Raw genomic sequence first — 121,180 nt, 5'->3', positions numbered from 1 at the left:
TAAAGGTCCTGTTGGTAGCACTGAGATTCATGTAGTGTTTAAGGGGAAATATAACCTATCGCTAACATTACCATAATATCTTGTATAAACCTCTTCATTTTCATTGACTGTTTGAGTCACACAATAGCTTCAGTGTACTCCTTTTTCCTTAATAGACTACATGTGTAGTATTAATGCAATTCCCTTCTTTCTTTGTGCTCAATTATAATACTGATTTATATATGGAACATTTTTGACTAAGCACTGTGTATATTTTATTTTGTAAGATGCTTGTCCTCTGTCCAATGTCTTCAGTAACAGCAGTATAGATTGGGCTGAACATGCAATACCCATTTGTCCTTCTTAGACTCACCCCAATTCAATTCATAAATAGCAGTACAATTATTAAAGCTTCCATCTTTTTCACTTGTTTCAGTTAACACATTTCGGTTCACTGGTTATATCTGCAGTTTTTTAGAACAAAGTTGACTGTACAAAATGCATGTTCCAACTCAAGCTTGGAATCTTGTCCAGTTAAATGCTTGTCAACATCCTTGTACGTTGAGTTGCTATACATGTCAGCTGTAGATCTCTGCTTCTTCCCGTTTCGAGCTCTACAGAGGACTGCTTGCACAATGAAAGCCTGGACAGTAGTTTCCTAACTATAGACCATCTCCACTTAAGGTTAGTCGCTTGGTAATTATGAAACTGAAGGAACACCTCTCAGGTCTCACTCCTGCACTATCTTCTCTGCAAATACACACGGAGAAAACCATTCCGATTTTATTTTGTGGGTGATGAAACAGACTAGATATGTTCAGCTTTGTCACGTGTTAGTCTTTATTACACTCTGAGGAGTGCTCTTCCCAGTTTCTGTTGCACTTAGACTAAATCAGACAACTAAAAGCTGATCTCATATTAGTCTACATGGCAAAAAAAGTCAGCTAATTGTTTTGCTGCTTCTTAGTGATTAAAATGCCTTTGTATCCCTTTTTGGACTCAAAGCTTAGAGCAATCCTTCATCACATCTACTTAACAATGCTTCCAAGCTGTAAGAAAACAAACCAGCCACTGACCTGTGGCTAAACAGCTTTTCATCGCAATGTCTGCTGCTGTACTTAAAAACCATGAATTTCTTTGCTGCAGTGAAAACTTGTCTTTTTATCCCTTGACAGAATTTTATTTTGAACATCCCGCTAGAGGAGGAGAGCCTTTTGTCCACGATATTCTGAGTTACCAGGAAAGCTCATAATCGGGGAACGTTTGTGAGCGATGATGTCGATCAATTGATATTCTAAGTCACCATTATTCCTGACATTTCCCAAGATATATATATATATCTCATATACAAATGCCTCTCTTTTGCATTTTGTCTCATGCATCCTCCCTCCATTCCTTCTCCACTTTTGTTCTTAACCCTTTTAACCTTGGTTAACTCTTCACTTAGCATGGGAGTCATAGCCAGGTTGTGCTATGGCCATGGGCTGGGTCGCAGTCAACAGTGTTAATCCAAATCTCGCTGTATGGAAATACTCAATATGTATCGTCAATTCTTGGGTGTTGTGAAATGAGTAATGGAGCTGCTTTCGTATAATTGCCTATCTGCTTTGGATCCAGAGAATCTAAGTTACTGTTCAATATTTTGTGGATTGTCTGTCTTTGTTATGCAACATTTCTATCCATCTTATGCTTCAAATTGGTAATCTTTATCACAGATACACAGCCCAGTCCTTGAGCATAGCGTGTCCTGCTATTTGATATATAGGACTTAATTTAAATTGGCCGCAGTGTTCCTAAAAGGATTCTAAAATTGCAGTTAATCTGCAAGATGAGATGTTAATGTGCTCTTTGGGAGAGGGTATGTAGTTATTGTGTTTAATACTGTTTTTAGACAATCACAGTGTATTAAAAAGTTTCTTACTCTGCCTAGAGTTTAAAAACTGCCATGCACTGATGAAAGGCTTGTTTGCTCTTTTTTTCCTTTGCCTCTCATTTTATTAAAAAGCAGTTTTTAAGTAGGGTAAGAGTCCTTCAATTTGTTGAGTTCTGTGTTTTGAGTTCCATCTCTCACAAACTGATTACTTTGAGCTTTTGAGAACCTTAACTATGTGTCTCTGGAAATTCGTCCGTCTGTCAGTGTATTGTTAGTGGGTTAAGAATCGGCAGAGTTAAAATCAGAGTAAGGGTTTAGAACACATTTTAATCGCATACATCGTGGTTTAGAACCTTCGAGCGCCTCTGGCAAACCAGAATGTTGAATCCCTTCCCCAGTTCTGTGGGTTTCTATAGCCCATCTCGGAAAGTGTAATTAAAAAAAAAAATCACTGGTCTGTTAAACATTAATCTTAGATTTTTTTTAACAAGTGCAACAGGACAAGCTCAATGCCACTGCGTTAAGTTTTTTTCTTAAAATTTGCTATTGTTCGTATATGTAGGTTACTTGGATGCTGTCCAAATGAAGCTGGGACAAAGCGGAATCTACATTTATATGACCTTTTCAACTGTAGTGTGTTTATTTTATTTTATTTTTGTTTTAAGTAAAAAGATTTAACGATCCGGCTATTCAGAGATGTACAGAGAAATTAGAGAAACCAATCGGCCGCAGCGTGCAGAAACTGCGCTTCTGCTTCAGCGACCGTGAAGGTGTAGTTTTGCGCAGCTTGCGGTTTCCAGTGTGCCTTTAGTGGTGAAGAAATTAAACCCTTTATCTTTCGCATTTGTTTTCCGTCGTCTCCAAGTGGCAACTGGTTTCTTTTCAAGCTTCTACCGCTACATTCAAGTGAAGAAACTTGACAAATGAGTAACTGCTTGCAATAACCGCGTATAGGCAATTTCATTACGCACAAATAACCTGTGTCCGTGCAGTCCTTGGGCTAATAAATACTTAGTAGCACTTAAAGATTAAGTGCCACACCTAGTGGCCGAGCCGGGTAGGACACCTCTAAATGTTTTATTTTAGAGCTCGATGCATTGAAATTCAGGAAGAATAACTTGCAATAACTTGCAAGCACCAAAGCCAACATTGCAGCAAATAACAATAGGATATACGTTAATAGGAAAGGTGCATTGTTTAATAGTGGTCTGGGAGACTAACATGGTAAGACATCGCGTTTTGTTCAGATACCATCCTGCATATTTTCTAGATTTTAAATAAATATGCAAGTTATTTAGCTAAATGAAAGGCACTTTTTTATCTTGAAATATTTTATCTAAGTTCGTACCAGATGTGAAATGTATAACATTTTAACATTTCTTCATATAAATTAAGCATTAGTGCGTTATGTCTTAAATAAAATCCAATTTTTTCCACGTTGTCTTAAGTACCTATATATTTTGTAAATGTGTTCGGGCTAGTTTTGATTCCCAGTCCTTTTTCAAAAAGGCCGTAGTAATCCCGATCATGTGGTATTAAAGAATGTAATACACGTTACTAATAGTCATTGTTAAATAAAAAGTGAGTGTGACGTATCTATTTCCCTAATAGCCTCTTGCTTGCAATGAAACCAACATTTTGCCCAAGGAAAGAACATATTGAGGTTTATTTCCCCAGTGAACTAATGGAACTGCAGAATTCTGGATTCACCTATACTATTGTGTACACTGCCCATGAAATAAAGGACACGAACAAAATAAACAGAGCGGCACCAAATGTCGAAAGAACAACACATTTAATGTAGCAACAAGTTAAACTCCTCATGCAAACCATGCGCAGAGACAAACGCGTTAAAACAGACCTGTAAATGAAGTGCGTCAGTGACATTTAAACACGTCCAGCTCACTGTGAACCTGGGCAGGCTACTCCATTATTTTGATATGTTGATACGTACTTGCTAAAACACAACACCGCATCGAGAATTGCGCTTTAAAATGCACTAAACAGGATCTAATCCTCCCCTTCTTGAAAATGGAAAAGAAAAACCCACTTTTCCCGCATTTCTTTTTAATCTGTCCCTGCCGCCTACGTCATTTTAATCCGTCTTGCGCTCTTTTCATTGTTTTGCCTTTGTTTTCATATCACGACCACTGTGGTTGTAAATAAACGCAACACAGTATTGCAGTACATAGCACTACATTACAAATGCATACTTTTAGTTTCAAGTCATTGCAAGGTAATTTATTTAACCAACGTTTTCTGTAACCCTTCAAGAGAATCATTCTGGAGGGTTCAGCGGGTTTGTGTGCGAAATGTCTGAAGCCTGAGACCACAACCTTTCACATTTCCTCTCGCAATTCGCTGTTTATTTTGATTGTAACTAAATATTATTGGCGAGGATGTTTGATTTACATAGGGCAACTTGAGTCCTTGAGGGCCGCAGATTCCTCTGGTTTGCATTCTGCCTCTGGTGCTAATTACATCACTGAACTAATTATTTGGATAAGAAGTCAGATCACCTGTTTTTGTGAAGTCATTAGTTGTAACGTGTTAAGTACCTACAGTATACTACCTGCAGGGCCCCCAGCCTCTCAAGAGTGGCCCATTTCAGATTCACATTTATGAAGTGCTGAAATCTTAGTATGACTACTTTCCTGTTAGCATTAGCTCTGTTTCCCTCCTCCTCCTCTTATTAGCAAAAACAACATTGAAAATTGCAAATATTGAATAGCAGGGGTTTTAAGGTAATGCGTTCTGTTGGATTCAGAGTGATTCTAACATGCAGAGTAGGAGTACTATATCAGTTTAACTATGCGTAGGTGATATATTCGCAGGTATTCTGTTGCCACAAGCAGAGGACGAATTTAAAACGACATGTACAAAGGGAGAATTCAATGAGGTCAATCTGAACACCTCTGTGTGTTGAATAAGGTTATAGTTCTAATGTGGATAACAGCTTAATGTACACAGTATATATCATGCAGTCCGCTAAAAGAAAGCGTCTTAGTTTTATGCCTGTGACATATCAATTATTTACATTGGTTTTTCATGTTTTTCTTACTTCTGATAACGTTGAAGGTGCGCACAAAAAACAGGAATTTGTCTATATTTACAATTGATATTCCAAGTAAAAAAACCTAAATAACATTGGTAGTTTGTGTTATTTTGTTTCGCGTGTGGGAGGCGTGGCCAGCACTAGGACCCAGCGGAGATCTTTCTGGCGTGTACTACAGATGCGGCGAATTTAACAGCATGTGTCATCTTCAAAATCTTAAAAAGAAAAAAAAATCCGTGACTCTGGCCAAGGGGGCTTCGAAACTAGCTAAGAAATCCCATAGATCTGGAAGCTTTCACGTGACAGGAGCGGCTATATAGAAAAAGCATCCAAGCATCAGGACCAGTAGTGGTATTTCACCTCAACAGATCACAGATGTAGTCAAAATAGAATCAATGAATCTTTTTTATCCGTCTGCCGCTAATAAAAGGGAGATAGGAATTAATCGTAGCTTATCATAAATTACTTCGCCTTCAAAAAAAAAGGACACGCTTTTTTTATCGGGAACCTATTAGATAAAATCGAAATTGCTTTTAAGAAGCTTTGGTGGGAAGGAAACAAGGTTCTCACAGGAACGGATCTCTGCAAACTTAACTTCGTACACTAGGCATGCTGTATGCTTCAAGCTCACAGTGGATTGCCGAAGGGACATAGAAATATTTAGACTAGAAGTCTAGAAGCGGACTTACCTATGATCCATGCAGGTATTTTTTTTTTATTATCGTTCTGTTATGTACATTTAATGCTTTGGATCCGTTACCGACAGTCGTACACTCTTCGGAATTACACGCTTTGAAATAACGTTTTATGATTCGAGGATTAATGAAAGTGTGGGACATCCACTATAACTTTAATTCCCATATCTTTGCACGTGGAAGGTACATTCTCAGCAAAAGCATTACTAAATTAATTTCTTATCTATATACAGTGCATATTAATACAATTAACCAAGCAGTTGACTTAGTTTAATTGATTAGTACCGCAAATAACACACATATTCTCATTTTTATACAGAATACACAGGGATACTAAGCTGTCTGCGCAAATAAAATGGTGTTTTCCGGAGGTGCGAAAAGTTTTTTCCTGCTGAACATCTAATGTGTGAAACATTGGACTTCAGACTTCTGTTTGAACCTTGTATTTGGCTTTGGAGAAAGTTGCACATAACTAACACATCTGAGGAATAGGAAGAGGCAACATCGACAATTCTTAATACTGAACACCGGTACTTCTGCTGGAGTTGGAAGACACAAGACCGTCCAGATGCAGTTTCGACTTTTCTCGTTTGCGCTGATCGTCCTGAACTGCATGGAGTACAGTCACTGTCAGTCACATCGCTGGAAAAGGAACAAGAGAGGTCGGTACAATGAGATGGGATCCTAATTTATCCATCATTAGAAGTCCTTATTCATTGCTTTCGAGGGCTAAGCTTCTTTTTTTTTTTTGCACGAAGCCGCTGTAAAAATAGACCAAACCCTTTCAAGTCTAAATTAATGTTAATTTCGCAAGCCACAAAACACAAATGAATAAGCCGTATAAGTCTTATTTCAAATGCTTAGCTATTTTTACATAAATTCTATGACTGAAGTTTGTAACCGTAACTCACTTTAGAGATGACAAAGTTAATTCCTAAGAAATTTAACGGGTTGTTTGTTCTAATGACTATCACAGCATGAATAGTCTCAGTTTTGGCATTTTAAAAGACTGGTAGAATTTTGTACCACATACTATTTTAAAGCGAACGATATAAGAATCACAGGATTGCATGGTGTCTAATCGTCATTTGGCTACAGTGTGTCAGTGCCTTTCGTGGCTTTTCTGCACGCTAAATTATGATTGAGGTATTTAAGATACCGAACTGTATTCGTAGTCTCTGAAGATTGTATTACCGTTGCATTTGCGCAGATGTATTTCTGATAATAGTCCTTCTCTAACAGAACGGTTCAAGATAATGTAATGCAGTCGGGAGGTATCATAAGGTAATCAGAAGAGATAATGAGATAGAGATAATGAGATACCTCGCAGAGACAGATCAGCTATCTAAATGATCGATTTTATGATGTTTAGAGTAGCTGTAAGTGATACATCCAAGACGTCTACCTACCCAAGAAAACCCTGTTGCAGCCGTGCCCAAAATATTCTCTGTGGTAGACTGAAGTCATGTCAAGTTACTTTCAAGGACTAGAAACAGGGCATACCGGGTTAAACTGAGGAAAATTACACCAGCTGTTCAGGCAAATCAACTCTGAAAACCATGGGACAGATTAAATAGACGACATCCCTGCGTGGTGGCAGGTTTTCACAATATCACCGTGGGTAGCGATTTTTGAATACTCCTTGCATGTACCGTTGTTCATCAAAGCTGTCTCTTGCCCAATAGGTAACACTCGCGTATTTCATAGTAATCGACAAAAAAGACACACAAAAGTTCATACAGGATAACGTGTATGGCAGCAATTCTATTTATCTTTATTCATTCTAATTAATCAAACAGAATTATAAGTATAAAAGAAAATAGTGTCCAGACGGATTTCAGATTTATTACCACGCAAGAAAATAAAAATAGATAAAGTCCGTGTCACCCTTCGTGGTTCACCCCTAAACACAGTTTATGCGCATTTTATGATCTCAAGATTGTCGTGTCTTTGTGTGCTTGTGGAATCAGAGCGCCCCAGAGGTTTAGCAAAGCTATTGCAGTTCATTATTGCTATTACGTTGCAACAATGTTAATAAGCCATTTGGTCACTACTACGTTTGAATGTATTACATGTTTATGTGGAGACATTGTGGAAACACTATTGTTTTTGTTTTTTGTTTTTTTTTTTTGGGGGGGATTGTGCATTTTTGTCGAACGACCTGGAAAAATGATGAAAAGGAGAAGAGGAGTCAGAAATTATAGTAGACGCCCCAGTCATAAAAAAAATAGCTAACCTCTTCTCAAAGTGATCAGGGTATTGAGCGATCTGAAACTTCTGAGTAGGCTGAAATGTGGAATGTCATGTTGGTTTAATTTTATAAGCACTACGCAACAGATGGTTTGCAGAGTTCCTGCATTTTTAGAGATAGGATCATAATGCACAAAAGTGCCCAGGCTATCTGTGCCAACAAAGGGTGTACTGTGTCTTTAATTAAATGTGGAACTGCTTAGTGAGGTGGCTAGACAGTGGAGGACTGGTAGAGCTGTTGCGTCTGTCTTGGAGCTCAGCTTAGGGAAAGGGTTGTGGGAGTAATTTAATGAATAGAGGTTGAACCTCTGTCATATGAATTGGCCCTCTACAAAACCCTAAGCTGGTTTTAATTGATCTTATATCCACTGATTGATCTTTGAACAGTTGGTGCTTGCATAACAATTGGCCCTCTACAAGCAGATGGATTTAGTTCTTGAGTAAATACAGGGACTTTGAATGAATGACCTCGCACTTCCAGCTGAAATCTGCTTGCTTGTTAATCTGTATTGCTTTTCCAAAAAATAAAAGATGAACGCTGAGCATATTTTCAGATTCCATGCAGTACGGGGTTGTAGCTGCATGAAATGCACATTGCTGAAACAATGCTTCTGCTGTTGCTGGTATTACTAATCACAACAAAAATGAATTTAGTAATTAACTTGACAGAAATGGCACAGGATACATCAGAGTGTGTTTCTGACTGTAGTCCTGGGTTTTGTAAATTGCAGCCCCGATTTGCATTGTATATACTGTATGGAGGAAAGGGAAACCTACTCTGCAGTTGTACTTTTTCCATCGCCCATCTGCAAATAATCAGGCAATCACTGCAGGGTACTGGCAAGCAGAATTTTTCTGGTATTCTGTTTTTGTATGAAGATTGTGTGATCTCAGATGCTCCATAATATAATTTTCTTAATGGGATCAAACTTTTGGCAGAGATGAAGTAGTTAAGTAGGGAAAAGCAAGCAACACATTTAGCCAAAGGGGCCTGTGTCTTTCCTAATTGTGCAAAAAAGGTTAGCGCTAAAGGGTGTTGAGAGGAAAGGATCTGGCTTTTTTAAAATGTCAGGTTAACCCAAAATATGACCCGCAGAACAATCTTAAGCCTCATGCGTTTTATTTTAAGCACTCTGAACTTTGGTTGCATTTCATTCGTTCTGGTAAAACTCTCCAAGTCACGTACAGATTTTACAGACTTTAGGAAAGAGCTCATATTATTCTGAAACCAAACTAAGGCCTCGAGCTGTGTTTGAACATGGTAGCTGGGATCCAAGCTGAGGCTGTAGAGCATCCTTGATTTATTCTCATTATTTAATTAATGGGCAAGATGGTTTTTTCCTTCTGCCCAAGGCTGCTTTTAAAACCCTTATGTATACACAAAAGAAATCCAAAGTGCCAAGTTTCCTGAAGTAGGAACATTTTTGTAAACCTATATACTGAATAATTATATTAGACTGCCACCTCATTAGACTGGAAGAGTTCCACTGTGTCATGAAAGGCGAAATGTCATTTGGTTGTTAAAATCAGTTTAAATTCGCTCAGTTTAGGTAACAAGACTTAGCGTATGAAATATTGAACCTGAAAATGTATAATGTTCCATTTCAAAGTAAAAATGAAGATTTAGCAAATTTTGCACAGGTATATTTTTCTAATACTACCTTTCAAGCAAACAGAAAAAAATTTGAAAACAGGTCTATGATATTATCTTTCTCAACAGGTGATTGTTTTCCTTTTTAAAAAGTAATATCCATGTCAACAATTTTGCCTGAAACCAGTTACACTAACCTATATGAATAAGTGAGTCAGCAAGGAAAACAGTGCATCAAAATAAGGTCAGATAGAGAGTAGCTATTTGAGGCGTGGTCAGCATTTCACAAAATACCTCATAATGACTAAATACTCACTTCAGCACTGAAAACACTGAAGTTCCAGAAGATCTTGATTAGTGTTGTGTTTTATGACTTGGCATCAGAAAAAGTAACAGATAAAAAATGTGTGTCATTATAGTAAAAGCAAGTATTATTTTTCATTTGTATTTTTTAGCTAATGATGCCACCTGCTGACATAGTAAAAACTAAAGGACTAAAGAATAGACATTGCTGAGAGAAGGAGGCAGAAATACTGCAGAGCTTGGAACAGAGAACCAAATGCACAGAATTCAGTTAGTCTAATCTCTGTATATTCATGTGAGTAGCAAAGTTTGTTTAAGGCAAACTGTACTGATTGTGTATGTGCATTACTGTAATAATTCAAATTTAATGGAGTCTTTAAATCCTTCCATTCATTTTCTAACAGGCTTCAAATGATTCAGGGTCACGGGGTACACCCTGGATGGGACCCCAGTCCATCACAGGACACACAGACACGGAGGAAACCCACATGCACACTGAGAGAACATACAAACTCCACACCGACATCACCACAGGGCTGACACTGAGCTCAGAGTCCCAGTACTGTGAGACAGTGATGCTAACCACTGCGCCACCTAGAGTCTCTAACGTGTATGTGACATTTTCGTTTTCCCCCCAAAATGATCAACATTAAGTTTACAGACTTTCCTAGAAATAATATTGTCGGAAGACATGTCTGAAAAATTAGAGGCATAGTTAATTCTGCACAACTTATATGTGCTTTCTTAATTTTCATTTGATTTGTAGCAAATGGGGTTTTGGTGATATTAAAGGCAATGCATAGAGAAAGATCCTGGAAAATGACTAACTTCAGTGCAATTTCAAAGACATTTCCCCAATATTTAAATGGTCGAGAACTTCCATTCTACTCATAAAGACTAACTTTTGAGTGTCATCCTTTCAATTTCTTCAAATGAGCACCTAGAGGAAGCTGTTCTTTGAAATGGTAAATGCATGTGGTTTGCTAATATTCTAAAAACTACTTATTAATGGCCTTTTGCAAAATTAGGTGCCAGTTGTGTTACGTAGCATTTGGTTTTCATTAAACCAATGTATGCAATCCGAAATACAATTAAATAATTTAATTAAGGTAGTTAAAAAGGAAGTTAAAGGATTTCATTGCATAGTGGAACTTTAGTGATAAAATGGTAAAACTACACAATAACATAACAATTGAGATAGTAATACAAAAATGATAAGATATTTGATTATACTTACATATATAATACATATATATATATACTTACATATATATTTAATTTAAAATTATATATTATAACTGCATTTTACTTTTGCAGACGTGCTTTAGTTTCACAGAAATGTTAGCAATACTTATTTATACTTGCACAACCTGTACACTTGTAGAGTTCTTTAATGAAGAGCATGGAAACTATAAAAGTGTCAAGCAACAGTAAAGAATGCGTGTTCCAGTGTATCATGGAATTTGTTGGCATAAAATCAGAAATACCAAAACATTTTTTTGTTTCTCAAGAATTTAAATCTTTTACTAATTGGGAACAATGAGGCAAGGGTTTTTGCAAGTGGCCCAATCACTAAAGGCCCTTGGTGCAGGTTGAGCCTTATTGTCCAAACAGGGTTGGTTTCAGCCGGGCCAGTGATTGTAGATGACAGTCCCAGGTGTTTCCCAGGCAGGAGCATGTGGTGACTACTCAGAGCTGGGGATCAGTGGGTTACAGCAAGTCCTAGGTGTCTTGTTAAGCAAGAACTGCTGAGCATGCAGTGCTGTCAGTGGGAGCTGAGCTGACAACACTCTTTCTATTGGTGCTAACGGTGCTGCAGGCAGTGTGAGGCTTGTGGGATGCACAAGACCAGGATGGTTTGGACAGGGAAGGAGAATGCTTGGTCCTTATCTTTTCTGTGCTGCTGTGAGGCTGGTGAGCAATGCTGGGCAACATCTGTTCATTCCAAATTGTTGGGGGTCATAAATAACTACTGTTGTGTTCTGAGTTGCACAAGAATCGAGATAAAGTCTCATTAATGTATAAATTCATTGGTATGCAGGCTTAGTGAAGTGCTTGAACACCTTCATTAATATATAAATAATCCTGAAAGAAAAACATAAATAGCACCTGTATTCAGTTCATAGATTCCTTGCTGTCATGGGAGCTATAACAGATCATGAGAACGTTATCTATAGTACATGGCTGTGTTTCAATCTTTTATTTTTTTCAAGTTCAAGGCTTAACTCCACACTTAACAACTTCAGCAGAGCTATACATACAGTATATGTATAATATGTCATAGACACAAGACAATTAAGGTGCCTTTCACTGTCTCTTCCATAAACCGAATACAACCGAACTGGACAATTTGTACGCTGCAGGCTTAGATCTATAGCACTTGCTGTGTATTTAGTGTTCTGTTGTATGAAGCCCAAGGTCACTGTGTCTAAGCATTGACACTGGACTTCTGTACTTACTTGCAAGTGATACAGTATATGACGAAGAAAAGGATTTATTCAAACATACGCTCAGGAAATTCTATATCTGATTGGAGAAAGGGGAAAAAAAGTAACACTATAACTTTAAATTTGCTTTTTTCTTTTGGTCGTTTCATTCCGAGGCGTTACGTGTTGTGATCAGTATCAGACAGGGAGGGTTCCCTTCAGGGAAACATGAGGCATCACTGAAAAAAGTGACTTCTCGGGTGTTTTTCTTGAGAGCCCCAAAATGCTTTGATTGTAATCTTTTGGAGCCCACACCATGTTCACTACACTTGACAGCCTTGAGCCTCATCTGTGCTTTTGTTGTAGCAGTTGTTTCAGAGATGATCACTTACAGGACCTAGAGCACTGTTATCAGAGTGTAATCAGAGGCTCATTGGGTAGAATAACATTAGTTCTGTGCTACTTAAACATACTCCAGAGGGCTTAAGGATGAGAAGAAGGAAAAATATTTGAGGAGATCAGCTGGATGTGGCTGAATATAAGCAACGTCACCTGAGAAGGATTAGAGCCTGGCAGAGTCTTGACCTCAGCATTTAGGATTTGTGTTCCTATCAGGCCAGCTGCTGGTAGCTTTTCCATGTGTAGTTGTTCTGTGCCCACAATTGTACAATGAAAAGGTCTAGTGATTTCCCTGGCTTCAGCTGTAGTACACACACACACAGAAAAAGCAATCCCAATTTAACAATCCTTACACTTATTAGTTGCAGCTGGGTCCTTTTAATTACAAATATTTTATCTCTTTAACGCAAAAAGGTGCAATGTTTTTTTCTACGTGAACCAGGAATGTTACTAGTATGAACATAGTTTTATACTTCCTTTGCGAAGTGATTTTCAATCCTTTCGTTTGAAAATGACGATACTTATGCAGGTTTCCTGTTGAACAAAATCATTTATAAACAGATACAACATGCTGAAATTGACAAAGATGGAACTGGATACATTTCTTAAACTATGACTTATATCAAATGGATACAACGGATCATGAAATGAAATTCTAAAATACACAAATGTTTCATTTCCTCACTTTCCTTCTCTTTAGTTAATCATTTCACAGTTTGTTGTTTTTGCATTCTTTCAGTTATCACACAAGTATAGCCACACTAACCGTGTGGGTGAAATCATAATATTGAAGGATTTTTCAACATTCAGATCCATGTGTACATGGTGTGAAAATGTGACTTGACAAATTGTAAAGGAAAACAGAAGGACAATTAAAGTTTTAAAGTGAAATAAAATCAGTTAAGTGTTTAATCCCTACATTGTTATATTATTGTACAGTCCATAGTCTCCATTGTGAAAAGGCCAAACACTTTTTTTCAGTTTTGACTAAATGCCAACAACTAATCTCCGTTCTTCTAAACCCACTTTAAAATCATGTCTTTTGCTTAGATAACAGTGTAAGTCTAATGTTTTACGTTTAAATTTTCTAATGGAACTATGGTTCCTTCTAATTTATGTTTGGACAATATGAATCCTTCCTCCCACATTACTGGGTTGCTTTCATAACATTGTCAGGAATTTACTATTTATGAAAGTAACCTGTGATACAGAATTTGGTTAAAATCCAGACAGAGTCCATTATGTGAAGAGCCACATGTTAAAGGTTGAAAATATTTTTGTTGTACACAGATAACATAAAACCCCAAAGTTATTTCTTGGTGTTTGCCAAATCCGTTTTTCTTACGTTCTTATTGTTTTAAGTTTTCTTAAGGAAAAGGCTCTCGTCTTTAACGCTCAATCATTGTGATCATAGTATCCCATATGTGCTGGTAATTCTTAATGTTTAACAGATGTTTTTGTTCCAGGCTACATTTTACCACACTGTAAAAGTTCATTTTCGGAAATGTGAAATAAAATGGACTTATTATATAAATGTTATAATACACTCCATATTTTCCTGTGGTGGTTGGAAACTCTGGAGATGCAGACAAAAGGTTCAGTGTATCATCTTTGTAAAATAAAGCCTTTTGTAACCTTTACCTACGTTCCTCTTTGAATTACATGGCCTAAAAGCAATTATAACTTAATAAGTTTTCTTATAAAGCTACAAAGTACGGCGAGCCAGTTTCCTTAATTTGGTCTTATACTTTAGTTTATTGAGCAATAAAATTCAAATTTGGGATTTATTCCAAATGGTAGGCTGAAGAAAATAACAAAAAACCCAAAATTTAGTGTTTAACGAGATTGTAGTGAATGATTTTACAGGTATTTAAAATTAAAGTAACAGAGAAATCACAGAATATTATTCATTGTTAAACAACCAACATTTCAAATATCTGACAGCTTTATACCCAAAAACTGCCAATCCTAACAAAAGATAGGATAGGGGCTTAAAACAAACTAGTTCTAGTTCTTGCCTTTTTGAAATGGCAATTTTTGCACTATATTGTCATTTTGAAATTAAAGGACTGTGCAATTTAACATAGACAAACAAAATGATCTTTTAATCCCTGTGGTTCCCAACACCACCTTCCTTTAGTCTTGCTGTTAGGCAGTCTCTGTCTTAATAGGCAAAAACTTTTATGTGCAAAACTCACTGATCAGTCTTCTATCGCATTGATTTAAAAAGAAAAAAAAACGCTGATTTTTGTGGACGGGTTTTATAATGTTCAAAGGCTCAGTTATCAGTTCAGAACATTTTTTGGAATCCTGAAATGTCATTTGTGTGGGTACACAAAAGGGGCATTGAGTAAGAATATAGTTTGGTTTTGTATATTTAAATTGGAAGCACATGTCAATCTAATATGTAACAATTTCGAAACCGACATCTGAACTGCTGAGGTCGACAGCTGGTGCTCCCAACAGTTTACGTCTAATACCTGGATAGCAATCAGCCATAGGTTACACACTGAAGGCAGCGCACCCCGACCACCAGTGTGGTACCCCACAAAGAGGAATGACCTTTCACCTTGTAGCCGTTACAAGCTTCATTGAGTTTTGCACCAGAAATCTGCGTGCCGTACAGTTATCGAGAATTGTGGGAAAGGGGCAATTTAGGTTTGCTAAATATCTCAGCAGTGTAAAATCTTCAGTCTTCTCCTGAACTTGAAGGTGCTTTGAGCAGTTTTTTTTGTTCCCTTTGATTAAAAATAGTGTCGGGTCTTGTGTGCGTTTAGATGCATATAATACCTGGCTGTGGGAACAGATTTATTTTAAGCGTTCTTTGAACCAGTCAATGTCTTGCCATGCTACTTACAGGACCAAAGGCTTTGTGAACGGGTTAGTTATGTAAGCCTGTACAACATCCTTTTCTGTTTGTACTGTATGTATACATGCACCACGTTTATTGTATTGATCTCAAAGACTGACTCAGTAATATAAAGCCAACAGGCCTGCTGAAACACATTTGGAACGGTGCATGTCTTTGGAAATGATGGATATTTACATACGCGCCTGCACAGATCGGTATGACAACTTTGGCCCTGATTTGCAGCGCGAGTCTCTAACATCATACAGATGGACATGGTTTTTCTTTTGTTTTTATGGGACCTCTAATTATGCTTACACACCACATCAAAATGGGGCTCAGCATGCAATGCTTTGGCATTGAGAGGAAGTGCGCTGGTCAAATGTAATGAAATGTCTCCCAGCACAAGTTGTCTGTAATTTCAAAGTAGAGAGGGGCATATATGTAAATGCGCTGGTGCCCTGTCTTTCAGCCTCCCATAGAACTTGAAGCCACCAAATGTCTGCTTATCAGATTTTATTTGATTAATTCAGCTCGACGTATTACTACGTGCAGCTTTAGCTTTTGTCAAATCGAGCTCTTATGTGGAGCCCAGGAGCTGAATGTGTTTGTAATCAAGATGAAAGATGTTAGTAATTAGCTTCCCCCAGTGTTTAGCTCATTGTCTTTCACGAGTTTTAGAGGGAGTGTGCATCAGATGCAAGGAGGTCTTTCTGCGTGAGCCAAGTAAGCTAAGCTTTGTACAAACAGAAGTAGAATGGAAATCACTATCAATAGCACATCCAGAACAATAATCTAAATATTAAAGAAGGGTGAATATGGCTGGAACAACTGAATAAATTAGATAACTGGAATAGTGCATTTAAAATGTGTATTAAAAACCAAGTTTTTAGTTTCAATGAGGAGGCACTTATTTACCCAAAGGGTTGTAGGAGTATGGAACAAACGATTCAGCCAGGTTATTGAAGCCAATACCTGGATTTCTTTCAAGATATTCTTGGATCAATTAACCAATTAACAACTAACTATCAAATGGGCTAGATGGGCTGAATGTTCTCTCCTGTTTTGTAACCGTTCTTATGTTCTCAGGATTATATTGAAACGTATACGGTGTTTCTATAACATTGACTGAGATTCAGAATTAATGTACAACAGCTGAAAGGTTTTTATCTGACAAATGGTGTGCACATGAATTAAGGTTCTGGTCTGTTTTTATCTAGTGTCCTTCATTCTGACAGACTGATTAAAGTGTCATGAGATGCAAAGACAGAAATATCCACAGGTATCCTTTTTTGACCTAACACTTGTATTTAACTTCTACTTTGACATGGATTACTAGACATGAGATGTACACTTTACCTAACAAAAGACAGAATATAGACGTACTACTGGAGCTTCAAAGCGTAAGTTTCAAAAAGGCTTCCTAAAAATGCTGAAAACATTTTTAAATGCAGAAACATCCCAATCCGAATTGTAATTGCACTTAATTGCAATGCATTTAGAATTACCTATATTGCTAAGATGCAATATAGTGGCAGTTCTGTTTGTTACAAAATAGGTTAAGTTGGTTTAGGTAAGACAATCTAAGCAACTGTCAGTAAAATACAGCTGTAGTAAGGTAACTGTGCAAAAAAATCATTTTTCAAATTCTTTTTTTTTTTTGTCTGCTGTTATGCACTTGTGTTACATTTTGGCTGACTTTTCTTCAACTTGATATTGTTTTATTTGAACTGAAGCCAGGCACACTGTCTTTCCCTATAAAAACAACTGTCGCTAATATAATAAATTGTGAGAAACAGCAACAAAGGTTTCATTTAGTTTACAAACTGAAGGCTTCCTAGAATTGGCACTGTAGTGTTTTCATTTAATTGGTTCATCTATAATGTACCAATTAAATTAAACCACCTCCATTTTTGGTTGTGACATATTTAATATAAAGAGGTAATGTATTCTTGTCTACAAGAGTCAAACACTGTGGCATTTATGCTTGTTTATAATAGGTAAATATGTTTACTGTGGGCACAAAAGTAACATAACAAACCAGAAATGTTTCTTAGAAAAGAATACACTCTATTCTCAAAGTATGTCCTACTATAATAATCATTTTCCAGAAAAAGCAATGAAAAATATGGGGCATCTCACAAGCAATTTAAGCCCCAAATGTCAAAACTCCAACAAGAGCTGTATCTGCTTGTGAGGATTAGCAGTTTTTTTACAGAAACATTTGTTAGCCCTTTACAGTGCAAATGTTTTTTTACAGTGAGTTTCTGTAACACCTTGGCACTGTTTGAGATTATTAAGTTTCAAACTACTTTTTATCCTCAGACTTTATTATTGTAGTCATTTTATATATTTTTTTTATTTATGGGATATTGATGATTATAATACAGCAAAATGTACTTTTTTCACAATTTATTTAAAAGCAAACATTATACTTCCGAGAAATGCCTTCATGTTTAAACTATGAAGTGAGGCACTACCGCTTGGATTATTTCTTAAACAGGACCATTTCATGCAATTACCAAGTTTCAGAGTGATTTGATATGTTTTTTGTAGCCTTAAACTTTTGCTGTGACAAAGGCGTACTTGTTTCTTCAGTGACTGAATCTAGGGCTCCCTTTCCAGAAAAGGGCACTTCATTTCCTATAAGTGTCACACAAAAGTCATGTAAAAGTGCACTTTAAGCAAGGGTGTCTGAGTAAAATGGAATTCCTTTCAAAATCACCATCTTACACAAGAGTAGTGGCTCATCTCGTTTTTCAGTCTCATTATGTGGGTGTCACAGTGCGTATGTATTTTTTCAGGACCCTGTGAGAATAAAATGGGCGCCTGTAAATCATATATTACAAATACATGTTTGGAATTAACCAGTAACATCCCTTGTGAAAATCTGCTGTGGTAAATGTGCACAGTGGTATATTTATATGCGTTTATCCATGGCTTTTAGTTATTTGCTCCATGAATTTACTTCAATTCCTTCCTGTGCTGTGTTATACTGTTATGGACTTTAGTACACTTTGTTCAATTTGTAAATGGTGTTCCATATTAAACACTGTTACAGATAACAGTAAAAAAATGCATTTTGGTATTGGATAGTCCCTCCATAACAAGGAGGATGCAGTCTCTTAACCCAATTAGGCATGGAATCAATATGGTTTTGAATACTGCCTGGTCCCACATTTTCCCATGGCTGTGTGGTTAATTAGCAGGATGTGGAATTTCTTGATCTGAGTTTTTTACATTTTGCTTCCTTCAAGAGTTCAAGAAAATGTTGTCCTACATAGCACCTCGCTTCTGTGACAGCTCTCTCCAAATTGAATTTTTCTGTGGCATCAGCAGAGGCAGTTTACGTGGCAGTACTTGCACGCATAACCAAAGAAAATATTATAAGTAAAGCCGCATATTGAAAGCGCAGTGTGAGACTGCACTTAAAATGAACATTTGTGAAAAATTGTATCAGTCTGCAGGGCAGGTTGTGAGCCAGTTTTAATTATATAATATTCAGTCATTTTGAAAAGTATTCCTTTAACTGGACATGCAAAGCTTTCATAAATTAGACCTTGCACATGTGTTTGGAATTCTAGTCCTTGTCTGAATGCTTCTAAGAAATGGAAGACATTTTTGCGGTATATTATGTATTTGATTCCTTTTCATAATTTTTTTTATTATTGTGTGTCTTCGGTGTTGTAAAATAATGAAGGGTGAACAGATGTTTTGAGATATGTTTATTTCTGCTTGTCCTTAATTTAAAAAGTACCTTAATTTTATATCCTCTCTAGTTTTTACACCTATTGGTTTTGAGTGTCTATCTAATGTGGAGCCTCTCTTTATTGTAGGGGTATTTGCTTGATGCTGCTCTGTGCCTAAACTCAGAGTCATCTTATCTACTACAGAAAGGAAGATCCTTATCTCAGGTAGCAGGGATCATCACGTTCACACATAAAACACTCTGAGTTCTGGTGTTAAATTAAAGGTCCAGCTGGTGATCCTGGCTGTATGGAGAAATTTACAAATACAAAAAGATTACAAAAGGCAAAACAACAGGAAACTGTGGTTCTGCCCAGCTTTAAATAAACTTGAAAATTCTCTCTTCCTGCTACTACTTTCCTACTACCTGTTGCCAGTGAGAAATCACACCATTATATACACAAAGATACTTCTCATAAACCCATATGAGAATTTCCCATTTGAAAAAAAATTCTCTGACGGTGTACATAGGTGTGATAACAGTAAAAAAAAAATCTTTTTGAGACCGTTTTGGCGACCTCTAGTGGCATACCTGAATTAACCATAGACGTCTCACTGGGCAACCTGCCACAGTATATAGACATCTATCCAGGTTCCAGGGTGTCTATCGATAAAAAAAAATGGCCCACCACAAATAGGATATTGTCTGGTCAGGGTTCAGGTTGGCTGAGCTTGCATATCAGAGCAGCTGAAAGGCGTCTGTGGTAAATGGTGTACTACATAGTACTTAGCACTCCTGCCTCCTCTGAGAATATAACTACGCCATTTCCCACAGATTGGCCTCTTTTGTTTTCTCAGGGATGTGGGAAGGATTGTATTTTATTCTTCTTTGCGAACTTAGATTGCACATGTATCCCACCGACTAAAGGCACTTATTTTTCCCTGCACTCTGTGCTCTTTTACTGAACTCCATTTGCTGAGCTTCTGTTCAGTCAGCTTTGGCTTGCCAAGCTGTCTATAAGGTTTATATATTTTTTCTCCTTCCAGACGAGCCACCCTAGTTTGCCATTTCAGCTCTGACAATTTCACCATTCTCCCTCTCCCCTTCTTTTTCAGTTTGTGGTACTCTCTTTCCTCCTTTTACCAGTCCTGAATCAGGCGCTGCTTAGTATGTTTTTGTCTGGAGTGAAACTAGTTGTTCAGACATCTGGTTTGTTTTTTCATTGGTTCAGCGGATAATTGTGTAAGATATAATAAAGGTTTAAAACAGGGAGTTGGGAATGGGTTATGCAAGCAAAAAAGTCTGCATAGACATTTCTGTGACTGTCTGGTACACCTGCATGGTTTGATGCTTATCTTTCATCGGTTCACAACCTGTACAGATCGGAACCTGCCCAAGAAGGACTGTCATGGCAGTTGATCTGCCTTGTCTAAACGCATGCCAACAGAGCCCTGGTAGATAATATTGTTTGTGTAGTTTGCACACCAAGTGGACCAGTGGCCTGTCAGTCACTGCATCTGAAAAGGACATGGGCCTCACACTACATGAGTGAGTTGTAGCAGCCCTGCTTGGTGTTGGCTGGATGCTGACTGGGAATCTGAGCCAGCTGGGTCTACGCAGGCCTGAGCTCTCTGACACCACCGTCTGTACTACCCACAGCCCTCTGTTGCTCTTGGCCTTCCCCAGCATCCTCCAGAAAATCTCTGTTTCCTCCAGCCAACCCTCTGGAGTCTGGCCCTTTTCCCATTGGAAGATTGCAGTCACTGCCCTGGTATAGACTGCTGCTGTTGTACAACTGTTTCTAAAGTTTGATCTGCGAGGAGGTTCATTTTAAATTTGGTTTAGCTCTGTGCAAGGGAGACAGACACCTGTTGTTTGGAAAAAGTATTACATTTCAAAGCAACTGGACGGCAAGGATATGCTTTGTTAGAAATACCATTGTACTACGTATGGTAACCTCTATGTTGAACCTAAATGTTAATCCTAAATATACGCTGGTTCTAAATATACAGTATGCTCAAAAAGCTTGTCTAAACACAATATCTATGGTAACAGACAGAGCTTATCTAAATTTAAGTTGATCAGGTTCAGACCATAAGAAAAGGAGTTCGTTTGTGTCACTGTTGTCTCTAGAAAAAGGTACTTCTATAAGAACCAAACACAGTTCGCTTAACTATGTTGTGGCTTCCTGCATTACTATACTGCCAGACGACACGCTAAGGAATATTGCTAGTCTCCTACAAGGTCTTCCTCACCAGCCATCTGATTTCACACATATGTAATGAATAGCCCTCTACCAGACTTGATGTCTTGGATGACTGGGGTCTGTGGATCTGCAATGAGTTGTCTTTTGGCTCTAGGCGGCTGCTGTTCCAACCCTGATGTCTGGTATTCATGACATATGTGCTGCAATTTCTAAATAGCTTGTCAGAAGGAGGGGATCCTCCCCTCCCACCTCGAACCTATCCTGGCGAACCAGCACGTATACCCTGCAGGAGCTTCCTCTACCCTTCCTCTCTGGGGCCTTGAGATGGTGGTAGACATCTGGCCAAAGCCTCCGCTGAGTCTCCCCATACTGTGGAGCTACGGCTTCTGCCAATAAACACAGCAGTCCTGGTGACCAGTGCCTCAGCATTACTTTCACCTGGTTTGTGGGCAATGGGTTCACCGATCGTGAATTCCAGTGGTGTAATCCTCCTTAGCTACGTAGGTAGTGCCCTTCTTCCCACCTCCCTTTTCTTTGACTGAGGATTGTCGGTTGAAAATCCTCTACCAGCTGTGGGAAGTGGGCTTTTACTTTGTCCAGATGAAGGGCTGTGCCGGAGATATCTGTCATGGCTCGAAATTCCTGGATCAAGCCCTGTCCAAACAGGACTGGGAGTTAGCCTCCCATCACCTGTGGGGGTGGTGACGCATTTGTCTAAGGGCATAGACTGGCCATAGATTGACATATTTGACACAGTGATATTATGGGCCCTGTTCCACCCAACCCCCCCAGATGTCTGGCAGAAGAATTTCAAATGTTTTCTCAAAAGTCTTCAAGCATTTTAATAACTGAAACAATGATACCAAGTTTGCACATTTTAGCTGAATTAGCTAAAAGAATAAAGTTTCAGAACTTTGTTTTTGTGAGTTATTTATGGCCTGTCACCATAATGAAAATATTGGCTCTTTCTGTTGTTTTTTTTTGCTATAGTTCCACTGAAGTAGATTATTTTAACACTTGTGGTTTAATAGTCACATCTGTCTGATAGCTTGGTAATTATCTGCAACTGCATTTCTGTATGAGTATTTGTGGTAACCATGGTTAGTAAATATACACATGACATTATCCATAACCAAAATGGACAGTGAGCAGTAGGGGTCAAGAAAAAAAAAGTAAAAACCCAATGCAATATGCATCTTATAGCCCTGAAGGGGTTTAATTTTAATGTGTAAATATGTGAAAACAATTCAGAACAGGCGTAATAGCTTTCAGTTGCTATGGTTCATTTGTTACAGGCTACTCAGCTCATTTTGATATCGATTTAACTAATTTAAATCACAAATGATTGTGTGACAGCTAACCACAAGGTTCCAGATTTGTGAAATAAGTTGCGTAAAAACAACCACAACGAAACTGAAAACTTTGAAAAGAATCCTTTACGTTTCTGTCAATTAATAAGGAAACTTATTTCATTGCAAGACATTGCAAGAAAACAACAGTATCTTGTCCTCATATGTTGATATTATGTCTCCATTAACACCATCTGTGAAAATGAAACTATCATGGGCCCTTTCCTCCACTTTTGACTCTCTGGATTACTGTGGATCTCCCACATTGTTCACGGGGGGTGTGTAAGACTATCCTGTTAAAGGGTTAATGAGGTATAACTGTGCAATACGGTTCACATACATTTCACTGGTAGGGGGCCAACTACATAAGGAGGAAAGGTTTGAAGAATGAGTCAGTTAACTTCTAAAGGTGGGGGAGAAGCAGGAGAACCTGGCTTTGCTTTTATTCTTTAGCATCTAATTAGAAACTAATTGGCGTTACTTCGTGTAAATATGCTTTAACTCAAAATGGAGGAGGGGTTTCAGCTCAGCCTGATAGATTGTATGGGGGAGGAAAAATCAAAAGCATATTGTCTTAGCAAAGCTGTTGGGCAATACTTCAGACTGTTTCAGTGCCCTTGCTGTAGGCCCTATCAAATATCCCCACAGTGCATGTAACCCATGGCCAATTCTGCAGATCTTTAAAGCCTTCAATTTTAGAAAGCATGTGTGTCCCAAGTACTTACGGAACTCACAGCAAATCGAGCTACAGGTGTGAAAATTAGGTGTAAGTTTTATGTGTGATAAATTACCAACAGGTGTGCTAATTTAAGCCACTCCATTTTTTTTCCAGTCCTGTCTGCATCTATTGGACTGAATGAGAAAGGAAAACACATTGCCTTTTCCTTGGGTGAGGAAAAAAACAGCCAGAAATACATAAAACACATTTACTTCTCTTCACAATCGCATATTTTACACAGAGAAAATTCATGATTTGCCTTGGAAGCTGCCAAATGAACACCTTTTTTTTTGCAGAGGGTCCTCATAATGCAAAACTTTTTCAGCTGTGGAGACCTGAACCTTTTGAAAGTGCCTACATAAAGCTTGACCATGTCTAACAGATTATAGGTACATAAAAGTTTAGAGAAGTATAAGAATTGTTCATTTTATTTTAACAGTGGTGGCAAAACAGACGATTATTTCATCTCAGATTAACTAATATTGTACTGTTTTGTTCTGAGATACACAGTTTCTCCCCTGAGAATTTAACTGCTGACTGTTTTGCTTGGTCCGTCCTGAGATTTGATCATAGTTGCTTCCAGGCTCAGAGCACACACAGCTCCCCTCACTAGACTGTGAAAACTCCTCTATGCTGAAAGATTGGGAGAATTATACACTGTCTACGTATCAAGGATGGTGCTGTCATTTCTATTACATGCTCCAATCAGCCCTGTAACACTAGCAATGACAGTCCCTTGCATTTATATAGAGATCTTCATCACAAGAAATCTCGATGTGCTTTATGTATGGGAGGGAACTGACTTTTAATACCACTAAATCATTTTTATGCATAAGACTTTATGAGCAAAGAAGTTTTTTTTCTTCAGATTTGATGTTTTATGCAATTGCCCTTTACTCTGAGCCAACGTTTTATTGTTTTAGCTCGTTTTTCTTAAACTAAATGTTTTGATGTAGGCAGTTTAATGAAGGAGCTTGTATTCCACTTGTCATATATAGTTAGCTAATGATTTTTTGTTTTGTCTCAACATGGGTGGGTCAATGTGTAGGTCAAGGTTAGGAAAAATTGTAGTTGTAATTTTAATTAAATTTGATATGCTGATTCTATTTAATCACTCCGCTTAGGCATAATCCATATGTCTGTTAACATGGAGAGATAGATGGGATCATATTTAAGCAGTACTAAAGGTTAGTTTTTGCATAAAATGTGGTCTGGTTTTATATTTAAGGTTTATACATATACATAAAAGGCTTTTCATGGAAATTAACATACAGTTAAGGCTGGTTGATACAAAAGTACACAACCTTGAAATGAACTTTTCCCATTCTGGAACTCACCTGTACGTTTATCTGGTATCATTTTTTTAAATCAAAACAATTATTAAACAAAACATCCAGTTGAACATGTGCAAGAAAGAACATAACATTCTGAATTGCATTAAGAAATGACTAGTTGATCAAAGTCATGTCAAAAAGTCCAGCAGAACCCCCAAGCTGGTGACGCCTGTGGTGGTATTTCCATTGACAGTCATTTCTCAGTGGATTAGGAAGACATGGTTTATCTTCCAAATCCTGGTTACATCTTGGATCATTCAAAGAAATCCTTGGAGTTATTACCAGTTTACACCCTCTAAAATCTGGCATTTACTTGCTAAATGATTCTGTTCATTGTAATTTAAGATGAAAGATGTAAGTCAATTACATACAATTTTTCATATTCTCATTTATCATGCAACAGGCATCGCCCATTTGTTACGCTTGCTGTGATTTTGACAAAAAAGATAATTAAGACAAAGATTCTCGTTACTTGGCCCTTGTTCTGTTGTAGAAGTATTCCCATGAATGTGTTGAGAATCTGGCAGTTCTGTCAACGAAAGTGGAAGCAATCTCTCTTTAGAAGTGTTTAATAGATTATTAAAAAAATATCTGAAAAAAAAACCCCATTCACATGTCACATTTATGCCACCTCTGATATGTCATAGCTCATTCACATGGAGTTATTGCAAAACATCCTGACAATCAGTAAGTTATTGTCATGGGAACATTAGTAACACAATGTCACTGCTTGTGTGGCGGCAGTTTTTCTTCATTTTCAATTATTCCGTATGGAGTAAAACTTAATCATTGCCAGACTGCAGGACCTTCGTATAGATATAGATTTTGCATTGTGTTGCAAAGAAGGCCTTAGTTTTTAGTAGACAAAAAGACACAGCACGATTTAACAGCAGAGTAAACAAAATGGATGGAATATGTCTCCTATCAGTGAAAGATGCACCTCTGTAGGCTTTGTTTGGATAAAATAATGTCAACATGTTGGGACCAATTTCTTCCATGATTTTCTGATAGAGATTAGATAAAGCCTTTGGTTGTGTGAACTTCCTTAAATGATTGAAGACAAACATGCTCACATGCAGTTACATTTTTTTTTCCTTCCAACGTGTTTTTCACTGAGGTGTTGCTGTAAAAGCTATGCTTGCTCCACCACTGGCATGTCCAATCACACAGACAGCTGTGGTGGCTTAGTGCCATCCCTGACTCATCACATGAAACTTGTGATAAACGCGTAATAAAATACAACTGATCTGTACCGATAAAGCATGTTTGCATCCTGTTTCAGACAGCACTGACCTGCCATAAGTCATCTGTGTGAAAAAGGACCTAGAAGGTGAAGCATTAAAGCTTTCCTCCTTCCAGAAACTGTTATCTTTGTCTGAGTTCATGTGCTTTTGACTGAATTCCAATTATAGTTCCCTTTACGTTTAACTCTAGTATACTAGACCACGGAACACACATGCATTCATCACAAAATGAATAAACCAAATTTGACACTGAATGAAATCAAGCAGATGTATAATAAATGTTTTGAGTCACTGAGAAGCACACATCATTGCTGTCTGCAGTGTGTATGTGCTGTTTGTGTTTAGTAAAAATTAATTTGCTGATATCAGATTGCCCAATGAATCCGATGAAGTTGACGCATGATGAAAACAGGACTGTTTTGATAGTCCCGATAATATAGCTATCACAATGTAAGTAAATATTTTTAATAAATTGGGAAAAACAAAAAACAATAGTAGCATTGACTGTCCAAGAAGTATAAATGGTACAGTAGGTTACATGCATGCAGTACTCTTCTGGACATCCAGTACAGCAAGAACTTGATGAACATTTGTTTTTGCTATTTATGTTACTTTATAAATATTCATGTAAATAGCATAGATAGATTTGATTCGGAATTTGTTTGAAAAGAAACCCATTTACTGAGACTGATGCAAAATTAATAAAATAAGGTGTCTGTAATTATTAACACGTGTTTACAGTATACTTCGCTAAAGTAAACTACCCAAAATAGTTATCTTTAGCTTGAATGTGACCAGCTGCGGGAATGTTAGGGAACATATTTTCTGCTACATTTGGTCTTCTATCGTACAAACATACAGTATAATTCAATTGCACTGTGCTTTTGTAGTTCATAGTGGTAACTTTCCTTGTTTCGTTGCGAAGTAAAGTGCAACCTCTATACCCTTGTGAAAAAGTTCAATAAAGATTGTGGGAAAGGCAGGGGCACTTCAAAATCCTGTCCTTGACGCGCATGTTTTATCATTTCGTTTCATGAAAGGTGCCTGGTAAGCCACAGCAGTCGTGGTTCCGTATAATGCTGAGAAATTCCTGGCTGAATTCAAAGCCACCAAATCCTAAGAAGAGCGCCCCCATCTGTACAGTAGCCATTACAAGCTAATACGCTACACAGCACGCCAGGTAGAGACCTGCAAAGTGACTTCACCAGTTGACTTAAAGGGTGAATTCCAGTTGGATAGATTTAATTTAGTGGACTCTAGCCTGGTCATCTAAATTAACTCCTAGAAACCGTGCCGTTGAAACAATAATGACCAAGAAGTCTTTATTTAAAAATGTAATCCCGAGGTATTTTCTACAGATCTGCTCTCACAGATCTTGGGAATTGTTTTGGGATGCATTATCCTAGAAGGAAAAGTGACACTTTTTGGTCCAACGCCACTCACAGCAGATACCCTACTTTCCATCTCAGTAATGACCCAAAAAAACTTTCCTCAGCCTTTGTGGTCTGAAAATATTGGACTACAGGGCGATTATGCTGCTGCCTCACTGGTAGCACTTGTTCACTTGAGATGCTTTGCAGGATTTTCAGCCACAATTGCCTCATGACACAGCTCAGATTACACCAAGGGATTTCTGATCTCAATCCCTTTTCCAAAAGGAAAGTCTGTCACATAAGCCACCTCAGAGCCCCAAAAGTGCAGAATTTTGGTAAGCTTTGCAGGGTGACTTAGTGTTGAATACATAAGGTCAGGAGAAACCCTCACCATGTAGTGTCATTTAGCCATAAAATAAAGAGGAGAAAAATTAGGACATAGCAAAGGCAGTGCCTGTAACACAATGTTTGTCGATATCTGTCCTGCATCTTAAAAATTATTGTGGATTAATTTTAAATATCTGTGGTTAAACCTCTTAGAACTCATAACACTAACACGGTATTGTTTTGAGTCTGGGCAGGACTGGATTCCTAAACGGACACAGAAATTAAGGGGAACTTCCATGCCACATTGCGTGAAACATCACCAGCCACGTTTGAATAGAGGGCTGAGTTCAGGCTCACAATGTGGCCGTTGTAACTGGGTGATTCAGTACAGCATCTGGAAAGTTAATGTGGCATGTTTATTTAAACCTTACATGTCTGACCTTTTGTTTGTGTGGACCTTATAATAAGTCTCTCTGAGACTTGAATATGTATTTAGAAATTGAGACTACTCCCTGTTTTTATTCCTGGGTCTGCTGTGTATTTGCATTTAGTCAACAGATGGTACTGTAACTTCTGAGTCAGAGCAAAGGAGCCAAAATTGAAAACAAATCAATACTTTTCACCTGGCTAACCCTTTCTTTAGAACGTGGCACCAAAACGTTCCAGTAAAAGAGTGCTATAGTATCTGTGTGTTTACAATAAAGTGACAGAAATGCTGTGTGCTATATTTGCAGTGAGGCTGTATACTTGATTGTGAGCCACGCAGTGCAGCAAATTAATAGGAAAAACCTTCAAATCTGATCTAGTATGTGCAGGCTTAAAGTAAAAACAACCTGGACTAGACCCTCAAGTACTGAATAACTAAAGTCCTATTTTCAATTTGCCTTTTTTGTACAGACCACTTGAAACGATCTCATTAAATATACCTGTGATTGCTGTACAATTTTTATTTTGCATCCGACAAGCTTAATGATCTGTCCAGTCAGCATATAATAGAACAGACATATATTGGTTGATTTGTACTGCTTTTCAATTTCTAATTAATATATATTATTAATATTGTTGTTGCTGTTGATTAAAGGTCTGCGCTATGTGAATTAACAGGAATTCTTTGAGGTGTAGGGATTGTTAATGAAGTCAGTAGGTACTTTGTGCTGCAATATCCCAGAAGGAGACTCTCTCGATTTGCAGATGCAATGCATGAACAGTTTTTGTTCTCCTTGCTCAGGCACTGTGAGCAAATGGTGTAGGTGGTAGACTGGAGCAAGAGGGTACAATTTCAGGGGGAGCCAGATCATTGTAATTTAAGATTCTAAACTAATGGAATGCCTTACTTATAGTAACAAGCTGTTTACAATGGTACTTTGACTGATTGATTTTTTTAATATTGCTGTTCTTTTACTTCTGTTGCTTCATTTGACATACTTTCCAAAGTTAGGATGTATTGATTGTGGAAAGAAAAGAGGTGGATATACTGACTTTTTGTCTTTTTTAACCCATTGATTACTGTTCTTTATAATGGTTTGTCTTATCCTGGCTGAGAATGGTCACACAACGTACAGTAGCCCTGTGTACAAGGGCTATCCAAGAGTTATCCCCTTCTTTTGATATGAAAATAAAACCACTTACATCCCAGCTTCTTTCAGTGGAGACTCTTATGGGAGAGACCTTATGAGTAATGATAATTCTGAAAAACAGAACAATAAACACAGAAATGCTTCTGTGTTATGAAGAAATGTATACATACACGGTTCCAGTGGTATATGTAATTTTCGCCACATCACAGGAAAAAGCCTCATAAGCTGCTTGTGGCCATGTAGCTCACAAGGCCTGAGGTTTTTTTCTAACCGATGGGATATTCTTTTAGTGTGTTCTAAGTCCATTTTGTGTTGCATCTCATTTTTTGCTTTGAACTATAATTAGAGGATTTTATTTTTCGTTGTGGACTTTACAACTCACTGTGTACCATCAAGCCGTATTTGGAATAATTTTGGTTTTCGAAAAGTCATGCCAACAAATGCCATGGAAATTGGACTAGATGTATGACACAGCAATCATATATTCCTGTGAGCCATGGGCACTTTTCAAATTAAAAACAAAGCTCTTAGTTTTCCCCTTTGTTTAATATTTTATACTTTTACTGTCCTTAATATCTATACTGCCAAGTTTGCCCTTCCAATTTTTAGTTCGCTCTAATTTCCATGAATAAGGTCATTCTAAAAAATAAAGCTGTCCAGGACCTAGTCTCAGAATTAATTTTACAAATTGTGTAAGTTACTGTATATGTTAATTTTATTAAATCTGTTTCTTCCATTTTATTAAATCAGTACTCCATCCACTGTCAAATTTCTCTGCTTCTCATCAGTTAGTTGTTATGAGAAATAAACCTTTAGTCAAAATAATGTACATAAATACCCCTTCATTTTAAAACTACAATACAGGTGGATCATGTTTCACTCTTAAAGGACAAGATCTGTCCTCCACATGGTTAATAAAATTTGAATAAACAAGGAAATAGCTTTAGTGACGAGGGTAACTTTTACTTTTCCATTACAGTAAATGACTGTGAGATTTCTTGAGGGAGCAATCAAAATGCTTACATAAAAGATTTGTAACTGAGTTTTTATGGCTTAAAGTTGCAGGAACTTTTAATGAGTCACTGTATGATGTCATTCAAACCATCTGTGCAAGAGGATTGCTCAAGGTTGCCAAAACTTACCCCTTCGTACTGGGGTTTGGCAGCAATACACAACATTAGTTATGGGTTTTCAATCATTAAGTATACCTGTAATTGCAGTATTTTGGGGTTTCAAATACTGTTTGTAAGTGTTTGGCTCTGGTATGAAAAGTGTTAAAAATATTTCTTTCCAATTATGCAAAAAACTCAATGATCCAAAAATTCATCATACAATCTGTATGGGACATCAAAAGATACTTATCACTCTTATTAGGAATGCATATTTTATATTAAAAAAAGGTATATGTATTTTGGAGTTTTGGGCAGAAGTTTGATTACTTGATCTTTCATGATTGACTATGATGTACTCAAGTGGCTTTGACTGTTACATAAGGACTAAGTAACCTTATTAATGAAAGAGTTGATTGAGCATGGCTGATGAGGTAATGTAACTCGTTGAAGGTCAAGCTTGTTGAAAGTCAAGAATGGAAAACATGGCAAACCCCCCCAGTGTTCCCTGCTTATAGAGATTCGTCTTGGTCCAATAGTGTGAGGTCAGTACACTGTTGCTTTCAGGGGAACAAAGACCTATTGAACAACGAATCAACGTTTTGTGTAGACCACTGTCGTGGATATCAGCAATGCAAAACAATATGCTAACAATTGCAATTTCCTATTGGGGACGCTCAAGGGTAATGTAAATTATATTACATAGATACCAATCTATGAATTGGCTTCATTACTCTCTGCTCTCCTCCCCACTGATAGCTGATGTGTGGGGAGCGTTCTGGCGCACTATGGCTGCCGTCGCATCATCTAGGTGGGGGTACACACTGGTGGAGGTGGAGGGGAGACCCCATTACCTGTAAAGCGCTTTGAGTGGAGTGTCCAGAAAAGCACTATATAAGTGTAAGCAATTATTATTATTATTATTATTATTATTATTATTATTATTATTATTATTATAATGTGCTTCATCATGAATTAGTGCTGGCCACGAATGTTTAGGTGCTATATAACTCCTATAATAATAACGGGGGTCCTGGAACCCCACTTTCTGCTCTTCTTCATCTATAACAACATTCAGGCAGGGAAATGCATGTCTTCATAGTGCTGTGAGATGAGAATTTGACAGTTATGCTTTGGATACACTTGTCACTAGACTTGAACCTCATTCACAATTTGTATGATGAGCTGAAATCTAGGGAGCAAAGACCAGTGAACAGGCACATGCTCGTGAAGTGGACTGGGACTGAGATCAGACAGCAGTTGCAACCTGGTGCAGAGGATGTATCACAGATGTCCAGCTTGTATTGTTTCCAAAGCTGACCCACCACACTTCTAGCCTGTGGTTTTCAAACCCCTGTTGGAAACATTTATTTCAGCATTAACTTGTTGAATGAATTTACGTGATTGAATTTACCTACAGTATGTTACAGTATGTCTGTTTGATAAAGTATCAGTGCATCTGCCACCAAAAAAAGTTAAAAATGTTTTAACATGTTTGTTATATTTTAGTGTACTAAATGACAAGTTTCTTCTGATGCACAGTATATTTTTCATAAGAGTAGCACATACCTAATGCAAGATTTTCTCAAAAATAATTTTTATGTTAAGTGTATTATATGTTATGAGAATCTGAGCAGGCTAAAACCTTACAGAAAATTTCTATAGACATAGTTGGCAGTATAGGGAATTTCACTAAAAGCATAGTTTGCTGTGGATCCTTGCAGGCTTGAAGATTTTCATTAGTGCTTTTCACTCTTGGAAACATTAAAGGCAACTTTGGAACTTGGGCAACATTTTCGAAGTCAACATCTTTAGTCACTTAACAAAGTTTCCATATATGGTTAAAGTTTTAAAAGTACAAATTTTCATCACACTTCAGAATTCTCTGAGTACAGTAGAGAGGGACCAGTAGGCATATCTGTTGGCAAAGGAGGACACCACAAAAACTCTGCTAACTGCCACTTCAGAGTTGCTACCAAACCAGAAAATGTACAGCTTCATTAAAAAAAAATGAAAAAGAAAATGAACATTAGACAGCAAGTACGCCAGCAGGGAGTTCAAAACAAAGGAACAATTTTAACAATTTTTACAAAAAAAAATACAACACAGTAGTTTTATTATCTTCCCACTTTTTGAATGCCAGTGTTTTTAAAGGATCAGCACCTCAACTATTTTCCGGGTTCTGCCACATTACTTTATTGTGGCATGAATGGCAGAAAAAGATGAACTAGTCATAGCCAAGCATACAGTTTGCTGAAACTGACATTTTCTTTAAGCTATTTGCAGAACAGAATTCCATTGTCCTCCTTTGTCAGTTTCCTGTCTCGTCCTCCAATTTGACTGCAACAATAGGGTGTCCTTGTGGTGTCTTCATGGGGGATGTTCAAAGCTTGCCTGTTCTGTAAATACTTCTTCATGGAATGATCAGTAGCTCTTTGATGTGGGAACTGCGGTGATCATTTGTCTATGATCACAGTAATCTTAGGTATAACTATAAATATAAACATTGTTTATCCAGTATATCAGCATTAGACAAAAAAAAAACATATTATGTTTTGCATTGTTCCTTACTACATATAGCGGCTTTAATAATTATTTTTACACTAGGTGTTCAATAAATATTTTTAGTGTACTGTGCATACTATGTGTAGAAACCTTATTGAAAATGTTTAGAAATGTTTAGGAAAAACAAAAAAGTAAATTATTTTAATCCACACAGCAAAATAGTAAATTGTTATGAATGTATGAGGTACAAATATTTTCAGAAATTAGAACATGTCACTCAAATACAATGGAAAAAATACAGAAAAGATACCAAGGTGTCAGCTTTTGAAGTGGCTGTGTGACAGAAACTCTACGCAAATGAATCCGAGAGGTCATGCTGGATAAAGTACAGTAGTTCCTCTTGACGTACTTGTCTAATTTCTTGAAAATGAATGCTTTGGTAAGGAAGTACTTACCGGAGCCTTTGTTTATAGGGAAGCCTAATGAGATCGATTTTTTTTTCTTACACAAATGAAGTTTGTGTAACTTCACAAATGACGTTTTTCCACTGTGATTTTACTGAGAAAATCCTGCAGACTTCTGTAGTTTGGTGAGTTCTCCACTAAGGCAACCAAAAAAAATGAAGATTTAAGGGACATTTATACAACAAGTAGGATGTAGAGGTGAAGGCTAACAGAGTGAACCCTTCCCAAGAGTTAGCACACTACAAGGCAGTGAAACGACAGGGAACAGAACAATTATTACATTATGAGTGTGTTTCTGGTGGGCCACAAAGGGATCAGAGCCTGCTCACACCAGAATATGTTATGTGTTGCCAGTTACATACTTTAAAAAACACAACAAACAGTATGTTAACATTTCTGGACATACAGTTTTGTTTGCAACATGAGAACGTACAGTAAGAAATCAGAGGAGGCCTTTTGGCCCATCTGGCCTGTTTGCTAGTTAGTGGCTTATTGATTTAAGGATCTTATCCAGTCATTTCTGGAAGGAAGCCAGGGTATCAGGTTCCACCACATGGCTGGGCAGCTTGTTCCATAACTCTTTGAATAAAGAGGTACCTCCAGTATTTAAGTGCACTTCAAGATAGTCCTCATATTCCTTTTGTGTCCTCTTATTAGTGTCCACTGTGTGGACATTACCGACGCCGTGGAGGATTTTGAATACTTCTGTGTCAGGTCCCCTCATAATCTTCTCTGTTCCAGACTAAAACGGTGCAGCTCTTTCAGGCTTTCAGTGAGGGATATCCCGTTAAGGCTCCGAGTTGCTCTTCTCTCAGCTGACTTCTGAGGAGCATTACCATTCTTTTGTAATGGGGTGGCCAAAATGTTGCACAATATTCTAGGAGGCCTAACTAGTGCATTGTACAAACAGTCATAGTATCCTTATGTTCTAATTCTACACTGATGACTTTTTGTATTGCTATTTTTCTTGCTTTGCTAAGTACCCCTTCCAGCTTGGTGTTTCCCATTTTGTACTTATAGATAGTTTTTACTGCCTGTATGCGAAACCCTGCCTTGAATTTTATCTTAAATATTTTTTAATTGGATTCTTTCTACAATGTTTGTTAATTTGTTAATTTGGTATTATATGCAACCTTGGCTGGTTTTGTCACTATACCATACTCTAGATCATCGATAGTGTTTTGTAAGTGCTGCTGAGGTGGCTGAAAGCACATACTGTACATGAAACGGGGGCAGTGAAATACGGTTTTAGTTTAAATGGTATTTTCTGAAGGGCACAGTCCTTTAGATTTTATAATTATGGTCTCTAACAGCTAAATATTTGGAAACTGAAGCAGTTGAAGAGTCCTCAGCATCAGTCCTAGTGTTTCTTTGGACATGTAAAACTATATTCAAGTTGGGTTATGCAATATGCTTTTAATGTCAATTCAATGTGATCACCAAAACACTGACCCTGACCCTGAGAGGCTTTCGCTGTGCCGAGATAGGAATTCCTTCATCAGACACAGCCTTAGCTTAAGCTCTTGCATCAGCAGTTTTGTCAAAATCTTTCTTAATCTCTTGTACTTTTTTCAGAAGCAATTGTAGGATTTTGTCACACTGGGTGTCATGGGGGCATTAAATTGCAGATTTGCTCAGAACCTCCAATTATTCCTATGATAAGATTAACCAAAATAAAAAAAAAACAACAAGCCAGATCCTTGACGAAGATAAACAGTCAAAGACTGAAATGTGATATAGTAGAGAACAGTCTTTTACAGATCAGAAAACATAATTAGCGGGAACCACAACAAAAAACCCTTAATAATTCAGAGTTAGCTAATGGTTTATTTCCCCTTATTATGCCCTTTATTACTCTGTCATGAATGTTTCTGGGTGTCCAAAGTGTCTAATTAGGTTTTTTTTAATTTAAGAATGCTGTGAAAGTTGTGACAGACTTGCATTAGATTTTTACCTACTGAATTTGCTGGGCAATTAAACTTGGAAGATTGATCCACCAAATTAGTCTGCTTGACGTGATTTGACTGTAATTTAAACTAATGTAGATAATCACTGTTACTAGTCAGATGAATCATTTTTTCCTCTGGAGGTGAGTCATTTCAAATCACAATGTCATTAAAAAGTGGCACAGAAATTTACTTGGGCCTGGATTGAATCAAAACTGCTACCCTTCCTCCAATTGCAAATTACCAGCCTAGTAGGTTGGCAGGTTTTCATTGGGTGGATGCAAGAAGCCTTTGGCAAACAACGAGTATGGAAGTCTAATTTGTGATTGGTGGAGGCATCCAGATATTCATTGAAACATACTGCTAGATGAAGAAAGGGGAAAGCAACTTATCACTTAACATTTCAGCAAATTCACAAAGTGATTATCAGGAAAATTACAAAACATTTTTGTAGGTAGAACACTGTATTGAACTGTGTATTGAATTGTATTGAACCGACATGTCAAAGATAAAGTCATTATGATTCATTATACTGGTTAACACTTGGCATTAACATGGTTGATCAACAGAATGTCTATAGTGAAAGTCAAAAGGTAGTGGCTTATGTGGCCACCACTGCAAGAAATAAAAGTTGTATATCTGCAATGTATGCTTGGTGCCTTGATGTGTTCTGTCCCATTCCTACTGTACAGCCTGTATCTGTTACAAACGTATCTCACAAAAGAGGAGTTTTTACACAATCATAGTGAGGATGTGCTTCAGGATGTTAAGATGCACCATAGTGAGATCCCTGGAGTAAATCAATGTAGACCCCTGTAGTTAAGTTGCCATTCAATCACTACAAGTGCAGGAGTAGCGAGTAGATACTTCTAATTAGATCATCTATCTTGTAGCTCCCCATCGATTGGTCTGTTGCACCCTACAATTAACATATTGCTATGCACATCTGCTCTTGTTGATGTCAATCAGTGTGATAAACAGAAAACCTTAATTCTTTGCTAAGGAGGACTTGATCTCCCTGCTGACACGTCCATACAAGGTGATGTAGTTCAGCTTCAAAAATGCAGATTGTCACGCCCGACATCCCTCCCTAGAGGGAGCTCCACTGCTCCCAATATTGTTCGTGTGATTTAGTTCTCCAGGTGTACCCTTTTAGTGTTATTATTTAAAGACTAGCTCCTCCAGTCCTCGGGGCTCATTATTAGGGTAAGATGTCGCGAGGCCCGCCTGGCACCAGGAAACCCTACGTCCGTCTCCTGAGGGCACAGGCCTCATCCCTGACACCTCCCGCTCCCTGAGCCCGGGGTCTGGAGGATCTCGCCCCGTCACCCTTGGACCTCCATGTTTCGTCTGTCCGTGTGCTCCCCCCTCCCGGGGATTTTAACTTTGTCGCGTCCCAGGATGGATTTCTAGTTGATGGACTCTTGGACTGTGCTTTGACCTCCTCTTGGACCCGTTTGGATTTGGATGCCGTTTTGCCTTCCCCTGTACACTGTCTCACGGACTGTCACTATTATTTTGTGCACTATTAAACCCCTGTGTGTTCCCTTTTACCACGCCTCCTGTTTTCTCGAGCCCTTACCGCATCGCATAGGGTCTTCTATAAGATCTGACATGGATTCCAGTCCGTGTTCCTGACACAGATGTCATTAAGAGTTGATCCCCCAATAAGTGGAGCATATTGGTTATTTTCTCTGGTATTCTTTCTTGATTTTCACCATACTTGACATTCAGCAGATTACATCACTTCATCGCCTGTGCCCTATAAACTGAGATTTAGTGCTTATGCAACAAAGTCACTTACTGTAAGTGTATCAAGGTCAAAGTCAATCATGAATGATTATTTCATTAAAAACCAAGCAAGCATTTATTCCACTTTTATATAGTAATTTCTGTTATAATGTGTGTAGCCATTACACAAATTGGCTATAACATAACTGTAGTAATAGAGAACACTTGTTCCATAATGCGGGCAGTTGTTGGCTGTAACACAGCTTAAGTACACTGGAACTAGTTGCACATGTACAGTAGAGTAAAAATGGTTGTGCAGCTTAGCACAAACAACACAGTATTGGCATCAGTGGGGTGTCTGTGCTCAGCAACTATGTTTTCATTATTTGGAAACATTGTTTGAAAATGTATTCTACATTCTCTTTGATAAGTTAAAAAAATTACAGTTGTGTATATTGTTAAAAAACATTTTTTTCTCACCATCCCCCCTCCACTGCTTAATTTCTCATTGTTACAATGTAAATTTTGAGGCTTATTATGCCTTCTTTAATCAATTTTTACAGTTTTCTGTTGAAAATTGTCACCAAAACATATTCCACAGATTAATAATGTGACCAGTTACAATAGAAAACAAGCTTTCTACCCCCTAAGCCCTTAATTTCCATTGCACCAATGGTTTCTATTGCACAGTGTTTTCTAGGAACACAGTAATTGTTATAGCAGAAATGGCAGTGCTTTATTTTCCCCAGAAAACATTTTCCTTAAAGAAGCCAGGACATGGGTTTTGATAACACAGCTACCTGTAGGTACTCGTTCCAGAGTCCCACTAAAAAGTGTAAAACAGTTTCTCCTGTTTACAGTTTAAAATGTTCTTTGTAGCTCTACTTGCATTCTTGGGTGAATCTTTTTCTGCTTTGGTCCTATTCATTATTGCTTCCACTTTTTCAGGCACTCTAACAAATTAATGAATTAACCTTTTTTAATTCTATTAATTAAATTTAACGATTGAAAGCTTACCTTCTTAAACCTCTAACACTTTTGTTTTATGTTAATTCTATTTAATTTAGCAATTTGACTTAACTCAGACATGTTCTCATTTTTTAACGAGGTAAACATCCATTTTATAACGTAGCTATTTCCCTTTTATCATTTAAATGTTTATCATTATTATCTGAGACACTTCCTTCTTTACTGTTCTGTCACTGTTGTAATACTGCAAATAACTTTTTTTTATTTTCACTACCATTGCAATATTCTTTTCAATCTCTGTCAACTCGTTTAATATTCTTTTTTACCTGTACACCCAGCCAGGTTCAAGGTAAATATTTGACGTATTAACATAAGTTGTATATGACTTGATTGTGACATTTCAACAGAAGACTTTTTTTCTGCATGCCAAAAGGGTTGTACTAGATATGAACCAGAGTGCTTCTCAGGGGAAATTGACATTGCCATATTTTGGTGATAAACTCTTGAGTGTCTTACAAATTTGCAAACGTTAGCTGGAAAATATGCTAATGTTGTAACACACACAGCTGATGCTGAGCACAGCACCAATCTTAACCTCTCTGATTGCAGATGTTTAGTTTCAGAAGAGAAACTGGGAGAGCTGGAGCGTCTTTTTTTCAGTCTTGGAATTTAACAAGTTTAACTCAAAAAATATTTTTTGTTTAGCCACGTTAAAGGACTATTTCATTTGTTTGCTCATTACTAATATTATGATCAGTGGTATGATGGAAGAACTTGATTGCTGCTGTTGCAGAACCTGAGATGCTTCAGATGCTTTGTTGATTAATTGCTTTTCGTTTTGCATTTGGATTTAAAAAATATCACATTTGTTACAGAAGATGGACAAATTGCTGACATTTAGAAAAATTAATTTCAGTTTCACAAATATATATTTATTTTCGTTTTTAAAATGATACTTGCTGATTTACTGTGTTCACGGAATGCTAAAGCCCTGCAATGTTCTCTTGCTCATGATAAGATGTGTGAAACTATGTTATATACAATAAATACAGATGCATATATCTCTAAAGAGGGTTCATGTAGCATTGTCTTCTGTTGAATTCTGGCACTGAATATTTGTGCATTGTCCAGCTGCAAAATCTGCACTTCTGAATTGATTTGCAGGAACAGAAAACCTGCTGGTTCAAGGCCAAGCAGTGGACGTAGCCTCTGTCTGTCCCAGAGGCACTTTTTTGTTAAAGGAGATCCCATCCCACATCATTAGACTCCTAGCACCCTAGAGGTTATTTGTACAGATTCTTAATCAGCTGATTTTGGCAAATGTGATTCAACTAAAAAATAAGACACCTCAATGTTCCTGATCTGGCTCTTTTGATAGGAAACTTGAAGATTTCATTTTGAAGTGTGGTCCCGCAAGTTAAAGATAAAATGCTTTCAAAAATATAACTGCCGCCCATCCAAAACAAATGAATATCACAGTGCTATTGATGTCCAAGGCACCTGAACCTCCCTATAGGTACTGTAGCTGTCATTATTTCACACGTTTCTGATATCTTGTTCCAGCCGTGCCAGAATCCAATCTGAGCTCTATCCTCTGTGCATATGATTTTGCTTTTCATGTTCTTCTGAAGAAACATCCCTGTTAATACTGCTGAAGAACAATATTTTCCTTCAGTGTCTAAAAGAAAGGGTTAAGGAAACAGAATACCCTTAAATAAAACGTCTGCACAAGCTTTTTTTTTCAGATTATATCGAGCTGTGCTATCAAGCATCATGGTAGGCTGTCATGTAATAGCTGTCGTGTTAGCTGTAGTCTTGATATTCAAAACTTGGCTTCAATCAATAGGTTTGAAATCATTATGTGTTCAGACATCTTTGTAGAGTACTGTAAGTGTTGGGGGGAGTGATTCTATCTAGCAAAAATAATCTGTAGAACATTCCAGTTCTTTTGTGCTAATTTATAATCTCTTTATCATGGACAATACAATATATTTTTAAAGATGATTCTGGTCCTGTTTAAGGAACTCCAAAGTTCCTGAAGTTGTTTAATTGGTATAACACTAACGGGGAAGCATCAACATCTAAAATTGTATGAGTAACGGAAATCTTGTATGGGTGCATCTTTCTCAACTTTTATTTTTTGGTAATTTTATCATTTTCCATGTTGTTTTTTCTATCCTTGGACTATGCTATCACCACTTTCATTATTTTTTTTACAGTCCAAACAAATAGACCAACTTTAGTCATGCCAGATGCAGAATGATACACAGCAGATCAGTAACTGTAGATTTTATGAAGCCACTGTCTAAAGTAACAAGGACTATATAAGACACAAGGAAGGATCTTATTTTTTAGTAGAAGAATAAACATATGTTTGATGAAAAATGGATTGTGGTATATACAGTAGACATCTATATGTCTATATACTGTAGACATCTGGGCAGTATAGTCTCTGTTTTCTGTACTTTACATGAATGCATTTGTAGAAACATAGGACACAATTTGAAATATCCTAAATTACAATTACACTTGTAATTGCAAATTAATCTGTCCCACTTTCAATCTAACATTATTAATACCAGATGATTTTTTATTTACAGGATGTAGTCCAGATTATATAGCCCCAATATACTTATCAGTTTTTTTTTGCAAGAAGCACATTTGGCTAGAAAATAATTATTGGTACAAATATGGCTTTACAGTGAAAAACAACAATTGATTAAGAAAACATTCATTATTCAATATAACCTCAAATAGTTTCACACTTGAAAATGTCTCTTTCAAAACTAGAGAGTAAAATGTGACAATAGACCTGTTACAATTTTTTTTAATGTACCATATAAACCAAAAGAACTAATCCATGAACAAGCTTGGTAGGACTATAACATTGTTCTGCATTTTTGATATAACACAATGTATCATAATGCTAATGTGGCATATAACATCTTATAACTCATTTATCATGATTAAAATGCATGTTTTTAAAAATGTGAACAAGCACGTCTAACATAGTACTAAAATGAAGTGTTTCATTCAGTCCGAAGGGAGGTTTCACTTTAAGGATTACGATTCTTTTACTCGAATTTGAAAGTGCAGATTTAAGACCAGTTCTATTTTGTTTCATTTAGAGCTGCAAAAGTCCTTTAAACGAGACGGTCCTTCCGTTCACACATGAATCTATGATTTGTGATATATGACTTAGTCTTAGTTGTCAACAGTCGTTTGAATGTAGCATGCTATGTGGAAAATGCTGAACACATTTTCACTGTGTGCTAACACTTACATTTGGTCTTTTTTGCAGCTAGTTATGGACCCTACCCAATTTGTAAAGGCTGCTCAGTTTGTTCCAAAGACAATGGATGCCTCAGCTGCCAGCCACGGTTATTTTTATTCCTTCGGCGGGAAGGAATGAGACAATATGGAGAGTGCTTGCATGCCTGTCCATCAGGATTCTATGGTCTTCGCGCTCCAGAAATGAATATCTGCTCAAGTAGGTATTTTGTGTCTCTTCCTTTACTTCTGCTAAGTGCTGATGGAAAACATGAAAACAGTGGGTTGTCCCTTAGAAGGGCTTCGTGATCAATCTCAGAGTAACCAAAGCAGGTTTGTTTTAAAACCAAATTTCAGGAATGGCATGCTTGTTGTGAAGCAAATGTGTGTGTTTTGGCACATCAGTACCTTCAATGCTCCATTTCTTGTACCGATATTGTATTATGTTTCCAACCTTTTAACAAGACGTTCTTTAGTATAAGAACTATACGAGGTACTGTATATAACTGTAACAATAAGAAAGTATACTGCAAGTGTTGTTAGTAGAACACTGCAACTCATATGCTGAAGTTCATGTTTAGATAAACTCAACATCACACAGACTTTAATGCATGGTACATAAAAGAAAATGAGACAACTGAAACTATTTTATATTGTTTTAGAGCAAAGTGAGATGCACCATGTCAGAATCACTTAAATTATATGTACACATGGGTGCATCAAACTTGCGGTTTTCCATTTTATATTTGTAGTTTATGTTTTTGCTACCTGCATACAACACCCTGAACCTACGGAGTAAAATTCAAATGTCATCTTGTGAAACATGTGTTTCACACATGTGTTTCAGGACTGTCCTGAATGTGGTCTAGTTGATTTTTTAAAATCCATTACAGCTTCCTGTTATTTGCTAATCCTTTGAGTTTAGGATCAACTGCATTCTTGACTAACTGTTTAGCTATTCAAGAATCTAAATCATTGATATAACTGATGAAGAGAAATGGTCCTCATTTTGTTCCTTGAGATACACCATTAATCCCAACAACCTAATTTTAATTATCTAAAATCTGAACAAAGGACTTTTGTTTCTGCTATAAGTTATTTAATAATATTTTTTAATTATTTGCATGTGAAACATTTCCCTTTCTGTGTTATAAGGTGTATTCTGATGAAAGCAGTTAATAACAAAATAAGATAACCCCATAATTAAATAAAGAAAGATTACAGATTCATGTATTATACTGTAATTCTACTTCTAGACTCTGTTTGTACTGCAGGTCGTAAGTAGCTCTTAACCACAATAAATCAAGCTTTTGCTCGATCTAATACATTGTACATCTCCGTCTTACCTTATTTTGAAATGCCCTGAATCAAATAATCTGCTTTACAAGTTTACATAAAAGCCTGTGGTGTTAGTTGAGTATTTCATATGAAAACAAAAGAAAGCTTAACTGTTTTTTGAGCTAAACTAATATCTGGACTCAATTGGAATGAAGCCTCCATCAAACACCTCAGATCTAATGCCCAATAGAACTAAAACCTGTTATAAAGATGTAGTGTAAGAACATTTACCAGATGGTGGCAAAATAATTTTGAGTGGAAAATCTAATTTTAAATTTCTCAGATTTAATTCTTGAATTGAAATAGGCTGTAAAAGGAATTGCAGTATTGATAAAGTTCCTCTGCTTCCCAGCGTAAGGCGAACTGGAAAACCCTGAAGTAACTCTTCACAGATAGATGAAAATAAGAGGAAAAAGACATTTTGTTCTTTCACATATTATATATTACCTTTTTTTCTCCCAGAGTCTTGTGTTTTTTAATATAAACTATACAGATATGTGGCGAGTCACTCAAAGTGCCTTTCCAAGCGAACTGTTCTCAGAATAAAACCCCATGTTGTCATATAGTATCAAATCTACATGGGTAGGCTACTTTGATGTGATTGCAATTTGGTCATGACTTCATAATCCAACTTTTCTTTGACCCTCTACTTTTTGTTACACTATTTATGTCATTTTCACTAAATATTTAAGTTTATCCGGTATAATCGGATATTCTACTGAGTTCATACAAATGCTAACTGTAAGATTACTGGAAACAATTTGTGTGACAGCATACCAACTGTTAGTAGCTCTTAACATTAACTCTTTGCATGGCTAATGGTTACTGAACGCCTGAAGGAAGAAATGATAATTTTACTGTTCCTAATTACTATTACCATGTATTGTTTTTTGGTTGAATACAATAAAGTCAGTAATGTAATAAGATATTGATTACATCTACTTTTTTTAAAAGCGAGGTGCCCCTGTCCAATCTTATTGTGCTTTACTGGATTGGTCCCCTTAAAAGTTAAATTAATTTCAAGCGCTACAGAGCATAGTCAACTTGTTTCCTGCTTTATTTGAGTTCTTAACAACTCGATTAAAAACTACTGTTAACATCAATGTTCAAAATGATGTTTTCTAGCTCTTTAGCACTAGATCATTTAATGAGACTATAAAATCTGAACGATTTCTTGGTCCTGGCAAACAGATTTTGGCACCTGATAGGAATCCCAAAATGAAAGCATAAAACCAAACTACTGGTACTGTAAAAAGCAGGAACTGAGACAAAGTGTTCTTGCTGTTTAGTAAAAGCAAAACAAATTTCTACAAATGTTATTTTCTTTTTCAACCTCCTAGCAATGTGTGGCACTAATGGGGAGTATTTTGTTTACACCAATATTAGTTTTACAGCAAACTATTTGTTATCATGAGTTCTTGGATGCAAACAAAAGGCATTTACATTATGAAAATACAGATGAAGGGAAGTTATTAACTGGAAAAAAGGCCTAATCATAACTTGCATTACTGGCATCTGTACTTGCAGATTTACATTGCGTAAATCTCAATCAGACAGAATAAACAGTAAATAGAAAGTCAGTTCATTGAAACTACAATTTATCCTTGCTAATTAAAACAAATAGTAAGTATTTCTCAGAAATTCTCAATTGCAGCTCATGTGAATCTATAGTGCCCTGACTTTTGGTTTGTAGTCTGGGGAGATACAAATTAATTTAATTTTTAAATCAAGTGTTGCCTGTTGCACTTTCAGGAATTCTGGGATAGAAAAACCCGATTATATAAACATTTTCATTTTAATACCTTACTATACCCATTAAATGTGGTTACATTGGTGACTAGTTAATTCATGTGGGTCTGAAGTCACAGAAAAACTTAAATTCTTTTAAATGTGGAGGATAAAGTCAATATATAAACTGTATTTGTAAGTTATTTGCTGGTTGCTTTTCCCAGGTGGGGAAGATTGTTCTGTTTTTCAACACAGTCCCCTTCCACGTCCACACACTTCTGTTTTTGTTTTTCAAGGCTGTGGGTGCTTTTGTAATCATAAAATTTTTGTTGGCTCTTGAGCCGTTTTTCCACACCTTGTTACAATAACAGAAGTGGTCTCTGTGACTTTGAAAAGCTAACTTCACTGGGCCAAACAGTTGAAACTTCAACAGCAGGGAGATGTGGACTGAGACCTAGGTGGGGTGACAGTTTAAAACCAGACTTTTTGTGTTACTGCACTGTTCTTCTTGTGTTGCCATGTCACAGAATGTCTCCAGTGGTGTTAGCCTCCTGGCTCTTTTGTGTGTATTCATGGCTTCGGGTACAGTATATACTGTGTGTGCAGGGTATACTCTACGCTGTCCAACTTACTGTTTCATGGTGCATGTTGAAATGGTAGACATGAACACTCTTCTGGATCCAAATATTGCCGTAATTATTTTTGTGACTTTTGGCCATAGCTTGAACTTTTTTGATGTCGATAAAATAGGAGTTTCCGTTGCATGGATACCTTACATTACAATCCATCGCATGTAGTGAAGGCCGGTTTTACCCACCTCACTTACAGTTTGCAGAATCCCAGAGGTGGAAGTGGCAGTTTAGTACTGAAAAAAACCCCAACATAATTTCATTACAAAGGCATACATAACCTTGTGAGTTGGTACACAAGTGTGTGAATGTGCAAGAAGTCTGTGTTTTGACATGATGCTTCGCCTACCTGCAAAGTATTTTTGGGTGGATAGTCATACTTCACAAATTTAATTTGATTTATTAATGCACCCTCCTAGATTAACATGTCATTTTATTAAAAAATCATTAAATAAACAAAACAAAACAAAATACTTCAACAAAGTGATGTAGTAGTTAGCCATGGTACTTCACAAGATTTGAGGCACCTTCTGTGTGGGGAGTTTGCATGTTCTCCTTGGGGTATTCTCTGGGTGCTCCAGTTTTTTCCTTGTTCAAATGCATGACGTGCCAGCTGGGTTTATTGGTATCTCTGAGTTATCCTTGCGTGCTAGAAATATTGCCAGGATAAGAGACTTTCTAATGATGGATAAAATTGATTTTTCACAATCAGACATGGATAGTTATTTTTTATATAACCACGAATAACATTTATTACATGCTCAAAGTGTTTTCTAAAGGACTGCTACATTTAAAAAGTTTTATGCACATGGCTTCTCTTAGTTTTAATATGTTAACCAATGAATCTGAACAGCATCAAATAATTTCAGCTGAACATGCAATGAAGTACGTTAGTACTTACTGGAATGTATTTAAAAATATTCTATGCTTCACAAAATTACGTTTTATGTAAAATGCCAGCAAAACGCATTCTCCTTTTATTGTAGTCCATATTTTATTATCGTATCAGAATACGATGAGCAATTTTCTTTCAGTTTGGGGAGTTAAAAAAAATCAGTTTATATCTGTGGCCTATTTTTAATCAAATGATTTTAGTAGGTCCTTTTAATGTTACTTTGATTCTAGCAATATGGATCTCACAATTACTCTTAATAGTGGTAATAGAAACAACAGTATTCGGGCTTGGAGAATCAGCTGGACTTGGTAAATTGCTCATAAGACCTCATTTTAATCAGCTTCAGATGAAGTGGTCACACGGATGACTTTTGCCCAGTGTACTTGTATACATGGCAAGTGTGCAACACCCTGTGCTTTCCACACATGACATCATGCCACCAAATTGAGGATGCACAAGTTTTAACACGTCTGCACAGGCTTGGAGAATTGGGGCCATATGTCTTTTATCAACTGGGAAAGCACACATTGAATCTGGTGATGCTTCTCAAGCCAAAGGGAGCTTCTCTGCCAACGTCTGTAACTGAAACTAACCATATAGATTTCATTGCTTTAAGTAACTGTAACTTGCAAGAATTGTCAATAGATGCCTAGACTTTAAAAATTTAGTTTATTCCTTTTTTATCTCTGGTGAAGGCCACCACAGTCAAAAATATATATTAAATTATTCCTTTCGTTACACATTTTAACACTCCAGTATGAGCTAATGGAGTTTACATTTCTAGAATTACCTCACTTTGTTTGTAGCCATTCGATACCTGTGTTAGAGCTGGTCCTTAAGTAACTAGTAACAAATGGTAGCTGCCCAGGATAAGTATACAATGAGGCGTTTTTTATACAAATGTGAAAGGCTTATTATTATTGGTAGTGATAGCAGCATTATTAGTATTAGTTGTTAAGGATTAATAAATAAATAATTAATAAATAATAAATAATAAACTTGTAACTGTTTTGTTTAGATTCTAAGTGTTTTTAAGAGTAATGGTATTTAATTTTTCAAGTTTAATTTTTTTTTCAGAAACTCATTTTTAACTGATTCTCCTCTGTGCTACATCTGACTTTACTAAGTAGGAAGATGGTTTCCAGATGTTAGAATGTTTCAGCTGATAAAACGCTGTATTGACTAGCCTGTTTTCTCAATCAAGAAGCATGCCTGGTGAACTAGAACAATATTTATAGTTGCTCTATTCGTAATGCACCAACTAAAATCATTTGCGTTGTAAAAAAAGAAAAGCAGATTCATCTTCTACTAATATTCTTTAGATATTAGAGATTCAAATGCATAGGCAAAGCAACCTTTATATATTTTGAAATAAAACAATTAGAATAACAATTTTGTGATGGGACAAAGTACAGTGTTATCACACTAAACTTTAAATTGTCCTTTACTTTGTAATACTGCATATTATTTTACAGTAATATTTTCAGTTAGGGATATCTGATTTTGTAACCAGACAAGCATTTTTACAGAAAAAATAAAAACAGCCTTACTAACCAAAATTCATAAATAAAGAAAGCAAGGGGCAAATTCAGGGTAAATAAGATACTAAATAAAAGATTTTGGTTTATACTTCTGCAATTTTAAATCAGCAAGATTCTCAGTGTATAATCACTCCTGGTGCTTGGGCAATACAAGATAAAGCAACTCCTAATTATTTCCTATCCCCATTCTGTGAGAACATCTTAATCAATTCTGAACTCCTTGAGGGGAGCCTGCCAAGACAGAGACCCCATCAAGCTGAGAGTCAAATTACCAATGTCCAGGAAATGTGCTTCAAAAATTACAGAACAATGTGCCTGTATACTGCACGGGAGCTGACACCTTAGGCTTCAGGTCTGGGTAATTTTATTTTTTAATGTAATTTTCTAAATTCACATGCTTCTGTACATCAGAAATGATGAGTAGATTTTGTATTCTGTGTTTGCTGGTTCCTTTAATGCTGTTAGTCAGCCCATGAAGCCTGGAGTTCACATACTGTAGGTTAGGCCACACCACTCTTAGCCTTTTTTAAATGTAGTGTGTAAACCATGTGTGGTGTCAGGTAAATGTTGCAGTTCATGGTGGAACTGAGGCATGCAATAGGAAGCTGAACAAAGACGTCTTCTGTAGATTGGCATGTGCATGAGTTGTTGTTAAAAACATCTTGTTGTCTCCTGGAGAAAAATGTCAAAGCAGCTGCAGAGTTTTACAGCTGATCATGCTGGGATAGGCTTGACTGAGGGCCTCTGAGCAGACATGTTCCCGAAGACAGTAATGGAATCGATCTCTTTGATTTTTTTTAGCTATACACAAGGGTCAAATTTCCATTTTTTGTGGAACTAATTGGCTATTTGTTTACTTAGCTTTTGAGATGGTTGATGAACAGGCACATTATTTGGAAATGTAATATGTACAGTACACTGGTAGAGATCTGTGGTTTTTACTGTCAATACCTTTGAAACTTCTGATCAAGTTTTAAGTTTTGTGACGGTACTAATTTCTTCCAAGTGCCACTTCGTAGGTACTGTGTACATTCTGTTCTTGCTGAATAAAGTGATGTTAAATGAAAAATTACCTTGACTGCAGAGATGCATAATGGCGATTAACAGAATGTCAGATATTGAAGTTGTCATTACTTCCCTGTTCAGAAAACCCAAATAATAATAATAATAATAATAATAATAATAATAATAATAATAATAATAATAATAATATCCTTACACTTACATAGTGCTTTTCTGGACACCCCCCTCAAAGCGCTTCACAGGTAATGGGGACTCCCCTCCACCACCACCAATGTGCAGCATCCACAGTTTTTTTATTGTACTCTGTATAAGTGAAGTGGTGAATGCTAGTCCGTAAAACACCATTAAAAGTCTATCATTTAAGCGAGAAACAACCTTGTTTACAAAGCTGTAAGTAAAATTGAATGCTGATAAGTAGACATTTGAATGTAGTGGCCGAGGAGCCAGGGGGTTCTAAAATAACATTTTTTTAGTGAAGTTTCTTAGTGCCTCAACAGGCAAATGCCTGCGTTAGGGTTACTGAGAACATTGTGCCCTACTGTCCAGAAATTGATTGTGGGTTTTCATCTAGGGAATGTTATTAGCAGACAATAGAATGAAGTAGTCACAGCTGGTCAGGTGTTGCTGGGGTTGAATTGGTCGGATCCTGACAAGCAACTTGCAAAAGGCAGGGTACACCCTGGATTCAGACACAGAAATACAATCCCAGACACACACACACTCACACCTAGGGCCAATTCTCCCAGAAGCCAGTTAACCTGCCAGTAGTATTGGACAGGAGGAAACCCACATGAACATTGGGACATACAACTCCCCACAGATAATGCCCCAGGCCGGTTATTGAACGAGGGGCCCAAGCGCTGTAGGCAAAAAACTGCACCAGCATGTCATCCTAAACAGAAATAATATTTTCCATAAATGTCAGGCAAATACAATAGCTCTCTGAGTACATTGAAGGCTGCAACTTCAGCACCTTGTAGCCTGATTTCATTGGCTCTCAGAAACTAAGTAAAGGTTGTCCCTGAGCAGTCCTTAGAGAGGTGAAATCTCTGAGGAGAACCAGGCTTGTCCTCTGTGTGGTGCTGGTGGGTCAGTCTTCCTTCTGGCCCACAAATTCCAAACCAGGGCGCAGCTGTGTGGGAAAGGTGGTACGATTTGTGAGAGCTGGGGTTGCCTCGCATGTGTGAAGCGGGATGAAAAGTGCAATATAAATGCAAGGAAGTATGTTAATCTCACTGTACGGACCATAGGATAGGTATTGCATATGACTGAATCCCATTGCATCATGGTGCAGTGTGCCAACTATTTCAGATCTGGAAAACATTCCGCATCACCTCCGAACACAAGCTGTTGTCTTAAACTATCTAGCCTGCTATGTTGCAGATCTGCCACATGCTGAACCCTGAAGGTTACAGCAGCAGCATTTCAGTGAAAGTGTGCCTGCACGAATGGAAATATTTGCCAACAATATAGCTATAGCGACAGTACTGTATATACACACAGCGTTGTAAAAAAGCTATGGACCCAAAGAAAGAGTGTACCATGATGAAAATCATGCACTATAAATCAATTGATTTTTTAAAAAAACCTAAATGATACATGATACTAGTTGAGACGGCAGTGAGGAGCAGTGGTTTGTGCTCTGGGCTTATAAATGGAGGTAGATTTATATAGATGATGCTGGTGGAATGCCGCTGTTTTGCCCTTTATCAAGGGACTTGGATTTCTCCAATACAACGCCCAGTTCTATTAATGGGTCATCTCCAGGTTGTCATTATTAATGAGGATTTGTTCTCAGTTGACTTAAATGAGTTAATTAAAGGTATATTATTATTATTATTATTATTATTATTTCAGGGATACACTAACAAGTTACAGTAAGTGATGTCACTTCGCTATAATAATTTAACAGTAAATGTTTTATTTTTACATTAAAGCTGTTAATCTATCATATGTATTTTGCTTTATATACTGTATCCAGATTTTCGTTGTTTCTCTAACTATTTTGAATACTGTGTATATTTTGTAAATTTTTACAAAATATATCTGTGCTGCTATACTGTGGTTTAATTTGTTTTTAATTTGAGCAGACTGCATGCTGGGCAAGTGGTTGTGATCAGTTTGGTACCTTTCAACTGTAGAAACAGGGCTTGCGCTCTCTTTGTAGGAAAAGATTCTAGTTTCCCCTTTGATTTGTGTTTGAGAATGATTTGCAATGAAAATTATGAGAAATTTTTCTGGTCATGTGGTCTCTGAAAAGTCAAATGTTTTGGAATCCAGCATTGCTTTGAGCTTGTATGATATAACTTACTCGTACATTGTTTTTCTGTTTTCAGTCCAAACCACAGTGGAGAAACACTCTAGCCACAAGGCCCTCAGGATTAGATAATTCAAAAGCTTGCTGATTCGATTTAGAATGCACTTGACAGGAAAACCATGCAAAACAGAATTTTAAAAAGAAAAAAATTATACTTTGACAAAATGAAATATTACTAAGCTTACTGCTTGAATACCTTTGAATTTCTTATTTGTGATATGGATTTTCTAGGTTTCTTCACATGTAGAAACAGTAAAACAAAAAGAGTATTAAAGGCATTAAATTGAACTCGTTTTACATTGGATTATTTATGCTGCACCAGATATAGAGACCTGCTTTTTTCTTAGGTTACCTGTGGCATCTAGGCAGGATGTTAAACAACCCTCTACTAACAAGTGTATGGCAGAAAAAACAATTAGGGCAAACTTCCTCTATTCAATGGAGAGTATGTGAATATAGGTACGCAATTTCAAGGATTTATTGAATTATGAATTAAAAACATGACTCAGCATGCTAGCCAGGCAAGTTGTTGAGATGGGGAGCAAAGGGATCATATGCCATGCCTTTGTGTTACTGACATACTTTGTGTGCCCTGTTGCCCCTTTTGGATATCAACACAGAAGCAAACATATCACATTTAATTACCTTTTCTTAAAATTGCAGTTTCACGTCAATTTAAATCAATGTTAATTTAAAAGCAAATGTTTGCGAACTCCTGTCATCCATAAATCAAAGGTGTCACTGCTAGGTTAGAAACATTCATTATTGACATTTCTGTATTTTTATAGTTTACATTTATTACAGTATGTGGGCGCTGGATTCATGCAGTTCTGGAAACAGCTCGTTCATTTTCTGATTTTTGCTCTCCGGCCACACAGAGCATGACTAATCTGCTTTGGTTCAAAACAACGTACTGAAGGCAATGTTTATCAATAGGTTACGCACAGGAACATACATTATTTAGAGAAACAGACCAATTCAATAGTTACTTTAAGCTACTAACTGTAATTTACTTTCACAAGCTTCATATTCTTATTTCACATTTCCCTCTCATTTGGATAATGTCCAAAAACTTGGAAATCATAAGTGGAATGAAGAAGGGCAATGTCTTGTACCAATGACTTAGGCATCTTTTTCTCAGCTCTATTGAATTGGGCTTTTAAAGCACTTGCAAAGGAGGTCTACCTGTTCATGAAAACTGGAAGCACGTTGTATAATCCCACTTGTCCCAAAGCCAAGATGACATTTTTGGCATGTCTGTATTAGGTCAACCCTGTTTGCAGATCCTGTTGCACTTTGTGCCCATGAAGAAAACCAGCAACAGAGCCACATGGATTGTCTGTTCCAAGTATTATTCCATGTTTTTCCTCACAAGCAATACCAAGAACACTGGTCATGGGACAGGGTTTCACACAGCAGCCATTTGGTAACCCTTGACAATGCAATTCCATGCATTGTGCAATCTCAGATGAGTGATAACTTGTCACTCTTGAGAGATTTAAGTATTCATATGTGGAAGGCACACACCATCTTTGTAAGACTCACAAATATATACAGTACCTGGAACAACGTGAATCTATGGAATTTAAAAATCACCCAGCATCGCTTGTCTGCTGCCAAGAGAAGAAATTAACAGATTGCACATCTGGCAAGAAAATGTCTCCAACATCTAACACGCAGCCTTGCAGTCCTTAGACAGATTTAGCTTTAGTCAGATACATGGTACTTGCCAAAAAGTGAGATAAGAAATGTCAAGAGACCAACTGGATGTCCAAAAGATGTATTTTGCCCATCTTTAACCATATCTTGAGGCTCCTGAGGCTCTCTTGACACCTATATCAATGAATGGGAAGCTCTGACAAGCAATATACTGTACACAACTTCCATTAGAGCTGTGATACCTACACGCAATATCATGATGTGAAATGTCTCATTCAGCTTTGGAATAAGTACACCTTATTGGAATGTAGAGTTTTTATGGTTGAACGGAGATCGAAACATGTTGTTCAACAATGAACGCTCTTGGATTCCACTCTTTTTATGTGTTTTATAATACGTTTGTGTTTATTTTTCTGTGTTCTTCAACATTTTCTTTCATTTCAAAAACTTTACAAGGTAATAAAGTAAAAAGGATTTTAAATAGCTCTCAAATTATACTAACCCCCCAAATTTATTTTACTTTAAAACCCGAAGGTTGTTGTTAGTTGTAAATAACTGAAAGTCACACAACAAGCCACAGCTTGAAATAAGTACCAGATGTTTTTTTTCCTGTTTTCAGCAAAGGCATTCAGGTGATGACAGGCTTGAGTGGAACTAGATTCAAAGAAGAAAAAAAAGACTTTTTGTGGTGAAGAACCACTGCCTTCCAATTATGGATCTCGTTTATTAGGTCTCAATCTTGCCTGCAAATTGACATGAATTTTAGTGTAAAAAATGTATTATTGTAAGTGAAACATACTGTAAAGCAGTGGGACACGGATGGTTTTATCTACATATAATGCTGAGCACAGCTTTTTTTAACAATGCATAATTCGATGTGTATATGTACAAATATTACTTACAATGCCTTGAGAAAGAATTATGAAATTTACAAAATGATGCATGTGCATTGCTGTAAAACTCTTCAAGACAACAGTTTGCATGCTCATCTGAAGACCTCTTAGGGTAAGATACATTACAGTATATGTCAGCAAAAACTAAAGATAAAAAAATGAAATTGATCTATTGTGTGAGAATGTACAGCTATGAACTCAGTATTTGCGCCTTTGGCAGCAGTTATAGCCAAAAGGCTTTTTGGGTGGGTCTACCAAGTTTACACACTCGCTTGGTGCAATTTGTGCCCATTCTTTGTAGAGATTTGATCAAGCTCTCTTGAATTGCTTAGGTATTTCTTATAGACAGCAGTTTTCAAGTCTTTACACACATTCCCCAGAGGATTCAAATCAGGATTTGACTTGGCCACTCAAGGACAATCACTTTATTGGCCATTTTGAAGTGTGCCTTGTGCTTTGGCCTTTTGCTTTTGTACACTGTCTTATTGAAAGGTGAATATTGTCGCTGTTTTAAGGCATGAAGCGGTTTCTATCCAAGATTTGCCTCAACAGTAATGATCTCTTTATTTCTTTATGTATTTTTTGCTTTCAATGCGTGAAGCAGGTTGTATCTACAACAAATAATATTTGCTACTTCAAAGAGTCAAGGCTGCACGCTTTAAAGCAAAAAAAATCGTTAACTGTAAAATGGTCTGAATACGTCTGCAAAGGCACTGCTTGTGTGTTTAAAGATTTGGGCATACATTGGCTCAATTTGAGTTCATTGAAAAGAAAAATCCTTATCCGCCGCGTAAGTTCCATTTTTTCTGTGGTTCAGCAATGTGGTCCTGCACGCAACCCCCCTTCAATCTTCCCTCTCTGTTATGTGGCTGTTCACACTTACTCTTTTCAAAGGGTTAGAATGTGCAGTGGCAGGAAGTGGTTATACCAATGGTGTCTGTGTTAAAGCTGGCACATTCCACCATTAACATATAACCATATTCAGAGTGATTGAAGCTCTGCGCTCTATGAAGGCAGTCCAAGAAGTATGTACTTTTATGTTCTATTATTCATCATATTCTTACTCCCTTTCAGCTCCTTCTATTTGCTGCCAGGACTGTGTGTTTCTCATTTTGTACCCATCCATTTTGGAATTGCCTACTGTGTCTTTACATTTTGGCTCGCAGCAATGGCACCTGTGCTACAATGAGGTTGGGCCAACATGCCGTTTCAACATGCCGTTTTCGTTTCGGGCAACACGATGCCTTGCGGGAACATGAGTTTCAATTGGCGGAGTAGCAGATCTCAGTCTGGTGTCACTGCAAACCTTCGGGTGCTCAGGAATTTGTAGGAGTCGCTCTTCATTGAGAGTCAAGAGAACCCCTTGGCAACTCGTTCTTTGCCACAGCATGGCCAGACAGGGAATCCCAGCCACAGTCAGCTAGTGATGTGACCCAAGCTTGAATTTGTGATATCTGGGCTGTAAAGTGGAGCCTGCACTTGCCTGTGCATGTGGCTATTACTGTTTGAGCCACTGGGCAGCCTGCTTGCATCTTTTGTTTGCACGGAATAAACCATCCATCCATTTTCTAACTTCTTTATCCAATCGAGGTTTGTGGAGGAGCCGGAGCCTGTCCCGGCAAGCAGTAGGCACAAGGCAGGATACACCCTGGAGGGGACCCCAGTCCATCTCAGGGCGGACACACGGACACAAATGCTGTGTGAACGCTCACTCACGCCAGGGCCTGTTTTCCCAGAAGCCAATTAAGCGATCAGTGCGTGTTTGGACTGTGAGAGGAAACTGGAGCACCAGGAGGAAACCCTCATGGGCATTGGGAAACCAGGCACACTCCACAATAGCACCCCAGGTCTGGAATTGAACCCAAGGACCCAGTCAGGCTAACCACCATGCTTCCATGCCGCCCTGTAAAGAATAACATGAAATGGAAATAGGCTGGGTGATACACTGGCTTGGTGGTGGCTGACTAATCCCACTCTTAGTGGTGCTCAAGCTATTGTTTGCCACCACTTGGGAAAGTCACAGTGGACTAGTGATATGTTCCAAATGTGGTGACCCTCAAAATGTTGAGAATAAATGACACACAAAATTATATATTGAAGAAGAACATACTTTCTCCTCACATAAACGTAAACGTATTACGCAATGGCTCATTACAGGATAAAAGTCTGGATCGGATATCCATTTAGAGGGCCTAGGTATCTGTGTTTTCAAACTGGAAAGTTTTGCATTATGTAGATTGAAGGGTTTGCAAAGTTTGTTGAAAGAACTCACATACTGTAGCTTTATCAGGCTCATTTTCCTATTACTGATTGTCAGCTAAGATTTAGAAAACAATACATGAAAACAGACATTGACATCACATCAAAGGATGATCTGTAGATTAACGGAAAAACAGTTCATAAATAAGAACAGTATTGACTATTTTGACTTCTGTTTTCTCATTGTTGATTTTTGTTGTCTGATATAATTCGCTGCAATTATAGTGTTTCTGCTCTAGATCAACATGACATGTAAGACTGATGTGCCAGATTTTGCTTTGATGTGCTCAATAGGCCAAAATCAATTCAGTATTAACAATAAATACTTTTTTCTTTTGAATGTTTTGAAGTCCAGCTGAAACATCCATCTAAGAGTTCACTCTGATACAACACTCTCACCGTCGTTTTTAATAGAAGACCCCAATCAAGTTAAATTTTCAAAGTAAAAACTGTATTTCCGATAAATACCAGAATACAAACATAGGAATTCAGAGTAACCTGTCATCAGTAACTTAGCCAATGGCTAATTAATTAATCATATGATGAATCAATAAATTTTGCCGAGGCTAATTTAATTGCTAAGAGAATATGTATTCAAATTATGATTGATATTTCTAAATTTACAGTCTACTATTTTGGCTAAAACCATAACATACATCGTGGTGAGGAAACACAGGGACTGTCAGATGCTGATGAGAAATCAGCTGCATCTAAGAAATGTGCATGTCACAGTTTCACCCAGATGTAGAACCTTATATAACGGGATTAATGAGAAATGCTTAAAATTGTTTCATTTAGCAAAACCCATATATAAACCTAAATAAAATCTCAATAACAACAATAAGTTATCATTCTGAAATGTAATACATTTTCAGACACATTTTGGCAGATCTTTTAGAATCTACGGTATGCCTGGTCTCACAATCATACTATACGTGGTACGTTCCAAATATCTGCAACAAATGTTTTGAAATATTCTTGTTGCATGCATGTAGCAGAGTATAACTTATATCTTATATAACAGAGTATAGCCAGCAGCCATATCGCCCTGCAACTCACAACTGGCAAACCACCGAAGCTAAGCAGGTGTGAGCCTGGTCAGTACCTGGATGAGAGTCCTCCTGGGAAAAACTAAGGTTGCTGCTGGAAGAGGTGTTAGTGGGGCCAGCAGGGGGCGCTCACCCTGTGGTCCATGTAGGTCCTAATGCCCCAGTATAGTGATGGGGACACTATACTGTAAATAAGCGCTGTCCTTCGGATGAGACGTAAAACCGAGGTCCTAACTCTCTGCGGTCATTAAAAATCCCAGGGCTTTTCTCGAAAAGAGTAGGGGTGTAACCCCGGCGTCCTGGCCAAATTTCCCATTGGCCCTCACCAATCATGGCCTCCTAATAATCCCCCTCTATGAATTGGCTTCATTACTCTGCTGTCCTCCCCACTGATAGCTGATGTGTGGTGAGCGTTCTGGCGCACTATGGCTGCCGTTGCATCATCCAGGTGGATGCTGCACATTGGTGATGGTGATGGAGGGGAGTCCCCATTACTGGACACTCCCCATTTAGTGGAGTGTCCAGAAAAGCTCTATATGAGTGTAAGCAATTATTAATTATAATTATAACTTTGGAAAACAAGTTAAACAAGGTAAACAATTACCAAAGTACCAGCGACCAGCCATAAGCATTTCAATGGAAAAGCTCTTTATTATTTAATATTTTAAGTTATTGACTAAAGGGAAGATAAAACATTGATACAGATTTTGTTTTTAGGATGATGGATTTATTTGAGCAAATCAAAAACATGAGACCAAAGCAGATGGGCAAAAGACATATTTGTGTCCAACTACAGAGGAATGCTGACAAGGAGGGATGATGGGTAGTGTGAGGTGTTATAATTAAGAGGCATGATTGCTTGAACCTTTTGGGGCCTTGAAGGGTTAGAGATAAAAGAGTAAACCTTGTTTTTAAATGGGAAAACACATTTTTTGAAAAAAAAAAGGACATGAACAACCCAGGGGGTCTAGTATGCAGAACACAGCTTGAGGAAAACAGGAACTGCACTGACATTTGTTGGAAAGACAGAAGAAGAGTGTGATTTGGAATTGGAAGAGGGAATCAAGTAATCTGAAACCTAGAGTCTAGTCACTAAGTTGGAGTTTCTAAGGAGTGCTATAAATCAGACATCTCCTGGAAACTCTTTTTTCTTTTTAATTACGCTTAACAGTAACTTGAGTGATTTAATGCATGTAATTTGCAGTGTCTGACATGCTATTTGCAGTGTAAGATTGTGATCATATGTCATGATACTCTTTCTTTTTTAAATGTAAAGCTTGGGTGGTAAGTGAGATGAAAAGGATACTTTGGCCCCTCATAGATCTTTAATGGGTATTTAGGATAAATGTACAAAATACACATATCTGTAATTTGGAATTTCATACTTATAAAGATTTAGGGCTTCATTATATATTTTAAATCTGAACCAAGATGGCTCTATCAGTTTCAGAAAACCACAGCAGTGTGCCAGTTGAAGATATTGTATGTCCTTTAGAGTACAAAACTTCATTTGAGCTAGGTAGTACTTAAGAAGGCTGTTATTGGGCAAAATTATTATTTATATCCCTGAATATGTTAACTGCAGATAATTATTCAAAAATAAGTACTTTTTATGCGCTGTTGTTCTGTGAGCCACTTAGAAACAAATTAAGCAATTATCACTTTAAGCAGCAGAGATACTAAGAGTATTAGAAAACTCCCCTCCTCAGTGTCAGCTAACAAAGAGATTCAAACACAGTCACCTGTAATTGTGTTACTCTGCTTTGCTTCATTTTGACATCAGATAAACTTTCATTTCAAGGCCAGATCAGCTCTGCTATTGATATCCTTCTTATGTCTAGTGTTTTAATTAAGTCGGGGCTCTTTCAACATGGAAATATTATACTGGGATGTGCATGGAATTTATTGGGCACTTAAAGACTAAACAGAGCTATGCAAAAAATATAACGTACATCATCATTGTACAGTATGTGGCATTTTTCAGAAGTACTTAGATTGGAGTCTGAGGAAAGCTGCACTCTCATGAAGACTCGCTTTTAATGGCATAGCTCCGAGGACAAGAGCAGTGCATGAACTCTGAGGTCTTGCTTGAATACCAGTGTAGGTCAGGATGTCAGCCCATAACAACCTTTTCACCTCTAGTGTGTGGTCAAGACTTCCCTGGAAACAAAAACAGCAGCTAACGTAATTGTGGGCTGTGCAGATAAAAAAACCAAACCTTGTTTTTCGTCTCTGTGTGTCCCCGAAATTGAAAAACTTTATTTTTCCATTTGATCTATCAGTTTTTTAAAAACTTTTTAAATTGCTTAAAAAAATTCTGCTGATTTATGCCATGGACAAGAGAAATCCTTCAATCCCACATGCATCCTCTTTTATGGAATTATTTTGATGAAGTTTTGTTGCTTCTTTTACAATCTGGGTTATTGCTTTGTATATTTTTTTTATACGGTTTATTCTTAACAGTACAAAAGATCGAAAGAGAAAGGTACTTTTGAACCCCCTTAATACATTACCAACAACATTTGTACAATTACTGCATTTTCAACCAATTTAAGAAAAGACCTTAACTAATTTGTTATAATAGAGGAAATAGCTTAAAATAGTTCAAATTACATTTTTTTAAAAAAAGTATAATTCTTTCCTGTTCAAGGAAACAGTTGTTCTTTGTTTTTCTGTGGGTGAAAATTTAATTTTAAAGTTACCACTGCAGTAAAGCAAGAAAAGGGCCAGATATCAGAAAACAAGAATGAAATAAAATAATTATGGTCAGGAAAGTTTTTTCTCGGGGGAACAAAAATGGGTACAATGCTTCACTGAAAAATTTGTTTGGATGTCATAATGTTTCTGTAGTAATGTTTGAATGGGCTTTCTTCATCAAATCTGTACGAAGTTACTGTCCATCTTAACAAATGTTTCCTTTTCTTTTTCAATCACAGGATGCAGAATAGAGAATTGTGACTCTTGTTTCAGTAAAGACTTTTGTACGAAGTGCAAATCGGGGTTTTATTTGCACAAAGGACGCTGCTTTGAAGAATGCCCAGAGGGCTTTGCACCCTTAGAAGACAGCATGGAATGTGGGGGTAAATGAATTTAATCTAATTTTTGTCCAAAATATGTGTTTTGGAATGGAAATAGCTCAGAGCAAAACCAAGCTATATTTTTAATGTACTATGTTTTAAGACCATATTCATCTGCTTACCTTACTTGAATAGATCAAAACTGACAGCCCAAAGTCGTTTTGTGGTATTCAATGAGCCAATCTCCAAAGATGACTCTGACCTCATATCACAGATCTAGATATTGTGAGCCCAATTTCGGTGTTGTTTCCAAATCTTGAAGAATCAAACCTTTCTCATGATTTTGGAATGTTTGAACCATTGAACCAGATTCTCCTGCCAAAAGTCTTGGAAGAAGTTCTTGTCAACCAAGACTTTAATAGATCTCTGCTTATATCCACAGTTGGGCTATGTAGCTTTTGACTTTTTCTCTGTTTAGCTCTTATCCTGAGCTTTGGAAAAAAAAATGAAGAGGAGAAAGAGGAGATAATTCTTCCATTTCTCATTCTGAGCTGTGGTATTTTTAATATTTTAATTTTATTTATGGTAAACCACTTATTTAATCGTTCATATTAAGGATGTGTGTTATAGGTATATATCATTCCTTGTCACGGACTTTGTTGTTTTTCTACAGAGGGCTGTGAAGTGGGTCCCTGGAGTGAGTGGGGAACTTGCACCAGAAGAAACAGGACCTGTGGTTTCAAATGGGGTCTAGAGACCCGAACGCGACATATTGTAAAAAAGCCGCCCAAGGACACAATACCCTGTCCCACCATTGCTGAGTCCAGGAGATGCAAAATGGCAATGAGACATTGTACAAAAGGTAAGATTATTAAAACAAATACTTATGTCAACAGAGGTGGGTCCCCAATGCTACACAAAGGATAAAGGGCTAAGAAAACTAGTGCTATACATCTCCATGCATTCCTTTAAACCTTGACATGATAGAAAAACATGTTGTCAGCAGTTCTCTAGCCAACGAATTGTCAGACAGACAACACCCATGATACCACACCGCCACACTGAAGTGAATGAAGCATTGGACGTCCGACTGCAAACATTTGTTGTGAAGTGAATGATGGAAAGAGTTTCATACGTTTTACTGAAACAGTTGTAGCAAGAGATGGTGATAAGCCTAGATTTTTGTAACCACAGTATTATTTGAATATTTTTACTAGAGTCATTAGTATTTAAAGCACAATGTTTTGTCATGGATTTTGCCTTTCTGTTTCATTTTGTTGTTATATCTGCCTCTTTTGTATTGCTATTAATGGTTTTATTTCAGGTGTAATCATGATCCCTAGGACGTGTATGGAGAACCTTATTTCTGTTGCACAGAGCTATTCAGGCAAATGGAGTAGCACTATACTTTTGAAGAATTACATACATAGTTTTTCTTCCTAATCTACTGCTGAAGAAGTGGTTACATAATCAAATCTGACAACATGTTGAAGCTGCATTTACAGACTTTCCCTAAAAAAGTCTTTACAGGCAAATGTGAATGTGCTGTTTACAACCTTATTAAAGCATTAATTTGCTAGAAGTTTTTAATGGACAGCATTTTTTTATTTGCTTATTGAGAAAACTTCTAAGACTGGTTTCTGCAGGGCTTTTAACAATTTAAAATAAAAATGTGTCAGACTTGTACGTATATAGACATTGTGTTTACATTGGTAGGTTTTTGAGGAATGACCAACACAAATGTATGTCCAGTGACTCAGGAAGCAAATCTCCTTCAAATGTCATTGGAAAATAGATTAAATGTACTTAGTATTCTTTTCATGAAAGGCAATTTCAAATTTTTTTGAGGATTACACTCCTGCGATGTCTTGCAGTGTAAGGAGCATGCATTATTTATTATTTGGCAAAGACACAATTAGAAAGCACAACCCACATTATTCTTGAAGAGTTTAAAGTGATTTATTTCAAGTTGGTCAAATGCCCACGAAAAATATGCTTCTTGTGATGTGGTTTTGAAAAAGACAAATGTCTTTGCTTATGAAAGACCGCTAGCAACAATAAACAATAAATCACCTGTGGAGCTATTAAAAGTTTCAACAAATTGTGCAGCATCAGCAAAGTATGACAATTTAAAGATTTGTTTTCTACACCAAAAATGATGTTCGCTCATTAAAATGACTGTTCCAGCAAAATTCCAGTAAAGCCAGGATCTTAGACAAAGCTGGTAATCTATATTTCACAGCTGAATAGAAATTCTCTGATTGGATGCGGCTTCAAACTTTAAGCTCTAATACATAAACTTTAAATTTAATTTGCAAGTAGAATTCTTGTTGCTGAAATCAGCTTGAACCTGCAGGTACCTTCCCTGCATTTCTTATTCATGTACAGTACATACCACTAATGCTTAATTATTGCTAGAAAGAAAAATCACCTTTGAAGAGCATCAATAAATTATTAGATAACATAATTTCTATGTATATACCATGAAGTACCATGAAGTAATAGCACGTATTAGTAGATGGATTTTTATATTTACTTTATATAAAAATGATATATTTGCCGTGTAACGTATATATATATATTAATCTCAACTACCCCTACTCTTTAATTGACTTAACTACCGTTCTATTATTAAGGACAACCTGTGCTTCTAACACACAAGAAACATAGATAAAGCTTAATATAAAGTTGAGCATCTCTGCAGTAGTTTTACATAAAGCTTTACAGAATTTGTTCCAGTGTGCCAGTTCATGTCGCATATTCAGTAGAAATTGATTGCTTTGAGTTTTGCATCTGTTGGCAATATTAGGTTAACATTTTATACAAAACCCTTTCACAGACTGAGTCTGCTTTACTTCTTTTAAGTACGTGTTTAATGTAGGGCACAGTTTTGTTTGTTGAGACGTGCTGGTGTGCTTGGTAATTGGCAGAGGTGGGCATGCATATTAAGAACATTTTTGGTGTGCTGAGGTGTTCTGGCATCTGTTAATAGAGTCCTTAAGGAGAGTGGAGGATAACACCCTTGGTGGTGAAATTCCTTGCACCAAATCAAAGCGTTCAGATTACAGTGACAGCCAAGGGGGGCTCCCTCCCTCCCTTATAATCTGTTGACATTCTAAAATACTAGCTGAGCGTTCGCTGAACTTTATTAAAAAAATCCATATATTTTTGTGAGACTGATATATTAGGTGAATTCACTCCCTTTTAGTCCAATGGAATTCTTCCAAGAAGAAAAAGCTACGTTCCACTGAAAGGGGCATTGTTCCCACTACGGTATCCAAGCTTATATGTAACTTACTGCATGTATCATATTGTTAAAGAATTATTACATGCGATAGCTGGAAAAAAAAAACATTTTAAAAATATAGGAAGTGTGAATTACAGTTTGCTGTAAGTGTAGTATTAAATCTGTTTCAACACTGAAAAAGCTTCCAATGTCTGGCAATTTGCATGAAAAGCGTCTACTGTTCTTTTGTGTAGATGAATCCCTGATTGCTAAAACAAAAAAGATTGAGAGCACACTTTTACCTTAAATAGCCTTTGAAAAACAACTCTGATGTTGGGCTGTTCAGCATTCCAGACAGTATTCTGCAGTTGTGCTTGTCTTACATTGCACACTGTTTGGCATGTTTCTTTATATTTAATGCTTTAGTTCTTTGCTTTGCGATACTTAGCCTCTGAAAATAGGAGGAACTGTAAAATATACAGTATGTACAGAGTGGTGAATGTTTGGTAAGAAGGATCTGCGTGTATATCTGTGAGAGAAGAAATGCAGTGGTGTAGATGTAGAATTTTAAACACAATTTGGCAATCATCAATTCTTCTTTGTTAAACTCATCCAATTTTGGTATTGCCAGTTGTTTTTCACATCTCCGGTCTTGAGTACGAACCCAGAGACCACAGACAGAGGAGAATGAGGAATTGTAGGCTGACTGTGCCTTGTCTACCTTTGAGCCTGCGAGGCAACGCAGCTCCATACTGGAGAGGCAGTTTCTTCATTGGTCATGAGAGTGAATTGCTGTGGGACTGCTGTGCTTGCAGAGAGCCCAGATCAGCCTGATTGACTGTTCCCACTTTACTCTTTGGTGGTTCTCATGTAACTGTGCTGGTTGGTTTATTTCTTTGATCATAGTGTTAGTCATCCAAGCCAATCAACTTGATGCTTGTCTTTCATATACTATTCACATACTGTTTTAGCTATTTTGGGGTCATGGTTCAGAATGTACTTTTGCTTCTTTTGCATGTTACTCATGTTTGGCTGTTGAGAATGTATTTTATGTACCCTTTAACCTCTTTAAAGTTGACATTTCCTTGCAATACGTTATACCTGAAACATTTTGCTTCCTTAACAATTCCGGAAGTATTCATTAAATGCTAAAAGAGTGAAGGAATTTATGTTGTTGAAGATACTGGCTGGTACTTATAATTATAATAAAACCAATCCAGGACTCAGACTTTCTCAGATTATTATAGGTAGGACTGATTGAGTTTTAGTTTGGTTTCGGATGTGGAGCCCTTAACAGAAGAGGAGGGCTTGTAGGCATTCTCTTCTGTGAAGAAGAAAGATACTTAGATGTCATAATTGTAGCTTATCAAAAAAATGCTAAAATTCATTCCCCGAAAACTGCTCGTAAATTGAAAACTCGTATACCACAAATAAAATTCCCATTGCTTCCCATGTTCTAATCTTTGTTTGGTTCCTCAAACACCCGAACTTCACCTTAACACAGCACAAAATGGTACTTAAGTATGAAAACGATAACATTCCTGGTTAATTATTTGACTAATATGCTTCAAGGTATTAGCCGATGTATAATACATAGATAAGAAAACAATGACACTCCTGCTTATTTATGGTACACTACAGTAGTTACATTGTTACAGTGGTTAGCAAAGTTGTTAGCAATAAACATTAGGGTACTATGCTGTACTGTACAATCAAAATTAAAAAAATCAAAACGTAAAAAAGAAGAAAATAAAAAGAAAAAATGAATCTAGGCAAACCATTATGAGAGCCCAGCTTTTAAGATTAAATTAAATCAGATTACTCATTAAACGACAGGTGGGAATTACTACATCTTGTTTAAGTGAAAACTCGTATAACACTCTGTTCATATAGCAAGGGGTTAGTGTATTCTGTTTTTACCATACTGAAGCAGGGCATGTTTCTCAATATCTTACCACAGACACCTTCTGTTATCTAAGGGCAACTGAAAAATGTTGTTAGGATTCTAATTACATTTTTAACTGGAAACTGTGATATTTATGTCATGACCCTCACTTCATACATTATACACTTCTCTGTTTCAATTCTCCCACACTCTTGCTGATTTGTATGCCTGCTTGAACTTCACCTTGTATTTTGCAATCTGTTTTAATTAAAAGAAAGCATACCTTTGCTAGGTTGCTGGTGTTAAGTATGTTGTTTTCTTATGAGGGTTTAATCAATAGGAAAGCTGATTTCTTTGGCTCTGTTTTATTTTGCCCCGGTTTTTAATGCGGTATAATCAACGACCTTGCACAATACATCCCTGATGCATTCATAAAGTGCAGGTTTACTTTTGTTAGAAAAACTCTTCTGGAAAAGGGTGATGGGTTCGTTTTTTAAAAGCCACACGTGAGCAAGTTCCCTGCCAAAAGGGTCATACTGCGACAATTAAGGAATTCAGTTGATATTTTTGAGATAATAGCCGGCAACTATGTGTTATTATTAAATTTCCTGCCTTGTTTTGTCATGGCTTAGTTATTCCTGACTAAATTGCGCAAATATATAGGTAACTTAAATATGTGTCATGCGAATGGCAGCACCATTATTCTTATTCTGATTTAGTAAGGTCTATTCAAGTGTTTCACTTGATCACAAATCCATTTCGAAATGAGTTAAAAACCGTGCTGCTTTTGCAGTCTTATGAACATGGAGGCACAGTAAGTGATTGACTGATTTGTCTACATACACGTGTCATGACAGCTACAGGGAGACCGCAGATCAGCCAATTTACTCATTTACGGCAGGAATTCAACATTATGGAATTGTATAAATTGGATGTTAAGAAACTAGTAGGCCAGGCCAAGGTGCTGCACAGTGGTAATGAAAATCCATAACTTATAGGTTTGTCAAGAAGTATTTGAAATAAATCACAAGAGCTTCATCAAAAAACAAAAATCAGCAAAAACTTTTAGTAGTGTTGGCTCATCATTTGAAGGAACTGTTGTACACAAAAAAGGTCAAAAGAGGTCTGAAGAGGTGGGAAAGAGCAAACTCTTAAACACAATTGCTAGTGCAATTCAGAACAATCTAATGAGTTATCAAGTTGTTGCATTCTAGAAGTGTCTCTAGTTCATACAAATGTACACTAGTTTTGATGTACATCTGACAAGGTCATTTGTGCCATCCAATATAGTTTTATGTAATATGCAATACAAATCTAGCGTGTTTTAGGTTTTCTACACTAGCAACAGTAGGTTATAATGTTTATATTAGCTTCTAATGTTGCTATGGATTAAAAGCAACATTTTTTGTGCTTTTAATCAAAACCCGTGTTTGAAGGAAATGAAAGAAAGATTGCTGAATAATACTCAGTTTGAACATAAACATACAGCAGCATGTGGGATTTCATTACATAAACAAAGGTCTTTTAGATTTTCATGGATTTTCAGGAAATAAAAAAAACAAACAAAAATTAGCATGAGACGTTTTGACTTGTTTGTACAATTTTATTTGCAGTTTCATGTGACGTAACTGGCTTCCTTTTCAAAATGCTTATTGTAAACCTCCAGATCTTTACATTTTCTGCATATTGAAGCTTGTCATCTTCAGCACACATACTGTATGGGTTGGTTTCAGTGGCCCCTATGCTTAATCTTAGTATCTGTAAAACAAGCACACATTTTAAACATATATATTAAATGAAATATGTAATGATTAAACATTACTTACTACATGGCAAAGAAACTGATAGCTTCCTCAGGCAACATAAATAATAAAACAATACCCAGAGGAAAGATGAAATACTTTCTTTTCATCATTTTATCCCCAAGTTGGTCCTTTAGCATGCTTTAATTTCTGTTTATTAATAGAAAAGTTAATAAATTCAATATCCTCTACCGTAGCAGACCTGTCTGCACTGATGATTTTGGATGGCATGGAATGTCTGATTTGTCTGAGGAGAAACACTCTCAGAAGACATTAATTGTCAGAACTCAGCTGAGCATTACTTTCCTTACTGTGTCCTCAGGAGACACTACTGAATCCCTGTCATCCAATTCAGTGGCTTAAAAATGGATGCATGACAGTCATAACTATTTAAAAGTAGTTTAAGCTAATATTATCAGTATTACCGCTATTGCTAGAACTGTCATTGCTGAAGTGACTATATAGAGCTTTAGTGTTACAGGGCGGTATCAACATTAAGACCCTTTGAGCAAACAATAACATTAATACTTAGGAGCACCTAAACCCTCTTTAAGCTCTGTAAAGCTCTATAAGTTTTCTAATAAGATTTAGATGCAACATTCTATATAAACATATTATTAATGAGCATTTTCTTATTCCTCTAAGAAGGAAAAGCTGCTTGTACTTCCAAGAGAACATTATACACAGGATAAAGGTGTCTGTTTGTGTTAAAGGTGTGTTTCCTTTGCATCCTCACCATTCTCACATTCAGTCTTGTCGCACATTAAAAGTAAAAACCTGTACACTTTCTAAGCTGTGCAATAAAAAGTGATGTTATGTAACAAGAGATACACTCTGCGGCCCAAAAGAAAATGTTTTTGTGATCATTAGATTTGATACTTGATTTTGCAAGGCAAGCCATCAAAAGTATTGATCTCTGCAGTAAACATCTCTCAAGCTGAAATGAGAGAAACCTGGAAAACGAAATCCTATCTGACAGATATTTGATCAGAAGTATCACCACGTGGCCTTTTATGTCATTAATTGCAAAGTTAATATGAAGAAAACAAGGTTTGCAAAAAAGCAGATTCTCTACCTGTGTTATTCCTGTGCTGTTGTTGTGTGATGTCCATTATTGGGAGCTTTGCATGTGCGTGCAAATGTAATGATATCTTTAGTTTTGCCAGGTTTAAATGAGAAATTTTGACTGACCAGCATTTGCTGCATTAATCGTGTTTCAAAAAACAGTATACTAACCAGCAAAAGTTTTGTTAGCTGTGGTCCTGCTGCTGAAGCAGTGCATGTTTAAATGACTAGTGAATAAAACTGAGCTCATCAGTTTTACAACCAAGTCATTCAGTAATGTTTTCCTTAACACACCATTTTTCAAAAAACTGTATCCCAATCCTTTCATCAGGCATGAAGTAATAACTGTCAAAAGGAATTTACAAACTAAACTGAAAAGGTACTTATCTTTAATGGATAAGGATAAGATAAAGATAAGAACCTGTGACTATACTTTCTGTTTAGAGGGTAAGGCTAACATCTAAAAATGGCAGGAATGGAAAACATGATCAATGCAGCGTTGTGTACTGTCTACCAATAATAACAGCAAACACCAGGTTCCCTCATTAATATAGTTTTTAATTGTGTACGTATGTAACCAATTCAAGACGATTGTATAACTTCGGTATGTCCTGAGTATTTCTGTTATAATCAGTCTTTTTGAAATGGGACAACACTGGGACAAGCATGCATATTTGAAAGTGTGTGATCATATCATGCTACTTTATGGGCATGCCTTCTCAATCCATATCTTAAGAGGATGATGGGTCATTAGCTTAGGCCTATCACTGGCTGCTATTTGAACATTCAATTCAAAAGATCTGACTTAGAACTTCAAAATGGATTAGTTTAGACTTTATCTACCAAGCCTTTCGATTCTCTTTGCTCCATAAATGCCATCATAGATGTAGTCCACTTAATCATACCTGTTAAAGGCATTTAGCAACCTGTCCCATATGAACACATTCATGGGAATATTGTTGTACTTGAACACCTGGTTAAGGTACTGAAAGGAAGATTTGTGGTGAAACTCAGACCTGATCATACAGGGCTGAAGGAAATCAGCACCAAGGCTGTCTGACCCAGTCTGCTTTTCTGCAAATGAGAAGCAGTGAACCCCAAGGGGACTCTCTTTTCAAGCAAAGCCAATCTGCTTACTCCTGATAAGCATGCCACAGCACTGCTGTCTGGAAATCATTAGGAACATATTTAGTTTTTTTTTCCTTTTAAAATGTTTCTAAACATACGAATCTGAATCCATTTAAAAGTAGCGAAAACATACATGGTGTACTGTAAGTAGACACCATTCACTGCAGATGCATAATGTTGTCTTTCTGATAACAGTTGTAAAGAACGTTTTCTATAACTTTGACAGTGTGTTCCATGAGAATTTGTCGTTATTATTAAATTGTTTTAGATTTAGGATTTGGCAGATAACATTCTGTACTGAACATTTCAATTTAGCACTCGCATAATCAAATACAAGCCTTTCTTATTTTTTTGGACTGTAAAATTGGTATCCATATTCAATTTTTTATGCCTTTGTGTTTTGACTTTCCTTGAAAAGCCAATGATGAAGCACAACCACATGGTTTAACTACAAATTAATTTAGTTCTTATGGTCCATGAGTTTATCAGTTGAAGGATCCATGGCAGAGATGAGATCCGAAAGGAATAACAACTTTTATTTGCATTTTTACTGCTCTTAAGACGAAGGCGTATGAATGACCTATGCTTTTCCCTGTGGAAGGCTTAAGCCCTCACTGTTTTTCTCTCCTTCTATGACTTTAGCATTGAGCTAAATGACTTTTGATGATAACTTTTGCTGATGATTCATTAGGAAAGTGAAAATGATTAATGGCAAATTGTATCTGGGCAGTATCACAGAAAATCCTGGATAAAATGTTCAGCCAGAAATATCCAGTACACTTACCACTGAAGATGAACCTAATTGCCTAATTCTCTGTCAGAATGACTGTGCACACCCTGGACTAGAATTGATGTGACTGGTGTGCCAATTTATTAATCTGTATTTAACTGGCAGATTGTGTGTGATCTGATTCAGTAGACCTTAATATAGTCTTTCAACGCAAAGGCCTGTTGTGTAGAAGTTGTGTCTCAATGTTAGAAACTGTTTGCTTACAAAAACACTCTCTTGAGTAAATATTAACTGAATGCATTTACTGTAAATATTTAATCAACAAAGTGTTAAAGTAGTATTTAAGGAACTATGACACTTTTTATTTATTGACATTTATCCTTATTTAAAAGTATAAGCGTAACATATTGCTGTAATTTATGTATATAAGAGCACCGTTTAAGAACGAGAGAACATGAGGCATATTTTAACTATAATAAATCAATCCACTCAAGAATTGAGTCGTCTGAATTTCCCCAAATTGCTTCTCCAAAAAACAGTGTTAAATAGGGCTAGGTCTGTTCAATACTGGGATAAGAAATCTCGGGAAAACCAACACCTCGGAATGGATGTTTGGAAACGTAATGCTGAAGAAGGCGGCATCTTTCCAATGAGATGAGCAACAGGGGTTGTGATGATGAGAAATCCCTGTTCATAAGGAGCTGTGTTGAATTTCTACCCTAGGCCTGCACAATCTGGGTTTTCCAATGTGTCCCCTTAATTTCATTGCTGAAGCATTTCTTCACTTCCTTACTTGATCCAATGTGTTGTGGGGTTGCTGGTGCACATGGCTAGTGTGCATCACACAATATCATTGTGCACCCACACAGATGGCTGCTGTACTTCAGTTGTGAATGGAATATATCCTCCTAGATCCAATGAGATGGAATGTGGCTTATAATTGTAATTACTCATTAATTATTATTCTGCTTACATGCCATCACTGGGCCCAGTTAATGCATGTAACTCAGCTACTTGGTTAGAGCTGTCACCTGCCCATTTTAATATGTCCGAGCAATATGCTAGTTTTGCATAAAAGGTTTATTGATGTTGAATTGATTTCACTTCTAGCTGAGCTTTTGAAAATTCAATGAGTGTACAAAGTAGTCAACAGCTCCTGCTTTGTAATATTTTCATTATAGACAGAGTAATTTTGATGTAGGTCCTAAAGGGTGGGGTTGTATTATATTGCTACACTAATGCACATACATACATGTCATTTTTAAACTGTGTTTTCGGCCCAACAGTCTCAATTCTAACATTTTGATTTTTTTGACAGTCAGAGTCAACGTCATACTGATCGGTTCAAGCAGTGTAATTTATTGTCAAGGTCTTCTTTACTGTGCTCCATAGGGCAGCTCCCAGAGCTGAGATCTGATTTCCGAAACTTAAGACTGTTTTTTTGAGAAATTAATATGCAGTCCGTCTTCACTGACTAGCAGCTGGGCACAGGGGTATCTTATTGCAATGTCAAAAGCAGCAAGGGATTTCTCCCAGAGGCTGGTTCCTTCGGTCATTTGTTTGGAAGGTACGAAAGCACGAACTGATCACCCGTAATTGCTGCACATCTTGAAAAGCTTTACACTGCAATAGCACTATAACTTCAAGCATAATCATGAGACTTTTGCGTAACAGAATAAGAGTCTTTCATCTCCAGAAGACTCTATGAAGCAAGGTGTGTCAAGAAATGGCAGTATGTGAATGTCTGCCCAGTCTTTTCTTTTTTCGAAGGTATAGATGGATGTATAGCACAGTGGCTGTAATATAATACTTATACGGTGTCTCCAATCAATATTTATTGAGTATATACATTATACAGTTGTATACTGTAGTAGAAGGTATTCACATACACTGCAAAATATTCGGTAATTGAACAGAATAAACTTAATAATGACAACATACCTGGAAATACACTACCAAATTCAAGTAATTGTAATTGAATAGAACACACCAAAACTTAAATTCATTGACCTTTATTTCAAATATACACCTTAATAATGATTGATAACAGACAGCAGCTATTTGGGCTAATAGTTTATTGAAGATGGGTGGAAGAATGATGATTCAAATGTTTTTACATCATTTTCTTTAACATAAGCAGTGACAAAGATTAATGAAATTGAAATCATTTAAATTTCTTTTGCTATTTCAGTCCATCTGATGATCGAAATGGACATTTCTGGAACGAATGTACAGTAAACAACAAAGCAGTGAGACATTAACTGAAAAGAGTTTCATGAGGTGAAACCTTGCCAGACACTTCTCTTGAAAAAATGCCTTCAGACAAATCTGTTAAAGCTTTTCGAAATAATATTTTGATCAACCGCAAGATTTTTCGCACAACATTCTTTGGCCTAATGAAGCCAAGATATGACAGTTCTGCATCAAGGGAGCACAATAGGTTTGGAGAAAAGTGTACACAGTATTTAAAGAAATAATATTTTGCCAAGTCCAGCAGTGGGCGTGTACTGTAATAGCTAGGTCTAGCCTTACCACTGGAGGGCTTAAATGCCAAAAATCGAAAGAAAAACAGAGATTTCCATCTGCTCATAGGCTGATTGTTTTTAATTCTAGCCTGAAGACTTACTTTTTCTGAAAGGCATTCAATTCCTAATATAATTCTTTCCTTTCATTTTAAATTTTATAAAAGGTTTGCATTTTATTATGATTTTTCTGCTTGCTGTACATTTTTAGGTTTACGTTATGCAAAATGCCCAGAGAATTCTCATGATGGAATGGCACTTACTGTATACAAGTATAAAATCGATTGATTTATTGACTGATTGGTCAGAATTGTCCATTTCATGAACCTTAAACACATAGGGAAAAAAAACCAACAATCTTTTTTCAGGAATGTCAAATAAAGTTTTGTGCTGAGACCAGGCTTTCAAATGCAGAGAGGAAGGAAGGACATTTGGTGGATCAAATTTGGAGGAAGAAAAAAATGGGTCAATATTCCAGCTATATTTTGATTCAAAATGACCACCACTGTTTCCAAGCAGAAACAGATGGAAAAGCAGGATACACCATAAATTGAAAAACATGATTGGAATAATTTACCTGCGAGAATATCCTGTTTTAGGTGTTTATTTTGCTTTTTATTAAACATGGTTATTTCTGAAATACAGTTGGAATTGCTAAATACAGTATGTATGCCCCTATTGTTTATAAATAAGAAAGTTGCAACTCCTGTATGGCCTGGGGAGAATGGAGATCCTCACTCACCTCAGATCCAATCATTTTTCAGAGCTGCTTGTCATATGATACTCCGGTAGCTCCACTGCATGTAGGAGATTTGGCACCAGCTGGAGGAGTGGTACATTTCTCACTGCCATCACTACAGGCTCTTAAACACTTAGCAAGTTCTGGGAGCTGTTGGTGTTGCTGCAGAGCATGCTGGGAGTTCCAAGCCAACTCCGGTGCACCCATCTCCAACATTGTGTGTGTAACTGGTAGAGTCATGATCAGCACAACCCAGGCTCAGTCTGGTTTTGCCTGGATCATAAGGGTTAATTATGCACCGAATGAGCATCTTTACTGGGGCTCACAAGACCCCTGTGTTAGCCATGATTAAGGTCTGGTTTTGTCTTTACCATTTAGGTATTCAAGAATTATTTCATTGAATTTAGTTCAATAAAATATATTTCTGTTGGGTTTATTAAATGTATTACAATGTATTTTCTGATGGACATAAGGAATATTAACTAAGACTGTATACTGTATATAAAGAGAGTGGCTATAGCACCTGTGTTCAGAAAAACAGGTATCACTTTCTCACTGTATTTTAAAAGGAATAGTGTTTTTGGAAAACACAAATTATAAAATTTATTTGGATTATTCTGTCAATATGAGAAACTGAATATGTGTCATTGCTAATAACCTTTTTTAAAATACAGAAATAAAAATTTAATAATAATTCACAGTATATATTTAGAATCACCATGAAGTATTGACTATTTAAAGGTATCTATTTGAACATTTTACTTGAGTTTGTGAAGGAGGTTCTTGTAAAGAATTACATATACGTAAATAATTTTATTTCAGGTTTTTACAAGTTTAGTATGCACTAATTTGAATAAACGTGTCTTCCTTAAGACAGTATTGGATTTTGTTTAAATTAATCTTAACAACATATTTCCATACATCCTAAATGAAAAAGGAAGTTTCTAAAATCTTACAGTGATACAGTTTTTATACTATGGTATTTGTTGCTTTTGAAGTATTTAATGTTTTAATAGTATTTAATGTTTCATAAATGAGAAAGTCATTAGCAGTAGCTTTATCTGCAAGTCTCTGGTCTTGTGTTGGTAACATTCCTTGTGGAGGAGAGAGTAGGAGTTAAACATTCTGATTAAGTTCCCACAAAGTGCCCTGCTCTTTGACCAAAATAAATACTGTTGAGTGTCTCACTGTCATTTTGTCAGCAACTGCCTTCAAAAGGGAGTATTTGAAACACCCCATGTCTCGTTGGATTTCATGTGGAGAATCCTTCATCATACCACAGGCACGGATGATAAATCAGTGGAAAACTTTCAAAGTTTACGTATATTAAAGTTAACCAATACGTTATTCTCACAATCCCAGTCTTCCAATATCTTAGAATAAAACATTACAGTGTTCTCATATTTAGAATATATTGGATTAGCAATATTTCTAATAAGGTGACACTGACATTTACGCCTTGCAACATCATCTTTGTAATTGTCACAGCTTTTCTTAATAATGTACAATGTATTATTTTATGAAGTTAAGACTTAAACACTGTGGCTGTGCATGAAAATAATCAAGGGAAAGTTCTCTATCCATGGTAAACATTAAACATACAGTATCTGCAGGACCATTTTGCTCAGCATCAAAAATGTTTCTCCAAGAAACATTAAAATTAATTTTAGGGGAAAAGCTCCAGTCCATCACAGGACACACTGACACACATGCAGGAAAATTAGAGATGTCAGTTAAACTAGACAGAAACGTTTTGGACTGTGGGAGAAAACGGAAACACCTGTCAAAAGCCTGCATTCTCATAAGGAGACCATGCTATCTCCACACAGAAGGTATGACCACAAAACCCAGAACCCCAGATTCCAGTTCTGTAATATACACTACCTTGATGGGAAATGTGGTCAAACATAATTGTCAGCTGGGATGAAAAGTAGAAGGACTGACAGTAGTAAACCTGCAGTGAATTGATTTTCTTAAGTTCGGAAGCTTGTCCAAGTCCATTATGTTTATTCAGAACTGCATTGCTGTTTGGTGGCAGTTGTGGGGTACTTGTTGTCACACATCGCTGTCAATTATTTTTCTTCTGGACAAATCAATCTCTCCAGCGAGCAGTATATCTAGTATATCTGTGCCATCCTTGTAAACATTTCTAGACATTCTGTGTAGAATGTCATCTGTAATTTCTAATGGGCTTAGACAAATCATTTAAAAAGTGTTTATTAGGATGTCCTAGTATCTTTTCCCAGCACCGCCAGACCTGGCCTGTGAAATTCAACGTTTTACTAATGTGTTTTGCTTTTGCTCTTTAATACAAGAAAACTGATGCGAGATTACACCAGCTGCTCACCATGATCAAAAAGTTTATTTTCACTTGGTAAATCAGCATACAGTACTTTACCTTTCTGCATACTGTGTAAGCAACATATTTTTTTAGAAAGATACAGTACATATCTGTTTTAAAATGCTTTTAAACAACTCTTTTTTTACCTTAAAAAAATAGATCTTACTAAAAGCTTACAGGTCCTTTAGGAGAGAATGTACACTATGCAAAGCTTAAGGGCCAATGTTAGTGTCCCACTCTTAATTTAAAGTTTCAACTTTAGTCCAGAATCTTAACCCTAAGAAAAAAAGTGTCAACAGGTATTCAATGCAAAGTTGAACTTATGGTTTCCTACAGTAGGTTACAACTGTTTGTTATGGCGGTTGTGGCATCACTACAGGCATCTCACTGATAGTTTGCAGTTTGATAGCTGCAAGTGTAGGGCAGTATGGAGATCTTTAATAGGAATTTTACTGCACACATGCAACTTTGTTGCAGAAGCCACGATAGAGGAACATTTGACACTATTTGGAAGCCTTCAGTTTACAGTAACATTTTATACAGTATCTGCCTTATTTAACTGAGATAGAAATTGGTGGGGCAGTGCCCCAACACCCCCTGTTGACAGCTTTGGTATGGTAGAGGTTAATGCTTGTACTGTTCGTATACTAGTTTGTGGCTGGACAAAAAACTCTGTATAGAAGAGTAAATAACCACCCCGATACAGAAAAAAAATCTCAGATCTGACAAATATAATCCAGACATCCAAACATGGCAGTGTCTGCTAGCACTGCCAGTTTTTACACTAGAAATGCATCCAAAAACTCAGTAGACTAACCTGTTAAAAAAGCTAGAAACTGCCAGCATAGCTTTACGGTCGGTCAGTTTTCTACCAGAATCTTAATAGAGCCATGAAGTAATTTTTTAGAACGAAAACATTTTGCTAGGTGTTTATGTTGCCTACAGTGAGTTCTGGAAATTAACTCTTTTATGCATGCCCTATTAGCAGGAGCTGACTTCCCTGAACAATAAAATAAGAAATCAATACCAAGTCTATTGGGAACAGAAAGGGTGAGTTATTTTTTTTAGCCACCCAGATCCATAACCGATAAAGTCAGTTCAGTGAAGATAAATATGAATACATTTGCCAGAGGTCATACATATTGAAGATCATGTGAGCCTTTAGAAATGGGAGAATATAGAAAAACAAACCATTAATAGGGCCTAATGAAAGCATAATGAGGAACTTCATTTCATTACATGAATTTGTTTTTATAGAGCACACCTAGGGGGGTTAGGAACTGCTCTCACAAAGCTAATAAAGGGAACAAAATGCAAGAATGCCAAAAAGGCCTCACAGTCTCAGCTCTGTCACAGTAAGGTAGCTATTCACCTTGAGTACTTTGTGTCATCCTTGACTTTTTATGGATTGAAGTAGTATAATTTACTTTGAGTGAGAAATACTTTTGAAAAAAGTCTTTTTCTCCATTTATTGAAATGCTTTGGCTCTGGAAGCCATTAAGCCATGGTAACCTTTGAACACACACTAAGATACCCATGGAGGCAACATTGTGCTGGAATGAAAGTTGTGAAAACTATCGAGAATAAAATCTTCTGCACTAAGCAAGCTGACATACTCCAAAAGTCTTTGCTTGGCCTTAATGAACTCAGCGGGATTTCTCTAAACTACAGAACTTCGATCCTTAGTGTCATACCAAATGTTTCACACTGCTGGTCCCACTGTGTTTCCTTTGATAACCCCCGTTTTATGCATTCTCAGGCCTTGTTTAAGCTCTTCATTTGCCTCTGTCTCTGGATGCCAGACTTTTGTCCTTTGTGTTGCCAGCTTCTGGCTGAGGCCTATAGACACTTTAATCTCAAGAAACCACACATGTCAGGAACAGCTTTAATGACTGTTTGATAATGTGAAATAAATGTTATATATAGAGAAATATATTAAATTAAACATTAGCCTATGTATCTGAAGATAATCAGTATATTCCAAAACATGGTCACTAAATGAATTTTGTAGCCACATTTATAGTTGGTGATGTGCATACCCAAATCCGCCCCCAGAAGTTACTGGTTGCAAAGCAAGAGGGCAACATTTTAACTGACATCTGTTCCACAGTTGCATCAGCATATCCACAGAAGCCCCTCTTAGGGGCTTCTTTATAGAGACATCAGAGCTTGTAATTATAGGCTGATGATTCAGAAAGACATTTTGGGCTGTGACCTGCCAATATCCCAAAACAAGGCTGGAAGGCAGGAGAAAAAAAAAAGAGAGACAATAAAATGGTCATGCCGGCTTTCAACATTTGTTTGGTGATTTTTCAAAAGGTTTATGAAAGTAATTGCATTTAACTGTGCAGATCTAGCACAGAGAGAACCCAGGCACCGAAAAGAAAAAGGAAGCAAAAAGTTTATTTAACTTGTGACTGCCTTGAATAGTTTCTTGATTAAAGATGGTCAGAGGAATAGTTCTTAGCTTTGGTATTTTATAGCTATTTATTGTATTACTTGGTGCTTATGCCCCCTTGCGTGCTTTGTGTAATTCAGTAGTTTTGCATGGTTCCTTGTAGTTCAAGTTAAACACCTGGTTTCTACAAACCATCGCCTCTCAGGAAAGGGGGTGGGTAAAGAAGCATAAAAAATTCCAAAACATAGAGCACTGGTGAGTGAATATGTTTCCCAGAAACGTGTGTGATACCAAAAAATGTCCCTCTTTGTTTCCTGATGCTGTCAGCAGTGTTTTAAGCGATTATATTTTGCCTGAATAGTTAATAACTACATCACATTAAGATCCAAAGACATTAAATATAATACAGTATAATGAAAAACGTGTGTTGTTGGGGCACCATGATGTGATCTAATTAGCATTAATGAAGCCACTAACCGACAAATTTTGGTAATATAAGCTAATCATTCCAAATGTCATATATCTTCCATGGATCTGTATTGTAAAAAGTAAACACAAATTGAGAACTTTACATCAGAATCTGTAAACTATATACCGTGGGTTCTGCAACAAGACACCCAACCTTGTTTTTGAAGTGCATACCCTGGTTTGTTTGAGGAAAGGGCCTTACTGTATAAGATATTTGAATCAATTAGTTATTAATCAATTATTAATTGGTTATTAACAACCAAATGGGCTAGATAAGCTAAATGACTTCACTTCCTCCTGGAATCCTAGCTGTCCTAGCTGTATGTAGCCCTGCATTTATGCTATAGTGTGTATCGTAGATGACCCTTAAGCACAGTGTGTCATTTATCCACGTACAGAGCTGTGAACTTTTTTATTAACTCCTTTTTATTAATGACGCTTCTGCTCATATTTTTCATGTTCTTTTTAACAAGCAGGAGCTTGAACTTACATAGTAAGTATAGATAGTAAAACAAAAATAGAAGAAAATGTCTACATTTTGTCCAGGTATAATAAGTAGAGTTATTCTCGAGGTTCAATAATACTAGGAAAGCAATATACCATCCACTGTCTTCTCTTCCTCATATTTTATGCCAGTCTTAAGCTTCATTAGTGAAGATTTTTCAAAATTGCCTGACGTTAATGGTTGCCATGTACTGTACAAATAACTGTCACCTTTCGATATTCATATTTGCTTCCTGATTGTACTTGCATGAGCCTTGGAGCTGCTGAAAGTACCTCACCTCCCTAAAAGTGTTTTCTTAAATATCCATTCATAATCAAAGAAATGCTGAAACTGGAAATGAAAAAAAGCCTTTGGGATTAGTTAATGTACTTTGCATAGTTAAGCAAAAAAGAGAATTGCACTTGGAAGGTTGTATTATTTGACCCTCAGTTAGATTTATTTCTAATCTTCATTTCAGAGATGGGTAAAATGCAGCTGACAGCATTAAATTTGGTTTCTTTCTCTTAATCAGCTTTGTAAGAATTAATAATTTGACAAAAAAAAATGTGGAACAGATCACCATATAAATGACCAGTTATAAATAACACTATGGTTTCAACAGGTAATAAATATGAGAATCCTACAAATAAAACTAAAGATTGAAGTACAAATGAGGAAAGGGACAGCAGGTTTCAGGAGGTGGACAGATGAATTTGTGTTTGGTATTTAATGAGGATTTTTCAGAGACAGTTTACTTGATGTGCCTTGTGATTCTTTCTATTAAAACATATTGGTATGGAGTGATGTACATTCAATTACAAAAGGTGAAGTATTATTGAAAAATACCCAGTTGCCTATTCATAAAAGTAAAATCTTTTCCCCTGACCTCTGGCTGACTAATAAAGCAAAACAAGTGCATCATTTGTGTTTATCTTTTAATGCAATTTAGTTTTTGAGGAGATGGCTCTCTGTGGAAAAAGAAAGCAAACATCACTGCACAAACTTAACATGAATAAATGAGTCACTTCAGGTCTTGATTTGTTTGGAAAGAAAATATCTATGGACTTTAGGTCCCTAACCATAATGAAGTGTTTTGCACTTATTATTATATGACAAACATGCCATTTGGAAAGAAAGAGAAAATGGAAGCAATGTCTTATTGTTCTTTAATCTCAGTTTAGTCACAGTCTTTTCAGGGATAATATCTGGAATATGTGACACTTAGGATTTATGAATAAAAATTATGCAGTTTCGTAACTGGAATGTAAAGACCTTGACATGATAGTACAGTACATGTTTTTTACAGTATCATAAATAGATGCAGCAAATAAAAACCAGTGCAAGGCAACAATCACTAGTCTGTGGTAACACAATGTCAAGACGGTTCTAAAAAATATAACATTTAGCACTAAGACTTAAGCTATGATTGTTGCCTATTCCCATATGTTGCCTATACAGAAAACAAAACTCTTTATTGTGCGTACCATTCAGTAACTAACATGTACGTTTTTATTCATAAAGTTTTGTTTTTTTTTAACTTGAAAATAATTCTATGAATTGCTAAGGTTTAATTGATTCAGCGGGGATCTGTATTTTATATTGTTACTAGGAAATAAATCACACTCCACAGCACACCCATGGGATTTAAACCAAATTTAAGAGCGGCAGCATTTCGATTATTTTCTTTTTTCTTTTTCCTGTAAAATTATTTTCTGGCTTCAGTCTGCCATAGTCAACTGCACTGACTATTGTACCAGGTTTGGCAGTCATTCATCAGGAAACACGGCTTTAGGGTAAAATAGAAAACAAATGTTCCATCAAATATTTTTATGGTAGTATAGTTGTTCATATTTTTGGCACTACTATACGTTTGACCAGACTGCCCATTTTTGTATTTTTACACGTTATTTTAAAGACTTAATTACTGTATTTTATTGGCATTGCTATTGCTATCTTAGAGTAAAGTGGAATATTTTGGAATGCATGCAATGGCTTTCTTGCGAATCAGTTTAGAACGGTTTAGTAAGAAATAGTTAAGGGTGTAAAATGAAGGCCACAGATTATCATAGCATTTGATCTATAATTCCTGGAAACAAGGCTTGTTACATTTGTAGTCAATGTTGTGTGCAGTATTAAAAAGTGACACAAACATAGAATCCAATCTCAACTTATTTTCTTTCCCAGAATCCTGTTTCATTAAGGAATTAAGGTTGTTTTTTTTAACAAAATATTATTCTAAGTCTTTTAGATTCGGGACAAGACGATGAAGCAAGAAATAAGTTTTCTGTTTTTGTAGATTTACATAGAATATTATTATATAGAATAAAAATGACAGCTTGCCTATACTGGTCCTACATTTGATATGAAACAAGACAGTGTCAGATTACCTCTGGAACTGCTTTTTTTCAGCTGTGTGGAAGATTAAAGGTGGCGTTGACAGGACATAATAGCCAGAGATTATTAATTTGGCTCACAGCTGCTTGCAGCTACTGAATTAATTTCTGCCTCTCATATGTGTTAGACTATATCATGTCAGAGTATCATAAAGAAGCATCTCACTAACAAGGTAAATAGTATTGTTACAGCTAGTTGGGGATGGACACCATTTTCAGCAACACTTCAAAGCAAGAAAGGAACTGAGGTGTTCACTGAGTTGTATTGGGTCTGAGACACACCGATCATCACATTGAGGAATCATTTGATACTGTATACCCTGGTTAATTCAGTTCGTGGTAAATCATAGAGTCATGAAAAGTCCAGGTACAGAAGATAAAAAGAGAGGGAAAGAAAGGAAGACAGGAGACAGGATAGACAGAAAGACACGAAGGGAAGAAGAGACAGTGCCAGGTATGAGGTCCTTATTCTGATCAGCCTTTACGACTACATTTGAGTTTGTGTCTCGTTAAGAGTCTGTTCTGTTCTGTTTATGAAACTCTGATTTACTTTGTAAAGAATCCCTAGATTAAAAACGGTCTCTCCTGGTTAGTGGATGCAGTTTGGAATAGGGAGATGCCTTGTTCACAAATAAAGTATCTTGCATGTTGTATTTTGTGTTGTGTTATTTAGTTTGTGTCATTGTCACTATGAATAAATCTTAATTTAACCCAGTGTGCCTATTTATTACTCTTTTCACCAAGCCTGTGCCAGAGATCAAAGAACTCAGAGATCAAAGAATTTGGGAGTTGCGAGTATTTATTTTAATAATTGATTATTCTGCTCTGTCTATTTCTTTAATTATATTTTTGTAACCTCCTATTTGTAAATGGTCTGAAACCAACAGTTATTCTTATGTACAGTTTTGTCCAGAATTGTGGGGGATTTAGTATTTTTTTTGTTATTTTTTTTTGCTATTTTTTGTGAGATCCTAAATTTGCAATGTGTCTGGGATCATCGTCATGCTAAAAAATTGAAAAATTCTTTTCAAATTACGACAAGGTGTTCTGGATGAAAGTTTCAGATTATGTTATGTTCAAGCAGAAAATGTCATTAAAGATGAAATTGCATGGAACTGTATCTGCTTAAACAAAATAAACTTCTTCTCGATTACCACAAACCTTTAAATCCAAATGTCATTCCTGCTCTTAGTTTTAAAAGCACTTCTACATAGTTTTTTTGTGTTGATTCTTAATAAGTTAATTCAGTTGAATTTGTCAGTGCCTTTGAGAATTTTGAATAGTTGAAATCGGTCCCCTCATAGTCTACTGTCGAAGAATAAAAAGGTCTAGTTCCTTCATCTTGTTAATGTTAGACAGTCCCTTAAGCCTTGAGATGTACAGTACAGTAACTGGTTGCTCTTCTCAGGAGTGACTCCAGAGCAGCAGTATATTTCTATAACATGATAATTCCAGACAGTATTTGAAATGAGACCGTGCTACTGCGTAATGCAATTTTAGTTTAAATTCTGCAGTTTTTACCATATAGCCTAACATTTTGTTTGCCTTTTTGTATTGCTTCCCCACGTTGTGAGGGAGGGATCCATTTCTCACAGACCTCAGTGCAAGCCTGCAGGTCCCTGATAAATCATGGTAAAACCACGAAGACATTGGCTAACTAATGTACACCTTACCACAGTGGCACTCTGCCAAGTGTACATTGCTGCTTGGGGAATCCCAGTCACATTCAGTCTGTGACATGACCCAAGCTTGAACTCTTGATATTTGAGCCACAGGACTCGACTTGCGCTTGGAGCAAGTACCTTTATGGGTTGAGTCAGTAGGGAGCCCTGATTTATTTTTCAGAGCCATTTCTTGTGGTTTCTAATTTAAGTTGTATTTAGTTGACAGATCTTAGAATGTACGTTTTAAATACCTATAAGAGGGCAACAATTTAATTTGATTATTTTGACTTTTTTTTCCCAATTTCATTTTAAGTAGACAGCACAACACTTTTTCCTTTGAAATACAGTCAACTGTTGCTTTTTCCTGAATGTGAATATACTGTAAGGGAACAACTTTTTTGTTTAAATGCTTCAACATTTGATGATAGTTTTAGGTGTTTTTAGATGTAGTCATTGCAAAATCATAGTATTTCACAAGTTACAATACCTGCTGGCTCAGCACAGTCTTTATGCTTTAAAATATACTTTTTAGCATTATGATAGCTACACAAACCTTTGTACAATGTGATATTCAATTTCTTTAGAGATGTAGAATATGCACTCATATGGTGCCTCAAACTGTATGGAGTGATGATAATTAATTATTAAAAAATAAATCAAGGCATTTAGAGTGCATTTCAGTACACAGCTCTTTATAATAACAACTGACAGATAAGCTTATTTACCCAGCAATATAGAATAATATTTGTTTTAATGAGGGATTATATTTTCAGTAATTACTCACTTATTGGAAACATTTCTAATGCACTTTAGTTAGTCACTCTTTCCTTATGAAATCAGCATGTTTTTCTAAACACATTTGAAATAAAACAAAGGTTTATTGGGTGAGCTCATAGCAATATCCCCATTAGTAGATTTTGCGATTGTTAAGACAGCAAGCTCGTGCTTGTTTTGCTTCTTCTTTCTTTTGGTGGCAGGGGTAATTGTCGTCTGCTCTCCAATTAGAGCAGAAATTTGTAACATTTTAAGGACTTCTTTTGATGTTTTAATTGGCTTTCAGATCCCTTTATTTCCGTACCATGTCATAGCCATCAGTCGTACACATACTGCATAATGAAGAAGCAGTCCTTTTGAAAAACGAGGCAAACACTTTTATTTTGGTCTTTGGAAAAAAACAAGCACAACATTTAGCCAGTAATTAAACTTAAATAATGCCATTTATCTGTAATTTTCAAAGGACCTAGTTTTGGCATCTGCATGTAAATATAAGATCCTATAATGTGGACTATGTATTTTCATGCAGATGTCTGTCCAAGTCATACAGAGAAATACAAGACTGGAGATATTTAATACATATTTCCTTCTGGTTTAGTTCATTTAAAAAAAGAAAATTCATGTTTACAACAAGAAGGACAATTAGATTAATTAGATAGGTGATTGCTATACATTTTATATTCATGAGTAGACTGTTCTCTCGTTATAATGTGTCATATTGTAACCTTTCTTTCTCAGTTTTATTATTTCTCAGTTTTATATATATAGTTTTAATTATCTTGTCCCAGGTTCCTATAGGAAGCTGTGTAGAGATCTTAACAAGCTCCTCCAAGCATAAAATATAGAGGTGCAGTAAGAGAGACTGGCTGCAAAATATTGCCTTCACAACATTATAAATTTATGTGAAAGGTCCTTAATGGATTGTAATCCAATTTCTCTCACTGAAATCAAATCTTGCTGGCGCCAGTGGTCTTCTTTATCCCTAAAGAAATAATGGCATTCTCTGGCGTGTTTATGAAAAAAGATGAGCTACCTCTAGCTATTTTAAAAAAAATAAAATAAATATACAATTGTTTTCAGCAATGCTGATAAACTTTACTCCGTTAAGGAAAATTAAAGAGGCAGCAAGAGCAATTAAAAAGTAAAGCATGCTATGAAACATGCTATCAATGTTTCCCCTAAAAGAGCGTTGATTTTTAAAAATAAACTATAGTGGTTAGGTCTTCTGTTACTTATAGGATATAATAGCAAACTTCATTGTCACTCATTGCCCCTTTGTGATCCTTTCGTCTACCAGTCTTTACAATTGGCAGTAAGTTGCAGTTATGCAATGATAAAGAAAAATGTTTGATATTTTTCATTCACAAAAGAAAGAAAACCTCTGTACTCCTCCATATTGATTTTCCCAATATTTTATCTGGGAAACACACCTTTTAAACCTGGCTAATACAGTATTTTAAAAAAGCATTTTTAAAAGACATAATTTAGAGTCTTTGCAGAAAAGCCACAGGGGTCAATTTTGTGTGGTAAATTGAGGATTCCCTGACCCGCCCTAAGAAAAAAAAAAACACTCCAGTGGTGCCAGGGTCAATGTACAACAGCATTTTGGGAATCTGGGTCAGAGCTCACCATGGCATTACCCAGAATGAACCGCCAATGCTATGCTATGCTGCAGTTCAGTCTGAGGTCTAAACAAACACCTTTGCCCGTGTAAAGGTCTCATCGTGTTGTTTGTAACAGTAGGGTGCCAACCCTGTGATCCTTGCTAGATTTGCTCTGGCCTTGTACAGTCCTGCCAAAAACATTCCCCTTAATCCGATCGGTAAGCAAAGTCTCACTTCTACATCTGATCTGATCGTGATGACTCCCACGCATCACTTCTTTCACATTTTTCCTATGAGAAGAAAAGTGCTATATAGCCACAAATTATATTATTACTAGTGCTCTAATATACATTTATATGTAGTAGTAGTAGTAGTAGTAGTAGTAGTAATTAATACTAGTATGAGTAGCAGTAGGGGGCAACGATGGTTCAGTGGTCATCACTGGGGCCCTGGGTTCAATTCCTGGGGTGCTATGTGCATGAACATTGTATGTTCTTCTCCTAGTGCTTCAGTGGCCTGCCACAGTCCAATAACCGGTAGGTTAATTAGCTTCTGGGAAAACTGGCCCTGGTGTGAAGATGTCTCTGTGTGTGTCCTGCCATAGACCTGTGTTCTGTCTGGGGTGTATCCTGCCTTGTACCTGTTGCTTGCTGGGTTATTTCTTTATTGTTTTGGATAGTCTCCACTGACATTTTTGTACATTACCAGCTAAACGACTCTTCACAGGAGAATTAGCCTCAGCGCTAGAGACAGCGTGTCTTTGACTGCAAACCTGCAGGCACCAAAAACTTGTAGAACTTGCTATTCCTCCAAGAAGGCCTTGACCAACTAATTACAGCCCTGCCACAGGCAATGACCTGAAAATGTGTGTATCTACAGTATCTGGAGAATCCCAGTGACATTACACTAGTAACATGGCCTAGGCTGACAGGGTCAAAGAGTTATAATAATAATAATAATAATAATAATAATAATAATAATAATAATAATAATAATAATAAACTTTATTTTATATAGCGCCTTTAAAGGTGGCTTCTCAAAGCGCTTTACAGGATGACAATAACAATAAATAAGAAGACTACAACAATAATTAAGAAGATTTCACAAGATAGGACACAATTATAATTACAACAATACAACAATAACAATAGAGGAGACCGTGGAAGGTGGTATTAAGAAGAGCAGAGGGGTGAAGAATGGAACCAGTTAAGTAAAGGCTTTCCTGAAGAAGAAGGTTTTGAGTCTGGATTTGAAGGAGTTTAGAGAAGGTGACTCTCTAATATCCTTGGGCAAAGAGTTCCATAGCAGGAGAAGGCCCTGTCGCCTATACAATGTAGACGGGCTTGGGGGACAGTAAGGAGGGCAGAATTTGAAGAGCGGAGGTTGCGAGGTGGGGAGTAGGGCGATAAAAGTTCACACAGGTATTGAGGTGCCAAGCCATGTAAAGTTCCACTTGTGTTCTGAGTGAGACTCACTTGAGTTTGTGAATTCTGACAGAACTTTCAAGTAAAGAGAAGTATAGGGCATTCTTTCTTAGCATAAAGCAGAACAACACCCCTGACAGTGATAATAAGAAGCTATTTAGTATCTATAAGAGAAAACATCTAAAGGCTCAAAGAAAATCATAGATTGATGTTAGACACAGTCAGGAATGTCTGGTCCAAACAGGTGAAATATTTGCTCCAACTGTTGAGAGGCAAAGAAAATTTGTATCCATTTAATTTCTCTTTTATCAGGGGTTTGTATGCTTATACCCTACAGTATGTCTATATAAAGAATGGGGTAGTGAAAATCAAGTTCATCTCAAAAGAAAATTTGACTGCAACTACAAGATTTTAAGACGTACTACTAACACTTGGGTTCAAAGCCTTTTCAGGTCATTAATAAGACAAGCAATAAACATTATAAAACAATATTTTTAACTGTACAACAATATTTGCTGTATTTTCTGGCTCATTCTAAAATGAAATGAGCTAAATGAGCTATTGCAGTCTTTTCGCATACGTGTATTATGCAGTTAGCAATACTGGAACATGATTTCCAAGACGATTTTAGGTTTTCCAGCTTAGGGTTTATGCTGAATTGCTTGTACAGTTTACTTTGTGGACATTTTGCAAAAAATTATTATAATTAAAAAAATATATATTTTATATGTCCTTTGTCACCATACTGGAGAATTGGTTTAGAAGTTGTTGAAAATTTACTGTGTACTGAAAACAATTTATAATCTTTTGTCTGTTTCTGAAGATGACATGGTCATTTTGTTTGAGTTTAAGGAAAGACTAAAATGTTATTCAGTTTGTGTAAAAGCTTAGATGTTTGCAATCACTGCTGACATGATTTATGTGAAAGCAATAATAACAACACTAATAAATAGAGAATATCAGTACCTAATTTTGTCTGATTTATCAGATTGTGTAACCTATTATTTTGTCAGTGCTCAGCAATGAAATTCTTTAATGAAAATGCAAGTAGCTGGCTATGAACTACAAGAGTTTCCTACACCATATGCTTTAAAGAACTGCTACATTCAACAAAGGAATCTCAAATAGTCTGCATGAATTTTTTATGTGCCAACTACTATTACAAGTGTTCAACAGCTGATGTCAGTTCTCAGTATGCCCTTAACTATAAACTACAAACATGAGATACAGTATGGAAGCACTATGGGATGATAATGTCATTTGTTTTTACTACAACAGGGAAATTGGTTTATTTTTATAAGCATTTCAAGAAGCACATGCAATGATGTTCAGAAATAATAAAACAATCTTAAAGTGAACGGTTCATATTGTCAGAAACTCTTGCAACTAAATCATTGCCGTCTATTTTAGTTCTGCATTTAAGCAAATAACCCCACTGTGTCAGTTGTGTAATGGGAAGTTTTAGATTGATATTTATATAATCAAAAACTAAGATTGCATTTTATTATAAAAAAGAAACACCCAGCAAGGATTTTATGAGTAATTTAGCTCCTGTTTTACCTGCATGTTTACTCAGCTTTGTGCATTTTACTAGAGATTTATCAAAGTTACAGCCGCGTACAAAATGGTGTTCATATGTGAGGAAATAAACTAATGCATGTATGAGTACTGACACATAGGTGTCTGATATTGATTAACAGACAGTTTTAGTTTTCTTTCTCTTCGAAATCCTAAGATTTACTGGCAGATAAGAGACTCCATCTACAACAAGAAGCAAAAATCGCTAAAATTCCAAGGCGTTAATAGATGCTGAATGTAGTCCATAAAAAAGTCAGCAGTAAGAGACTGTTCCCAAAGCACATGATGTTCCCTACTTTATGCTCTAAAAATCCTGAAATTCTAAGTCTGAAAATACCCTGTCTTTTTATAATCTCTGTAGTGTTATTCAAAGTAAAAGACCTTGTTGAAATGTTTCTGTAATAAATTACGTAGGCAATTCAAGATTTCCTAGTAAAATAACCACATACTGTATATACAGTGCCTCACATTCTCGTGTCCCCTTTTGTACATGCACATTATTTAAAACTTAATATTTTATTAAAAACCTAAATACTCAAACTTCAGACATCTAAGGTAAGTTGCACTAACGGCAAGAAAAACTAAATTTAAAAGTTAAATTAAGTTATAATTACAGTATAGCTGCATGTCTCTTTGGGTAAATCGCTTCCTGCGTTGCTTTGAAAGCTTCTTGGACTTCACGGTTAAATTGCTGTTGATAAATTCACTACCTGATTGGAAATCCTTACAAATACAAAGTGTAATTATTCTGAAATCATTTCAACTAATATTATTGCACACAGGCAGCAACTTATTCTGTGGCATTTTAAGGTAATATTGTGCATCTGAATTAATTTCGATTTGCCACAGAAAAGGGCTTGAATACTTTTCATAATGCTTCCATTTTCATCTCATATTCATTATTCACTTATTTTTTTGTATTTTTTGAACATGTGGAATAAGTTGTGTATATTACAAATGTCAATTGCAGTCATGACTGCATGTTTTGAAACAACACAATGTTAAAACTGTGCAATGGGCTGCAGTTTTTCAAGTCTCTGGATATAAACTTTGGTAATCAACATTACCAGTAAATTAGTCATTAAAGCGTGTTCTGAGTAGCTTATACATAAGGCCAGCAATAATGATGGAATTCAAACTGCTTCAGGTCTATGGATTTAAGTTTCCATATTCACACTGTAACTTACAGTACAGTATATCTTTGACTTGGTGTTGGATGCCCTCTAGCTGTGAGACCATAATATTTTGATTGTAAACATAATTAATAATGATTTAAACAGTTTTTTTTTCCAGAACGTAAAGCAATATTTAGTAAAATGATATCAACTATTAAATTGTTGTAGTAAAGCTCTACATTCCAAAAGCATTCTTTAACACATCAAATGTGTTAAATCCAGGTGGATGCTGCACACTGGTGGTGGTGGAGGGGAGTCCCCATTACCTGTAAAGCGCTTTGAGTGGAGTGTCCAGAAAAGCGCTATATAAGTGTGAGCAATTATTAATTATAATTATGAAATGGACTGTATTTTTTTCAGGAAAGAATGTTTTCCCCTTAACATACAATTTCCGAACAAAACTTTTGAACTGACTAAAAGGATACCCAAGTACTCTAGAAGATATTGCTGGCACTGTTACTTGTTTGTGTCTTATCATGAAGGCTCAAACGTGTAAAGTCAACATTGTGTAATGCGTTTTATAAATATGACACTTTATGGGCTCCACCCATTTTCTCAGCTTTGCTAAATGTGCAATTGAATTTCCAGCCAAATATTTTAACTGCTTCCTCTTTATTTGTCTGAAACTGCCCAAATCTTAAAATTAGACCACTGAATTTTTGGAACAGTCAAAAATTTGGCAACATGTTTATACTACTGTAGATTACTACTACTGTAGATTTTTATTTTGAACCTATAGTAACAGGACGAATGCAGCCATAACATTTTCAACGTAAAGCAATTATTATCTTCTCTGCATGCATGTGATTTGGTGTCCCTCGAAACTAAAACAGAAATCAGCAACAGTGATGAATGAAGCTTATTGTATGCTGTACTTTCTTCATCATAACCAAGGATATCAAAACAGTTCATTAGAAAGGCTGGGCTGAGGCAAAAACTATATCTTTTACAGTATGTTTTGACTAAAAAATGTACATTTCCATTTCAGCATCAGTGTGTATTATATATAATACAACATTTTAACATTGGTGCCATATTACAAAATACACAACAATGGTAATATTTGGGCAAAGCTAACATTTATAATCTACTCTTCTTCTCCTTGATTGTCATCTAATTCTTTTCAGGCTCCTTCTTGTCGTTGGCTGGAAACAACGTTGAATCTAAAAACAAATGCAATGAAACCAACACATTTTTAAATTTGAAATTAAATAATGCATTTTTCAACAGACATCCCTGCTGCAAAGAATTAGCTATCCAGAACTGCCAATTTCATACGTGACCCCATTTTATTAAGACATAATATTAAAATTCTATATTGATGATTCTTTGCACATGGAAAACCAGATTAGTGCCTAATTCACACTAGTGAGAAATCTGTACCCAGCATCTTTAACCATAAGGCACAATAAAATAAAGCCCTGATTACAAATTAACATGTTTCTCGCACACGACATGCAAATGTAATAAATACCAGTTTTATAACCCAGGATATTGTGCTTATAGTTCCAAGTAATAACACATATGTGCCCAGAATCGTAGTGCGATTTTAATTACAGCAGAAGAAATGGGAAGTTTAATGCGGTCAAGTGTAAAAAGCTTTTTGATTTGATCAGATCTGAGCAAACGGCCAAGTCAAAGCTGGAATTAATTGTTGTTTTACTCAGCTTTTAGTCAGGACTTACACAGAAAATTCTGCTTTATGAAAAGTGGTCTGAAACTGTAATAATGTATTGCAAAGGCAAGATATGTTTTGGGATTTCCAAGATGCACCTTAAATTCCTATCCCACTGGTCAGGCAAAAACCAGCACCCCCCCAAAAATGCTGTCACAGTATTGATATATTCTTAATAAGAGCTTCCAAAGTAATAGAAAATATGTACCTAAACAAATACACAAGAAGAGTTTGTAACTGTCAATTAATTTTAGATCTACAGTATTAAGCAAAACTAAGTATAATGGGTACCAAAAATATCACTAATCTAGCACTCTAAAAACTATTCTTGAAGATGAAACATTTGTTAAAGAAATGTACAATAGTAAATTTATTCAACGACTTGGGCTGAGAATTCACGAGCAGTTGTTACAACAGTTAAAAATGAAACATTGCTCAACTGACTGAATCCCAGCTGGGCTGCTGGCTGCTGAGACGAGGAAGAGACTGTATAAAATTAACGATATGTTCCCGAGTACCATACCCTGGCAAAATCTTTTAGGTCCACCATGTTCAGAGATGAAATGTGTAGGTGATAGGGTCAGATGACAAATCAGCATATTGACTGTTTTGGATTGTGGAAGTCAGTGACTCAAAACTTAGTCATGTGAAAGTTCTTAAGGTGTTGGTGAGTTTTAGGGTCACATACAAAGACTGCAAATACACCATACCTTCTTATAATAATGGACATTTTAGATCTAACGTAATTCCATGTTCAATGTTCATTGTGGTAGACCTGTGAACTGTGTGCTGTACAGCACATCTACTCTCATTTAGACTAGACCAATGTCCATATCTCCATACTGTATATCACTCCTTGTAAGGGTAGTTACTCAACCCCAGTGACCTGGGTTCAGTCCATTCTGGTCTTGCAAAACCTAAAGTTCCTTCTAAATTCAATTGGTGATTTTTGTTTTCACTTGTCCACCTAATCTTTTGTACAGCTGGGCTACTGGCACATACAGTAATAGCTGCTGTGTGCCATCCAGGTGGGTGCTGCAATTCAGTGGTGTATTCTGTGGGTCGCCTTCTAAATGCAAGTGGTTTAAGTTCTTTGGCATGAAAAGCAGCATATGGATGTAACGTATTACGTACAATAGGATCTCGACTTTCTCAAGCGTTTGATACAGAGAGTCCACCCCTATACAATTGCTTAATGTATATGGTCCAGTATGTATGGTTAAACGACACAAGTAACCCTCCCTGATACTGCCTGATAATTAAAGTACCAATGCTTTGGCTTTAAGTTAAATAACCAGTGAAAGAAACAACAGTGATCACAAACTTGCAGTAATCAGTTAAAATAAACAACACGAATCCCTGCTCTGCCTCCAGCACATGCCTGCACTTTCTCCCCCAGCCTCCATGACTAGCAGGCCCCACTGTAATGAAACAGGCAATAGAACTGTCAGAGATCCTGTAAAGTCTTCTCCATCCTGTCATTCCCCACGGTACTGACTGAACTGGGAGTGTTTGTTGGAATATAAAAACAAGACCACGCTGAGCTGCTGAGTAGCAAGTACATAGGCAAGGCAACAGGCAGAGTCTCACTCACTTGCTAGATCTGTTGCCCCACTGATTTGACAGTTGCAGTTAATAACCTTCAGCTTGGTTTCATCCTGCTCTGCTTTTCTTCCATACAAGACTCCAATGTTAAATTGGCCTACGGTCGAGCCCCTGCTGCATTTAGTATTCTTTCTGTTTCACTATAATAATTACAGTGATTATTATACCACAATTTATCCTTTAAAGAAATGAAAATGGCTTGATACAAAAAGGTTAATTAATCTTAACACAGTGTTTTGTACAACATCCTGTAAACACCACTTTTCATGGTCAAGTCAGAACTTGAAAGACGCCAGAGGTGGTGCTTAAACAAGAGTTTTCCAACACTTTGGAATAAACAGTTTGACTACAAGATGTGACCAAAAATAACAAGATTGAATTAATTACAGGAAATGGGCCTGGCAGGGAGACAGAATCATTAAATATTTGTGCAACAATGTTCATTTGGAACTGTATCTGAGCAACACAACATGTTTTTCTCCCATCATTTCACGGTTGCTTTTTATTTGAGTTAAAAATGATTTCAGAGACCATTCAAAGAATCCATGTTGTTGTGGTGAGTGATGTAATTTAGCTTGCCCGTCTGGGCGGCTAAGAAGATCTGGCAATTGTCCACTGCATATGAGGAAGTAATTAGAGACAATTCTCACACATAGTACACTGGTTTGGTCTAATTTTCCTGTGTGTAATGAACAAGTGTAATTCAAAGAAACCATGTTTAAAACCAACTGTTCAGAGGAAATCTTCTGTGTCAATTTGTATTCCTACTTTCTGAGAACCCAAACATGATACTTTCGCTGGCAATATTGTCAGATTCCATGAAAAATCTATAACATTCATGTGCATATATAAAAGGTACATTTATACATCATAAGTTAGGTATTTGGAAATGATATACTCTTTCTTTCCCAATTCCCTGTCCCTGTTATACAGGTTTTGTATAGTGTGCAGTTTAATTAAAAGGACAATATATCTCTAAAATGGATATAGAGGTAACTTAATAAACACTCCACACAAAAGGGGACAACTCTAGGAAAAAGAAATAGTTGCAAAGTATAAAATCACGATTGTAATCAAAGTCATCATTCTCTTGCTTATGCACAGCAGAAGTGATTCATTGTACTTGTGGCTCTGTACTTCTAATTTCAGTAAGGTTTCTGTTGACTGGGGTGGCTTAATTGTTTTGCGCAGAGGTTGAGTCCAGATAACACAACAGCCCAGATCTACTGTAGGTGATTTAATGCATTTGGTGCATCTTCTCATAGCGGCCTCAGATAAGGAAAAGAAGGAACATGCTTATATAATTTTACTGAGTATTGGATAATGTGATTTCATTTATTAACACCATCATTGTGCTTTTATGTTAAAATATTGCATTGACTCATGTTCTTAAGGTCGATTTATCGATGATTAAGACATATGAATACATGTAACACCTGGGGAGTGGGCACAAGACTTGCCAAATGCTGATCTGCTTCCCTAGTCAAAGAATAATAACTCTAATAGTAATTATATGCATATTAATTTAGTTGTATTGCAAGCTTAATAAATATTTCTGTTAATCCTAACTTCTGTTTTTTTTTTTCAGACAAAAAACAACGAACAAAAGACCAAAAGAAGAAAACAAACAATAAACAGAGGCTTCGTGTTCGTGCCCAAAAGCAGCACAGTGATCATCTGGCAACAGGCAGGGCCAGCCAGTGAATAACAAACTGTACCTTTTACACAAACCAGTGCACAAAAGCTGCTAGCTACTCCTACACATTAACGCACTACGGCCCTGCTGCTTCGTCAGTATTGGCGGTGATTCCCCTCGTGAAAACAAAAGGTCTACAAAGCTCGTTTTATTTTTTTTTTCTTATTTTTGGAAAACACTGAAAGTTTCAGAGATCAACACTGAAGTTGATACAGGAAGTTGAGCGAGGATGTGTGATGAAGGCACTTCCTGTGCTCACGAGAAAAAAAAAAAAAGCCAAAAAAGAAAGGTGATGTTAAAATTCTGTTGTCAAAGGCTATAAATGATGTCAAGAAGAAAGACTTGTATGTATTTATGTAAAATCTTTTTTTCTTTTATTTTTTTGAAGGAAAAGGACTGTTTTGTGTATGGCATCTAAGTTTCTTATAGTGTACATTTTAAAAGTAATGTATACAACTATCATGCATAGTTGCGAAGTATTTTATTCTCAGCACAACAATGTTTACGTAAAACCGCTTTATGCTATAATTGTATATTGTGGAAAGAGAAATTTTGTTGTTCAACTAGCATGGCAATCCTCATATGTACATAAGTGCTGAGAGTTTATGTAATAATAAAAATTATTACTGTATTTTCAGTATTGACTTCTTCATTGTTTAACGTGTTATGGTTTAAGACGTTATAGTAATCATCTAAAACAAATCTATAGCCAACACATAATTAGTACTTTTATATAGTATATTTGATTTATTTATTGATTGATTTTATACTTATGTGTTTGAAAATGTTGTCTTCTACTCTTTTTTTCTGTGCCATTATATACTTTAAAACCATTATAACAATACAGATAACTTTTAAAGTTAAAATTGTTCATGTTAAATATATTGTGGAAAACTATGCTGTTCTATTCTGTATCCATTTATTTAACTACCTACACTGAATTATTCTTCTTTTATTCTTTCTTTAGAGAAAATGCTCATATGCTGCAAACACAGAATGGTTTTATGCTAGTAACTGTTTTAAAGTGTTTTCGGATCATGTTTAATTAAAATACATTGAATATTACTCAAGCATAACTTTCAATTCATGAATCTATTATTAAGATAAGCATGAATTAAGTGTTTTGTGAAAATAAACGAGTCAGAATAGCTTCTCAAATAGATCATATGTGAGCTGAACACACTGAAGTGTTAAAAGTGCATAGCTCAGACTCTGTGTCATTTCTTGTGCTCAGTCCAGGATATTACACACAACACTATTATTCTTGTCATTAACAAAACCTGCCACACTGCTTAGTTAAAGGTTTTTAATGTGGAGGGAGCTTGTACTGGTTTATTCAGGCTTTTTGCACGAAACACTCTGTATTCTGAATATCACATTATTTTAATATCTCTTGTACAAAAGTCCCCCACTTTGCTTAAAGTTTAATGTTGGTCTTGACCAACTTACATTCAGCACTTCAAGTGCAGTAATTTCTTTCAAAAACGAAAACAATTAAAAGGTAACTGCAACAGTTAAAAAGAGCAGATTTTATTCTACCAGTGGGCCAAAGGAAATAAGTGACATGAACAACAGTAACAACCATGTTCATCAATTCTGACTCCTATCTTCACAATAGAGTTGGACAATCCCAAAGTTGGAAAAGCAGTGTTTAGTTTGGTAATCAGCTGACTTCGGCACTTTCCACAGATTCTAATCAATATATTTTGATGCATTTCAAGAATGGAAATATCAAACTAAAAATAAATCACTAACACAATTTTCAACCAAAGAAAGCCATTTACTTTTTTCCTATATAAAGTGAGGTCACAGGAACTCGGGGTAATACACATACAACACATGGGGTACTACCACTTGTTTGGAAAACTTGCTATACTGTAGCTGTCAGAAAAAAAATGGCCTTAGGTTTTGCTAGTTTTATAATATTTTCAGAGTAGAACCATGGAACTCTGCAGCCCCTGTGAGGTGTGAGAAGGAACTGCACTTTTTCATATTGCTTTTCATAAGAACACCAGCAACAACAGACGGACCAAACCAATCTTCTGTCTGTCACAGGAACAGTGGGACAATTTTAAGATCATATGGCTGCAATCTCGCGACAGAAGCCACTTGAACCCAAATGGTTAATTTCTGCAGCGTATATGGCATGTAGTATTTCACACAAATAGCTTAAAGGAACAACAGGTTTTGTGACTTACTTGAACCACCAAATAAATTAGCTCCTCACAAACTATATTAATATGGTGTGTTGTTCTGAGCAAAAGATGAAAGAACACAGCTCCACGTATTCTGGCTCAGTACGGAGTCTAGCCACACAAGGTACTCTAGGAAACACATTTACGTGTCCATGGGTATGCTTTGTAAAATGGATCAGTCACACCTCCTTGCTTGCTAACAGCAATTGAGAAAAAAAAGACCACTGAGGCTGCAAGGCATACATTTAAAAAAAAATCATCCAAAAAGTATAGTGAACATGAAAGTTCACAGACTTTGAGGCAGAAGCTGTCAAAATGATCAGTAGCCTGAGCTGTATACTCAATAATGTGCTCTAGTTAAAACCTGTTGCGAAAGAAACCACAAACCTAAAGGTTCGAGTCCTTTAGGTTCTATACTCAGGAGGGACCGCCTTTTGGAAGACACAGTTGTCATGATACAGTAATTTGACAGCAAGTGTTATACAGTATATAATGTCAAGACAGGCATCCAGGATCCAGTGATTGTGGCCAAAATTTATTTCTGCAGCTGTGGAAACCCCAAAACATGTTTAAAATGTAGGCATAGCCCCTCTGAACAGAATATATACAGGGGACTAAGAACATTGTTCATGATATATTCCTTCTAAATCAGTTTGATATTTGAAAAAGTAAAAGTATTCCAAGTGGTGCAACAAATAAACTAGGAAAATGAAACACATTGTGACTATTACATAAATAATAAACACTGTGTGGGTATACCTTATATAGCATATAAGAATATGTCATTTTTATTTGTGCTACATTGGGGCTGGTGGCTCAGTTACTTTACAGATTAATTATTCTGTTTTCTGCACCAATGTAAACAGATGATTACTGTCAGCCTGAGCACAATGGGGTAAACACTCCATAAAATAAACACCTAGGGTTTCTTGCAGTCTTAAGAAATGTGATCACTCCATACTGTATATTGGGCTCTATCCACTCTTCAATCACACGGCGACAGACTTGGGAACCATGTTGGGATTGCAGATTTGTCAGCAAACTCAATTTAACCTATCTCAACAACTTGATTTGATCTGTGCTTTATTTGCAGATTGTTCTATTCTGTCTCTAGACTTACAACCTGGATGCACAGTACAATGGCCCAGAGAACATTAATCAGATATTCCGGACATTATAGATAAAAGAGAAATAGGGAGGTTGATTTGAGTAAGTAAGCAGGTGAAGTAGCATACAAAGCTGATACTGGACTGTGGATTTTGTAGATGGGAGAGCCCAGGAACTATAAAGAGGAACAGGGAATACAAGCAGTCCCTATGGATAATTGGTTAGGGGTAGAAACACGGATGAGACACCTATGAACGTTTATCTTTTCAAGATTTAAAATGCCATTATTTAAAATGTGAACTATGAATATATGACAGAACAGATAAGGACAGAGTCAGGCTCCAAAAAGAATTAGAGTAGCCATGAGTATCATTTGCAAATGCTACAGGAGAATCTGAAAAGATTAATTTCGAAAGTGAATCTAAAACTATCTTCTTTACAGCCTTGTTATGGGCTGTTTTGTCTTGCTGCTTTGATCAGGTGTATCACGGCTTAAGATTGTGTAGTGCAGATGAAGGCAACACTGGGGAGCAGACGTGTTAATCCTAGGAGCTGGGATGCTATGAAGCAGACAGACTGATGACAAGACATGTTGAACCAGAATACATGGTGGGTGGCTATAAAGGGCTAATGCTTGTTGACTAATCTTGATTACCATCCTTTTCAATATGTTATTAACATCCTGAGCTTGTCCCAAGTCTTCATTTTGATTACCCTTGTAACATCTCAAAAGGTCACTAATGATTTTTCTGGGACATCTGAAATAGTTTAGCTTGTTGGGACATTCCAGGTTGAAACATATCCAGCATTTCATTATGCTCATCATTGTACAATTACCATAGGTTATCATTAAGTCTGGGACAGAGCCCTTCTTGTTACGAATTTAGGGTTGTTCAGCATTTCCCTTAAATACTGCACAGTAACTACAGTTTCTAAAGAAAAAAATATTTTGTGGGGCAGTACATGTACTGTACAGTATACTGTTTACTGTTTCTTTCGTTATCTTTGAATAACCCTTTACCTGTTCATACACATACAAAATTTAGAAGAGGGAAGCTTTTAAAGCATAATCAAAGCTTTCCAAAATGTTCTGAGTTCATAAAAAACACACTACAAGATAATCATTTGTTTATATGTTATTTTAATAAACGAAAAATGTCCTGCATATTCCAAAATTAGAATGTGACATTAGGTGATTCCTGTGTACAACTTGCAAGGAAATGACAAAATGTGTCATTTTTTTTTGCAAGACACAACATAATACCGATTAAATCCAGCTTGCACCGATATGGAAATTTTAAATCTATTTACTGCTATTGTCAAGCGCAGCTGCAGGACTGCTAATGAACATTTTAACATCTGTGTTTGCCAGCTACCAGATTTTGTTTATTCTAAGATAAGTTAATTTTATGACTGGGTGTTTTAGATCACAGTACACTTGCAAAAAACTACTAATTTAGAAAATATTTAAGGAGACCACCAACAACTCCCCTGTTGCTCTTCATGAACCACTGAACTGTAGGGAAACACACTGGAAGTAATTGCTCCCTCATAGGGAGCAAGCCTGATGGATATTTTAAACTGTTGTTGCACCGTCTGTTCCACTTTAATGCTGGTTGAAAGTCAGATGTTTATCCACACATCAGAAGGTGCTGATCTCCTTCCCCTGCTGTGCTCAGAAAATTGTTTTTCACTGTAAAAACCACTTCTATAACTTTCCTTAATTTAGACTTACTCTGTACAGTTTCTATAATCCGAATTACTTTTTAAAAAAATTCAGTACCCAAATTCCATATAATAGTTTATCGACTTATAGTGTATGTGGTGAAGGAGACAAAAGTCTCTTCCGTTTCTCATAATTACACCTTTTTTGAGGGTTTAGGGTTCGTTTTTGTTTAGTTTTAGAGGGTGTAGGTTTAGTCACTTTATACTTGACACAATATACAGTAAAACACTCAAAATATATAGCCTAATGTTAGTATTTTATTTATTTTGTGAATCATTAACATTGAAACAGTTCATATCATGTTTCATTCATGTTTCTTTTTTGAATTATGTTTTCCTATCACCATTTGTATTTTTAATCTCAGTATTGCACACACTGGAGTCCCATTTGAGTGCTAAACTAGGCAATACAGCATTTACCTTGTTTTCAAATATAAAAAAGAAGTAAGGAACTATTTTTTAAAAGGAATTTACCATTTTATTTTTACATTAAAAAAGACATCAAAAGAGTGGTCATTTTTGACTACTTTTCCACACTTCTATAAAAAGGAAAGTACCGTAATCTGCTGTTCTCTTTCAGCATGTCCATCACAATAGAGGACAAGCATATGGTTAGTAATAAGGTCAAGCAATTTCTTGGTTCATAATACAGAGGCTTAAATTGCCTCTTGTGCAGGATAATACATATTAGAAGCATTTGCCGTTTCTAATAGCTATATAATTGGGCATCACTCGCCTCCTGAGAAAAGCAAAATCTGGAATCATTAGCAATCACATTAAAATATTACTTCTTGGCACACACAGTACAGTGTGCGTGGATACGCTTGCCCCAAAATGCAGGAGTAGCAGCCTAATTCGAGACGTTAAGTTTTCCATATGTTGCAGATCGAGACCCAACACATGTAAGGTTTTTTTTAGCGGAGGTATGAAAGCTTTTCTTTTATCCCTTAAGTTGGACAAATTCCCCTCTTAATTGCTAATAGTATCCGGAGTACATTTCCTTTAAAACGGATTGGCTTCATTAGCAAAAAGTTGCTAAGTAACACATTTATTACGTACGTAAATAAATACATCTATAAAACTTAATGGTCCGTGCCTCTTTATTTTCAGAGAAAGAATAAAAAATTGAAAGTGAGTGAATACAGTGAGAACTGCAGCTGATGGATTTGATATGTCTCATGGCAAATGAAGTTTTCCTTTGAAGCCTGTTATCTGAAGTACTGCTGGAGCTTATACTTATTAAATCAACAACTAACAGGGCTTTATCAGCAAACCAAAATATTTTGAGAGGGGAAAGATTATTTGCACTGTATGCAATGTAGAGAATTATTGTAAGCATCTAGGGCTGGTTTTTTAACTAATTTTTAGTCTCTATAACTTGGACTAAAGATAAACATATCCTCAGTCACCGCACTGGTAGTGGTAGGCCATAATGATGCTTTTGAAACCCTTCTTGGCTGATGAGTTTTTCAATTTTGACAGCACTGCAAGTGAAACATACGTACAAACATGTTTTCTCCAAACGCTCTGGGTTTAATAAATTCACTAGAAAGCTAAATTATTGGTCCAGCACATTCAAACAACTGTTTGAATGAGAGGGAAGGGAAAAAAAACTTCTGCATATAATGTAGGTTTTTTAATTGCTCTGTGTAAAAAAAAAACATACAGTATACAGTACAGTATATATTAATTATGCAAATTAACTCCTAAACATCAGATACATCTGAGCTGGTGGTATCTGATGCAGGTCACATTACCCTAGTAAGACCATGACTCAATGTCACTGGACAGATACAAAAAGAATGATATTGTAACGCAACGGGGGCTCAGGCGGGCGCCCTTGCCGCATCTGGTCGGCCCCTGCACCGTCCGGGGCTCGAACCCGGGACTTCCGCGTCTCTCTGCAGTGACCTAGCCCCGTGAGCCAAAGAGAGATCTCTCCACAGCCCAGTAGCTGTGGTCCTGCTATCACAGGGAAGGGCGGTGACGTCACCCGCTCTGGTACGCCGGCTCTTACACAGTGCCTGTCGGCCGTAAGCGTTACACTCTCCCCCGCTTAAATCGCCGTCCCCGGCGAAGGGCTATCCCGCCCCGCTTCTGACACCAATGTAACGCAACGGGGGCTCAGGCGGGCGCCCTTGCCGCATCTGGTCGGCCCCTGCACCGTCCGGGGCTCGAACCCGGGACTTCCGCGTCTCTCTGCAGTGACCTAGCCCCGTGAGCCAAAGAGAGATCTCTCCACAGCCCAGTAGCTGTGGTCCTGCTATCACAGGGAAGGGCGGTGACGTCACCCGCTCTGGTACGCCGGCTCTTACACAGTGCCTGTCGGCCGTAAGCGTTACAATATATATTTCGTAATACAGTATGTTCACATTTTTCATACAATGAATATTTCATTGTATGAATGAATATACTGTAAAGCAAATCCACTGGAAATCCATTATCCTGTGGCAGAAGTTGTCCAGGAAAGAGATTTGAAACTGACTTATAAATAGCCGAAGATGTTTGTTTATACAACTGTGTTTTTTTTGGGAGATAACTTTGCACTAGTAAGAAAATTATAATTATTCTTCCAATACAGTACATCTCCTGTAATGTTTTATATCTAACAGTTCTGCAAATAAGTGATATTTGTTCTATTCTGAGAAATACTTCATAGTATAAATGTTAAGAAAAAATTTGTCTTTAAGAATAACCACTTGCGGTAACAATGGGGCAGAGAATTTAGTATAAAGGGCAGACTCCAGACTTAGCAGACCTCAAAGTAGTCTGTTATTTGTTTTTCTTTTCAAACCCTTGAGACAGTCTTTCTGAGAGACTAAGGGGAATTTTGTCACTTAGGCTTTGCTAAGTATTGTATTGTTTGGATTGCCTTACAACAATTTTATGAATAAATGAGCAGTTTACTTAACTGCGAAGCTGTTGGTCTGGCTTCCAAAGCTACCACTTGGCAAAGGGAACAGGGCAAGGATAAAGGAAAAAAAGGGTCCTGAAACAGGGATTCCATGATGTTATTGGGACAGAAAGGTGGAAAAGTGCATGGAGGAAAAGAATGTCATCACTTCTACGAAATTAGAAATGGATGTGCTCTTCTGCACGAAAATAAAACCTGCTTGCTTTGTTAAGTCCTGATACACTACTTAGAAATTAGCATCAGACAGATTTCAAGGTACAATATACCAGGATATATTACCCCAGTTATTGATGCCTTCAATAATGAAGCTCAATGCGAAGTGTACAACAAGTGTACAACTCAGAAGCCAAATGTTTAAGACAGCATTAAGACCAGTTTATTGATTATTATTTTACATTTATAATGTATGGATCATAATTGTATTAAAAATATTTATACATATACGATGAGAACATCTGATGAAAACAGATCACAAGTGCAGGGCTTCCAACATACAATACCTTGCAAATGTATTCAGACCCTTGGACAGTTTTCACATTTTGTTTCTTTAAAGCTTACATTTGTGTCACTTCAAAGTAGCAATTAATATTTGTTATGCTGCATACACAACCTACTCCACACATTCAAAGCCAAAAAATAAAATCCAGCATCATATCAAGCACAAAACATGCCTGTATGGTGTAGGGTGACAAAAAAGTTTTGTTGGTTCCTCAAGACAAAACTGGAACATTGTGTTTAAACGTAAAGGATTTAATCAATTTCATTGAAAGCCAACACCATCCATACAGTCAAGCATTGTAGTGGCAACATTATGTTATGAGCTGCTTCTCTTTACCAGTGACAGGATAGATTGTTAACACTGAAGGACAAATGGAAAGAGAAAAGTACAGGGATAAAACCTAAACCTCAGTCCACTAAAACCTTAATACTACTTTTCAGTCGAACATTATACAATCTACAAGACAAAATCTGCTTTGGAGTGGCATAAGAATAAGACAGCATGAACACTGTGGGGCTATGAAAATCTGTCTCACAGATTCACAATCTGAATCTGAATCAGCAAAGCTGCCTGTGAGAGGACATTTACTCTGGTTCTATGTTATGTGAGAATCCATTTGAGAAATACTGTAACATACTAAGGAGAAGAATTAGTTTTACACAAGCATGGACATCTATTTTTCTACCAAACTCCAGCTGACAAAGACAAGGCATCTGATTCATCATTCTCAACATTCAGGACAGTTACCGAGACTGAAAGTGCTCCAGGGACAGTGGAAAATCCTTTGATTAATTCACAGAGAAATACAACCACTAGGTCATTCAAGTTTATGATCCAGCAGGCTTTTCTGGTGAAGTGGTAGACATTTGTGTTAGACGTTTGTGTTAATGAGAACATTATACAGCTTGTTAGTGTGATTAAGTAAAATTGAGAGAAGTCCTTGTTTTAAAAATATAGTTTAACAAACTATATGTACTACATTTAATAAACTAGTGAATAACATTGCAGTATGGTGCTATGAGTTATATTTGTGATTATATACTGTATACTTTACATGTAAACGTTTATTGTTTTTGCCATCCTTTTTAAAGTAAGAAAACACGTTTGGCCAAATAGTTATAGATGTGACCACTGCTCCAATTTAATGGAACATTGGATAATTATTTCCCAGTCGAAATGACAGGTTTCCAAGGGAAACACAGAACTGAAGGCAGTTAACTCAACAACTGAAATAGATTTTTGGTGTCTGTCTTGGCTAAAAACTTAATACAAATTCTTCTAAATTAATTACTGCCAGTAATAATATATTCAAACAGCATATTTTGTTGAGAAGAACACAGACTCTTGGTTTTAGCCATGTGAAAACAGTCATTGAAGGCCACTAAATTGAATTTTAGGATTATTGGCAAAAAGCACAGCAGAGATTACATTTATATAAGTCTAGTAGCCACATACTGAGTTTTCAAGAGGGAAATAATTTGAAACAGCTCTTATTAAAAAAGAAACAAACGTTAGATTAATTTGTTACCAAAAGAACAAAGTTTGTGCAGTTCTGATATCTTTAGCACAGTAGGAGAACAGGAACATTAACTGGGAAGGAACATAGGTTAAAAGTCTACCTGAGGGACTCCTTCATGTGTTACATCTAACACAACTCCTGATAATAAGAATTGGTATTTTAATGTACAGTACAGGGAGCATTTTACAGTTGTGGAATTTTTATGCTCCCCTTCTGAATAATAGGTTCCACACTTTAAAAAAAAAATTGGATTTCACCTAGGTGCTTCTTGGAGGGTCTCAAAAACAATAAGACGTTTGTTGTATAAATTGGCAAGTCAATGTCTGTAATGAGGCTGGCCAGTATTGTGACCTTAATCTACTTTCACTTCTTCTAATCAATTGGAGGCATTATGAAGGAGGAGATGTTACAATATATCCCATTGAATCTAAATTCATTGAATCAAGTCTTTTGCCCAGCTGTTCTAAATAATCCTTCCTGGCGTCCTGTCTGTAAGCTATATTTGACACACAGATCCCTCACTTTTTCACATTTTGATTTAATCTTTTCTCCCTCCACCTTATCCCCACCTTTATAGGTACCCCTTGCTAAACTCATAAAACCTTGTATGATTGTCCTAGCCTTTAGCCAAGTGGGATGAGTCAAATTTCACTGTGTCTAAATAATGAATAAACATCCTCAAATACACATAATTCTTAGGTGTCGTAATGGAAAAAATAATTTGTCAACATTTCTGTTTCATTATTGTTATTTGGTCAGCATATGATTGTCCTGCTCCAATAAGAGTATGAAAGGTTTACATTATGTTAAGCAAACAGAAAGCACATAACTCCCTCCTGTATGGAATGACAGTCTATTGCAGAGCCTGTCCCCAGCAAACTTTGGTCCTCATTCACGCAGCTGGAGGGACTGGAACAGTTGGTGTAGAGTACAGTACCTCACTCAAGATATCAGAGTAGCGTCTGTAGAGGAGATCTGAACCCACAACATATCAGTCACCCAATGTGCTATGCTAACCTCCATAGCATTACAGGGTTAGACAACGCAAGTTACAAAACTGTTACATTTAGCAATAAGCAAAATTTAACATCTGCAGTAATTGTTCATACAGAAAGGAAATTGGCTTACTTACACTTTGCTAATGCAACATCTATTGTAGCATAGTCACCTTCTCATCAAAAAAATGTTTAACACTTTTCAGACATCGTAGGCCAAGATACTGTATTTAGTTCTAGTGCGTGTATTGAGTAAGGCATATTAAAAATGTGAAGGTTCAGAAAGTATGTCCAAGGTGTACTCAAGATATATTATATTCAAGACCCTAACCAGGCCTGTAGTGTCTATACTTTCTAACACAATTCGAAATATTAAAGGGTACATCCATTCCAGGAGGACATTGACCTTGACTGCCATTTTGGGTGTGGGGGTGGATAAGTGTTCATGTTCATGTACTGTTGCACAAGTTGCACAAGTTTGGAAAGAAGGAAAATACCACTTTCAGCAGCAACCTTATTCTTCTTTAGGTTTTCCCTATAGTGACCAGGACTAACCTTGCTTAGCTCCTGAGCTCTGAGGAAAAGGTGGTAACACTACTTTTTATACTTGACAGTACAAAACATATGTACCAAAGTGAGAAACAGAATCTTGAGAATTAAGCAGGACCTTGTTTTAAATGTATAGGTTCGGTCACGTACTGTGTAATTTTGGCAGATGAACATGATCAAAAATGGATACTGTGTTTTAAAAAGATAAAAAATAAAGATTTGGTAAATGTAAGAGGCTGATCACTATTTTTTAAAAGAAGTTGCAATTTAGTCTTGGGACATCATAGGAAACAAGAGAGACATTATGAGTAATTGACTTAACACAGAAACGTGGTAATTTTTTGAAGCTCTAATCAGAAGGTAAGGATGCTTACTATGCGTGAAACACATTACTGACATGACACGAATGAGGTCCAAAGTGTTTACAATAAAAATTATTGTCAAAACAAATAACTAAGAGGGTCAGTTTTTGTAATGAGCTATGCATTCTTGGTCCTTGAATCTTTTCATTGTGCTGGTTTACAGCAGAGTGCCATCTGGACTTCTAGTCTTATGATGTGGCTCTGTGTCAGACTCTGAATTTTTAGGTGCTGAGATGGCAGTTATTCCATAAATGACATGAAACCAAGGACCTGCTTGCTTTGTGGAATTTTAAAATATCTGAAAAGTAGAGGGATATTTATGTGGAGACTCGTGGTCTAAATTGCAAGGTTGAGTGACCAGTAAAAGCTTGGTCACTTCACTTAATAGAGTGTAAGTTGCATTGATCTTTGGAGAAGTAAAGATGGATAATGCTGTGGGCCACTATAGTAAGGTTTAATTGCCAGAACTACTCTGAAGCTTAATTAAAGCCGTAGTACCCAGCAGTCCTTGTCAGTTGTGTACTATAATGTAAATTCTGGTTGTCTGTTAACTGAAAGGGTTTCTGTTCTGTGTAGATAATAGAAAACAGAGGTTGTGGTCAGCACAACCTTCCGTCATCCCTGAATGTAATAAAGTAGAAAGAATAAGAGGAATTGTAGTTCACAATAATATTTGCTTTTTGCTTAAACTTACATTGCACTAATCCTCTAAGGCATGGCTAATTTTGAACTGAAGTACTTTGTTTTCCCTGAATGCTTTGTTACATAACTATGGAGTAAAAGAGGTATTTTTACAGATCATTAAGGATCAAAAGAACACTGGTTGTCTATTTCTTGTTTTAGGTTGCTTCTCATCAAAGATCATATACTTTGAATGACCCTTCATCAATAAACATTTTAACAAAACAACAACATTACCCTTATCTAATTATTATATTGATATGAAATGAAATTGTGTAATAAGTTATAGTTACCTTGGATAGTCTCTGACAGCAGGCTTGATACAAATGGTCTAGCAAAGCCTAAGAGAATTCAAGTAGTTTGATGTCCATTTGAGTGTGTCTGGATTTTTATTAAAAGAATGGTATTTTTCTTTAATTCAGATTATTATTCACATTTAATGATGATATCTGAGGAGCAGCGAACGTCTGCTTTTGAGCATGTCTCAGGGAAACCAAGTTTTGTTTTCCAAACCGTGTGTAGAATAAAATTTTCTTTGCCTTCTGGAAATCTGTGACACCAAGATTTGGTTGCTCCCAAACCCACTATCCATAGCGATGATGAAAAATTATCTTATAAATGTAAAACATGAACAACAGTTCCCCAGCATGCAAACACATAGAAAATAGAGTGCTGTCTGAGCTCTAACCTCAGTTGTATAAACTCTGGTACCAAATTTAACTCAAACAATTCATGATTCTCAGGATATGTCACAAGACGTATTCTAGATAAGATTTGAATGAAATGATAAAAATTGGAGAATCTTATTTCTAAATAGAGAGTGAAAAGGAAACCAAAACAGCGATTCTGAATGAAAAACACAGAAGCTTTTATTATTAGGTATCTTCAATACTTTTTATTTCTACTACACATACAGTAGACGTTTCAATTATATATACTGTATATAGTATTCTGGTAAAACAGAAGAAAAAGCTAAGCACGTAAAGAACAGATCATAGAAATTAGACAAAACACAGCGGAGTAAAGAACTGAAAATACTGAAGCATAGTGAAAGGATGCAGAGAAGAATAACAGAACCGATTCACAAATTATACAGTATCTAGAATTAGAATTAGAATTGTACAACACTAAGAACTTAATCTCAAAATTAAAAATCCAGGGAGGAAACTGGCAAAATCTAACAGTAGACAGCAAAATCAAAACTTTGTGAAAGTGAAATTCAAACAATGATGACAACAGATAACTGTTAACAGTACCAACATCACTTGTTCAACTGAAACATTTTCTGACTTCACCTTATAGATCCAGAGTGGCAGTAGTTTGGGATTCAGTAGTGTTTGAATATTTAATATTTTGTTTTTTCTTTTCAATTTTTGCTGACATTTCTTTCACCCATTTTAATTTTTACTCATAAAAGTGCTGGGTTTGATATTTCAAGTTTTCAAAACAAAATTTGAATAAAAAGTGTCTACAGTATTTATTGTTAAATAAAATGGGACATCATTCAAAATGGTGAATACCTTTGCAATACACTGTATATCACTGAAATTAACTCTCTGTAACAGTCATCCTCTGTTATCTAAGCGTAACACAGCTTTTTGAATTATCAACTGGTAAAGGATGTGTGCTACATCTACAGTTTAAAAAAAACAAGGAGCTACAGTGTATGACTTTGTAATTTTACTTTTTGTCTCTAAGTTATTTTCAGAGTTTATGCATTCCACAGTGTGCACACCTCTAATCAAACTTTTAAGAAAACCACTCAACTTAATATGAGGGCTTAAGACATTTGTCTGTAAAGTAAGTACTAGTACTTTGCACTTCTCTGACATTTTAAAATCCTGCCATTTTAAGTTTATGAGAGTTCTTTCAACACTATGGATCTATTAATCTTGGCAAGGCCCTCACTCTGTCCTCTTTGTTTTTTCTAATATTTATTTTCTTTCTCTGGTTCATCAGAGCACAAATATCGCAGTTTACCTGAATATCCCAGCGATCTTTGTAATAAACTCATATTTTCCAACTAGACTTACTCCAGAAGTCCATTACTGATATTCCTAACCATTTAATTTGAAACATTTGTGGGTTCCTACAAAATTAAAGTAATTGCCTTCAACAGTTTGTGATCTGACCATTGTCAATTTCGTGATCACACATGTCACTGTCTACTTCACGAAATCTACAATAAACGTTGTTCTAATTGGATTGTTTTATATCAGTCAAATCTTTTGCAGGTCTTTGTCTGCATGACAAACACTTAAAGCAGACGTTTCTTACAAACTGTTTCAAATGTTGTATGTTAGATTGTTATTTCTATAAAAAGGCCTTCAAAGCAATACAGATTTCAAATTTTAAGAATTGATGTTCTGGCATGTGGCAACTTTAATCGTTGCTGGAAGTGGACAAACCCATTATTAGGAGTGATGGATTGCCCAGCTGAGAGCTGTAATGACCATGGGTTGCTCACGTGAGGCCGCCAAAGAGACGGCCTCAAGCACTTGTTTGGGTGCAAATAGTTCACTGATTGTATGATTGTTAATTGGCTGCAATGTGGGATTTCCACATGGGGTTATTTAATGAACTTTGAATTTTTAAATTGTATCTTTGCCTCGCAGAGGGTTAATGTATTTTTGTATAAGGATGTAGGTGTAGCTCGAGGTAGCTATGTGTAATTTGCGATGTCAGTTTTATTTTGAAGACAGAAAAAAAAGACTAGAATCATCTGAGTTAAACACAGTACAAATTATTAATGTTTTACAATGCCCAATCGGTCCAAGGGAAAAGCTGCTGGTACAGATGACTGCCTCACACCACAACACCCATAAGGCCCATGAAACACCCATGAAAGCAGAAACTAAGAGGAAAGAACAATAAATGCGACTTTATGTACAGGAGATATGGGAAGCATAGTCCCGCATGGGGCCTAAAGTTTGAGGCAGAGTGTGAGTGCAGCACTTGGGAAGTACAGTAGCAACCAGTAGGTGAACAAAGTTTCACATTTTTTTTGCCAGTTGTGGAACTAGATATCTCCACAATATTCTGTTCAACAGAATAGAACACATCCTATATTCAGAGGGTAACTAGAAAAGACACAATGACTGTTCATTTCAACAGTTATAACACTACAAGTAATACTATGTAAAGTTTGCCAGTTGTTATTGAAATCATTATTTCAATAATTGATGTAAGATATGTCGTGCTTGAAACACAGTATATTGAAATCAAATCTTTGAAGTTTGCCACGCGTGTGCTAAGGGTTAATGTACATTATGCTCATCTACAGTGATTAATCACACTTCATACATTATTTCTCAATACAGCATTTTGTTTTGAGAAGTTTATTTTTATTTTGAACTTTTAGTAAAGACGAGAAGTGCCCTAGATCTTTTGAGTTCCACTCCATTTTGAAATGGTTAATAAACGTTACTTAGGTCTGCAAACAGCAGATGGAGAGACTTTCACATGTAGATATTCTATAATATTTTGGTAGGGTACTATGTACATATGTATTAAAAAATGGCCTTAATAGAAGCTCATCCACTGGGAGAAATAATTGTAGAACCGAGTGCACAAAGGGTAAAGGGTTGTGGGAGCATTAAAAAAGCTGTCCAACCAAGCTGAAGCTGATACCCTAGTATCCTTGAAGAAACAGTTGCGTGAGAGCCTTAGCAGAAAAGAAACAATCCGAATGGGCCAAATGGATGCCTTTCAATTGTAACGGTTTTTATTTTCTTAATATTAGTTTTGTTGACCTCCAGTAGACATCTAGAACTTAATATTGCTATAATTACTGCAGAGAAGATTTTATTTTCCCTTCCCTTGATAGCTGCAATATGGTTTGAATATAAAATGTGGCAAGGAAAACTACCATGACTTTACCCTGGACTCACTCTCTCATAAGACTTTTACAAGAGAGCAAGCCTGAAGAATGAGCCGCTCTACTGTATGTAAGCAGCAGTGGATATTTGTGGTAAGAGATGAGAAGCAACCTAATGCTCCTTAAGTGATAGTAAACATATCTCAGTCTTTTAATTAGTGCTAATGTTGACAAGTGTCTCATATTGGTTGCCTTTTAATTTGACATTCCTTTTCTATCTCTCTGCACTATTTATATTCATGTTTCTTGAGCATGCGGTCACAGACATTGAGACTTGAGGGGCATGTTTACGTTTACAACTTTAGGAGGTTTATTTTTAACTAATGAAACATGCAAAACTGATGGCCAGCAAAGAAACTTCTCAGATTTTAACTGTAATGAAAAAAAAATCAAGTTACTGAATCAGTCATTAATAAACTCCTTTTCCGATGCTTTTTCATTGCATATCGAGGTTGACAGGTGACCAATATATTGAATCTATTGTACATTTAAAACTCAAATATATTTGGCTAGTCTTGCTTGTGTCATTGGCTGCCTGCCCACTTTTCCTAATTAACTCCTGTCTTGCATTCATTTTTGTTTCGTCTGATAGGTAAAGAGATCAGATAATAGAACATAGCTCCAGTCCAAAGAGGTCCCTTTGCTCCTTTCAAAACCATAAAACAATATTTTTGTGGTACACGAGCACAACCTATTTAACATTTATTATTCATCTTCTCTTCCAATAAATTCTATTGTATGGGAGCATAGCTCTCTACCGGATATGGTCTTCACCACTGTAGATGTACTGTATTAAATGAAAATATGACTGATTGATAAGCACAATGAGGCACGACAAGAAAAAATATTTTCACAACATCATGAAATGGTGAAATGGCACATGTTGCAACAGCTAAGTAATTATTACCCACACTTGTGAAGGCCTTTAAGATAAATTAAGTCTGTTCCACAGGGATACTATTCAATTTATCCAGTGTTCAAGCTACTAATTATATATTTTATACATTTTTTTTCTGCTAGATAAAATAAACCACATACGTATAACCACTAGCATATATTCTCCTTTTACGTCTTCTTGTGTGGTTTGGCAGCAGCCAGATGATATGAAGGCATGTATCTGAATTCATTGTATGGCAGGAGCCCTTCCTGTAGAGATGCAGTGATCTCCTGTCTGATGATGACTTGCTGTATGAGGTCTGGTGGATGTCTGTATACTAATGCAGGGGTTTGGTAAAAAGCCTCCTCTTTTAAACTGTTTGATGCCCATTTTCTTATCGCACAGCTCTCTCAATTTCTTTTAGTTTTGTGAGTCACTGTGTTGTCATTGATCACCTCGTGGATGTTCTTGGACTTTTGCTATGTTACAGGTGCTCTTCAAACCTACTTGTCAAAAGAAGACATAACCAGCGTTACTATCAGTAGTTAAAAGACAGACAGAGCTGCCCACTGAATCTGAACCTTTGTTCAGCAGTCAGAATTGTTCATTTGTACCCAAGGAAAGCTAATGTTTTACTGAGCATCAGAGGCTAGTTATGAAGACGCATACCTCCCAGAATTATTTTCACCCTTGGCATCTTTAAGTTCACATTTCCTGAAAAGTGTAGAACACATGGCCCATTTGCTGCTATAAAGCAGGATTGTAAACGCCCAGGGAATTTCTAGATACACATTTGTAGAGAAAAGAAAATGGATACGAAAACCAGATGCAACCAGTTTAGCTAAAGTAGTAGACTTAGAGTACATAGAGTGTGTAATGCTGTGATAACAGCACAAATATAAGTACAGAAATAGAATTGCTAAATCATATTCCTTAGCAACTTGCTTCTCACTTCAATGCATGTGCTTCTGTACAATGCATGAAGATAGGAACCAGCTGCAGTCCATGTGTTATACACATGTGTAAGACATGACAAAGATGGATACCTTAGAATCTGAGACTTCCAACCTTTTCTAACATTGCCTTATTCATAGATTTTATCACCAGTGGATTCATTTCCATTTTTCACTTTGGAAGCCACTCCAGATTAAATTAAGAAAAATCTGCCGAACCACAACTCTCAGATTTCAAAACTAACACTAAGTGGCTTCCCATCGGGTATACTAAAGAAGACTCTGGCACATGTTAAAACTATGAGCAACGTATCATTTGTTTGGAATATGGTAGAGGAAATTTGGTTGAAATTTTAATTGAATCCTTGCCGAACTTTATTTCTTTGAAGATTTTTATCATACCTCTTTTATGATGAAAAGTTGCGTTTTTGTTTCATCTGACAGTCATGCAGTGTGCTAGGATAAAATAGTTTGTGCCTTAACATATTTGTTTGAATAAAAACTAACCAAAAAAAGAGTTAAGCCTACATCATATTACAAAGTCGTTCAAATGGTCAGGAAACCTTGCAGAAATTCATGGCTTCATTCTTATCAAACATCTGATTTTTCTACAAACAGATTACTCACTCCTGGTACTAGAAAACCAAATGATTTTGTTCCACCAAAATGATTTTTTATTTATTTAATGAGGACTTAAATACTGTCTTAATGTAACAAAATTATTTCTGAGTCCTTGAGAAACTCTATAGTTATAGTTAGGCTGTAGTTAGGCTATATAGTTATATACTTTTTTTTTTAATGAGGGCTTCCTCATTTAGTCATTTAGAAAAAAAGTGTTGTGTGGAACTCCTGCAAGACATTTGTAGGAGAGCATAAAATGCAAACAGACTAAAGAGTAATCATTTCTTTATGTGTACATATAAAAGGACAAATCAGGTCTCACTGCTGTGAGCTCAGCCTCCCACCCTCATCTTAATTTTGTTGTAAAATTGTTCAGCTGAAGGATACCTTGTTTGTGGGTGTCAGAAGGGCTTTCTCATTCTACGATAATGAAACAATTTATTTTAGCCTTTGTACTCATAAATCTTAAACAGAAACAGTTTTCTTTTTTTGGAAAGGAAAAAAAAACCCTGTAAGTATTGGTATGTGTGGATGTAATTAAATTCGAGTAGATTTTTTATTAAAGGCCATTATTGCAGAAGTAGTAACCGTCATTAAAAAATGAATAAAATTGTATATACAGCATATGAAAAAGCAAGAAGGTATTTTAATTTTGCTTTTTATAAAGTGCTAAGTACCCTAAATACCTCAGTCTTGTTTCCATAAAAATATATTTTAAGCTGTTTGCATTCAAAACTGAAATTTCATAGTATTTTGATTTTTTTTTGCAGTGAGACCTCATTACTGAATGAATTTCATATACAGTAAAAGCATCATTCGTGGTTCATAACAGCATGGTATCACATACTATATATGCAGAGGTGGGTTAAAGACCTGCCAGCCTATTTTATAGTCTGACATTCTCTTAAAACTTTCCATTTCATCTACAAATATATTTGATTTTTTAAACATTTTTTTAAAATTTTAAATGCTCACAATACAAAATGGACAAAAGCATAACATAAAATCCATTCACCCTCCAGCATCAGAGGAACTCAAGCTCTACACTACAACAGAAAGATCTAGCCTGAAAAATCAAATCAAAATCAAATCAAAGTTTATTTATCAAATGCACAACAATACGGCGTGCAGCAGTAGTTGCTGGCAATGAAATTTATTTTTCTGCGAGCTCATAAAAATTACAAGAATCACAAAAATCACAAAAATCACAAAAACACAAAAATCACAAAATTGAGGTTACATTTTTGAAATTGAATAAAACTTAATATGAGTAGAGCTGTTATGTGTCCATGGTGTATGCAATATATACATGTAGTGCAGTTATGCTGAATATAGTGAGAATTGTGTGTCCGTGTAGCCATTACAGGTGATTTGCTGAAGGAACTGCAGCTTGGCTATTTAGCAGTCTTATTGCCTGGAGGTAGAAGCTGTTCTGTAATCTGTAAGTCTTTGACTGAATGCTTCAATACCATTTACCGGATGGTAGAAGAGAAAACAGTTTGTGACTGGGATGACTGGGGTCATTGAGAATGGACCTGGCCTTCTTCAGACATCTAGCTGAGTAGATCTCCTGGATGCTTGGTAGCTCACAGCTGGTGATAAGCTGCACTGACTTCACCACCCTCTCAGATACTTTGCGATCCCGGGCGGAGCAGTTCCCATACCAGGCAGTGATGCAACCTGTCAGGATACTCTCAATAGTGCACCTGTAGAAGTTGGCCTGGATATGTGATGGCATGCCGAACTTCTTTAGCCTGCGGAGAAAGAACAGGCACTGCCCTGCTGTCTTGACCACGGTGTTGGTGTGGTGGGTCCAGGTTAAATCCTCTGAGATGTTAACTCCCAGGAACTTAATGCTACTGACCCTCTCCACTGCAGTCCCATTGATGTAAATAGGTGTGTGGTCTCCTCCCTGATGTTTCCTATAGTCCACAATCATCTCTTTAGTCTTACTGATGTTCAGAGAGAGGTTGTTCTCCTGGCACCATACTGCCAGGGTTTCAACCTCCTCCCTGTATGCAGACTCCTCACCATCTGTGATCAGGCCAATGACTGTTGTATCGTCCGCAAACTTGATGATGGAGTTTGAGTTATGCCTGGTGACACAGTCATGGGTAAATAAGGAGTAGAGGACAGGACTAAGCACACAGCCTATGTACTGTGTACTGTGATGCATGACTCCATAGACCTAGCCACTGACAATCCCATATTATAACATGAGACCAGTAAAGGAAACTGGGGAATCCCACTGTAGTACCAATACCAAGAGGCCAAAACCAGAATTATCATAAGATAAGAAGATCTACCATGAGCACGGTGCTTCTTCATCTTCATAGGTAGTTGTAATAACAATATGGAAGGTGATTCAGTTTGATTCAGTTCGATGGGGAATTTGTGATTCTTTTCACCAAATTAAAGTGATTGTAAAGTGCAGAATTACAGGTCTAAAACGCAATGATGTCTAAGGTCAAAATACATTACACCTAGAAGTCAAGAGGGAATTAGACATGATCGGTACATACAAGTTCCATGGCATGTGATCTTTTACTAGGCCTCAGGAGAACAGACAAACATAGCTGTAGGGCACAAAATCAGAGTCATTTATTAACCGTGCTATAAAATAATCAAAATACAAAGAAAAACCTAAGCTCTTCTGTGCTTCTAACTAAACGTCTTCTGTCTGCTTACTATACACACCAGGAAGTCCCTCTATGACATTCAAAACATTCGTCTCAAAAATGAGGTCTCTTTCTGAGGCTTGTGTCAAACTGAAATCATATAGACTCATGTCCACACAATTCCCTCTGTTCTCTTTCTTTCTTCTGTCTTTGTAGAAGCCCACGAATCCTGGTTTTTGAACCATCGCCTGACTCATTGCGACAGCTTTCTGGGGATTTAGGCCAGAGCTGCCATCTTGTCTGAACCTGCCATCCCCTTACAGGAGTGTCACCAAATTAAACCAAATTTGGTTTAAGTAAACCAAACAGATTAGAGAGACAGTGTCCACAAAACAAAAATGTATAAATTTAAATAAGTTTGGCAAAAGTAGATCTTCCACAGATCTGCCATGCTGGAGAATGGAGTATTTAAGGCACAATTTCTATTCCATGGGAATTTTTAGTCTGCAATCTATTTTTCCCCTAAAACAGGGAAACATGAATCATAGCAAGCAAAACGTTTAAGCGAGAAAGCATTTTCATTTTAATTACAGATACACAGGCTTTAAGAGAATTGGGAAAATGAGTCCATATGTTCAAGTCAGCATTTACCTGTGTTAAATTATTGTTTATATTCTGTTGTTGTCAGATTACAGTACAAAAAAGCCGCAAATGGGTAAATGCCCATTATCAAGGAATGTGTGTAAAGTCTATATATTTTATAAATATGGGAGATATGAGATTTGCAGTGAGCTGAATTAATGTTTAATAAAGTAATGATTTATTATTAAGTGGGTTAGAAAATTTTCTAAAATGAAGCAGAAATACATTTTCTAAAATAAATGTCTTAACAGAGCTACCACTGTAAGTATTGGAATATAGTACCAACGTCATTATGTTTGGTGTAGAGGGTCAATAAAACAGATCACCTAAGACCATTTACTTGTTCTGGAAGATTCTGACTATTTTGAAAAATTAATCATTTTCTTTTAGCAAAACGTACCAGGCCTCAACCCAGATGGAGAAAGCACGAAACCTTGTAAATAACAATGGCACAATGAAGATTTCTTTGTTCTATGCTTATATGTGGTAAATACGTTTCACAAAGAGTATGTCTAAGAAAACTAAAACACACATGCAAATCTCTTTCTTTGTCCTGTTTAAAGAATAATATTACAGCCATCATACTACAAGGAAAACATAGTGAGAGAGTGCCCTCTTATGGAAATATGTAGGGGTGCACCTTGATCAATAACAATAAGGGAACAGTCATCTTACAAGTGAGTCTGACCTTTCTATGAAATACTGTGTAGCATTGAATTCAATTTCCAGTGCCCTTTACTGCTTGTACTCGTTTACACGGAGAGCCTACAGATTCCCTTAAAGTGGTGACAGAGGGTGGGGATGATCTTGGACTACTGGTTGTTAATAAAGCATCAAAGGACATGAAGTTTGGATTGAAATTTAGAAAGGCAGCGAAGGGTGGGTTGCTTCCCACCCTATATCTTAATATCTTCACATTGCAAGAAGACAGTGAGGTCGGTTGGAACAGTTGCCTATGTCGATAAGCTGTGCTGCAAGTATGTCATGTCATAGAAGTAAAGCACTAATACACATCCTGCTGGGAACAAAAGTTCGGATCCCAGTATTGTTGTCTCCTTGTACCTTGGAAAAATATGCATATAGTATGTCGCCTGTTGTTGCTAAATAGTATTGTCAGCTTAAGTAGAATTTATTTTTTTATAGAAATCGTTAATGAGTACTGTACATATAAAGATTCTGTACGTAAAGCCCAGTACCTTGGTTGATAACTAATACTCTGGGCCGGGGATATCCAATACTGCTGCAGGAGAGCTAGTGCCTCTGTTGGTTTTCATTCTTATTCACTTAATAGAGTCCCTTTAACACTCAAGGTACTGGAGCTTAACAAAGACCTAGCAAAGCTGTAGATGCAGATGTTATCTTACAAGATGTAAAACATCTATATGGTATCTAAGAATAGACTATTGGAGTTATTGGACTATTGGAATCAGAAATTATTTCTAAGCCAGAGAAGAACCTTTCTATATACACAAATGTTTCTTTTTCACAACATTTTTTTTAGATAAGGTGCAGTCCATGCCATTCAAATGTTAAAGATTTCTTTGCTGGTTGTGATTTGGTCAGGAAACATGTACCAACATACATTTCAGATATACAATCCTTTCAGAAGCAATTAACTTCCCAGTTCAAGATCCATCCATGTTTAACTTTAGTTTTTCCAGACATTTCTTCACGTGGCTCTCGTTGAGTAACCACGGCAAATATTCTGTGCATGCATCAAGTCTTACAACTTGTCTTTGTCTATAATTTTCTTTGTGTCTTGTACTTAATTAACCCAGTAACTAAACCACAAGTCACTCTTTTTTGGCCTCAGCAGCTTTTTGGTGGAAATAAGTATATTTAGTCTTCTCGTGTGGTGCTTTTAGAGGTTTTGAGGGAGGGATCACCCATCTCTAGAATGCCTTCATGCTGATGCTTAGCTTGAGACATTGCAGTTTTAGTCTGCAATGTTGTAAAACAATTGCAGACTAAAACTCAAAAGCAATGAGACATTATCCAAAACAAAACTCCTCTGCTATAGCAAAACATAAAGAACAAAGGACTGAAAGAATTAAGAAACTACATTTGTAACAAAGATTCTTTGGCTATGGTAAGGAAATGAGATAGGGAAATGCCTTCGCAATCTTAGGGCAGTCCTACTGTATGTGCTCCTTCTGTGTTATGTTCGTGTGTACTGGTGAATGGCCACAATCTTACACATCTTCTTCTTCCCTGGGAAGGGAACCTTACTGTAAGTATCACCTCAAACATTCCTGAGAAAGCCATGGATGATTCTGGTCCTGCCCTAGCTACAGTACGACTGTGATCTTACATGGTGGGGATCATCAGACTATGGCAGAAGTGACAGTCATGACCAGACTCCTCACAGCTGACATCTAGGCCCCTTTCAGCTTCTAATGGTAAATATCCCTGCGCCATCAGTGACCAGGGCTGAAGTTCTGTCAATTGTGGGAGGCATTGCTTGTCCCTCTTGATGCACTGTCACACTGCATATACATGTACCAGAGGGTTGTGTTGCCTAACTCTGGATGCTTCTCCACCAGAGTGCTCCTCGGTTTTTTCATCAATTTGAATCAGGACTTTCCCAGTGATCTGCTTTATTGTCCACTTTTGCAGGTTCCCACCACAAAAGAAAGTCACCAAAGAAAGACCCCAACCACCACTAGCACTGTGAACACCCTTTATATACCAAACAAAGTCCTAACTAATCCTATGTGGCAAAGTACAGAAACATCCTTCACCACTAATGTAATCAAGTTTAGTAATCACCACCGCTGTGTCTATTTACAACATGAAAGCTGGTGACAGTTCAGGCTGCTACTTTCCTCTACCGACCTGCTATACCTATCTGAAATAGATCCCCTTTTGTGCACAGCAAGAAATCATTTCTGTCTGTCCAGACGTAATCTCAAAGTGACAACTGACTAACAGAAGTAAAGCTAAAAAAGTTGCTTTGTTGTCAAGTGATTTCTCATCTGAGGTTAACTGTAGTTCAGATATAGTAATTGATAGGTGTTATTGCAGATATGCTCCAGTTACCTAAAATAAAATTTCTTTATATTGCATACTTGTTATTTTGAACAGATTATGGAGAAAAACAAACATTTGTTGTTGTTGTTGTTGTTTTTTAACTTGAGGCCTATTATTTGCAACCCTTCAAATTCTAAGAACTTTTATGGCTAAACTTACTAATGTGTGAGGAAAGCCAAAGAGAATTTAGACTTTCTTGTGCATTTAAAGTTACCTCCTTATTGTCACATTAACTGCTAAGGATACCCTTTCATAAGTTTATTATACTGCAGCATCAAATCAAAGCAACCACATAATCCATCTGGTTATTTCCTTGGCAAAAAATACTGCTTCTGAAAACATCTGGAAAAATTACTGAATGCAATAAATATGTTTTGTTTTATTGCTTGTTTTTCAAAGACTCCAAAAGAGAAACCATGCAATATTGAATCATAATTTATTTACTGTATTTGTCTATGGATTATACTAAAATTTTACAACAATAACACAAAGGTTTGATGGGCAGTGCTGGTAGCAGAAAAGGCACAAATCTCTTTTGTGATCTCAGTGATTGTTGTACCTGGATTTCAATTTTGTTCGATCTTGTCAAAAAAGGTTTGTATATTCTTAAACAGCTACTTTGAAACTGAGATCAATTTGTGAATCTTACAAAGATGTTCATACTCATAAGTTTTTATTGATGATTTAGAATGACAAGAATTACCTTTTTTATATATATTGTGAATACAATGAATGATTAAGGTTGGAATTACATAAATTCATCTATTTAGTTATCTTTAAAATTCTTAACCTTGGGCAACATTTGCAGGTAATGTGCATTTATAATGTACAGTATGTTGTGTAACAAATAACCAAGAATCAAGATTCCTTTTTTAATAAGAAATCACCACAGCTCATTGTCAAGGCAGCAAGAAAACCATTGAGAGCAAAACAGCCTTCTCAGCTTGTTCTCTCATTCTGTCAATTTTTGGTTTCTTACATATTCCACAAAGTTGCCACAGCAATAAACAAGACAAAACCAAAAACTGATCAAACAAGCTAAAAAGAGCCAACGTTTTCTAAACACTGAAATATTTCACAACTTTAATTACAGTCTATAGAATACTAAAGGAAACTGTGATAGTGACATACAGTACACTAAAGGAGACAAAATATTGGAGGCCAGTGGAAGAAGAATCTAAAAAAAAGGTGTTTCATTGTTTGGTTTTTCACAAATTCCAAAATACAGTGTTTAGAGTTATTGGTCAATCTCAATGAAATCTAAGAAATGATTCCAGATATACTGTAGTGTGTTTTTTTTTGTTCAAATGACTTGAAATACTTTAGCCATGTCTGAACTAATATATAATATATGATAATCACAAGCAACTGTAGACTGAAGATGGATGAATACATGCAGTTCCTCACAAAAGTATTCACCCCTTCTTAAAACTGTTACAATCAAAAACTGAAACATATAAATTGTGTTATTATTATTCAGCCCCTCCCCTCTTGAGTAAATACGTCATAGAAGCACCTTTTTATATCATTTTAAGTTGTATACAACATACAAACATATTCTGTTTCAGTGAGTTCTTGGTGCATTGCAATTCAACCTCATTTAAATATACAGTAGATATATAAATCTCTCATTAGAGGTGCTTCTCAAATGTCTGCTATTTCATTTATTACAATTACACACTAACTTTCCTAGGTATTCTACAGAAAACGAACCCTGAAAAGTAATCCCATATGGTGTAATGCAGCACCATCTAGTTTGACAAAATGGTGCAAAAACCATTTCTGAAGCGCCATTCCTCTTCACAAACAATCCCGTATTTCACTTCCTTCAATTCAGGATACTGTGTAAATACTGTATAACCTATCACCCTAATGCCCAGGCCACAGAGTATGGTTGACCCAGCTTCTTACATTCAATGACTTTTTCCGTCTAGAACTGGAACACAGCACCAAGTACTGTTTGTCCTCATATGTACCCAGAAGTAAAAACACACCTCATTTGCTGTGTCAGTCTGCTTGTGTATGCATACACAATTATAGAAACAGATGAACAACTTGACGGA

General features: G+C 36.5%; 1 protein-coding gene and 1 long non-coding RNA gene across 3 annotated transcripts; one reads left to right on the top strand and one right to left on the bottom strand.

The window, feature by feature from the left end:
• Positions 1 to 5,850: 5,850 nt before the first annotated feature.
• Positions 5,851 to 7,061, bottom strand: LOC138241550 (uncharacterized). Its single transcript, XR_011190785.1, has 2 exons — positions 7,012 to 7,061; positions 5,851 to 6,244 (listed from the first exon to the last, which is right to left on the bottom strand). It is a non-coding gene; the product is annotated as an uncharacterized lncRNA (long non-coding RNA).
• rspo2 (R-spondin 2) lies at positions 6,100 to 95,014 on the top strand. Of its 2 annotated transcripts, none has more exons than XM_015356844.2 (5): positions 6,100 to 6,264; positions 41,265 to 41,449; positions 59,497 to 59,640; positions 60,251 to 60,439; positions 93,846 to 95,014. In XM_015356844.2, the coding sequence occupies exons 2-5, from the start codon at positions 41,368 to 41,370 to the stop codon at positions 93,959 to 93,961; spliced, it is 531 nt and encodes a 176-aa protein (XP_015212330.1). In that variant the 5' UTR covers positions 6,100 to 6,264; positions 41,265 to 41,367; the 3' UTR covers positions 93,962 to 95,014. The 2 variants fall into 2 exon arrangements, with proteins under 2 accessions (XP_015212330.1, XP_015212328.1); XM_015356842.2 differs by having other exon boundaries at positions 6,168 to 6,264; positions 41,261 to 41,449; positions 93,846 to 95,013.
• Positions 95,015 to 121,180: the final 26,166 nt, after the last annotated feature.

Source organism: Lepisosteus oculatus, chromosome 10 (assembly GCF_040954835.1).
Source record: "Lepisosteus oculatus isolate fLepOcu1 chromosome 10, fLepOcu1.hap2, whole genome shotgun sequence".
In the NCBI taxonomy this organism is placed as follows: Eukaryota; Metazoa; Chordata; class Actinopteri; order Semionotiformes; family Lepisosteidae; genus Lepisosteus; species Lepisosteus oculatus.
The sequence above is the reverse complement of the archived record's forward strand: the minus strand, read 5'-3'. Positions and strand labels throughout refer to the sequence as shown.

What these genes read in the sequence shown, in the direction of transcription:
- rspo2 (XM_015356842.2), top strand. Translation starts at nt 6,171, where the DNA reads ATGCAGTTTCGACTTTTCTCGTTTGCGCTGATCGTCCTGAACTGCATG. An exon ending in AGAAATGAATATCTGCTCAA is followed by an intron (nt 41,450 to 59,496) that starts GTAGGTATTTTG and finishes TTTCAATCACAG; the next exon opens with GATGCAGAATAGAGAATTGT. An exon ending in AATGAGACATTGTACAAAAG is followed by an intron (nt 60,440 to 93,845) that starts GTAAGATTATTA and finishes TTTTTTTTTCAG; the next exon opens with ACAAAAAACAACGAACAAAA.